Source organism: Hyperolius riggenbachi, chromosome 6 (assembly GCF_040937935.1).
Source record: "Hyperolius riggenbachi isolate aHypRig1 chromosome 6, aHypRig1.pri, whole genome shotgun sequence".
Classification (NCBI taxonomy): Eukaryota; Metazoa; Chordata; class Amphibia; order Anura; family Hyperoliidae; genus Hyperolius; species Hyperolius riggenbachi.
The window spans coordinates 80,740,918-80,874,297 of NC_090651.1; the positions used below are offsets into that span (position 1 = coordinate 80,740,918).

The 133,380-nt window shown below is 43.9% G+C and overlaps 2 protein-coding genes across 3 annotated transcripts; one reads left to right on the top strand and one right to left on the bottom strand.

Annotated features, from left to right (window-relative positions):
- The first annotated feature begins 32,825 nt into the window (after positions 1–32,825).
- LOC137522053 (apolipoprotein A-IV-like) lies at positions 32,826–34,397 on the top strand. The gene is made up of 4 exons (XM_068242075.1): positions 32,826–32,975; positions 33,115–33,345; positions 33,773–33,970; positions 34,044–34,397. The coding sequence occupies exons 1-4, from the start codon at positions 32,826–32,828 to the stop codon at positions 34,395–34,397; spliced, it is 933 nt and encodes a 310-aa protein (XP_068098176.1).
- Positions 34,398–58,981: 24,584 nt separating this feature from the next.
- Positions 58,982–113,840, bottom strand: DMBX1 (diencephalon/mesencephalon homeobox 1). Of its 2 annotated transcripts, XM_068239599.1 has the most exons (6): positions 113,770–113,840; positions 105,836–105,917; positions 69,839–70,003; positions 66,899–67,077; positions 66,445–66,799; positions 58,982–60,172 (listed from the first exon to the last, which is right to left on the bottom strand). In XM_068239599.1, the coding sequence occupies exons 3-6, from the start codon at positions 69,990–69,992 to the stop codon at positions 59,772–59,774; spliced, it is 1,089 nt and encodes a 362-aa protein (XP_068095700.1). In that variant the 5' UTR covers positions 69,993–70,003; positions 105,836–105,917; positions 113,770–113,840; the 3' UTR covers positions 58,982–59,771. The 2 variants fall into 2 exon arrangements, with proteins under 2 accessions (XP_068095700.1, XP_068095699.1); XM_068239598.1 differs by lacking the exons at positions 105,836–105,917; positions 113,770–113,840 and adding an exon at positions 96,581–96,664.
- Between the last annotated feature and the right edge of the window lie 19,540 nt (positions 113,841–133,380).

A 133,380-nucleotide genomic window follows, 5' to 3' on the forward strand; every position in this document is an offset into this window, starting at 1 on the left:
TGTGTCTAAGTGAATTAAGCCCGATTCACGTTGGCACGGATGGTAAACTGATCTGTGTAAAAACTGATCCCGTGAACAGATCATTTTTAAAGGCATCAGTCTTCCATCCATGCTAGTGTGCGGTCAATGTGACACATCCGTCGATCCCGAAAAATGCTGCAGACCCAAACCTGCAGTCCATGCGGAATGGAGCAGATGGATCCATTCGAATGGACCTGTGTGAAAGGATCCATTGGTTAACATTGGATCCATTCGCATCCGTTTTCATCCGTTCCATTACGGCCCGCTAAGCCATCTGTTTTTTAGACCAATGTGAACTAGACCTTTATATTTTCTTCTTTCATAATGTATCGACACTTATTGAGATATTTATATTATTACATATTTATGGTTATCAGACAATGGAATACTATCTGCAGAGGAACTTTTTTCTTTGAGTGGGGACTGTAATGTATATGGCCAGCTTTTTTGCCGGGTTCTAGCGTTTACCCCCTAGAGACACATTTGAGGATTGTTTTTAAAAAATGTTAGCACTTTGAATGGTTTTGGAGTGTAGTAAATTTTTGTAGAAATAAAGATTTTCAGTAGCCAAATTAGAATGGCCAACACAAGTTTCCCCGCTTCCCTATGTACATTTAAAAGAACAAGTGCCTTGTTGTTGACTGTATTGAAGCATGAACGCTTACCTTCTAATACAGTCAGCAACAAGGCACTTGTTCTAAATTTACCTGAAGAAGCGGAAAAACCCAGTGAAACGCTTTGTCAGCTATTTTAGTGCTCTAAAAAAACCTTTCCATGAACTTGGTGTTGATCATTCAGAGAGTTAAGAGTATCTCTTTTTTAAAGTTATTAGAAATTGTAATTATTCAATATCACATATTGAGCACCTCTACTGTAACCCTGTCATTGCATCTATAGTCACACCTCCTCAAAAGGTATTACCTTTAGTCTTAGTGCCTACACTAACCCTAGAGATCTGAAGAAGAGTGACCATCCAGTTTCTGCGAAGTCCTGGAGAACCAAGTGGGGACAATTATTTCTCAGTAGGCTTATATGGTGGCTGCAAGGATTTAAACCCACCTTTGTGAGTGTAAATAGTTCTCAGTGGATATGGACACAACCTAATGCTGGGTACACACGGGGGACCGTTGTAGCTGTCGCTAGCGCACAGGGGACGCGTGCGCGACAGCTTGGCGACAGCTCCGCCTGTGCAACAGCCGTCTACATGTCTCTGCCCACAGGCAGAGACGCGGCGGAAGCTGTCACCGAAGGTTCGGCCCCCCACCGAAAACTCCGTCTGCAGTGAGTGGGTAGCTGTCGCTAGTCCGCATACACACGGCGGACTAGCGGCAGTTGCGGCGACAGAAGTTGCTATGTGATTGAACTTTCCAATCGCACGGCAACTGCTGTCTCCGGCGACAGTTCGGGGTGCACACCTCATACACACGGGGCCACTGTCGCCGCAACGTGCGCGTGCCACGTGTTTACGGCGACAGTTGTAGCCCATGTGTATGGGCCATAACAGTTGATACTGTGCCATTAGGCCCCTGGTCTCTTACCTCACACTCAGGTGACCGAGAGATTGCCTGATTTTCTCAAATATTGGAGATGTACAGTTTCCTCCTCTCGCCTGCAGAGCTAACACTTTCCCATCACAGATGAGCTCAGAAAACCGCACTTGGATTTCCATTTCATTGTCAACATTAAATGGGTGACAATCCACTCGGTGTTCCCTCCACGGCTGAGCAGGAATAATTGTGTTGCAGATGTGAGTGATTACTGCATTATCTCCACTCACAGAAACTTATTTGTGAATGTTAACGGAATTAATGACACATAAAACTATCTTCCTACGGCCTGCATTCCTCAGCACTTTCTCTGCCGCTTTGTGATTACCACCGGAGATGCAGGCGGATATCATAATGCATAGAAAACACACAAAGGAGCTCTGCATATATTACCATAAAGAATCTGTACTGGCCTCATCCTCTGATGTCACCTATAAACAATATACAGTGTTTCCATCATTCTGCTGTACACCAGGCCCCGCACTCCTTATAAGTGGCCACAGAATGACCCCTTTTGAGGTTTTCCTCCATGCAGCCACTAGGCTTATGTCACCCAGAACAATATCCCTCTTTCTCCAGCTGTGCAACTTAAAGAGAATCTGTAACAAAAAAGAGCCCCTGGGTGGTACTTTCCCCGGGATGGGGCGCCTCTGGATCCTAAAGAGTCTTCCCCTTGTCCTGCTCAGCTATCTGGATCTAGCACTGGCTCCCCAGGGCACAGAGCTGCAGTGATATTTACAATTGCTGCACAGTTGCAGTTCCCAGCTTGGGCTCCAGCAAAAATAGGCAAGCCCAATCGGTCCGCTCTACTGCACAGGCGCATATACAGCTCAAGCTGCGCACTAGAGTGGAGATCCACTACTGCACATGTCTGAACGCTGATAAGTGGCCAATAATGAGGGGTCCAAGCGCTGGATACCCTCTACTGAGGAGAAAGGGGGAAGCCTCTTTAGGATCCAGAGGCTTCCCCCTCTCGAGGTACGTAACCTCCAGGGGCTCTTTTTTGTTACAGATTCTCTTTAATAGTTGTATTGCTTTTGATGGCAGAACATGTGATAGATGAAGCCCATGTGATATCAGTCTTAAAGGACACTGAGGTGTTCATACATCTGGTCTGTAGATGCCACTGTTTTACTTGTATTGTTGTATAAGATTATCTAAACTGTGGTGGGTCGTTGGTTTCTGTTTTGGCCTAGCCAGGAACACGGAGTGAAGATACTGCTTGTGTAGAGAGTTGGCGAATTCTGTAAATAAACCTCCTGTAAATAATCAGTTTATCCTGTCTCCGATACAATAGACACCAATGAGAGTATTATGGAGGCTGCCCTGTTATTTTTATTTTACTTATAAAGCACTAACATATTAAGCCGTGCTGGACAATAAATACATACAGTGATACAAAGGATGACAGACGTAACACGGTTATACAACATAGGACAAAGCTATACAAGGCAAACGCCGGTACAAAATACATGTTTATGCAATTTTCAGCAGGTTGGGTAGGCCCATTAATACAAGTACAAGGCAGGCATAGGAAAGGAACCCATGATCATGTAGTGTACACTAGGTAAGGGAGGACCCTGCCAAAGGCTTACAATCTAAGGGGAGGGTAGATAGACACACTAGGTAGGGTTGCAGAATAAGTATTCAGTAGAGAGTTACTGCGTAGTAGGGGATGGGTAGGCTATCTTGAAGAGGTGGGTTTTGAGGACTTGTTTGAATGTGTTACAGAGGGGCAAGTCTGATGGGCAGTGGAAGGGAGTTCCAAAGGTTGGAGCAGCTCTTGAGAAATCCTGAAGGCACACATGGGAGTGCCTTCTTTATTCAATATTAAAAAATGCTGACTGCACGGCTCTCATGCTGAGCTTTTGACTTCAGAGTATGTAAGTGAGACACTTGGAACAAGCGTGCAGCAATGAAGTCATACTGAGGTCACTACACTTGAGATGCATACTCCTTCAGTATACACCTAAATCACTTACTCAGAGAGATGTAAGCTAGCCATATATGGTTGATTGTGGCCAATATGAAAAGATGGTCAATCTCGATCTCACTGGAATATAATCAGACTATCAATTTCTATCCTATGGATTATAGAGGTGAATAGGCGGGGGTGCCATTACTCGCACAAGTTTCAAATTTAATGCAGCCATTCAAGAGACATTACCCAGAGATCTGTGGACAAGGTATAGAGCTGCCAGTAGAGCTAGGCAGGGGTCACACATATGGCACGCAGGCAATGCAATTGCCATTGATGTCAATGGCTTGCTTGGGAATTAAACATTTTTCCGCGTTTTTAAATCACAAGGCCTTCTGCTTTATTTCGCACAAATTGAGCGTTTCCAATGACAATGGTTTTTGATGCAATTTGGAAATTCGTGGATAGAAAAATGCACTACCTCACCATCAGTAGTACGGGCAAAATTGTTGTGCGCTCTCTGCACATGGCAGTTTTACTTACTTTTGCTGAACACACCACATATGGCTGTTTTTACCAGTAGGTATTTTAGTGCTGGTGCCATAGGTTGCACACCAGGGACAACAATTACAAATAGTTTTTTCATTCTTTTCTATAGAATATTTTTTTTACAATTTTACATGTTAGCTGCAGTTTCCAGATTAGTGTACTGATTAAAGGGAATCCGAGCACCTCTCATGGGTGTCATACTCCGAACAGTGCTGCAAAGTACTTAAATATGAACACCTTTCTGTAGCTCGTGCTCTCCTCTTTCATTCTGAATCACCATTCTACACCAAACAATTCTATTTCAATTTAAAAATCGCGGCTGCCATCTTGGCTATGTTATAACTTCCGGGTCACCCCTGTCTCCTTTGTTAGAGAAGTGCATCACTGAATGAAGCAGGAAGAGGAAGTGACACGCATGGCCATTGCATGAAGCTCCTCCAGAGGGGTCATAGCACGACTTTATTGGAAGTTGTCTGTCTTAAAGGCATGCCCATGAGATGTGCTCAGAGTACCTTTAAATACCAGCAGCAGAACTGGCAAAATCCTTATTGACCCTTAACAGCTACTGTCTTCCTTTGACTGTCTTTGTGGGATAGATAGTGGTGTATAGCAATCATCCCTGATCTGTATCTGAGGTGAAAGGCAAAGTCATTATCATAAGTATCCTGTGCAGTATTGTTAGGTTGCGGAAAGAGCTGTTGACCGCCCCATTATGATACGGACCACCCAAGCGCAGAGTCTAAGTGACCACGGGTCTTCACCCACGACCCCTTGAGGGGGAAGCAGGACCACTACCCCAGGAGGGGGAAATGTAACTTCGCTGCCTAGTGCCCACCAGGTTACACTCAGGATAATCCCACAGTGGGTTGGAGAACAGGTGACGTCTCAGTGTGGAGAGCCAGGTACAGGCGTACTCGGGGTCAAGACAAGCCAAGGTCAGGGCAGGCGGAGATCAGAATGGTCGGGGACAGGCCGGAGGTCGAGGCAGGCAGCAGATGGTCAGTAGCGGAGAGACAAGCCAGGGATCGAGACGGGCAGCAGACAGGAGTAGTCGAGGTCACAAGCCAAGGGTCAATACCAGGAAAACAATCAGTACAAATAACAGGTTCACTGGGCACACGCTGTATGAACAAACAGCACTGAACTAAAGGGCAGGCCTGTTTAATTAGAGGAGTGCGCATGCGCGCGGCCCTGCGTGCGCATGCGCGCAACCCAATGCGCGCACCATGACAGTTTACAGGGACTACAAATCCCAGCGTGCCCGCGCGCGTGTAAGGACGCGCCCGCGAAGACGCTGGAGGGAGCCAGGCCGGTGAGTATGACATTGCCCCCCCCAGGGGCAACCTCCGGGTGCCTCCAGGATATGGTTTCTCAGGAAACTTGGAGTGAAATATTTTAATTAACCTAGGTGCATGTAAGTTCTGCACGGGTTCCCAGGAATTTTCCTCAACCCCAAAACCCTTCCACTTAACCAGATACTGAAAAGATCTTCCTCTTCTCCTGCAATCTAGAATCTTTTCTACCTCGTACTCCTCCTGCCCATCAAGCAACACAGGAGGAGGAGGAACAGCAGAGCGATTAAACTTATCAGGAATGACCTTCTTTAAACATGACACATGAAAAACCGGATGTATACTCATAGAGCTAGGAAGTTTCAACCTGTATGCCACGGGGTTGATAACTTTGTCTATGGGGAAAGGACCCACAAACTTGGGTCCCAACTTCTTAGAGGGGCATTACAGAGGCCGAAGGGCATGACCAGGTACTCAAAGTGGCCGTAACGGGATCTGAAGGCCGTTTTCCACTCATCCCCTTCCCGGATTCGTACCAGATTATAGGCTCCTCTTAGATCTAGCTTGGTGAAGACCTTCGCAGACCGCAATCTTTGGAACAATTCAGACATCAGGGGTAGCGGGTAGCGGTCCTTAGTAGTAATAACATTAAGAGCTCTATAGTCTATGCAAGGCCTGAGGGAACCGTCTTTTTTCTCCACGAAGAAAATTCCGGCACCGGCTGGAGAATTAGAGGGTCTGATGAATCCTTTCTTAAGGTTCTCCTCAATGTATTCCTTAAGGACCAGTGACTCCGGTTCGGAGAGGGGATAAATTCTGACATAAGGAATGGCCGCTCCAGGCTGTAAGATTATGGGGCAGTCGTAGATACGGTGTGGCGGCAAAGAATCAGCCCCTTTCTTATCAAACACGTCTAGGTAGTCGTGATAGACGGCTGGAACCAGAGTGGCCTTTTCAAAGCTGGTACAGAGCAGGCGGCCTACACTTGGAAAGCAGAAGCGAGAACAGTAGGGGGAGTTGAAAGAGACTTCCCCGGAGATCCAGTTAATCAAAGGGTTGTGGCTCTTAAGCCAAGGCATTCCCAGGATGGCAGGAAACAGAGGAGAGGGAATCAGGTCAAAGCAGAGGTACTCTTGATGATCGTCTTTGATGGTGATCAGCAGGGGAAAAGTCTCTAGTGTGACTGGTCCGGAATGGATAGATGACCCATCGGCAAGTTGAATAAGTAGAGGCTTATTCTTCTGGCGGATAGGTAATTGGAGTTGTTGGGCCAGATGAAGGTCTAGAAAGCAGGAACAAGCCCCTGAGTCGATGATGGCTCCAAGGTTAATGCTCTTTCCTCTGGGACCCTGTAGAAGGAGAGAAAGAGGGATGTGAGCCGCTGAAGCCAAGGGACTATGAAGTTCCAAGGTATGGATGGAATAAGGCTTACTTAGAGGGCGAACGGGACAATCCTGACGAAAGTGTCCGGAAGCCCCACAGTATAGACAGGTTGGTGGCTCGACGACGTTGTCTTTCCTCAGGGGACAAGGAAGGTCGGGCAAGGCCCAACTGCATGGGCTCAGGTTCATCCATGGATGGGAAGTTGGAGGCAGCGGGAGCAACTGGAGGAAGCGCTGGAGCTGGAGGAAACCAGGAACTGCGAGAGATTCCAGCTCTTTCCTGACGTCTCTCTCTTAAGCGCTGGTCAATCTGGATAGCAAGCTGGATGAGGTCCTTGAGGGTGGCTGGGATCCCCACCCAAGCAAGCTCATCTTTGACAGTCTCAGAAAGGCCCAGACGGAACTGTGACTTGAGTACTGAGTCGTTCCAGTCTAAGTCGCCAGACCAGCGACGGAATTCCAGGACATACTCCTCCACCGTCCTGCGACCCTGCCGAAGAGCGCGTATGGCGGCATCAGCTGAGGCTCCTTTGCTAGGGTCGTCATAAAGTTCTGTCATTGCTTCGAAGAAGGATGTGGAATCTTGCAAACAGACATGACTCTGTTCCACCAGACGAAGGGCCCAGGCCTGTGGTTCCCCTTGGAGCAGAGAGATGATAGCTCCAACACGAACATTCTCATTGGCAAAGGTGCGAGGTAACAAGGAGAAGTGCAGGTAGCAGACACTCCTAAACAGTCTGAATTTGCTTGGGTCCCCAGAGAAGTGTTCAGGCAGCGGCAACTTGGGTTCAGGAGCCAGTGGCTCAGGATTAGCGGGTGGCAGAACAGGAGCAGCGGCAGGAGCTGGAGCAGGAGCAGCGGCAGCCGCAGGGGCCTGTAGATTGGCAAACTGGCCACGGATCTCAGTGCAGTCCCTCTGAACCAGCTGCACCGACACAGTCAGTTGTTGTACCAGATCACAGAGGGCATCAATTGGTGATCGCTCTCCAGAGCTGTCCATCTTGGCTGTTTGTTACTGTTAGGTTGCGGGAAGAGCTGTTGACCGCCCCACTATGATACGGACCACCCAAGCGCAGAGTCTAAGTGACCACGGGTCTTCACCCACGACCCCTTGAGGGGGAAGCAGGACCACTACCCCAGGAGGGGGAAATGGAACTTCGCTGCCTAGTGCCCACCAGGTTGCGCTCAGGATAATCCCACAGTGGGTTGGAGAACAGGTGACGTCTCAGTGTGGAGAGCCAGGTACAGGCGTACTCGGGGTCAAGACAAGCCAAGGTCAGGGCAGGCAGAGATCAGAATGGTCGGGGACAGGCCGGAGTTCGAGGCAGGCAGCAGACGGTCAATAGCGGAGAGACAAGCCAGGGATCGAGACGGGCAGCAGACAGGAGTAGTCGAGGTCACAAGCCAAGGGTCAATACCAGGAAAACAATCAGTACAAATAACAGGTTCACTGGGCACACGCTGTATGAACAAACAGCACTGAACTAAAGGGCAGGCCTGTTTAAATAGAGCAATGGGCGCCAAAATGAGCGCATGCGCGCAGTGCGCAGCGAGGAGTGCGCGTGCGCGTGGCCCTGCGTGCGCATGCGCGCAACCCAATGCGCGCACTGCGCAAGCGCACCGCACCGCGCGCGCCATGACAGTTTACAGGGACTACAAATCCCAGCGTGCCCGCGCGCGCGCGTGTAAGGACGTGCCCGCGAAGACGCTGGAAGGAGCCAGGCCGGTGAGTATGACAAGTATGATCCCTATATAGGACCTTGGACCCTGCCGGAATCAACTTTTCTCCAGAGTTTTCCCACAGGAGATATTTACATCCCTTATCAGTAAAGTGCATTTTTCATGCTTTGTTGATGAATTGCAGTTTGCCTTCTTAGCCACTTGGTGGCACATCTTGCTTTGGAATGCTCCGAATGTCCAGTTAAGTATTTATATGGATGATGATTATTACTAGGAGACTGTACTGTTATCTGCTGTTGTCTCGATAAACTTGTGTTATGATGATGCTGTGATGTCACTCATTAGTAATGAAGTTGTGATGTCGTCGCTTATGTCACATGACTCAGCGCAGTCTGAGGAAGTATATAATGGGATAGTAGGTAATTTTTCTTGTTTCACCCCTATGTGGAACAACTTAAACCGCTTGTAAAATATAAGTCTATTAGATACCACCACAAATGCACATAATACATACGACTTTGTAGAGTGTAAGCTCCTGGGCAGAGCACAAGCAGTTCCTCCTTCGGGATCTCTAGCCACATGTAGCAGAAATGATGTTATTTATGGCCAAATTACAGCAATAATCCAATTACGCTGTGGGAATTGTGCAGGCGGAGGACTGCACCGCTGAAACGCCATTTGTCTGCAGCTGACAATCCGGCGGAGTGAAACTGCTGACTGGACGGAGAATTGTACGCCTGTTCACGCCTGTGATATCTCATTTTATCCCGGTTATGCTTTATTAAATTCTCATAAACCTGTCAATTGGGACAGAAATCATTTCATTGGAGTCCATTAGCTGTGTCCTCTGACAGCGTCAGGAAATGCTGGGAACTAGCGAGGCCATTATCGCCGCAGCGCCACTAATTCAATTAAGCGGCTTCTGTTAATGCGCCATCAGATTAAATGCTGAGTAAATATTGCTGATTTGTAATCACTGCGGAGGGGAAGATCGCCACGGTGCAGGAACTCATCTTCAATTCAGCTCATTACAATTAAATTAATAAGAGACTAAGGCGATACATTTCACAAATATTTATTGTCTATTACAAATCTAACAACTCCATTTATTGCAAAGCTTTAGGAATTTAATCTGAAATGTTTTTCTCACTCTCCAGATTTGTATTTATTTTTTGAAGTAGGCTATTTGTGACTTATAACAGTATTTTCAAATTCATTTAATTTTTTTCATATGTTTAGGGGTGAAACTACAGGAAATATTTTATTAGCATTTTTATTGTGAATAGTAGTGCAAATAGCTTCAGAAAAATTCTGTTTTCTTTAAATTCAAGCCATAGGTTGTCTGAAGTGCACACTGCTCTAGCTGGTAAAATTGATATTTTACTCCTTTAGAAAATTATCCCTACTATGAAGTTTCCTATTAATACATACTTGATAAGACACATTCATGTAACCTGGGAGAAAAAAAAAGTAAAAATAAAAGTGGATTTCTTTTCTACACGCATGTGCATTTCAGTGCAGCCGTTAAACAATGTTATCCCATGTAAATCTGAAAAATAAACATAAAAATGTTATATTGGAAATACTGTAGGAGAATAAGGACATGGGGGGGGGGGGGGTTTACTTATGATAAACTGGCGCACAGCAGGAGACACTCAGTAAATATTTGCTCTTCTGAATAATATACATCAAATAATGAGGTTGAGGAACCCTAAATGTTTCTCCTGCGTCCCATCTCAGGGGAATCTCATGTTATACATCTAAATAAATTCCATTAATAAATCTCTGTCAGCTCTAATACGGATATTTGAATTTCAATGCCAAGAAATAAAAAATTTTCAAAATCGGGGGAAAAAAAATCAGCATTTAAAACACTTTTTCACCTTCATCCAGATTTTAATCTTTAGTTGCTGCAGGTTATGAGAATTTCTGGATGAGTTATTTGATCTGCATAAAGGTAGACTGTTTTATTTCCCCCAAGCTCTTACTGATAATAAACTAAAAAAATACACTATGGGAGCACATTTAGTACAAAACAACAAAAGTGATACAATAAAAAAGTTAGATATTTAATTATTAATGTATAAGTATATGCAAAATGATGCACTTTGTACATTATTTTTTAGTAACATTATTATCTACATATTATTTTCTGTCTGTTTCATTCCTTTCTTTAATTTTTTTATTCTTTGTTTTCCTTTCTTTTCTTTTTTTCTGCTTTCCTTTTTTTCTGTTTTTCTTTTGTTCATTCACAATTCGTAGTTGCGTACATATGTATGGTGAACAGACATACACAAAGAAAGAGTAAAAAAAAAAAAATCAATCAATCCACCAGTCAAACATTTTTAAGGCACACGGCAACTCTTTCCTTTCACCCACAAAAAAAGAGAGAAAAATAAAATTTTAGATATGAGAAATCCATTAGCTAAGCTAAGTATCCCTTACAGTAAGAAATGTAATTTTATTTTTATTTTAAATCTTTTTTTTTTTCTTTCCTATTTTTTTGTGACTTTATTTAGTGAGTTGTTAAAATTTTAAGAACGCTAACCACTAATTACAATTGAACCCTGCAGAAAATTCCCATCAGGCTTGATTGACACTTCCCTCTTCCATAACGCTTGAGTGCATTTTTGTTGCCTGTTTTTTTTAACTCTTACACTGCCAATGCATGTAAAAGCAGAGAGAACTGTCTTTTTATGTAAATGAGTTATATCAAAATTGTTACTACCTAATTCTAGAATCCAAGAATGCAGTTAGTTATGTTGTATTTTCACAGTCACCACCAGTTAGCCATAATCACATTATACCTTTCACTGCTGCAGGCAGTAACAATCTTTGTTACTTCCCATATAAAGTTTTAGTGTAATAATGCCTAATATATCTTTAAATATATAACTTGTGTGCTGATGTACAGTATATATGTTATAAAACAGTTCTGGAAATGTATGCAACTTTTGTGTATATATCATTTTATTAAGGGGGCTATTTATAAAAGAATAAACCGCATGTTTGACAAAAATATATATATATATTTCTACTGATATAGAACTATTTCTCATGTCTCCAGATTTATAAAGAAATGATCCTCTTTAATAATGTTCACTATTGCAGGATTGCCACTTTATCATAATGAAATGGTATTTCAGTGACGATCACAATATTTATATTGTGTCGATAAGAATGGTCGCACCTTTGTTGCTTGTCAAATAACGTTCACCACTTTCATTGTGGCAGTGTTTTGTTTTGTTTTGTTTTATAAATATGGTGTTACAAAAGTGGCAATCAAGGTTTCTAAAATTGGGTTCTAAGAAATTGGCAATCCGTTTTCAGATCACAACTTAATTTATAAATAGGACTCTAGTTTTTTTTTTTTTTAGTTTATCATTTCTATCTGGAAGCATGAATGCCCCCATGTATCAGCATACAGCATAACAGGTCTTTACAGAGACATCACATGTCAAACGATGTCTCCACTGTGTTCATTTGAGAAGGTCAAGGTCCATTACCATGACACTGGCAATGGCAAGGTTAAGGTGGTCCATGGCCATGACACTGGAAATGGGTCAAATGGCCACTTCCTGTGTAAAGCAGAAGTGATTGCAGCAGCACCCTCAAGTGAGTAAGTACAGAATTCTTCACACCAAAATACTTGACCTCCTAGGATAAGGGAGGGCAGAGGAGTTGAACATTTGAATCTGGGAAATGAAGAAGGGGAGAGCTGATACTACAAAAAGAAAACAAGCAGGTGCTGGTGTTGAAGCCATAGCTTTCTTTTTTCACTCCTATACCGATTTGATATGTTTATTGTTGGCAATTGGCTCTAAAGAAGTTAAATACATTTTTTTTAACTACAAATCCATTTTTGAACTATTTTGTGAATAACTGTTTCCCATGCTACAAACATTTGATGATTTTTGTCTTAATTTAGATACAAGTTTCTGAACTCAGAATAAATATTTCCACCCTTTAAACAACACCCTCTATTGAACAATGTTCCTGCCACATCCATCCACACTGTAGCACCACTGTACATCCTACACACTATACTCCCAAACATACAGGCTAAACACACATAGGACAGTTGCTTCAGACAATGAGACCTGTGCTGAGAAGATTTAGTGAAATTAGTTAGCACTGGAGGCGCCGCAGGAGAGGGGGTTAATTAGGTGCTTTTCAGGGCTTTTTCTGTTGCCTCTAATTACATTGGATATTAGATTACACAGCGAAATGGGAGAGAATGGATTTCCGCAACAAGCTGCTGTAACACCTTCACACAACTTTCTTCATTGACCACCAGCATGAGCCACTCTCTTTCCCACTGATTAATGGCCACCCTGCAATTAACTTATTAAACCTGAAGCTGCCTATCTACACACTGTCATCTCTGATCGGATTGAACCAGTTTTCAAAACATGTTCAGCAGAAAATATCTTCCCCTAGGATCATAAATTATTTTCTACAGAGAAGCTGAGGCAATGTTTCCATATATATGAATATTTGACAAATCACCTTCAGTAATAATAATAATAATACATGAGGTAAGCCTCATTATTTGTCTTTAAATAAGGTTTTACACTTTCAGTAAAAAATTAAAAGTTATACAACTATTCAAGGACTGCTGAGAGATTTGTTGGGGGTCTCCAAGGTAGATATAAAGGTGCCTGAGGGCAAGCTTACCATATATAGTTCTTATATAAATAATGTACCCATTCAAAAACTGTCCGTTAGCTTGTTCCTTAAGTCTGGTTTCTACTCCAAGCATTCCACTGAGACTGCCCTCTTCAAGCTAACCAATAAACTCAAAAATGTAAGGTCCAAAAGACATATCTCCATAATCAACTTCCTTAGTGTTTTTCACAGTTGGTCACCCTCTGCTGCTGAAAACCCACTCATGAGATTGATATTAAGAGTTCATTATTGGCGTGTCAGGTCACTCGGCACCTGCTTCATGCCGATCAGCACCTGACTTGGGCGCCATCATCAACCGTAATGTTAATTATGGGAAAAACACTAAAACACTGTAATTCAGGTGCCAACAACAGCAATTTGTGCCACTAAAGGAGTAGGCTAGGTAATCAGTAGGGGAATATATTTGTTATATTCCCCTAGATTTCCTTGAGCAGGGAGAGGCCATCTCTCGGCTTCTCCCTTCGTACAAAATGCAGCTGCTGGGAACATACATACTCCATTATTTGATCTTCTCTTACCTGTCTGGTTGACCTTTTTTAATTGTCCTCATGTTAACTCCCCTCCCTGCTGTCTTTGGTGTACCACAAGGTTCTGTTGTTGGCTCCATGTGTTCTTCATTTAGATGCATGGTCTTAGACAATTAATGAATTAATTTCAATTTTAGTATAATTACTATAGAGATGACAACAAAATCTGTCTCTCAGATTCCGCCCTTTTCAGCCTAATATATTTTGTCCCAGACTGTGACTGTCTATTTGTTGTTTCCTGATGATAACAACCATATACTGCTAGCCTCAACTTGCCAAGCTTTGTTGCCTGGTTGAAATGTTTGAATCGTAAACCTCGTTGAGGCCTCACATCACTTTCTCCCTTTGCCTCCATCTTAGAATTATTCAGTATCTATGCTTTGTTCCTTCTTCATACACAATGCTACTAAAATGCTGATACTCATCATCATCATCATATCATGTTTTAACTATTAATGGGCGGCCTACCATCAAACAGATTGCCACCTTTTCAGTCATTCCTGAACTTAATTGCTCATGCTATTTTCTTATTGCTCCTATGAAGCTTTCCTGGCCCTCCAATTTCCATAAGTTACCCAAATTAATCCAGATCAAACTCCTAACACTCTGTTTCAAAGCTCTCTGTAACTTGCCCCAACCCCCACCCCTCCTCAAACATGCCCTATCGATTTACAAAAGCAATACTAAACCTCTATTCTGTACATCAACTATCCCTGCCCTGTACTATGGTAACTTCCAAGCTTCACCCTTCTTTGGAATGCCTAACTCGGTATAGTTGTTATGCTTCAACCATTGAAACACACCTTTTGAGACAAATTATTATTATTTAGCATTTATATAGCACTGACTTCCTCTGCAGCGCTGTACAGAGTATATATTGTTTTGTCACTATCTGTCCCTCAGAGGAGCTCACAATCTAATCCCTACCATAGTCCTATGTCTATGTATATATTGTGTAGTATATTTTAGTCTAGGGCCAATTAAGGGGGAAGTCAGTTAACTTATCTGTATGTTTTTGGAATGTGGGAGGAAGGCGAGAGCGCTAACCACTACGCTACCGTGCTGCCCACTCTTCAGATGTCAATCCAGTTCTTACTCCTTCTGTACCTTCATTCACATAGTTAACTGCCTTTTCAGTTATAACTCAGGATGTCATGGAGTAAGAAAGCGCAGAAACGTTGGCACTGCACTCACTGTTTTCTCTGTTGGGAGAGGAAGAGGGGGAGGAGGCGGCACTGTCACACATAGGTGGGTATGGGTAATGTGAATCTTCAGCGTGCTCAGGCATAGGCTATGTCTAAATGCAGGAAGGAGGAGAAAGTGCCGGCACTGCTGTCAATCACTTTATTCATACATTCAACATGGTGTGCACAGTAAAAACATGCATATGTAAAAAAGTGGCACATACCCGAAGTGAACGTGGATGGGATGCGGTGGGTGCAGAGGATGAAGAGCCTTACGGTCATTTCACGTTATGCAGCCTCCGTAGAAGCGCATCCTGCAGCGCCAAAGGGAGAAGAACTATTGGCTCAGTTGTGATGACATTGACGCACGTATACTTTTTTTTTTTTTTTGCTTGTATATCAAGTCAAAATTTCACAAAAAGTTTTGCTTGTATTGCAAAGCGCTCTTAAACCAAGTTACTCTCAATCCAAGGTTTTACAGTATAACATTTGAGTGCGATTTAGACAGTGCAGTGTGATATCTTATGCTGGGAATACACGTTTCGTTTTTGCCTTAGTTTAAACCTTCGTTTCGATTGTGCCTTTTGTCCTTTTCGATCCCGAAATAATCGACCGTACGGTTAATATCACCACCCATGGTTTCGTTTTTTTTTTTCGATTCTGATGGTTTCGTTTTTCCAATGATCGAAGGCTGCAAAGAAACGAAACGTAGTACAGGGACGGACGGCATAAACGAATATATAATCGATCTGAACAGCCATCAAGCCTACCAATGGCTCGATTAAATGGATAAAGAGAGATAATATCAAACATGTTCGATCACTAGTCGTTCGTTTTTGGGGTCTATTAATCGAAACTATAATGAGATTATGACTATTTTCACATACGTTTTCAACACTCGATTCGTTTACCGAACGAATCGAAGGCTAAAACGAAGGCAAAAACGAAACGTGTATTCCCAGCATTAGAGTGTGATATTAGTGGTAGGGAGGTCAGGATAACAGGTAAGATCATAATATAGAGGTGTAGTGTTACATTTATCAATAATACAGTGGCGTAACAATAGGGGCTGCAGCCCCTGCTCACGTGATAGGGCCTGGGGCCCCTCTAGGACCCGCTCAGGGCCATTTTTGGGGTAACGGAGGGGTCGCAGCAAGAGGAGAGAGCATAGGCATACATTGGTGGGGAGGGGGGACAGCCCCCCCTCACCTCGGGCTCTCCCCTCAGCGCTCCCCTCTAGCATCAATCAGCGGTAGGAGGCGGCGGGAAAGAACGCATACCTCCATGCGTTCCACGCGCTGGAGGTTCCACTCTCTGTGTCTGATGCTACTTCCTGTTTAAGCAGGAAGTAGCGTGAGGCACTTAGAGATCAGACCTTCGCGGTGGATGGAGGTATGTGTCTTGCCCGCCGCCTGCTGCCACTGATAGATGCTGGAGGGGAGCACTGAGGGGAGAGCCCAAGGTGTGCGCCCATGCTCTTTCCTCATGCTGCGACCCTCTCCGGTCCCCCAAAATGGCCCGGGGGGGGGGGGGGGGGGCATCTACATTTTTGCAGTGGGGCCCAGTGATTTATAGTTACGCCCCTGCAATAATATAGAAGCTGCCATACGGATGAAACGGCCCATTTCCGTTTTTGCCAATGTGTGTCTCCGAGACACACTTTGGCACTTGAGCTGATGCAAGTCTGCATCCCAGTTCCTCTAGTTGTGCCATGAAAGGCTATAGTGATTCACACATGTGTAATGCGTAACAATACCGCTGAGCGTCTGTTTTTATTCTCTGAACTCTCAAATTTGGAAGCAGCCTATTGATTTTAGTGATGATCGTAATCAGCAAAATTACGATTTTGCTAAATTTTGCGTACATCTTCACAATTACGCCTATACGTAATTACGATTTGCAAACTAAATTGATTTCGTAGTCATTTGTAATTTTGCATAAAAATTTGCATAATTTTCACAAAATTTCACGTAATTTTGTGCCGACTTAGGGGGTTAATAGCAAAGCCCCCATACATGCTATTGCTACCAAAATTGGTACATATGTTAAAGAGAATAGCGGGTACAAGTAAAAAAAAGAATTTTCCAAATAGACCATATAGTTTTTGAGAAAATCAATTTAAAAAATGCAAAGAAAAAATGTTTTTTAAACTTGGAAAAATGATTTTCTCAAAAACTACAATGTCTTTTTGAAAAAGTCTTTTTTTACTTGTACATACTATTCTCCTTAACATATGTACCAATTTTGGTAGCAATAGCATGTATGGGGGCTTTGCTATTAAAGGATACCCGAAGTGACATGATGAGATAGACATGGGTATGTACCGTGCCTAGCACACAAATAACTATGCTGTGTTTTTTTTTCTTTCTCTGCCTGAAAGAGTTAAATATCAGGTATGCAAGTGGCTGACTCAGTCCTGACTCAGACAGGAAGTGACTACAGTGTGACCCTCACTGATAAGAAATTCCAACTATAACACACTTTCCTAGCAGAAAATGGCTTCTGAGAGCAAGTAAGAAGTAAAAAGGGGAATTTCTTATCTGTGAGGGTCACACTGTAGTCACTTCCTGTCTGAGTCAGGACTGAGTCAGCCACTTGCATACCTGATATTTAACTCTTTCAGGCAGAGAAAGAAAAAAAAACACAGCATAGTTATTTGTGTGCAAGGCACTGTACATACACATGTCTATCTCATCATGTCACACGTCAGTTCGGGTATCCTTTAACTGCCAAAGTCAGCACAAAATTTCGCAAAATTGCGCAAAAATTACTCGAAAAATTAAGCGAAATTATGAAATACTACTATTACATACGAAATCAATTATGATTTTCCCTGAAATTTTGCATTACAATTAGAATGCAAAAATGCGAATTTCGATGCGAAATTTCGGCCCATCACTGATTGATTTCAATAGGCTGTGATACCTTGTCAAAATTCATGTGTGGGAAATTGTACAAAATGGGCCCTAGTGGAAATTAACCCTAAGGCATGATAAGAGACCTCACTAGAGTTTCATTGAGTGGGCTCTAACACTTTCCTTCCACTATTCACTGTATATATGTTTTTGAGGCCATTCTGATGTAGAGCACACTTATACAAGTGCATTTAAGGGAATCATCTTTTTCTTTGTTGTTGGTGCTATACTTTTAGTAGCACAGACACATACATTATTGGGTAGCATAACCAAATTTAGAATTTTCTGTATTACAGTCATATTTCTGATCATTTTTCATTGCTAGCACTCTGACAGAACATTCGATAAAATGTGTTTTCCTTTTTTTTAGTACACATATTTGCTTTTCTGCACAAGCAATATTGCCTGTTTACAAATTACAAACTCCAAAAGTACAATTTATCTTCTCTAAAAGCTGCCATTGCATTTTATGGCATAGTTGCTGTATTTATATATTAAAATCTATCTAGTGATCACTTCTCAGCTCTTTCTGCTCCTCAGCTGAGTACAACTCAGTTTCCGTAGTTTGCCAATGTTTACTAAATGTATCTGACAAAGGAAAGTAAACAAAATATAATGCTTTTGATGCGGCCAGAAGCCTTCTACTGAAACAAGGAGCTTTCCACTGAAGAATAAAGTGCTGCGTTTAACTGATCGAATGCTGTTCTACTACAATTTTTTGTGGTAGTAGATTTTATTCTGTAAATAATCACGTGCATAAAAAAAAGGGCGCTGTGAAAAAAGGGCTCGACTTATTAACGAATTTGGCCCCAGGTATTTATGAAATTTGATAACGAGAACCATCGTTATCAAGCTTTATTAACGATATTTACTGTTGCAAAAAGCAAATGAGGTATAATGAATAAATATTAACGTTAAATGTCTTTGCATTTTTTGTCAATACTGTTTAACCCAACCCTACCCTCACACAGAACCCTCCCCTGGTGGTGCCTAAAACTAACCACTCCCCTAGTGGTGCCTAACCCTAACCACCATACCCCCCCCCCCCCCTGTGGTGCCTAACTCTGACCACCACCCCTGGTGTTGCCTAAACCTAACCGCTTCCTAGGTGGTGCCTAACCCTAACCGCTCCCCCTGGTGGTGCCTAACCCTAACCACTCCCTCTGCAGAAACACCCTTTTACATATATTAACGATAATACCTTTGAAAACGTAAAACCTGTACTTAATCCAACCTAATATAAGCTAGGTGTCGCTCCGTCCAGCAGTTTTGTCCCTGTGTCCCAGGATTTTTGTTACTGCGCATGTGCGCAGTAACGGACAGCTGGGACCAGGGAGCTGGGCGGGTGGGGGCGAGCAAGGTGTGCTCGGCGTGTGGCGGGTGCATGCGCACTGGCGGCGGCCGTAGACTTAGAGCCTGTTTTTAAACGGGCTGGGTCCACTAGTTAACAAAATAATATGACAAAAACTATAACGCTGTAAACTTCTAAAACGATAACTACCTGAAAAACTATAATGTTCTAATGTTATTAACACATTTTTTTTGCGGTGCCCTTTTTTCTGCTTGTTTCGCCATATTAACGATAATTGCATTAAAGTCTATGGTGACGCCCTTTTCGGCCACCCTCAGCAGGCGCCCTTTTTTCCTGCTACCAAATAATCTTTTAGAACATAGAGGAAATGCTGAGTTCGATACCACTTTAAAGGAGTTATCAGGGAAAAATGAATAAAATAAGTGCTAGTTACCGGGGGCTTCCTCCAGCCCCAAGCTCCCAGCGTGTCCCTCGCCGCAGCTCTCCCCGCAGCCGTTCACTGCAGCTCGCTCCCGGTCCCCGGCGATGACATCAGGCCGATCTGGAGGTCGGCCTGACGTCATCGCCGGGGACCGGGAGCAAGCTGCGGCAAACTGCTGCGGGGAGAGCTGCGGCGAGGGGCACGCTGGGAGCTGGAGGAAGCCCCCGGTAAGTAGCACTTATTTTATTCATTTTCTATGATAACTCCTAAAAGCATGCAGTCACTTTGGTCATACTTAAAGGGGAACCCGATCATTATGCTTTGAAATATAACACTCCCTGCACAGCTAATCTATACTAATCAATAGGGGTATATGCTTGCCCTGGAGATGACTCATCTCCTCCGCATCAGTACTGAAATCCATAAAAGGACTAATCATCAGGAAAAATGTAACATCTTATAAGTGGACCAGATAAACAGAATGGAACAAATCACTAAGGAATCGTCACCCAGGTTGTCTGGAACTCACAATACACAGGAGCCATTTTTGCAGGATCAAGAACTTCAGCTCTCCCTGTAAACATTGTGAACTGGTGAAGTGGTCCTACCAAAAAAGGTAAGGCAGAGCTCTGCTTATTTTAAAGAAGGCTAGATGGTTTGTGTCTTTTATGTCTGGCAGATACTAGTTTATAGTAACAGTTTGGTTGAAAAAAGACATCTGACCATCAAGTGCAACCAAAAGAAATCAAAAAAGCAAAAAACAAAACAAAAAAAACAAAAACAAACAAAAAATACTGTCCTGAACCTGCATATACTGTATCCCAGCTGATCCAGCGGAAGGAAAAAAAAAATTGACATGGCCTAGGCCAATTAGCGTTTAAAGGGAAAAATTCCTGGTTTGGGGGGCAATGCCACATTATGTGAGGTTCCTTTTCTTGAGGGTAATCTCAGTCAGTGAACTGCACATAGAAATTCCAGTGTGTAGCATAACCCTTGGTGAGCTCAGCTTTGGTCCCATCAAGGTTGTGTAGGGTGGGCGTCAGATGTCAGGAGACATGAGAAGGGAGATATTGAAGATTATAGGAGGAGATGCTTTTGTTGAATATTACACTTCATTAGAGACGTGGCTCTTTGTGATCACCCTGCCCTGCTCTGTCTCTTCTCCATCTTGTTTTCATGGCTCTACTGTAGCTCTGTGACCTTCTTTGATGTTTATCTCGGGCGGATTGTATTTGGGGATTTTGCCGCGGAGACGATTGGAAGAATAGAGCGTGGAGCAGCCATGCCGATGCTGGAAAAGGGATTAGGCTCATGTTCTACCGCCGCATGTCACTCTGTCAATGGGGATAAAGTTTTTCATCGCGTCACCCTGGCAGCTGCCATTGTCCTCCACCGTTCCTGGGATTTCTGGCAATAACCTCAGAGAATCATGGGGGAATATTCATTACCGATTGTCATAGCGCCATGTTGGGAATTTCTTCCCGGCGGGGGGACTCACATTAAAGTGGAATTCCAGTTAAGACTCAGTCATATTATTCCACAGTACCCCTCACCCAAGTTACATCAATATGTTCACAATTTAATCGCCAATTAAAGATACTTAATTTACTTTTTTTTTGTCAAAAGTCCAGGTCGTGTGACCCTTCTCTGTACACTAAACGCATGATGTTGGATGAGGAGCAAGATGGCGGCAGTAGGAGTCCTAGAAGTCAAGTAGGCATTAGATTTACTTTTTTTTTTTAACTTGCATTAAGGTAAGAATGCACAAACTCTTCAGAAAAACGTATACTTTTTTTGTTGCATCTGAAGCTCATGTCAACAGCTGTGCATTATACAGCAGCACACAACAGCTGCATTGCTGTTGTACAGTTATGTACTGAGAGTAAATGATTATTCACACTCAATAATGGCTTAAAGGAAACCTAAAGTAAAAAAAGAAAAAAATGCCCATTTACCTGGGGATTATTCCAGGCTCCTGAAGTCTCCCCGGTCCCTTGATGTCATCTTGCACTTTGGCGTTCCTCTGGTGTTCCCTTCCAATGCTGGTTGCATGGCCCCATGCTGTGCACGTCGTCTATCGCACTCCCGTGTCTGGGAACACTCTCCTTTTGCGCAGTAAGCAATAATTGCTACCGCACATGCGCAGAACGCTCCAGGCCGCAGGAGTACATTTAAAGACACATGCGGCAAATGCCACGGATGCGCAGTGGGGGGACAGTGGAGGAAGGGGACAGCGGAGGAACGGCTGAGCGCAAGAAAACTTCAGGGGGCTGGAAGAAGCCCCAGGTAAGTAAATGAGCAATTTTGTTTTTACTTTAGGTTCACTTTAGATGTGCTAATCCTTCTAGTCCGGCATTATCTCACATAGCTAGCAAGCACTACAGAAAAGCAATACTATACCTATAGTTCCCAACTGTCCCTTTTTTGGAGGGACAGTCCCTCTTTGGGAACCAAATCCCTCTGTCCCTCTTTCTTCCTCATTTGTTCCTTACATTCACAAAGTATATGATGAATGGAATCGCAATCACACTAGGGAAAATCATGGCGCAATCCCAGCGTCAAAAGGGAAACAAGGCCTCATAGACATTTAGGAGCTAATTCATGAACCTGCGCACCTGTAGCAGTGCAAGCTCCATGTCAGCACTAGTGATGGGCGAACAGTGTTCACCACTGTTCGGGTTCGCCCGGATTTTGGCCTGTTCGGGTTCGGTTCGGCACCCCCCGAACACCTCATGGTGTTCGGGAGGGTGCTCGGGCACGCTGCCCGAACCCGAACAGGCCTTCTTTGTTCGGCCGAACACAGCCGTGTCCGGCCGAACATAGCCCCCTATAGGGTCCCAGCATAAAGGGAGAGCATGCCCCGAGCGCGGGGGGGGGGGTTGTCGGAAATGCCCCCCACCCCTCCCCGCTAAGCTCTCCCTTCTGCTGGTACCCTATAATTAAATTTAAGTGCCCAAAAGTACCTGAGGAGGAGGAGGGCAGGAAGAGGGAAGCCGGAGTTCTTGGGCGCTAGTACCATCTGGTACTTCCGCCCTCTCTTGACGCACTTCGCATCAAGAGAGCGCAGAAGTACCGCGATGACGCATACGAAGGTACGTGTCATCATATATATGACGCGTACCCTCGTTCGCGTCATCGCGGTACTTCTGCGCCCTCTTGACGCGACTTCAAATGTAAACAGGAAGTGCGTCAAGAGAGGGCGGAAGCACCAGATGATACTAGCGCCCAAGAACTCCGGCTTCCCTCTTCCTGCCCTCCTCCTCCTCAGGTACTTTTGGGCACTTAAATTTAATTATAGGGTACCGGCAGAAGGGAGAGCTTAGCGGGGAGGGGTGGGGGGCATTTCCGACCCCCCCCCCCCACGCTCGGGGCATGCTCTCCTTTTATGCTGGGACCCTATAGGGGCCCCAAAGGGACATGTTCGGGTTGGGTTCGGGGTTCGGCTCGAACATGCCGAACATCAGGGGCATGTTCGGCCGAACCACACCGAACCCGAACATCCAGATGTTCGCCCAACACTAGTCAGCACCACAAGCTATGGTCGCGATACTTCACAGCAATGGTCGGAATTTAACCATTTGAGGACTGCAGTGTTAAACCCCCCTAAAGACCAGGCTCATTATTGCTAAATTGGCCACTGCAGCTTTAAGGCCAAGCTACAGGGCCGCACAACACGGCACACGAGTGATCCCCCCCCCCCCCCATTCTCCCCTTTGATCGCTCCATAGCTGTTTATTTATTTTTTAACAAATATTTATTTTATTTATTTTTAATAAATTTTGCTATTTTTTTATTTACCCTCCCCTGCTCCCTCCCTCTCTCCCTCCGCCAGCCAATCAGGGTGATCAGCTGTCATAGGCTTCAGCCTATGACAGCCGATCACTACCTAGGCTCAGGAGGGGACAGCCATGTCACAGCCGTGTCACACAATTTCGTATGTAAAAGTAGTATTTCAAAATTTTGCGTAATTTATCACGTACTTTTCGCAAAATTTTGCATAATTTCGTGCCGACTTTAGAGGTTAATAGCAAAGCCCCCATACATGCTATTGCTACTAAAATTGCTACGTATGTTATGCAGAATAGTGGCTATAAGTCACAAAAAGAATATTTCAAAAAGACCTTGTAGTTTTTGAGAAACTCGAGTTTAAAAATGCAAAAAAAAAATGGTTTTTAAACTGTCATTTTTCTAAGTTTAAAAAACATTTTTTACTTGCATTTTTAAAATCGAGTTTCTCAAAAACGACAAGGTCTTTTTGCAAAAAATGTTTTCACTTGTACCCACGTAGCAATTTTGGTGTCAATAGAATGTATGGTGGCTGTGCTATTCACTGCTAAAGCCGGCAAGAAATTTCGCAAAATTTTATGCAAAATTATGAATGACACGAATACACAAAATCAATTGAATTTGCAAATCATAATTACATATAAGCGTAATTGCGAAAATGTACGGGAAATTTAGCGAAATCGTAATTTGTTGATTATGATCATCACTAGCAAGCAGCACACAGAACTAAAGAAGACCAAACTTAGTGTGCAGCTGTAACGATTGTGGAATAATTTCCGTGGTCAGCCCACAGGACGCGCGCCAACACTACGGAAATCCTCCACAAGCGTGTAAATTGAGAGAACCCAGCTATGGTGCTATGCACCTGTAGAGGGAGATTCCCACCGGCAGATGGAGCTGTGGAGTGCAGATGAACACAGCCTCTGCACTGCCACAGACGCCAGATGGGAATAGTACGAGATGAAGCAATGCAGGGCAAGATCGCCCTTAAAGAAAGAGAGAACACAGAGACAGAATGTATGTGTGTCCACCAATCTAGTCGCCACCCAGCGACGGTGAACACACAACAATGGAAATGAAGTGGGAACGCAATCGCCAGAGTGGCGATTACCAGTAGTGACACAAGACCAAGCAGGACAGAGCACGAAAGTAGCAAGAAGGCACAACCAGTAACAGCAATAAGAACAAGAAGGAAAATAACAAACGCTAACTAAACGCGAACACCGCACTCATTCTCAACAGCGAACGCGTTTAAGCACGATCACCGCACGTTTGGCGCCCAGTGATAAGCGTGCCACCCTAACTAACCAAAGAAACACAAACACGAAATAGAGAACGCAAACGCTTGCTAAACGGTTAGCTCACCGAGCCTACAGCAAGCGTTCGTACAAGACAAGACAAACAGATGGGGCTACCAGTAGCAACCGCTTCTCTGGCTAGCACCCCTAAGACAGAACACAGAAGGAACCACCGCTACTACCGCTAGAGCGGAATGCGATCCAGACAGATGAAGCAGCCAGTAGTAACCGCAGCTCTGGCCTACACTCCCAGACAGACAGAACAATTTCCTGTTGACAGCCGCTGGCGACAAGACAATCGAGCCAGAGAGACAGAACAAGGCAATACAGATAATACAACCTGACTTCACTAGAAGGGATGCCTAGTGCAGTCCCCAGGAATTACTCTAAGATAATCTTTAGCAAACAAGCAAGGCTGATCCTCCAGGAGAGTTAAGCAGGAACAAACCTTCATGACCAGCAAGGGATTCTGGGAGAACAAGGTATTTATACTGCAAGCCTTCAAAGGAGGCAGGTAGGCAATTTGCATGACAAGTGTATGCAAATTCCTCAGCAGAGCAACTCTGAAACTTGCATAGAAAAGACAGGTCTCTTTTCCAGAGACCTGCAGCCCTCAGACTTAAAGAATGGACAAACAGCTGTCTGCCCGTGCAGACAGCTGAGCAGATCATTACAGCAGCCTTGAATTTAGCTTGCGGTGCTGTCATGGACAGGGCCGGTTTAAGCAACAATGGGGCCCCAGGGCAAAATAAACCTGGGGGGCCCCCCCAACATATACCCCGGAACAAAAATCGGCATTAGGGGACCTTTTTTTCAGCTGGTATAGTCAGGGAGTGAAGTTCTAATCGGTCGGAGCTCCACATTCTGGCTATCCCAGCCTGCATGGGGGACAAGGGGTTAAAAAGTTTCAGGAGGGGGGACCCCACATAATTTTTTTTAAAAAAAATTCCCACACTCTAAACATAAAAAAAAAAAATTGGGAAAATAGGAAAAAATGCCAGGGATCTTCATACAGCCATATTGCGGCTGTATAGCGATCCCTGGCCAAAGCACTGCGGCTGCGTATAGACCCCCTGGAAACCCCGTCAGGAAATTTATTGCGCTTTCGTTTGATGCATGTAAAATTACACTACCGTTAGGTTTGCTACTAAAAGTGACATTTACCGCATTTAAAAGTATACTTTTTTCCTTCGAAACTTTAAAATTGATTTTCTCAAAAACTATAAGGTCTTTTTGAAAAATAGTTTTTTCCTCTTATTCCTAATGATCTCTTTAACATGTCCTGCAAATTTAGGGTTTCTAGCATTTAAGGTGGATTTGCTGTTAACCATTAAAGTCGGCAGGTTTTTAAATGTGTATTTATTTTTTTTTTCCTTTGAAACTTTAAAATCGATTTTCTCAAAAACTATAGGGCCGATTTAAAAAAATTGTTTTTCCTCTTGTAGCCACTGGGGGCCCCTACAAGCTCTGGGGCCCTGGGGCAGCTGCCTCCTTTGCCTTAATATTAGCGCCGGCCCTGGTCATGGAGCTTCATGAATCGACCCTTAAGATTCAAGTGATTGTGTGTGTATTGCACAGCAAAGATGGAATTACACTTTAACTTGTTCACCCCCAAGGGGTTTTTACCCTAATGGACTAGAGCAATTTTCACCTGTCAGTGCTCCTCCCTTTTATTCCCTAATAACTTTATTACTACTTATCACAACAAAATGATCTACCGTATATACTCGCATACAAGCCGAATTTTTGACCCCCAAAAAGGGGGTCAAAAGTTTTAGGGGTCGGCTTGTATGCGAGTCTGGTGCTGGTGATGGTGGTCCGAGCCCCCCGCACTGTCACCCCGCCCCCCCCCCCCCCACAGCCGCCGCTACCGCTGCAATTACCTGCCCGGCGGCGCTTCTTCTATACCCCTCCTGTCCGGCTCCGTAAATCACTGCAGCGCTCTTCACGGCGGCTGCAGTAGAGAGAGAGAGCAGTTCCCATAGCAACCGCCGCTACAGGAAGCCGCGCTCTTCGCTGCTTCCTGTCTGATCACTGCAGCCACCGTGAAGAGTGCTGCTGTCCTACGGAGCCAGAGAGGAGGGGAATAGAAGAAGCGGCGCCTGCTAAGGTAAAAGCAGCGGCGGCCGCGGGGGAGAGGGGAGGCGGGGGGGCACTGGGGCACTATACTAGCGATACTGGGGCACTATACTAGCGATACTGGGGCACTATACTAGCGATACTGGGGCACTATACTAGCTATACTGGGGCACTATACTAGCGATACTGGGGCACTATACTAGCTATATTGGGGCACTATACTAGCTATAAGGGGCACTATACTAGCTACACTGGGCACTATACTAGCTATACTGGGGCACTATACTAGCTGCACTGGGCACTATACTAGCTATAATAGGCACTATACTAGCTATAATGGGCACTATACTAGCTATAATGGGCACTATACTAGCTATACTGGGGCACTATACTAGCTATAATGGGCACTATACTAGCTATAATGGGCACTATACTAGCTATACTGGGGCACTATACTAGCTACACTGGGCACTATACTAGCTATACTGGACACTATACTAGCTATAATGGGCACTATACTAGCTATACTGGGGCACTATACTAGCTATACTGGAGCACTATACTAGCTATATTGGGGCACTATACTAGCTATAAGGGGCACTATACTAGCTACACTGGGCACTATACTAGCTATAATGGGCACTATACTAGCTATACTGGGGCACTATACTAGCTATAATGGGCACTATACTAGCTATAATGGGCACTATACTAGCTATAATGGGCACTATACTAGCTATACTGGGGCACTATACTAGCTACACTGGGCACTATACTAGCTATAATGGACACTATACTAGCTATACTGGGGCACTATACTAGCTATACTGGGCACTATACTAGCTATACTGGGGCACTATACTAGCTGCACTGGGCACTATACTAGCTATAATGGGCACTATACTAGCTATAATGGGCACTATACTAGCTATAATGGGCACTATACTAGCTATACTGGGGCACTATACTAGCTACACTGGGCACTATACTAGCTATAATGGACACTATACTAGCTATACTGGGGCACTATACTAGCTATACTGGGCACTATACTAGCTATACTGGGGCACTATACTAGCTGTACTGGGGCACTATACTAGCTATACTGGGCACTATACTAGCTATACTGGGCACTATACTAGCTATACTGGGACACACTAGGGGAATAAGGCGGCCAGCATTTCCTACCCCCGGCTTATATGGGGGTCAATCATTTGTTACTGGTTTGTTAAGTAAAAGTGGGGGGGTCGGCTTATATGCGGGTCGGCTTATATGCGAGTATATACGGTATATCTCGTTTTTTTCGCCACCAATTAGACTTTCTGTGGGTAGTACATTTTGCTAAGATTTTTTTTATTCTAAATGTGTTTTAATGGGAAAAATAAGAAAATAATGGAAAAAATTAATTATTTCTCAGTTTCTGGCCATTATAGTTTTAAAATGAAATGTTCTCCTGTGGATAAAACCAATACATTTTATTTGCCCAGTTGTCCCGATTATTAAACCATTTAAATTATGTCCCTATCACAATGTATGGCGACAATATATTATTTTGAAATATAGAGGTGTTATTTTTCTTTTTTTTTTTGTCCGGTCTATAATTACAAGCCCCTATGTAATAAAGTTAAAGTAATTCTCCCTCATAAAATATAGATTAAAAAAGCTGAGTCCCTAAGGCAACTATTTATGTATTTTTTAAACTGTTTTTTTTTTTACAAATTTTTTTTTTTAACATTAACTTACACCCCCCAGCGCCCCGCTGGGGGGTGTAAGTTATTACTTTTATTAATATTGTGATAAGTGTGTGTATGTATGTGCCTGTAATTTGTAATGTGTGTAATTTTACTTTTTGGCCACAACTCTCCACTAATAGGAAGCGATCACTTTTTTTTTGTTTTACTTTTAACTATGCTGTAACTTTTTCTTGTTTTATGAATGGACGTGGTCGCTGTTCACGGTCACGTCCATTCATTTCACGCATTGCGATTGGGTAGAGGAGCGCTCGGTCCTCTTCCCCAATCCCAGATCGCGGTGACCTGACTGTAAATAGCGGCGGGAGCGGCGCGCACACTTGCGGAGCGGCGGCGCAAGCGGGTGATTTATTAAAACGTTCTGTTGCTGTTAACTGTGCCAAACAGGATGTTTTAATAAGTCAGTTTGCCATTAACTGGTTAAACTTTCCATTTGCTCTCGCCATGCCTATACCAGTTGCATTCATTCTGTTGTGTTAAAAGAAATTGTCATGTTTATTGTAGGGCCTAAATCTTACATACAAAGTATGGGACACAGATGCATGTTCTCTACCTCATTACATGCCTCTGTGTGTGTCCCACGCCGCTCTCTGAACCCCCTTCCCCCCCGCACTATAACCCTTTCAAATTGGCAACAATAATTGTTGCTAATCTCGGTGGAGGAGAGGGATTCCATGCTCAAAACGCCCACTGGGGCTGTACTTGCAGGCTTTCCACAATTGCCATTGGGCAGCTCTCTCTCACTGGCACCGCCCCTGCCACTCCCCTGCCTCCCTGCATGCTGAGAGAGCAGCTCGCTCTCCTTCCAGCGTCGTAACCCCAGAGGTCACCAAAATGAAAGTGCAGAAATACAGGCCTTAGGAGCAGCGGAGAGCGGCGGCTACCTGATCCGCCCAGCCCCCCGGGCCAGGTAGCATAGTTGTTTCTTAATTTTATGTCCCCACCTCGGGCAATAGGAATCCTTTGCAGTGTGAGAAAATTGCAATGCATTCAACGCATCATCCACAAAGCCACTTAAGCAGTTGCCTGGGGCTTAGAGAGAGACCAGGGAGTTTGATGCTAGCCCCCACCAAATTTTACCAAAAAAGACAGATGGCCATGAAAGGTGAGCCCAAAGTTGTTACTTACCTAGGGCCCTATTTCACCTTAATCCATCTCTGGCATCAGGGCACTTATGTATGTGAGCCAGCCCATTGATTATCATGGGCTGTCTCATCAGAAGTGTTTCTGCATGCGACAAAATCATGTGTGATTCCCAAGGAAGAGGGATGATGGAAGAGATGGAAGAGACTCTTCCATCAACCCTTTTCCACCACTGGGTGGCATTCTAATGCTGACATGGTCTTCTGGATCACGATCACATGTCATATCATGTGATCAGAACTGAGAAGACATGTTGGAATTACATCGCTGCCTCGGTGGAGGAAGAAAAAGCTGATCCAGCTGTCCGGTCAGGTAACTATAAGCTCCCTGCAGCCCACTCTGCATACCCAGCCGAGCCTGCCAGGCTGGGGACGGCACACTTCCCCCAGCGTCAGGAAAAATCTGAACCTGCAGCAAAATAAAGTTTTACTTTATTTGGCTGCTAAAGGATTAAAAGGAAATTAATTTGTCAGCCTTTAGATGTCTCTCATTCAGGAGAGAATTCGGAGAGTCTCCCCCAGGCAAACCATGCAGGGAAACTCTGACATAGAAGCCTCTTAGTCTAATAGCAATCAGTGTGTGATGGCTGGGGTGGGAGGGATGGAGGGGCGTACTTTGGTGTCTCAACCTTGGGTGCTGGAGGACCTTGTCCCAGCTCTGCTCTCACCTCAGGTTCCCTTTAAAGTAATTACATTTACCGGTAAGTGAACCTCCAGACTAAAAATCTACTCAGCAGCACTGAAAAGGCTTGGTGTTTCTTTAATAGTTTCACAGCATCACGACTTTGTTTTTCTTACCTAAGTTTCATTTTTAGCTGCACAGAAGAAAACTGCCCGGGCATTTTTTTCCCTGATGCTGTGCAAAGCATGATTTCTGAGGCTATTGTTCTCCTTCTGCTGTTTTGGTGCAATTTTTTTTTTAATTTGAAATTTGAAGTCCAACGCGCGCAGCTGGGAGGGGTGATCAGGACACAGGACAGTTGAACCTTTCTCTAATGCTCCCTGTCGCCTCCTTTCAACCGTAAAAATGGCTGCCCCCATGAAAAAGATGGCTGCCCCCAGGAAATCACAAACATTTGCCTGTTCTTTTAAAACAGGGTCTGTAATAAATTATATTACCTATCTACTTTAATTAACATAACTAATGTAACTTAATGACAGTATGTTTGTTTAGGCTTAAGTTCCCCTTTAATGCATTCATTTTTGACATACCAGTATATCATTTTTGGGCCATCACCTCAAAGAAGGAGGTCTTATTAAAGAGGATACTTAGAATTTACTCATGTTAGCCATTTTTTCCTCAATCAGGAAATGAGTTTTGACTACACTGGATAAAAACTGGGAATGCTTAGAAACGTTTTAGGGAGGATTGCGCACAGCTCAGACAATTAGTATCAGTGAGCAGATTAACAGATGGAGGACAGTAATTAGTGCTGCAAATTAAAGAGCTCTGAAGTTCTTAATTAAAAATGAGAGTCCCGCTGCAGACAGGATTAATGCTGAAAGGCGTTTCCAGAGCTGGCCCCACAATGACGGGTTACAGCGACAAGCCAATGCCCCTTTTGTCTGACATAATATCCTATAATTGGGGCCGTGGAAGTGGTTCGGTGAGTCTGAGTGGCGCTGGCATAGGGGGTATTTACCTGTTTACCCAAAACCTTCTGTGGCTCATTGCCAACTTTTATAAGATAATAATGATTCATTTCTCTGTCCCCAGCTCTGCTCTCTGCAGTAGGATCTTGTGGGTCAGAACAAACGAATCAGACAACTGAATTCAGCTAGATCCATTTTGATCCAAGCTAATCTCTTCCACAGAAACACAATTAATCATCAGGGCTGCCACCTCATCCCTTTAAATACAGACACATATAAATTATACATGCCTTGTGGGCATAGCTAGTTAGATGTGGTTTAGGCACTAATTATGTGTGAGTAGCCCCAGAACCTGTATAACTTAGAAGTGTCGGTATTTAAAGAGATGAGATGGCAACCCTGTTAATCTGTTAATCATTGCAGCTACCTATTGCAAGCATCCGCTCCTCTCGGCCGCAGTATGGTCTGAGGCGACGACTGAGGTAGAGTCAGCTAACACTTAGCAGGGGTTTTATTTAAATAATATGAAATAATAGTTTCTGACCCTGCCTGGGACTGAATCCTGGTCTCCCACGTCAGAGGTGGTGAGCTTGACCACTGTGCTATGACTAATACTGTCAGAAAGGTTTGTCGGGCAGTATTGGGTGGGTCAGCTGGCCTGTTGTGGTCATCTGTTTCAGCTGACCTCACTGTCAGCTGATTAATGCCTGCGTGTGATTGGCTGTTGTGTGCATGTGGCTGGCCACTGATTGGTTGCTTGTAGTATATAAGTCTGCTGAGTGCTTCCTGTCATTGCCTGTGGTAGCGTTAGCTTTGGCTAGTTGCTGGTATACTGCTGGGTTATTGGATTCCTGGATTTTGACCTTTGCCTGTACCTTGACCATTCTTGCCAGCCGCCTGCCTTGACTTGGATTGTTACTGGACTCTGTTATTGCCTGCCGCCTGCCTTGACTCGGATTGTTACTGGACCCTGTTATTGTCTGCTGTCTGCCCTGATTCGGATTGCTATTAGACTCTGGGATTGCCTACTGCTTTGTACCTTGCATATCTGATTTCACGTGTATGACCCTGGACTGTTCTGGACTTGATATATTCTGTGTGTCTTGTTTGGTCTGGAGGTTTATCTGCTCACGCTGCATTCAGCTCCAATACTTTACACACTTAAGGCCTTGGTGTAACCGAAGTCAGGTAGGTGTTTTCCTCACCTCCTGTTCAAGCGGGGACGCGCCACATAGGGTGAAGTGTGTGGTGTTAGATTGGGGCATTGGAGCTGATTTGTGAGCAGGTACTCTGAAGGGCCTTACACCTATAGTTGGCCAAATTGCTGACTGTGAGCACAGGGGTGCAGGATAACTGGGTGGGTGTAGTGCAGGAACATGGGGTGGTTATAAATTGATGAGTTTATAAACAGCGGGTGACTGAATAGGAAGTAGGGATGATCAATGAGAAGCAAATTGTCCCGAAATTATGCACATTTTTACGCAAATGGACCCAGGTTTAAATTGATTGGTCCATTTTGAAGCTGCGTATATTTGCATAAGAATTTGCATCCACTTGGAATAATTTGCATTTCTGTGATCATCCCTAATAGGATTTACATTTACAGGAGCAAACAAATAATGAATGACTATGAATACAGGATTTCTACAATAGAGTGACTCTGAATGAAGGTACCGAAATAGTGAGAATGAGAAATTGGAAACAGAGAGATAAATGGATAGCAGGTACCTAAGATTAGGATGGTGCAGGAACAGAAGGTTACAGTGAATGGAGGGATGAAGGAATTGCAGGTGGCTGCAGATAGAAGGGTGCAGGAATTGCAAATGGCTGTAAATAGAGGGGTGCAGGAATTGAAGGTGACTGTGAATAGAGGGGTGCAGGAATTGCAGGTGAGTGGTGACTGTGAATAGAGGGGTGCAGGAATTGCAGGTGGCTGTGAATAGAGGGGTGCAGGAATTGTAGGTGGCTGTGAATAGAGTGGTGCAGGAATTGCAGGTGGATGTGAATAGAGGGGTGCATGAATTGCAGGTGGATGTGAATAGAAGGGTGCAGGAATTGCAGGTGGATGTGAATAGAAGGGTGCAGGAATTGCAGGTGGATGTGAATAGAAGGGTGCAGGAATTGCAAGTGGATGTGAATAGAATGGTGCAGGAATTGCAGGTGGATATGAATAGAAGGGTGCAGAAATTGCAGGTGGATGTGAATAGAAGGGTGCAGGAATTGCAGGTGGATGTGATTAGAGGGGTGAAGAAATTGCAGGTGGCTGTGAAGAGGGATGCAGGAATTGCAGGTGGCTGTGAATAGAGAGGTGCAGGAATTGCAGGGGGCTGTGAATAGAGGGGTGCAGGAATTGCAGGTGACTGTTAATAGAGGTGTGCAGGAATTGCAGGTGGCTGTGAATGGAGGGGTACATGAATTGCAGGTGGATGTGAATGGAGCAGTGCAGGAATTGCAGGTGGCTGTGAATAGAGGGGTGCAGGAATTTCTGGTGGCTGTGAATAGAGGGGTGCAGGAATTGCAGGTGGCTGTGAATAGAGGGGTGCAGGAATTGCAGGTGGCTGTGAATAGAGGGGTGTAGGAATTGCAGGTGGCTGTGAATAGAGGGGTGCAGGAATTGCAGGTGACTGTGAATAGAGGGGTGCATGAATTGCAGGTGACTGTGAATAGAGGGGTGTAGGGATTGCAGGTGGCTGTGAATAGAGGGGTGCAGGAATTGCAGGTGACTGTGAATAGAGTGGTGCAGGAATTGCAGGTGGCTGTGAATAGAGGGGTGAAGAAATTGCAGGTGGCTGTGAAGAGAAGGGTGCAGGAATTGCAGGTGACTGTGAAGAGAAGGGTGCAGGAATTGCAGGTGACTGTGAAGAGAAGGGTGCAGGAATTGCAGGTGAGTGGTGACTGTGAATAGAGGGGTGCAGGAATTTCAGGTGGCTGTGAATAGAGTGGTGCAGGAATTGCAGGTGGATGTGAATAGAGGGGTGCAGGAATTGCAGGTGGGTGTGAATAGAAGGGCGCAGGAATTGCAGGTGGATGTGAATAGAAGGGTGCAGGAATTGCAGGTGGATGTGAATAGAAGGGTGCAGGAATTGCAGGTGGATGTGAATAGAAGGGTGCAGGAATTGCAGGTGGATGTGATTAGAGGGATGCAGGAATTGCAGGTGGCTGTGAATAGAGAGGTGCAGGAATTGCAGGGGGCTGTGAATAGAGGAGTGCAGGAATTGCAGGTGACTGTTAATAGAGGGGTGCAGGAATTGCAGGTGGCTGTGAATGGAGGGGTACAGGAATTGCAGGTGGCTGTGAATAGAGGGGTGTAGGAATTGCAGGTGGCTGTGAATAGAGGGGTGTAGGAATTGCAGGTGGCTGTGAATAGAGGGGTGTAGGAATTGCAGGTGGATGTGAATAGAGGGGTGCAGGTTTTGCTGGTGGATGTGAATAGAGGGGTGCAGGAATTGCTGGTGGATGTGGAGAGGGGTGCAGGACTTGCAGATAGCTGTGAATGGAGGGGTACAGGAATTGCAGGTGGATGTGAATAGAGGGGTGCAGGAATTGCAGATGGCTGTGAATAGAGGGGTGCAGGAATTGCAGGTGGCTGTGAATAGAGGGATGCAGTAATTGCAGGTGGCTGTGAGTAGAGGGGTGCAGGAACTGCAGATGACTGTGAGTAGAGGGGTGAAGGAATTGCAAGTGGATGTGAATAGAGGGGTGCAGAAATTGCAGGTGGCTGAGTATAGAGGGGTGAAGGAATTGCAAGTGGATGTGAATAGAGGGGTGCATGAATTGCTGGTGGATGTGAATAGAAGGGTGTAGGAATTGCAGGTGGTTGTGAATAGAGGGGTGTAGGAATTGCAGGTGGCTGTGAATAGAGCGGTGTAGGAATTGAAGGTGGCTGTGAATAGAGGGGTGTAGGAATTGCAGGTGGCTGTGAATAGAGCTGTGTAGGAATTGCAGGTGGCTGTGAATAGAGGGGTGTAGGAATTGCAGGTGGATGTGAATAGAGGGGTGCAGGTTTTGCTGGTGGCTGTGAATAGAGGGGTGTGGGAATTGCAGGTGGCTGTGAATAGAGGGGTGTAGGAATTGCAGGTGGCTGTGAATAGAGGGGTGTAGGAATTGCAGGTGGATGTGAATAGAGGGGTGCAGGTTTTGCTGGTGGATGTGAATAGAGGGGTGCAGGAATTGCTGGTGGATGTGAATAGAGGGGTGCAGGTTTTGCTGGTGGATGTGAATAGAGGGGTGCAGGAATTGCAGATGGCTGTGAATGGAGGGGTACAGGAAATGCAGGTGGATGTGAAGAGGGGTGCAGGAATTGCAGATGGCTGTGAATAGAGGGATGCAGGAATTGCAGGTGGCTGTGAGTAGAGGGGTGCAGGAACTGCAGATGACTGTGAGTAGAGGGGTGAAGGAATTGCAAGTGGATGTGAATAGAGGGGTGCAGAAATTGCAGGTGGCTAAGTATAGAGGGGTGAAGGAATTGCAAGTGGATGTGAATAGAGGGGTGCATGAATTGCTGGTGGCTGTGAATAGAGGGGTGTAGGAATTGCAGGTGGCTGTGAATAGAGGGGTGTAGGAATTGCAGGTGGATGTGAATAGAGGGGTGCAGGTTTTGCTGGTGGCTGTGAATAGAGGGGTGTAGGAATTGCAGGTGGCTGTGAATAGAGGGGTGTAGGAATTGCAGGTGGCTGTGAATAGAGGGGTGTAGGAATTGCAGGTGGATGTGAATAGAGGGGTGCAGGTTTTGCTGGTGGATGTGAATAGAGGGGTGCAGGAATTGCTGGTGGATGTGAATAGAGGGGTGCAGGTTTTGCTGGTGGATGTGAATAGAGGGGCGCAGGAATTGCAGATGGCTGTGAATGGAGGGGTACAGGAATTGCAGGTGGATGTGAAGAGGGGTGCAGGAATTGCAGATGGCTGTGAATAGAGGGATGCAGGAATTGCAGGTGGCTGTGAATAGAGGGGTGTAGGAATTGCAGGTGGCTGTGAATAGAGGGGTGTAGGAATTGCAGGTGGCTGTGAATAGAGGGGTGTAGGAATTGCAGGTGGATGTGAATAGAGGGGTGCAGAAATTGCAGGTGGCTGAGTATAGAGGGGTGAAGGAATTGCAAGTGGATGTGAATAGAGGGGTGCATGAATTGCTGGTGGATGTGAATAGAGGGGTGTAGGAATTGCAGGGGGCTGTGAATAGAGGGTTGCAGGAATTGCAGGTGGGCGGCTGTTAATAGAGGAGTACAGGAATTGCAAGTGAATGTGAATAGAGGAGTGCAGGAATTGCAGGTGACTGTGAATAGATGGATGCATGCCAAACACAAGGCCACTAGGGTCCTCCTGTGCTCTCCCCCTCCCCTTTTTGGGTGGCATGTGTGGGATGGGGGTCCTGGGTGGTGGCCCATGGCCCCCACCTAATGTTTTGTGAATTTAATCTTAATTTGTGCAGGTCAGTGATAAGGAGCATGGGCGTCTGCAGAAAATTTTCCGGGGGGCAAAAATGGGGGGTAGGAGTCATGCGCGCTGAAAAATTGGCGTGGCCATGAACCACAATGTGGGTGTGGTCACAGGTGGAGCCAAATTTACATGAACTTAGCAATGGTGGGACATTAGACTAGGGCTATGGTAGGGATTAGATTGCGAGTGCCTCTGACACAGGTGCCTCCCAGTTTAGGTAGTGACAGGGAAACTTAAAGAGAACCTGTACTAAGTAAAATTATTTAAAATAAACATATGAGGTAACTTCAAATAAACATTACATAGTTACACTGCCATCAGTTCCTCTCAGAAGCTCACCATTTGCTTCTGACAATGATCCCTTCCAGTTCTGACATTTTGTCAGAACTGAAATATATCAGTTGCTGTCAGTTATATATCGGTTGCTGTCAGTTACAGCTGAGAGGAGAACTGATGGGTCCATGTTTCCCTATGGCTCAAGTGGGGTGATATTACAGTTTAACTGTGTGCTGACCAGGAAGCTGTTATGGGGTAATGGCCATTTTCAAAATGGAGGACGGAGAATTCCATTGATCACTGTGGACAAAAAGGACACAGGAGAGGAGAAAGAGATTGAGGGGTAGACTACACAGCAGGTAAGTATGACTTGTGTATGGTTATTTTGACTTTTAAATTTCAGTACAGGTTTTCTTTAAGCCATGCCCCCTGTGTGGCATTAAGCCACACCGCAGATTTTGCAGGAGGGTGACAATGGGCGGGAGGGGGTGCCAGTGGGTAGGAGGAAGGTGCCAGTGGGTAAGAGGAGGGTGCAGAAAGGCAGAGAGAGAGAGTGAGCAGAAAGGCAGAGAGAGAGAGAGAGAGAGAGAGAGAGAGAGAGAGAGAGAGAGAGAGAGAGAGCAGAAAGGCAGAGCGAGAGAGAGAGAGTGAGCAGAAAGGCAGAGAGAGAGAGAGAGTGAGCAGAAAGGCAGAGAGAGAGAGAGAGAGAGTGAGCAGAAAGGCAGAGAGAGAGTGAGCAGAAAGGCAGAGAGAGAGTGAGCAGAAAGGCAGAGAGAGAGAGAGAGTGAGCAGAAAGGCAGAGAGAGAGAGAGAGTGAGCAGAAAGGCAGAGAGAGGGAGAGAGTGAGCAGAAAGGCAGAGAGAGGGAGAGAGTGAGCAGAAAGGCAGAGAGAGAGAGAGAGCAGAAAGGCAGAGAGAGAGAGAGAGTGAGCAGAAAGGCAGAGAGAGAGAGAGAGAGTGAGCAGAAAGGCAGAGAGAGAGAGAGAGTGAGCAGAAAGGCAGAGAGAGAGAGCAGAAAGGCAGAGAGAGAGACAGCAGAAAGGCAGAGAGAAAGAGATAGAGCAGAGAAAGAGAGAGCAAGCAGAAAGGCAGAGAGAGAGAGACAGCAGAAAGGCAGAGAGAGATAGACAGCAGAAAGGCAAAGAGAGAGAGCAGAGAGAGAGCGCAGAAAGGCAGAGAGAGAGAGAGAGAGACAGCAGAAAGGCAGAGAGAGAGACAGCAGAAATGCAGAGAGAGAGAGAGAGAGAGCAGAGAGAGACAGCAGAGAGAGAGAGAGAGCGCAGAAAGGCAGAGAGAGAGAGAGAGAGAGAGAGAGCAGAAAGGCAGAAAATAAGAGAGAGAGCAGAAAGGCAGAGAGAGCGAGAGCAGAAAGGCAGAAAGAGAGGCACCAGAGAGAGAGACAGCAGAGAGAGAGAGAGTTGAGAGGCAGAGAAAGAGAGACCGCAGAAAGGCAGAGAGAAAGAGACAGCAGAAACAGGGGCGTAAATAGACATCACTGGGCCCCCCTGCAAAACTTTGGATGGGCCCCCACCCCCCACCCCCACCTTCCTCGCTTTCTGCACAGGAAAACTGAGGACCAATGTGTTTTCCCCCTGCAGATAAAAACACTTAGACCTAAAGGAAATGTCAGGCAATCTATGCTACCCCCAGATCTACTTACCCCGGGGCTTCCTCCAGTCCCTTGCAGCTGACAAGTCCCTCGTTGCAGCTCTACTCCCAGTACATGCATACACATATACACAGCCGTATTATTTTACTACATGAGAGCACATACTATATGGAGGAACAACAATGACATGCTGAACATAAGATATAGTATTCACTGTAACTTTGGCAAAACATTCAGAATGTCACTGATTGATACTGTTATTACAGGATCTTGGACTCAGTATGAGACAGCAAGTTCTCAATGAGGCAGCGACAGTCAGAGATCAATCTCACCCACTCCACTGTGTCAGTAATCAGACACCATGAGGTCAATAGCCTGTGTGTGATTAGAATCTAGGAATCTCTTCTGAGGGATTGCTGAATAAGGGCCAGTCTACAACTTTTTTTCAACCTTTCACTCCTTTGTTTGTAATGTTGTACATGAAGTCATCAGAACTTTGACTCAGTGTGAGACAGATGTTTTTTACGAATCCTAGGGAGCAGGGACAGTGTATAAATTCCAAAGTGGGTATGATTCCTTATCTGTGTGGTGGACACATGCAGTCAATATAACAATGGTACGAGAGCAGAATATGTTTTCTCTCCATGCCCTTAGTTGTCAGTCTCTCAAACTTTTCCCCCCACGGGGCCCCCTGTGACTTCTGGGCCCTCCTGCGGAGGCATACCTTGCAGGGTCTATTGTTACGCCCCTGAGCAGAAAGAAAGAGACAGCAGAAAGGCAGAGAGAGAGAGAGAGTGACAGCAGAAAGGGACATCAGAAAGGCAGAGAGAGTATAGTTGCCCCCAGTATAGCTAGTATAGTTGCCCCGAGTGTAGATAGTGTAGTTGCCCCAGTATTAGTATAGTTGCCCCCAGTATAACTAGTATAGTTGCCCCCAGTGTAGGTAGTACAGTCATCCCCACTATAGCTAGTATAGTTGCCCCCAGTGTAGGTAGTATAGTTGCCCCCAGTATAGCTAGTATAGTTGCCCCAGTATAGTATAGTTGGTATGGGGGAAGCTTGGAAGGAGGGACAGCGGCAGGGAGAGGGGCCAGACACCCCCCCCCCCCCCCCCAATTTCCTCACCTGGGTCCCCTTCTTCTGGCGCTTCCCCCCCCCCCCCCTCCAAATTAGCAGGGACAAACAGAAGCGGGCATCAGCGGGCAGAGAGGAATCACTCACCTTCTTCCTGCGTTCCAGGCGATGGCGTGCAGCGTCATCGTCACATGACACCGGTCTCCGATTTCTCCGCCGCTCACTGTGCTTCCGCTAATCAGGAAGCACAGAACGGTGGAGAAGGTGGTGACCAGTGTCACGTGACGATGACGCTGCACGCCATCGCCTGGAACGCAGGAAGAAGGTGAGTGATTCCTCTCTGCCCACTGATACCCGCTTCTGTTTGTCGCTGCTAATTTGGAGGGGGGGAGTGCCAGAAGGAGGGGGGGATCCAGGTAAGGGAGGTGGGGGGTTCTGGCCCCCCTCCTGCTGGTTCGGATGGCTGGGGGGGGGCAGCAGCTGGCCGGGGGGCGCATGCACCATTTTGCCCAACGTGTGGACGCCCATGATAAGAAGGTAGGCGTGAGAGGGACACCTGCACACAGTGCCCCCTGCTGGTGACTTAATCTACAAATATGTGCGACCGAGCTCTCTCTCTTGTCCATGGCCGATTTGTTGCAGATCCTGCTAGATAGGGTAGTGCAGACACAGGTGCAAGTACAGTATTTGCCCTTATTGGCTGACAGGCTGTCTGTGGACCAACTTTAAATGGCAGAGTGCTTTTTCGAAATGTGAGCTTTTACTTCTCTTGTGCTTGGCTTTTAATAGATGGATGTATGAATTGAAAGTGAATGTGAATAGAGGGCTGCAGAAATAGCAGATAAATGTGAATAGATGGATGCAGGAATTACAGGTGAATGAGAAAAGAAATGTCCAGGAATTGCAAGTGAATTTGAATAGATGGATGCAGGATTAGCCAGGGCCGGAAAGGCCACAAAGGTCTGGGCCGGGGCGGCTACAGCCCAAAGGGGCACCTGGACGTAAAATAGAGGTTGCTACACATGAGAGAAAAAAGTGAATAAGGGAAGCTGATGCTTAAAGTGACACCGAAATGAATAAAAAGCCTGTTTTTTACTTACCCGGGGCGTCCTCCAGCCCCATAAGCATGGATGCGTCCCTCGCCATCCTCCTCAGCGCTGCCGTTCAGCCGCAATCTGCTCCGTTAAGCGGCTGTGTAACGTCAGGAGGGGGCCTTCTGCTGGGCCTGACTGAGCCGTGACGCCATCTACCAGGGTTTGATTGCGGCTGAATGGAGGATTCCGGACAGACCGCGGGAGGCACGCGTGAAGACGGCGAGGGACACATCCATGCTTCTGTGGCTGGAGGAAGCCCCGGGTAAGTAAAAAATTGGCTTTTTATTCATGTCTGGGTCTCTTAAAAGGACAACTGAGGTGACATGTGACATGATGAGATAGACATGTGTATGTATAGTTCCAAGCACAAAAATAGCTAAGCTGTGTTCCTTTAATTTCTCTGCCTGAAAGAGTTCAAAATCAGGTATGCAAGTGACAGTTTCTGCCCGGGTTGGACTGGGTCAGACTATAGCATAACTGTTACCGATAAGTAATTACAGCCATAAAACACTTTTCTGTCAAATGACTTCTAAGAGCAGGAAAGAGATAAAAAGAGTCAATATTTCATAGATTTGAGCTCTGGCGTACTTCAATGAAGGCGTCATTGAGCAGAGGCAATGGAACAGTAAAAACGTACAAACTAGATTTAAATATAAAATAAAACTGAGGGATATCTGAAAAAGTCATTTTTAGGAAAAGGAGGATATATAGGGCCTGATTCACAAAAGAGTGCTAACTGTTAGCACGGCCGTTTCTGCATTCCGCGTGATCGCGAATTTTCGCGCGAAACGGTAATTTTACCGTGAAATCGACATTGTTTAGCGCGAAAATTCACGAACGCGCGCAATGCGAAAATTTGCGCGAAAACGGCCGTGCTAACAGTTAGCACTCTTTTGTGAATCAAGCCCATAGGGCTTGATTCACAAAAGCGTGATAACTGTTAGCATGCAAGTGAAAAGCCCCTTTATCCCGTGATAAATTCTGATTGCGCGCAAAGTCCCGCACGCAAAGTGCGGTGCACTGCTCAGTGCGCGCAAAGTGCCCATTCACCGCTATGCGACGGTTCACGCGCACCGGACTTAGCTTAGCTTAGATTTGACTTTAGAAGTGGTGCTAACCTACTTAGTGCATTGGTTATCACGCCGAAAAGTCTTTAGGCGTGCTAAATACGTTAGCACGCTTTAGTAAATCAAGCCCATACAATTGTTTTTTTCATCAGTTTATTTTCACCTCGGATGTCCTTTAACCTTCCTGGCGGTAACCCCGAACATAGTTCGGGGTAAGCCGCGCAGGAGGTTTTCTCAGGCCCTGCTGGGCCGATCTGCGTAATATTTTTTTTTGCTGAACGCAGCTAGCACTTTGCTAGCTGCGTCAGCACACCGATCGCCGCCACCCCACGCTGATTCGCCGCTATCCGCGCTGCCGCAGAGCCCCCCCCCCCAGACCCCTGCGCTGCCTGGCCTATCAGCGCCAGGCAGTGCTAAGGGGTGGATCGGGTCTCCCTTAGACGTCACGACGTCCATGACGTCGGTGACGTCATCCCGCCCCGTCGCCATGGCGACGGGGGAAGCCCTCCAGGAAATCCCGTTCTTTGAACGGGATTTCCTGATCGCCTATCGCCGGAGGCGATCGGAGGGGCTGGGGGGATGCCGCTGAGCAGCGGCTATCATGTAGCGAGCCCTAGGCTCGCTACATGATTTAAAAAAAAAAAAAAAAAAAAGCAAAAAAAACGGCAGCGCTGCCCCCTGGCGGTTTTTAATATACCGCCAGGGAGGTTAAGGGAGCTGTATATGAAAGAGAGGGGCTGCATACATGGATTTTACACACTGAAGAGCAGACAGCACATGGAATAGGATGGTAGCTGCTGCACTTGGGAGGGGAACCCCAATATACTTGGCCAAAGGCCTTGGGTATAGTAGGAAAATGTTAATGGCAGGCTGAGCAAAAACAGGTGACTGTGTGAATACAATGGAGCAGGGAGAGAGGTGGTTTTGAATAAACTGGCACAGTAATCTCAGATAACTAGAATAAAGGGTGGGAAACCCTGTTGGAGAATTAGCAAAGGGAGTCAGGCATTCATCTAAGAGTTTCTTCACCATTTTCTGGTCTTTGGGGAAGCATCTCCCATGAGCCTGGCAGCACAGGAGGTCCTAGGTTTCAGCCAACAAGGACTGTTGCGCAGACTGGAGGATATGGTTTCCAAGAACTGTGCCAGGATCTCATCGGGAGACTTTGATGTCTATGTTATGGAGACAGGTGGTAGGGATGAGGGAGGTAGGGATGGACATGTCAGCCATCTTTAGATTGGATAGAGAACATGCAGCAGCAGTTAGAAGCAGGAACATTAAATTGACAGTTAAAGTCAAGGGACAATTTGCCATATTAAGGTTGGAAGAGTCAGTATATAGGTCAATGAGACACAGCAAAATTGTGTCCATCTTGGTTTAGAGTAGAGTGCATGAGTTCAGCACAGTTAAAGGAACCCCAAATGGAGAGACATATGGGGGCTGACTTATTTATTTCCTTTTAAACAATGCACATTGCCTGGCTGTCTTGCTGATCCTCTGCCTCTAGTACTTTTAGCAATAGACGCAGAACAACATGCAGATCAGGTGCTCTGACTCAAGTCTGACTCAGGTTTGTTTTTCAGACTCTACTAGTGCCTGAAAGAGGAGGATGATGCCAGGCAACTGGTATTGTTTAACCAAGGACCGCAGTGTTAAACCCCCCTACCAACCAGGCTCTTTTTTGTTGCACTGGGCTGTGCAGGCTTTTCAGCCTCCTGCACAGCCCATGGGAAACTGCAGCTCCAGGACTTGACGCCAATTGGGCGTTAGGCAGTCCTCGAGCTGCCGCTGCGTTCACGCCCATTGGTGGGACACGGTCATTAGGTAGTTAAAAAGAAAAAAAATGGCAACCTCCATATGTCTCTCACCTCTGGTTTCTTTTAAGAGAGAGAATAATAATAATTCCAGTATTTTTATAGTGCTTTTCTCCTATCGGACTCAAAACACTTGAGCTGCAGCCACTAGAGTTCGCTCAGTAGGCAGTAGCCGTTTTAGGGAGTCTTGCCCACAAACCCCTTACTGAATAGGTGCTGGCCTAGCTGAGATAGAAAGAACCAAGATTTAAATCCAGGTCTTCTATGTTAGCAGCAGAGTCCTTAAATATTACACTAGAAGGTTTTGGGTATGAATACAGAATACCGGGCTCACAAAATGAACAAACAATAGTACTCTGTGTCCCATAGTTTACTCACAAAGGAGCACATTAAGAGAACTAGGATATGATGCATCCATGCACTGAAAATCAATTCGTAATAGCGCATACGGTATTGTCACAATCTAGGATCTATCAATTGTGGCCCTACTAGCCAGTGCTGGATTCCCCAGGGATTCAGAACACATTCAGGCTGCTACAGTCCTTATTCACTATCCTGAAATCATGATGTCATGAAACAGTCAGATTAAATACTAACTGAATGTCGCTTGGCACACGTTGTTTTCTCAGACTTTCAATCACTTTCCTTTCTAACAAAGCGCACTTTTTTTTAGAATATAATAAGGGTGTAATCATGGCCCCAGGCGCTGCGGGCGGCCACAGGTAAACTCCCCCCTTGGCGTACACTTCAGGGGATTATTGTGATTTGTGTCTCCCTCTTACTGGCTGAGATGCCGGAAATCAATTAGCAAAGCTCTTAAGCCTTTGTTTCCAGCCTGCGATTGGCTCGGGACTTTGTGTGTTGCGTCTGGCGGACAGTCGCTTGGCACCAGATGATAACAATCTGCGAAGTTATTGACAGTAGAAAAGGAATTGTGAGCTTAACATGTAAACTGAGACGGGCAAAGGAGAAGAATCCACGGGGTCAACTGATGACTAACTGTGGCATCTGTGTAGGGCGGCGTCTTGGCTTCTGCTGTGTATCGTTGATGATGACTTTCGTATGATTATCTGAAGAGAATTAAACTCAATGGTAATATTGCCTTCATGTGTGTGCACCCAGACGGAGTCTAGTGACTCATATTGCAGGTGGCCAAATGGATAAACGGATACATACAGCCAGGCCCGGATTTACCTCACAGGAGCCTATAGGCACAGATGTCCTGGCACCTTAGACATCGCCCTCATGAAACTACAATCCCCACCAAACTGCACCGCAAGTGTGCTGGCTGTCCAAGCTGTCACTTCTCCCTTACTTCCCTTGCCCATCATAGGTAGCTACAGGTGTCCCTTAGTGTTAGGTAGCCAGAAGTACCCTCAATATTAAGTAGCTAGAGGTGCTCCCAAGTATTAGGTAGCTAGAGGAATCTCAGTATTAGGTAGCCGGAGGTGCCCCTGACTGAAGGGAGATCTCGTCAATGGAATGCCAAGAACAGGGGGAGTAACCTCTCCCTTACACTCTCATCAGGTCTCTGCATAGGGAAAGAGTCACTAAGGGAGGGGAGTGAGACACCTTTCTATCATCAATCAGGCAACCTGTAGGCACATGCCTACAGTGCCTTATGGTAAAGCCAGCCCTGTACAGTTTTTTCACTTTACAATTACAGGATGTAACACGTACAGCCTCCGTAGAATCGCATTTACAGCGCAAAACGTCCGTAAGGCTAATCTGTGCCCAGCACCCACCACCAGCTCACAGCCTCCATCATCATCATGGTATGTGCAACTTTTGCTTCACATGTATTCTGATGTGTTACCACCCTTTGGAATTAAATACAGTTATCAGCAGTGCGGACTTTTGCACTTTCTTACTCCTACACTTTCAAAATATGAAACACTGGAATCAAAGAAGATAGAAAGACTGCGTGTAAGGGACTCTTAAGAAAGTATGGAGGTTACAATGGTACACCTATATGCACAAAACTGTTTCAAAGGGTCTATTGTTATTCTTGCCCACTGGCATGAAGGCAATTTTGTTTTAGAGGAATGGCGCTGGTCTTATGGATTTGTCAAAATAGTGTCCCATTGTGATAAAATGAATGGGCAACAACACATGGTTGTGGCATGTAATCCATGCTGCACATGAATCTGTGTACTCATTGAATATCGGGAGATAGCCACAACTGTTCCCATACAGAGGAACATGTTCATGGTCATCATGGGGTAACCTAGGTTACATTAATTGCGCATCAATTGCTTCAGAAACTGCGTAAGTAGCAGTGTAACTGCAGTGCGCTGCTTACATACTGCAATTTTATTGTTTGTAAGTTCCTCCTAAATTACATATGGCTTCCCCACCTAAGACAACAGGAGGCTAAAAATTAAAAAGAGGTGTGCAAGCTATATATCAAAAATAATAAAAAAAGAGGTATCTTACCTCTCTAGATTGCAACCATCAAAAAAGGGGGGATGGGGCTTTGGATGGAATTTATTCAAGCATGAATACATAAAGACAATGCGTTTCACGGGCTCCGCCGCTTCCTCAGGTCAGTAAAACAACAAGTGCCTAATATAACGCTTTCTTATTACATTGTTTTCTTAAATGCTCTCGCCTTACCTTTTTTCACCTCAACTATAAGGAGCAGGCGCGGAGCTAGGGGGGGTCGGGGTAGGACAAGTGCCCCGGGGCGCCTGGTCCCCAAGGGTGCCCTCCGCCTGGCTGAGCTGCGGGGGTTTTTTTTGGTTTTTTTGGCGGGTGAGGGGAGCAGCGCAGAGAAGAGGGAGAGCTGTGCGGACGGTGGGGAAGGGGGGCCATATCCCCCCTCCTTCCCTCACCTTAGGTGCTCTCTCCCTCCCTCGCTGTCCCCTCCAATGTCCGGGTGGCTCTTGGCTGGCAGCGGCGGGCGGAACTCACCTCCGTCTCGCTCCAGCGCCGGGCGGAAGTTCGGGTGCGCAGCCGCTGCTCTGGTCTGGACCAGACCAGAGTAGTGGCAGATCCATCCGGCGCTGCGACGAGATGGAGGTAAGTTCCGCCCGCCGCTGCCAGCCACCCGGACATTGGAGGGGACAGCGAGGAAGGGAGAGCAGCTCTTCTCTGCGCTGCTCCCCTCCTGCTGGGGAGGGGGACACCTGACCTGGCTACCTACTCTGGGCACATATACCCCTGTCTACATATACTGGACATATATCCCTGGCTACCTACTCTGGGCACATATACCCCTGGCTACCTACTCTGGGCACATATACCCCTGGCTACCTACTCTGGGCACATATACCCCTGGCTACCTACTCTGGGCACATGTACCCCTGGCTACCTACTCTGGGCACATATACCCCTGGCTACCTACTCTGGGCACATATACTCCTGGCTACCTACTCTGGGCACATATACCCCTGGCTACCTACTCTGGGCATATATACCCCTGGCTACCTACTCTGGGCACATATACCCCTGGCTACCTACTCTGGGCACATATACCCCTGGCTACCTACTCTGGGCATATATACCCCTGGCTACCTACTCTGGGCACATATACCCCTGCCTACATATACTGGGCATATACCCCTGGCTACCTACTCTGGGCACATATACCCCTGGCTACCTACTCTGGGCACATATACCCCTGGCTACCTACTCTGGGCACATATACCCCTGGCTACCTACTCTGGGCACATATACCCCTGGCTACCTACTCTGGGCACATATACCCCTGGCTACCTACTCTGGGCACATATACCCCTGCCTACATATACTGGGCATATACCCCTGGCTACCTACTCTGGGCACATACACCCCTGGCTACCTACTCAGGGCACATATACCCCTGCCTACATATACTGGGCATATAACCCTGGCTACCTACTCTGGGCACATATACCCCTGGCTACCTACTCTGGGCACATATACCCCTGCCTACATATACTGGGCACATATACCCCTGGCTACCTACTCTGGGCACATATACCCCTGCCTACATATACTGGGCATATACCCCTGGCTACCTACTCTGGGCACATATACCCCTGGCTACCTACTCTGGGCACATATACCCCTGGCTACCTACTCTGGGCACATATACCCCTGGCTACCTACTCTTGGCACATATACCCCTGCCTACATATACTGGGCATATACCCCTGGCTACCTACTCTGGGCACATATACCCCTGGCTACCTACTCAGGGCACATATACCCCTGCCTACATATACTGGGCATATACCCCTGGCTACCTACTCTGGGCACATATACCCCTGGCTACCTACTCTGGGCACATATACCCCTGCCTACATATACTGGGCACATATACCCCTGGCTACCTACTCTGGGCACATATACCCCTGCCTACATATACTGGGCATATACCCCTGGCTACCTACTCTGGGCACATATACCTCTGGCTACCTACTCTGGGCACATATACCCCTGCCTACATATACTGGGCATATACCCCTGGCTACCTACTCTGGGCACATATACCCCTGGCTACCTACTCTGGGCACATATACCCCTGCCTACATATACTGAGCATATACCCCTGGCTACCTACTCTGGGCACATATACCCCTGGCTACCTACTCTGGGCACATATACCCCTGGCTACCTACTCAGGGCACATATACCCCTGCCTACATATACTGGGCATATACCCCTGGCTACCTACTCTGGGCACATATACCCCTGGCTACCTACTCTGGGCACATATACCCCTGCCTAAATATACTGGGCATATACCCCTGGCTACCTACTCTGGGCACATATACCCCTGGCTACCTACTCTGGGCACATATACCCCTGGCTACATATACTGGGCATATACCCCTGGCTACCTACTCTGGGCACATATACCCCTGGCTACCTACTCTGGGCACATATACCCCTGGCTACCTACTCTGGGCACATATACCCCTGGCTACCTACTCTGGGCACATATACTCCTGGCTACCTACTCTGGGCACATATACCCCTGGCTACCTACTCTGGGCATATATACCCCTGGCTACCTACTCTGGGCACATATACCCCTGGCTACCTACTCTGGGCACATATACCCCTGGCTACCTACTCTGGGCATATATACCCCTGGCTACCTACTCTGGGCACATATACCCCTGCCTACATATACTGGGCATATACCCCTGGCTACCTACTCTGGGCACATATACCCCTGGCTACCTACTCTGGGCACATATACCCCTGGCTACCTACTCTGGGCACATATACCCCTGGCTACCTACTCTGGGCACATATACCCCTGGCTACCTACTCTGGGCACATATACCCCTGGCTACCTACTCTTGGCACATATACCCCTGCCTACATATACTGGGCATATACCCCTGGCTACCTACTCTGGGCACATACACCCCTGGCTACCTACTCAGGGCACATATACCCCTGCCTACATATACTGGGCATATAACCCTGGCTACCTACTCTGGGCACATATACCCCTGGCTACCTACTCTGGGCACATATACCCCTGCCTACATATACTGGGCACATATACCCCTGGCTACCTACTCTGGGCACATATACCCCTGCCTACATATACTGGGCATATACCCCTGGCTACCTACTCTGGGCACATATACCCCTGGCTACCTACTCTGGGCACATATACCCCTGGCTACCTACTCTGGGCACATATACCCCTGGCTACCTACTCTTGGCACATATACCCCTGCCTACATATACTGGGCATATACCCCTGGCTACCTACTCTGGGCACATATACCCCTGGCTACCTACTCAGGGCACATATACCCCTGCCTACATATACTGGGCATATACCCCTGGCTACCTACTCTGGGCACATATACCCCTGGCTACCTACTCTGGGCACATATACCCCTGCCTACATATACTGGGCACATATACCCCTGGCTACCTACTCTGGGCACATATACCCCTGCCTACATATACTGGGCATATACCCCTGGCTACCTACTCTGGGCACATATACCTCTGGCTACCTACTCTGGGCACATATACCCCTGCCTACATATACTGGGCATATACCCCTGGCTACCTACTCTGGGCACATATACCCCTGGCTACCTACTCTGGGCACATATACCCCTGCCTACATATACTGAGCATATACCCCTGGCTACCTACTCTGGGCACATATACCCCTGGCTACCTACTCTGGGCACATATACCCCTGGCTACCTACTCAGGGCACATATACCCCTGCCTACATATACTGGGCATATACCCCTGGCTACCTACTCTGGGCACATCTACCCCTGGCTACCTACTCTGGGCACATATACCCCTGCCTACATATACTGGGCATATACCCCTGGCTACCTACTCTGGGCACATATACCCCTGGCTACCTACTCTGGGCACATATACCCCTGGCTACATATACTGGGCATATACCCCTGGCTACCTACTCTGGGCACATATACCCCTGGCTACCTACTCTGGGCACATATACCCCTGGCTACCTACTCTGGGCACATATACCCCTGGCTACCTACTCTTGGCACATATACCCCTGCCTACATATACTGGGCATATACCCCTGGCTACCTACTCTGGGCACATATACCCCTGGCTACCTACTCAGGGCACATATACCCCTGCCTACATATACTGGGCATATACCCCTGGCTACCTACTCTGGGCACATATACCCCTGGCTACCTACTCAGGGCACATATACCCCTGGCTACCTACTCTGGGCACATATTCCCCTGGCTACCTACTCTGGGCACATACCCCTGGCTACCTACTCTGGGCACATATACCCCTGCCTACATATACTGGGCATATACCCCTGGCTACCTACTCTGGGCACATATACCCCTGCCTACATATACTGGGCACATATACCCCTAACTACATATACTGGGTACATATACCCCTGGCTACATATACTGGGCATATATACCCCTGGCTACATATACTGGGCATATATACCCCTGGCTACATATACTGGGCACATATACCTCTGGCTACATATACTGGGGACACATACCCCTGCCTACATATACTGGGCACATATACCCCTGGCTACCTGTTCTGTGGACATCTCTACCCCTGGCTACCTGTTCTGGGGACATCTATACTGCTGGCCACCTATTCTGGGGACACCTATAGACCTGGGGCTACCTATTTTTGGGGAAGCACTGCTGTCAGATTGAGTGTATTTTGGGGAACTGCTGCCAGGTGAGAGGTGTCTACCATATTAAGGGGGCATTCTGCCTATTTATGTGAAATGCTGTCTATTTATGTGCCTCATGACTGCTGAATTTGTCTTGTTGGGGGCCTCATGGTTACTGAATTTGTCTTGTTGGGGGCCTCAAGATCGCTGAATTTGTCTTGTTAGGGGCCTCATGATTGCTGAATTTGTCTTGTTAGGGGCCTCATGATTGCTGAATTTGTCTTGTTGGGGGCCTCAGGATTGCTAAATTTGTCTTGTTGGGGGCCTCATGATTGCTGAGTTGGTCATGTTGGGGGCCTCATGTTTACTCATGTTTGCGGAATTTGTCTTGATGGGGGGGGCTCATGATTGCTGAATTTGTCTTGGAACATGCTGGAAGGTACATACTGAGGGAGGGTGGGTGAGCGTGAGCCTGCTAACCTCCATGTACATTTGAAGGGGCGTGACCAAATGTGGAGCACCCATAACCACGCCCACATTTGGTCACGACCCTTCACCTTAGGGGGCGCATTAATAGTCTTTGTCCCCGGGCGCTGAAAACCCTAGCTACGCCTCTGATAAGGAGAGCTAGTTCATGAGACCAACAGATAAGAAGAGATAAATCATGAGTTAAGTCAAATAAGGGGAGATCATTGCATGAGGTAATTCAGATAAAAGGATCATTCCCAATTTTATTGTTAATTATGCTGATAAGGTAGGGCACATTGCGCAATTAGCAAGACCTGCATTTTACTTACACTACTTGCATAGTGCACTTTACTTTAACAATGCTCGCATTACCTAGGTAACATAGGTCATGCTAATAGTGCAATACAAGCTACTTCATCAGCATACGGTAATTAAGGGTCAAATTGCTGTGTGCTTCTTGCACACTGCAACTTTACCGATGTTTTATGAATATACCCCAAGGAGAGATGAAGTGTGAGTTAATAAGTCAAGTGAGATACTTCATGAGACATATCTTGTGAATCAACTCGATACATTAATAATTTATGGAAATGGAGATGGGGGTGACAGTGGTTAGAGCTAATATCTCAGCAACTTATGGTTTTTGTACAGTGATATTGGAACAGAAAATGAACCTACTCAGAAGTTCCTGAAGTACCCAACTGACCTACCCAAATTTCTAAACACACCTTTATACCACCCTTTACCCTAACAGATAACTAACATGACCCTTTCCTGATCATCTATGCCTAACCCTAATTTTAAAACTTGATTCATTACAAAACGAGAGGAAATCCACATCATCCATTTATTTCATCCTCCTGTGATCCATTAATGTCAGACGAGGGGATGGCTGTTTATACACAAGTGTGGAGTTAGGGCACCTCTTGGTTATGGTTAGGAGTACAGCACTACCAGGAAGTGTGCTGTGTTCACCACCTCTACAGCTGCCCATGAGCCTGCCCGCCTGCTGTTCTCTTGTCACAAATGCCACTGCTATTTGTCCTATCTCCCTTCATATGCAGACCGGAGCAGGGAAACATGAAAAAGAAAACCAGTCCTTGCTGCCTCAATGATCACGAGCTCTCACTGCCATATCTGTCCAAGCACTAGGGTACCAAAATAGATAATATGTACGCCATGATTTCATTCTCTGCTTTGTATATAAGGGAGGAATGGAGCTGTGACACGCACTATGTAAGTGGGATATATTGGGGGTATTGCAGAACATAACTGAATTATTTGGGGCTCTGATGACTCTAGGTAGGTACAAGCCCTCCCCGGACGCAATCTAATTGATCACTGACCTTCACCAGAGTGTACCACAAAGGTCAATGGGCTACTGATTGAGAGGACAGTGAACGACTTTGCATCTAGTGACTACCAGGAAATGGCCCCTAGGATCATCCCACTGGATCAGGCAGAACATGAAGGAACTTTCAGTGTGGAAAGACGTGGTTGATGGACAGGCCGAGATCAGGACGGACAGAGAAGACCAATAGCACAGCAAAGGTAAGGGCAGCGAGTTGGCAAGCAAGGTCAGGTCACAGGCCAACGTTAATACCCTGAAGAGTAGATCAAGAGTTGTCAATCCAGCTGGCTTGTCAACAAAAGCAAACGTTAATAAGGCAGATTATGGTCACAATGGATCTGGTACCACACGGTGGATCGCTGACAGGAGCTGCTCAGATCGAACATCACTGAGTGCTGTCAGAGGTGGGGCTTCTATAGCCATAGATTGGTAAATAAACCTTTGCACATGTGCAGGTGACAGCATATGAGCAGGTGCATGCCAGTGGCCAAGGCCATTAAAAGAAGGCCAAAACACAGCAATTTTACTGGTACTTACGCCACTGATGTAGAGCTGATCTGCTGTGGGATGTTGTCAGACAGAGGAGCACATAATGTTGGCACTAGTTATGGGGTGATGCATTCCTTTTGCTATCGAGGGAGAAACGTCTTCACTTGTTATGAGGGATTATAAGGGGTCTGGGGAGGGAGCCTTACTACATCAGTGAAATAGCTGAGGGCGTGGTATAGAAAAAAATATTAACAGAGAAGGAAGTCCAGGCTGGAGGGGCGGGGGAAGGGGAGGTATGGGGGGCACTGGTGGTTCTTTGTTTAGGCAACTAGAATGGTCCATATTTATGTCTTAGTAGCCTATACACATACAAATTCTTACACCTAAGATCCCACACTTTCACGTTGCCGTTGCAGCTCCGAAACTTACCAATGTACCATTGTGAACCTCGCCTCAAGCTATGCTGCTGCCAAGCACAAGCCAAAGGAAGTGAGTAGATAGCACTTTGAGCAAACTGGTACACAAATAGGGGGCATGGCATAAATAGGAAGTGACACCTGTAGGTTGCACAGGTATTGGAGAGGTAGCAGGAGATCTTGCAGTGGTCTTGACAAAAACTAAACTTTTGTCACCTAAAATAATTGTGATGGTTTCAGGCAACTGTTTGTACAGACACCTGCGGACACCTGCCGCTGCGCTCCAGCAATTTGCCAATTTGCCAGAGTGGAACTTGTTCAGTGAATAGCTATAGAAATTCTTGGCAACAACTGTTAGTAGGGCACCTCCTGTTTATCTTCCCTCTCCATAGTGCAGGACGTACTGCTTATCTGAGAGTCCAGCAAAGCACCCTAAAGGTGGCCACACACGATACAATAAAATGATCCGAGTTTACAGCAATTCAATAAAAATGATCGGATTTCCTGAAAAATTGAAAACTTTGTTTTAACCGAGCAAGAAATCCGATCGGATTTCCCATTTTTATGCTATAAAAGTTGACCGGGATGGATTTTTCTGATCAATTTATATGAAAATTGAATAGTGTGTTGTCGATTGTCAATTTATGAATATACTCAAGCAACTTTTTCAATCATTTTTTTCAAAATTGGGGAAAAATTGGACACGTGTGGTCAGATTTTTGAAATGTTAAAATTAGTCAGAAAAATTGATTACAATTCTTAAGTTGGAAAGATATTTAAAAAATTGTATGGTGTGTGGCCACTTTTACACAGATTTTTTCTCTCATTGTGGCTATAGCTCCCCTGCCAATCTCAGCAGCTACTGTCTATGGGGTTGATTCTCAAAGCACTTACTTTTTTACCTTAACTGCCTAAAGACCTAATGCATGAGTTAAATAAAAAGATAATAAATGAGATAAATAGATAAGGGGCTGATTCACAAAGCTTTTCTGTTGAATTACCTCACCTTGCTTATTAACTCACAATTTTTCTCTCTTAAATTACTTAACTCATAATTTATCTCTCCTTCACTGACTTATCTCATGATTTATCTCTCCTCATCTGTTTATCTCATGATTTAGCTCTCTTCATCTGTTTATCTCATGATTTATCTCTCCTCATCTGTTTATCTCATGATTTATCTCTCCTCATCTGTTTATCTCATTAATTATCTCTCCTCGTCTGTTTATCTCATGAATCATCTCTCCTCATCTGTTTATCTCGTGAATTATCTCTCCTTATCTGTTATTCCATGAATTATCTCTCCTTATTTGCATTAGCTCTCCTTACAGTTAAGGTGAAACATACGTAAGCTTTGAGAATCAACCCCAAGGAGAGATAAGCCATGAGTTAAGTAAAGATGAATTATGAGTTATGGTAAGTTATATAAGGAGAAATAATTCATGAGTTAAGTCATTTAAGGAGAGATACATTCATTTATTTTATTTATTTATTGTATTTATAAAGCGCCAACATATTACGCAGCGCTGGACAATAAATAAATTGCGAGTTAATAAGTAAGGTGAGATAATGCAACAGAAACGCTTTGTGAATCAGCCTCATATAGCTCTAAAAGTGTGGTCTTAGATGTAATAATAATATTTATTATTATATGTAGTTATTATGATTATGATGATGATTAGTAGTCATAGCAGCACCAGCAGCAGCAGCAGCGGTGGTGGTGATAACAATAGCAGTTATATTGTAAGCACAGTATCAGCGGCAATGGGCGGGCGTGGTGAGTGAAGGGTTAATAGGATGTATGTATTCCCCTATGGATTAGCAGATTTAGCATTTATCCTGAGCCTAATCTTCTAACAGACTCTAAAAAGTGACCTTTACACCCAGGGGCCAATCTTCTTTTCAAGCCCTTAATCAGAGCCCAGCAGGACACTTGGCTCTTTGTTGTCACCCTAAACACTTAAAGTGTTAATCCTTTCACCATGATTGCCAGGCCTGCTCTGAGAAGGGAACATGTGAAGAGTGAGCTGGGGTGACCTCTGCTCCCCCCCAGACTGGCTGCAAATGGCGTGTAAAATACCTCTTATTACTATCACATTATTATTAGATGAGCCTGCGCACATCGCTGGGCTTCGGTGCTGCAGAGATGCCAATTGACACATAAATCGATTGATCTATCTATCTGGTATGTTCATAAAAGGTCAGGAAAATTTCTGTGTGTAGAAAACATACACGTAAGTCAGTGTTGCATGTATGACGCAAGTTACGCTATTTGCGCAGCTCACTACATAGATTTTACTGGTCTATTGTGACTAAACACCAATCTCTAGGTCATAATTATTTCATGGATTGGCATACAGTGCAATGTCTGGGCCCTACATGGATGCCAATCTGCTTTGCTGGACAAGCCTATGCTAGTTTTGTTCTTATTAGTTCTACCATTACCAACACAGCACCTCTCTAAACAATGAAACAAGGAAGTCATATTAAAGTATATATCAGTCCTAGTGTCTACATGCTACCTATTTTATTATATGGTAGGGGGGGGGGGGGAGATATATATATATATATATATATATATATATATATATATATATATATATATATATATATACTATATATTATTTAGGGTACCAATATAGCAATATTTTATATTTTACACACATTAGCAAAATGTGTCAACTGTGCCCAGTTAAAATGGAAACTCTTGAAATAATGTCCTCTTTTTCCAAGGTGTAAATATATGGGAGCAGAACCTGTAACCCATCGGGGGCCCAGGGCTGGGGAAAGGGCATTTTCTTCCCCTGCCTTCAGGATACAAGGCTCTCCTTCTAGAACATGTATTATAGTGTATTACATGTATTATATACTATATATTATTTAGGGTACCAATATAGCAATATTTTATATTTTACACACATTAGCAAAATGTGTCAACTGTGCCCAGTTAAAATGGAAACTCTTGAAATAATGTCCTCTTTTTCCAAGGTGTAAATATATGGGAGCAGAACCTGTAACCCATCGGGGGCCCAGGGCTGGGGAAAGGGCATTTTCTTCCCCTGCCTTCAGGATACAAGGCTCTCCTTCTAGAACATGTATTATAGTCACACTTGCAAAGGGAGAGGGAGTAATAGCGGCTGTAATTGTTTCTTGTCCTATGAGTTCATGGAAGATGGGCATCCTGGCCATGGGGGGTCACCAACAACAACAACAACAAATAACATTTGTAAAGCGCTTTTCTCCCGTGGGACTCAAAGCGCATAAGCATGGCTCAGACCATCGTAGTACAGAGGAAGACATTTTATAAATCTGGAAATGCCAGGCTAAACAGGTGGCTTTTCAGTCTGGATTTGAATAGCTCCAGGGATGGTGCTGTCTTTACTGGGTGTGGTAGGGAGTTCCAGAGAGTAGGGGCAGCATGGCAGAAGGCTCTATCTCCAGATTTTTTGAGGTGCACTCTGGGAGTGACCAAGTTTACAGAACTTGCTGATCTGAGGTTGTGAGAGGTGTGGTGCAGCTTCAGCAAGTCCTTCATGTATCCAGGGCCTAGACTAGACACCAGGGGCAAGGGATGTGACTGTTGAGAGGGCCATGAAAATATTGATAAGGGCCCAATGATTTGTAATTACACCTTTGCTCTTGATGTATGGTATGGGCCCTCAAACTGTAGTAGTCATAGTCCAGGGGTACTTCTGATGGAGGAAAGAGGTGATGATTTTGGGCGGGTGGTGGGGACACTAGTAATGAGTTTGATAACATTCTCTGATGGACACGGGTGTTTCTAATGGGTACAACGCATACTTGCGCATCATACATTAATTTTGATTGTTTTTATTTACACCTACACAAGTACAATCAGTCCCAGAGATTGGGACAGTTCAGGGCCAAATTTTGTATAAACTAGTTGCTAGTCTACAGATTAGTGACCTGTAATGTTGCTATGAAGCAAGTAGGAGGGACGACATGTGGCGTACATTAAAGCAAGAGAGACAAGTAGGAGAACAGCCTTGGACTGGGCTTGGAGTGGCAGATCATCTTGTCAATATTTCATGGAGGCCCAGGGGCCACTGCACACATGCTAGATTCTTGTCAGAGGTGGTCCTAACTGGCTTCAGCCAAGAACCATCTAGCATGTGTACCAGGCTTTAGAAAAGAGAAGAAGTTATTATCTACCATTTTACAGTGGGATCACAAGTTCATAAAAAACTCAGATTGGTTTTCTTTGCAAACTCATGACCCATTCCAAAGGTGTTTATTTACTGGGGTTCTAAAGAGCTCAAGTAAGAAAAGATAGGAGACAACAATCTAGCAACCCTGGACAGAATACTGTAAAAACTACTTTTAGTAGACAAGAGTGTGCAACCTTTAGTTAGATCATAATAAATGAAAGCAAGGATTTCTGGAGGGTTCCTAACTTAGTAGTTGTGTGATTGCAGATACATCCCGAAGCAAGAATATGTTTTTTAGGGAGTTAGTATTCTTAACCTCACAATAAACGAGACTGAACTGTGATGAATAGTGGTGTTGGGACTGCATAATGATACATCATAGCACCATTATCCAAATAATGTTGAACAAGCCCTTTTCTGCTAAAAAATCAAGGGCTCGGAACACAAGATTACCCATCTCTCTTCCCCCATAAGACACAAAGAGACACTGTGATACCACAAATGGCAGAACATCAATAGTTTTATTTCAGTTTGATCAGAAGACGGATGTGAAACCATTTATCCAGCAATTCCAGAGAGGTTCAGCATCCATCTGTAGTGAATGTCCGTCAGCCTCTTAACACATAATTTATATATACATGTGATGGAAATGAAGGAAGAATGATCTGTACATCAGAACAATCCCAGCAATAAAAAAAATTGTCTTCTAGTTACCCAGAAATAATTAGACAAGAAGTACTGAATGGATTTCCAATTTGTCAGCTGTCTATATTCATATAGACACAGCAGGAGTGACTACATACTCATATCTGTAAGACTAGATGTTTTCAAGGAACAGTGATGTGTGTTTTTCTTCAACACAAAAACCTCATAATTTTGTTATTGCTAATTCATATACTGAACTGGCAATTTGTAATGTGCTCCAAGTGAATTAAAAACTCCCAGACTGGAAATGACAGCAGAAATGCTGTTAGAGCAATAAGCTCTGTTCGCTCGCTCTGCTCCAGGGTCTTATTGGGATATAGAAAAATCTCGTTCTTTTCCTTAATGTTTGGTGATGAAATACGAGTGTGGTTGACGACCAGGAGAGTGATGCTGAGGTTTCAGAGCACATTACAACAGCGTAACCTCTCCCACCTCAGCGTCACCCTGGGGCCATTCCTCTGCAATACGTTACTGCACAATCTGCCACCCGGGACCGATTCACGTTCAGTGCTATCACATTCTGCGCAGTTACATGGCTGCCTAACATTTCAAGGGCATTTCCACCTACTTCACCTATATACAAGAGGGGATATTTGTTTCCTGTACTAGAAAGCCTTTGCTCCATAAAACGATGGACTGCGGCGTTTAACACCAAATGCCTAACAAGGAAATAAAGTGCCACGATCTGGCTCTGTGAGACGAAGTGGTGGCAAATCTCTGATTAATCCGGTGATGTCACTAGTCATTAATGAAAAGGAGGATGGGATCCTAAAACCAGATTTTACCAGTCATTAATTAAACTAAGCACATGATCCTAAAACCTGATCTTACCAAGCAAACACTAATGAAAAGGAGGACATTATCCTCAAACCTGACCTTACCAGTCATTAATGAAAAGGAGGGTGGGATCCTCAAACCTAAGCTTACCAGTCATTAATAAACAGGAGGACATTATCCTCAAACCTGATCTTACCAGTCATTAATGAAAAGGAGGTCGGGATCCTAAAACCTGATCTTACCAGTCATTAATGAAAAGGTAGACATTATCCTCAAACCTGATCTTTCTAGTCATTAATGAAAAGGAGGATGGGATCCAAAAAACTGATCTTAGCTTAATTTTATAAGGGAAGGTAGTCCAAAATCACACCAGTGTGCGGTGTCTCCTGAAGAAACAGCAGCCATATTCCTAAAAAAAAAATGAAGTCCCTTAACTTTTTACTGATCATATCACAGAAACGTGTCACCAGATTATTTCATTACAGGTTGCTGAGGTTTAGTGCAGTTTTCACAATGAAAATATTTCAACATTAAGACTTGTTTCCAGTCAATTTATGTATCACAACGAGGGTGAAGAAATATGCAGCATGTTCTGGGAGAGGGGTCTAGTTCCACATGTTACTGACAATGGTGACAACACAGCGGCACATTCACAGAATGAGAACATCTCTGGGGCATCAGGGTGCAGAGACGGTTCACTGTTCATATTTTATTGTCCTGGGAGGCCAATATAAAGTCCTTGGCCTGCCGTAATTGTTTGGTTCCACACATACAGCTCAGTAGCATCACACCAAGTCCTTTGGGCTGTAGATAAAGCCTTCAAGTCACAATCAGTTGGGTAGCGTGTCAAGCCCCAACGAGGCAGCATGCTGCTTGGCCCTCAGCCTCAAGTTCTCAATGCTGGTGGTTTTGCTGTTGAGACTGGGAATAGTCCCTGAGGACTGCAGGATGGGTGAAGACCACACTTGTTGGGCATGAGACAAAGACTGGTAGTAAGACTGGCAGTGCAGAGAACTTAGGGGTGCCATGCTGACATTCATGCCCAGGTAGGGCACTGCTGGGGGACTGCCCATGTCAAAGGAGGAGTAATGTACCAAGTTATTAGTGGCTGCCATGTGCTGGCGGAACTGTTCCTGCAGGCGGAAGAGGCTCAGTGGAGACGAAGAGTAAGAATGAGTTGGAGGGAGGCAGCTGCTGGAAGGCGAGGCCATTGAAGAGCTAACCGGAGACTCTGTAACACCCAAAAAAATTGTATTATAGATAAATTCAGTGCATACCACCTTCCCATCAAACAGCAAAACCCTAAAAACCATCAATTTTAAATATATTTATAAGGGCCAGTTTCCACTATATCTGCATTCGTATTGTACATTTCCACATCAAACCTAAAACCAATGCATGTCAATGGAGTAGTTTCCATTGAATGTGAATTTTCAGAAGCGATGGGATGTGAAGAAATTATGGATTGAATGCTCTATATTTTTATGCACCGTGCATCCGTTTCTCGTGTAACAATTGTTAGATGCATAAGAAAATTCATATTAAAATTTGCATAACAACACGAAAATTCACATCTGGGGAAAATGTATGTGAAATGTAATATCCTAGTGGAAATAGACCCTAAAGAGTAACACTTTTGCTATTGCCATCTGTGGCCTATTCTAACTCTCAGTATAAGTTGTTGAGACCTAGAAATATTTCCTGACCAGTAGTCCTCCTGATTGACTACTGATGTGTGAATGATAACAGTCACTATGAAAGTCCCACGGTCCAATAGCAGTACACAATAAAAAATATCCAACTATTTTCTTATCTAGAGAGAATGCCCCTGAAATGCAGAAACAAAGTCATTTTATTTTTTTAGATAAGAGCTCAGTTGCAGTAGGCACCCATTTACTTCTCATGAGTTATCTCATTTTGGGGTTGATTCACTGGTAAAATTGCCATGAACAGAAATTGCACAGCAATTTTACTGGGACTTCCAAAGGTAGCATATCGCGTTTCCATTATGTACACAAAGCGCGTTTCACAACTGGGTTATGTGCATTATACTAGCAATGCACATTGTTGTGTACCTACTGTGAGTTAAGGTGGCCATACATCAGACGACTTGGCGGCCGATCAACCATCCAATTCGATTATTATAATCGAATTGGATGAAAATTGGTGCTGCTAAGTGCATGCCCGACCAACAATGCAACCAATTTCGGGACGAAAATTGGTCACATTGTCGATCGCGCATGCTGCAAGATGTTGGGCCGACTTGCTCGATCGGGTGTGCTGGTGGGAACGGTGTGCAATTTTTAAACGATTGAAGAACGCGGCGAAACCCCTGGCATTGCCCCACTATGCAAGGTATACATTACCTGTCCGTGGCCTGCACTTGTCCCTCCGCTGCTCTGGATGCACTTCGCTTTCGATACACGTGTAACACACGGGCGCATGTATGACATCTCACCCGCGTGCCCTTACTAGGAAACCACGTGGGGTGCGCGTATACACAGAGGAGGAATCCCGGGAGCAGCGGAGGGACAAGCTGAGGCCGCGGACAGGTAATGTATACTTTACACTGGGCACCGGGGGGACTTTTTCATTAGGGGACAGCATCGGGGCGGCGAGGTGGCGCATGCGGCATCACAAGGCCGATTCCGGATCGATTTCAGCATGAAATCGATCGGGAATCGGCCTGTGGTGTATGGGCAGCTGACAGATCTCTCTCTAATAAGATTCGATTAGAGAGAGATTTGTCTCTTGGTCGAATCTGCCCATTATCGCTAGATGTATGGCTACCTTTACTCTCTGAGCACAACACACATTACTCTACTTATGTAAATACCGTTAAAATTGGCAAGTGCTTTTGAGCATGACAATTTAACTGTGGTTTAGTAAATCAATCCCTTTCTCACCTTATCTATGGAATGTATTTTTCTCACCTTATCTATGAAATTCGTTTTCAGTTCTTAAAGGGAAGGTCCAGGAAGAATCAAAATAAAAAATCCACTTACCTTGGGCTTCCTCCAGCCCCTGGCAGCCGTCCTGTGCCCTCGCCGCAGCTCCGGTGGCTCCCGGTCCCCTCCGGTGCAGACTCCGACCTCTCCAGGTCGGCATCTACTTGCGCTCCAGCTGCGACTACAGTCCAGATGATGTCAGCGCAACCAAGTGAGCCGCATGTTGGAGCGCAAGTAGGCCTCGTATAATGGAGAGGGGCCCTGGGCTACCAGAGGGGAGCGGAGCTGCGGCGAGGGCACAGGACAGCTGCAGGGGGCTGGAGGAAGCCCCAGGTAAGTGTATTTTTTATTTTGACTCTTCCTGGATGTATCCTCTAATGATCAACTTTACTTGAATATTACATTTATCTATATATATATATATATATATATATATATATATATATATATATATGCTTGTTAAGCACTTGGCAGGACGTAAATAGGGCATTTTATGTTAGGACACTCAGGAGAAATGTTAATTGGATAAGGGCCAGGGTGAGATAAGTAACGACCTTACATTTTACAAGATGTGCAGTGTCAGTGCTTTACAGTATAAAAGCGTAATAATGATGCTCTGACTCTTTGTTGTTCCTAGTATTAGAACTGAGCATATTGCAATTTTCAGTATTCTTTTGGCTGCCAACCAACCAGACACTGGTTTAGATCCATTTAATTGTTTATCTCTTGATTCAATTTTCATTGGTTAAGACAACCAACTAAAAATTTCCCGCCAGGGACAATGGGGCTGATTCACAAAGCTTTTCTGTTGAAATATCTCACCTTACTTGTTATTAACTCTTATTTATCTCTCCTTAGCAGACTTTACTCATGATTTATCTCTCCTTAGCAGACTTTACTCATGATTTATCTCTCCTTAGCAGACTTAACTAATGCTTTATCGCTCATTATTTGACTGAACTCATAATATCGCTACTTAGCTGTTTATTTCCTGAATTATCTCTCCTTATTTGTTTATCTTAGGTAAAGTATAACTGCAGGGGCATCGGAGGGGGGGACATCGGCCGGGGGTGGCGAATCGGTGTGGCAGAGTCACAAGACTCCTGATAGATTTGATGCTGAAACCGATTGGGGATTGGCCTGTGGTTTATGGCAGCCATTAATGTGAAAGTGAAAAATAAGTAAGCTTTGTGAATCAACCTCTACATATGTCAGTTTATCTGTTGAGATTAGTTTTGGTGGTCAAATCCGGGTTTCCTCATTTGGAATCCCGGATTATGACACACATGGAAGTTCAGAATCAGCACCAAAGCTAGTGGAGAGGGTCACAGAGTTGCTGTCCATGTCCGAGACGGAAGCATCGTAGCCACGTGAAGCATGATGTAGACAGCAATCCCGTGACCCTCTCCACTAGTTTTGGTGCTGAACTGCACTGTACGGCAAAGTCTGGGTTTCCGATTGAGGACACCTGGATTTGAATAGCAAAGCTAGTTAAGATATTATAATTTTCAGGATTATAACTGAACTGGAGTTTAGGGTTAAGTTTCAGGGCGTGTCTGAGATTTAGAGTGTTATGTTTGGTTTTAGGGTGTTACCTTGAGTAAAAGGTTTATGTTTACTAGCTATGTTAATATTAAAGGGGTACAGTTAAAAATGGCACAGGGTGAAAAATGTTGCACCGTTCTGCCAACCGCCGATAAATGTATCATAAAAAGCTATTTACCGTTTTAATGTAAATACATTGTTTAATACATTAAAACGGTACATTGCTTTTTATGATACATTTATCAGTAGAATGGTGCGCTATTAAAAAATGTAGGAGGGCTAGTATTAGGCAGCAGGGGTCGGGGTCGGGGGGGGGGGGGGGGAGGGAGAGAGAGGCAGCGGGACACTGGTGTTAGGCAGCGGGGGTGGAGGGAGTAGGATTAAGTGGAGGGAGGATGTGTGCATAGGCATACATTACCTTGTCCTGGCGATTGCTCCTTTACTTCCTAGCTAGTTTGCAGGAGTCCTGTAGCCAGCTAATCACCATGCGGGGACTGAAGCCACATGGTGATTGGCTGGATGCAGCACTACAGCAAACTAACTAAGGAAGTGGAGGAGCGATCGCCAGCCGGGACAAGGTAATGTATACCTATGCACGCCGCATCCTCCCTCCACCTAATCCTACTCCCTCCAGTGTCTCGCTGCCTCCCCCATTTTTTAACACTTATAACGCTAAATAGCATTATATAATAGAAGTCAATGCAGCGCCATTTCTATTCCCCATGCGCTGTGCACCATTTTTATCTGTCACGTATTAAACGCCTAACTGACATTTTTTAAAGAGGAATTGTAGTGAAAATATGCTTATTTTTTCAATATGAATTTATAAACCATTTAGTCAGTGTTCACCCATTATAAAATCTTTCCTCTCCCTGATTTCTATTCTGAAATGTATAAGGACAATACAAGCCCAGATTAGTAATATCTTAGATTTCCTAACTGAAAATATTGTGCCTAAACAGTTATTACCGAGGCAGAGGAACTTTCTAAATACGCAAATATTGTTAATCTGTTGGTGGTGGAAGTTCTCAGTAGCTGGAAAAATTCTTAGAAAATCTCTGCTGGGACAGTAACAACTTGTGCAAGAAGTCCCTGTTGTTAGGCAATTGCTGTGTTCCAGTATGATGTATAATTTCAACTACACAAATCACGTTATCTGTTACTAACAGGGATTAACATTTGTTAAGCTGATTGACCTGTTAAGAGAAATACTGGAGGTGCAAGCCATGAATAGAAAGGGCCTTCTTCTGATTTATTATATTATTTTACTCTGTTTTTATTTGCATGTAATTGTTACATGCTAGGATAGGGTTCAAGGCTAACTTTAGGTGTTAGAGATTTAGTGCTAGGGTTAATGGGACATAACCGAAACGGTTAAGAGTTTGTCTTAGAGCTACAGTTAGCGGCAACGATAAACCAAGACCAAAGTGTCAGCATGAAGCTCATAAAAAGAGTCAACATAGCCTAATAGCACATTAAAGTAAAACTGAAGCGAAATAAAAAAAAAGTCAGGTACAGTATAGGCTCTAAAGCAGCGTTTCCCAACCGCTGTGCCGCGGCACACTAGTGTGCCGCGGCATGTTGCCTGGTGTGCCGTGCGTTCCTACTGTATGTAGAACGCAGGAGGGGGAAAGCAGCGCTAGAAGGAGGGGCAGTGGAGGCAGCGGTGGGGAGGGGGGAAATATCCCCCCCCTCCCTCACCTGGGACCCCTCCTTCTGCCTCTCTCCCCCTCCATTTATGGGTGGCAAGTGCGGGGTCGGCGGCGGGGAGGCACGCGGAGAATTACTCACCACTTCCGCGTTCCAAGCGCCGGCAGCGTCATGTCGTCAGATCTCCGCCTTCAATGCCGCCCACTGTGCTTCCGCTAATCAGGAAGCACAGTGGGCGGCATTGAAGGCGGAGATCTGACGACATGACGCTGCCGGCGCTTGGAACGCAGAAGTGGTAAGTCTGCGCATGTCTCCCCGCCGCCGAGCCGCCCCGCACTTGCCACCGATAAATGGAGGGGGAGAGAGGCAGAAGGAGGGGTCCCAGGTAAGGGAGGGGGGGGATATTTCCCCCCTCCCCACCGCTGCCTCCACTGCCCCTCCTTCTAGCGCTACTTCCCCCCTCCTGGGCATCTATACTGGGGGCAACTGTACTAGCTATACTGGGGGCAACTAAACTAGTTATACTGGGGGCAACTAAACTAGCTATACTGGGGCAATTAAACTAGCTATACTGGGGGCAATTAAACTAGCTATACTGGGGGCAACTAAACTAGCTACACTGGGGGCAACTAAACTAGCTACACTGGGGGCAACTAAACTAGCTACACTGGGGGCAACTAAACTAGCTACACTGGGGGCAATTAAACTAGCTATACTGGGGGCAATTAAACTAGCTATACTGGGGGCAACTAAACTAGCTACACTGGGGGCAACTAAACTAGCTACACTGGGGGCAACTATACTAGCTATACTGGGGCACTACCTACCTATACTGGGCACTATGCTAGCTATGCTGGGCACCATACTAGCTATCTGGGCACTATACTAGCTATCTGGGCACTATAGTAGCTATACCGGGCACTACCTACCTATACTGGGGCACTACCTATCCATACTGGGACTATACTAGCTATACTGGGGTAACTATACTAACCATACTGGGGCAACTAAACTCCCTATACTGGGGCAACTATGCTAGCTATGCAGCCGCACCCCAGCCCCCCCCATAGCCTGCTACACACGGCACTGTCCACTAGGTCGCGCAAACACCCGCGCGCCCCCCGCCGTTCCCCGGAGAAAAATATGGTCAGAAAGTGTTCCCCGGGCCGGAAAAGGTTGGGAACCACTGCTCTAAAGGATCCAGAGCCTTCCCTCTCCATAGGTAAGTACACTGACTATTTTACATTTCACTACAGATTTGTGTGAAATGAGGATGATAAAACACAACACCTATGTTTTAAAGACCTTTTGTTATACCATTGTGGTCCCCAAACTATAATTTTTCCCTCTCAACACTGACCTGTTTTTGGACTCGCCCTCTTATAGTTGGGAACTTTGGAGTCAGGGATTGGATGCTTTTCAGCTTTTGCTTCATCTGGTGCAGGTTTGGTCTCCTCTTCTTTATCAGTCTGGTCTTCAGCTGCAGATTCACTAGCAGACTGTTCTGACAGTGTTAAGTTTAGTTCCACATTAACTTCACTCATGGAGCTGTGGGGTTTGGTGGAGTCATGGCTGGGAGTGGCTGGCTCCGCAGGGGTGGGCTCAGACTTGCCATCGCTGTTGCTGACTTCTGAGTCTTTATGTTTCTGCAGCTGCTCTTTCTGGAGACTTCGCTGCTTCTTACGAAACTTGGCTCTTCGGTTTTTAAACCAAACCTGTAATTCAAATTGTGTTAGAGAAGTGCAAAGACGGTTCTAAAGCTTCATCTCAATGATGGCTTACAATAGAAAAAGAGTCTGTTATGAAGAAGGTACCTGTACTCTGGCTTCCGGAAGGTTGGTGCACATGGCCAGCCTCTCTCTCATCACCACGTCTGGATAATGCGTTTTCTGGAAGGTTTTCTCAAGTGCCTCCAGCTGCTGAGCAGTGAATGCCGTGCGGCTTCTCCTCTGTTTGCGGTGCTGGGAGCCATAGCGAGCTTCCAAAATGATGTCTTGAAATGTACAACCGTTGGAAGATAAAACAGGTCCAATTTAATTACAGGAAGTGAACAGAGTAGCGCAGTGTCATGTCATAATTCACTAATAATTACTTCCGATTATATCTGCAGCATCCATGACTGTAGTTATCACTCTAGTCTTTCCCACTTTGACTTACTATAGCTCAAGGTTATCCAACTCCAGCTTTCAATGACTTTATTCATATCAATATTTTAGGATGAAAATGTCTTTTCACTTGATGAAGTTAAAGTACGCTTTACTTCATGCACCCCCCTTTGTTGATTTTTGAGGGTTGGATTTCAACACTTCTGCTATAAACCAAGGACGGCACTTCATCATTCACTACATAAACATACAGGCCAAAGCCACCGTGCTGAATTACTTGTATGTGCAGAGCTTACATGTTGCCAGTAATAAATATAGCATCCAGAGCTGGGTGGGAACTGTAACCAAGGATTGAACTTTATCTCAATCAGTAGCTGATACCCTCTTTCCCATGAGATTTGTTTTACCTTTTCTCGAATAGATCATCAAGGGGATTTGTATGCTGATATTGTGGTGAAATCCCTCCCACAGTGTGATGTCAGGACCTAGCTGCTGACAGTTTCCTATCTGTGAGCCTTGTTGCATTGTGGGAAATAATGACTGTTTCCAACTGTCAAGCAACCAGTATCTCCCTCTGTGCATATGTATAGCTATAAAAAAAAAAACAACCCTTTAGCCTATCACATTGTTAGGGGGTGTGGTTATAGATGATGGCAGTTGGTGCTGTCTGTTTTTTTTTCATGTTTGCCAGTAGTAAAGATGATTACATGCAGGCTGATTGTGGATCAAACAATATAAACAAATTACATGGGGAAGATCAATCATTTCTTGATCTTTCCTCTATTTTTTAACTTTCCCCTTTTCGATAAAGTTCCCCTTTAAGCTTACTATAGGCAGAATTAACAGCAGAGAGTAAGCAATGGCTGGGGTTGAGATATTCTGCACTAGTTTTTTGGGATTAATGATTATTCATAGGGAAATGCAGCTATACACAAGTAAACTGAATAAATGAATCAGATGAAGTAAATGCATTTGACATCCTAACATGGCTCTGCCACATCCACAGGTATTTTAAAAACCCATTTCATTTTCCTAAGTCCCTCTACTGTGTACTGGCAGCACATTGGACACATCAGGCACCAGTCAAATAATTCAAGAGTTAATTCAAAATTATGAAAATTGTGTATGCAAATGTATGCAATTCCATTGGTCCATTTTAAAGATATGTAAAATTTCACACAAAATTGTCCTAATCTTGCATCAATTCAGACTTATTTGGATCTCATTGACCATTCCTATCAGGTACATCATACATGTTTTTCCATAAACGTTATTTTTCTGTTTTGTTTTGTTAAAAATAAAAGTTGTAGTTTTTGCAAATAAAAAATAATATTACTTGCTATACTCTGTTTGTACAGAAAAATTTGCACATCAGCACTGATGTTCATTTTTCTTGCATGGATCAGAGAAAAAAACAGCAAAAACCCGGCAGTTCAGTACTCCAGTTCAGAAGTACAGTACAGTACAGGTCTAAATCTTAAAGAGGAACTCCAGTGAAAAAAATGTAATAAAAAAAGTGCTTTATTTTTATAATAATTATGTATATATAAACAGAGAAAAACTGCTCCAGTTCAAATTCATAAATTCTCATGATGTCCTTGCCTGGTTACTCCTTGTTGGTCTGAAATACTCCCCCTGTAGTCATGTGAGCACATGCTTGGGAACAGTTACCCTCATCTTTGATTCCATGCTTCACTGCTAAATAATAACCAATAGTGATGAGCCAAAATTTTGCGCTTTAGTAATTACAATACTAAATTTGCAATTATGGCAGGAAATTTTAATTGTAATTATCAGAAAATTCCTAATTTTGCATTAAATCGTAATTTTGTGTTTAATTTCATGTTACTTGTAATTTATTGTAAAACAAGAAAACTACACTAAATTACGGGTAAAATAAAATAAAAGCATAATTTTGTGTTTTAAACAAAAATTTGTCCCGAAAAACACTTGTATTTATGAAAAATGTTGTATGAAAATTTCATCACGACAACAATCGTAATTACAAAAAAAATTCCTGCATGGTTGTAATTATGCAAAATTTGGCATAATTGTTTTGTTATAACAAAAATCATTATTTTGTTTTTCATTTTCCATTATGATCATCATCAAACTGTAAAAAATTATGTAAAATTTTGCAGAACTGCAATTAGCGCATTAAGATTATCACTAATATCCAATTGAGGAGGACGGGATGGAGGGAGAGCAATAAGCAGTCATCTATAGTTCACTGAGTGGGAAATGAGAATTTATGAATTGTGCAAAAGCAGTTTTTCATCTAAAATAAGGTTCTTTGAATTTTTTTCTTTTTTTTTCTTTACAAAACACTGTGCCTTAACTTGAGCATAACACTGCAAATATGTTGGTTTTGATTTGACTAAATATGAATAAGAATTAAAAAAAGTTACCTAGAGCAGCCAATTAGAATGTATCATCCACTGATCTGACTACAGTAAAGTCATGTGATTAGCTGCTATGCTATTACACATTGAAATGCGGATATAATGCGTGCTGAAGACCAGGAATGAGACATACATACACTGTGCTGCTTTGTTAGTTCAAATCAAATCAGAGATAGCTTTATTGGTGTGACCAAGATTTACTTCCCTAAATATATCTATTGCTAGTTAGTCACATGATTGTTCTTACCAGCTAGTCTCTCGGCCAGGGTGAGGGCGTGCACGGAAGGCCGGTAGTCAGGGGCATGCTGGGCGTGCTGGGCTGCCTGTTGGTGCAGGTTGTACATGGCGCTGAGAGAGTTCACTGCATGAAGGGAATATCCGTTTACACCGTAATGCTGCATGGCAGGAAGACCTGAGGGGACAACAACATGCTGGATATTAATATTAGAGGCGGCAAGTTATGACAACAAAGGAGTACATTTATCAGAAGTAATTAGCTGAAAGCTCAGCTCAATGATTTGCTTCCCCTTCAAATAAACTAACAGCAAAAACATACGCAGCTACTAAAGTGCAGGCCACATGACCAGCCACACCATGCGGCCAGGCTGCCACAATCTTCGGGGTTAGAGATGATGATTGAAGTGCTATTTTTTCCAACTTGCAGTTTATACACAGTTTAGAACGGGACCAACTAAGTATATTTGCTCCTGTGAGTTTGATTGGCCTAATTTCAAATGGCGTACATTTTCATGAAGTAAGTCTATATGCACTGTCTTGGCATACGTATTATAATGCCGCCAATGAGTTGGGCACAGGGTGAGCTGAATGATGGCTCACCCTGCTGCCGCTCAAATCCCCTGTGGTGTGAAATACCGAGCCATAGCAACAAGGAGGGAGAAGTGATTCGGGGTCCAGCCATCACCGGAACCTCGAGTTACCCTTACACGGCCTGTGCACTATAGCATTACTGTTGAGCACTGTGTGTTGAAACCACCTGCTTCGCTTTCCAGCCCCTGACCCCGTTCCAAAGTACCTCCGGACTGCATCATACTTCAACACCACACCTCCCATCAACTGATATATTGGGGAGTGGAGGAAGTCAGCAGCCATAACAACCATGTCTCCCTTCAATTGGGAAGGAGCAACAGAAGCACCATGACCCAACTCGGCAGTAAGAGCAGGAACCCAGGACATGTCAGTGACGAAGGAGCCCACCTCCAGATGGAAGGTCAACTCCACTCAAAATGCATTTATTGCTATCTGTGTTCCTATGTAAACCCAGTGGAAACAGGAAGGGCATGTTGATCCCAACAGCAATAACAAGCTGTCAGATTCCCTTAACCTTGCTTGGTCTGTCTCAAACCCTAAATCAAAAATGTGAATGGAACTAGACTGTAAAGGTTTACTCTGTGATGGTATAAACACCTGGATAACATATCATTGCTATACTGCTTATGTTTTCATTGGGTCCAATCCAATTCACTTTTTCTCCTAAGTTTTCTCCTAGGAGATAATTTTTTACCTCCTCTTTAAAATAACTTTTCAGCACTCTGCAATTGAAAAAGTACCAAAAGTAAGTGAAAAGTATCAACAGTATTTTGAGAATTTTCTTGCTGGCTGGTGGCTTTAATGGCATTAATTGATGTGAAAAAGTCACCAAGGAGAAAACTTAGGAGAAAAAGTGAATTGGATCTGGTTCATTGAATGTTGTTTTTCTATTTCAGCCTGCATCTCCATGAACTCTTTAAGGAAATCTGCTGGCAGCTATACATCGGTATATGGCCCGGTGTTAAAAATACCTGGAATTTCCTACCGCTATTTGTTTCTTTAGTTTAAAAGTCTCAACAAAGCAGGGCATACATTTCTTTTTGCTCTCTTCACACCTCTTACAGCTTTTCTCTGTTTACCAAAATTACATTAACCGACTCTGACATCTGTGGTAATGTAGGTTTTGTACTTGGTGGCTACAGGGAATCAGTCACTCCTACCTCAGTAACAGCTGACAGCCATGCTAGGCAGTTTTCCCAGTGCAGCACACTGAGAGGTCCAGAATAGTGAATAGATAATGCCATAGTAATTAATCACAAGTATATTAGGGTCATGCAGCTTTATTTTAAATACTTGCAATGTATTAAGATTATTTAATAAGCTGAACTCTCTTCACTACCTACAGTACACACACTTCTCATTACGGGACCATTTATTTTGCTTTTAGTGGTATGAAACCTTTTTTTTTTCTCATGGCTCTTATAGAGATTACAGCATGGACAATTTCAATACATTTTTTCTAAAGACGAATAGAGCTTATTTTTCATACCAAATATTCAAACCAATACAATAAACAAAAAAAATGCATGAATAGCACAAAAACTATTTTTAAAGAACAAATAACGTATTATACGTATTGTTGAAATTATGATTTTATTGCTATATTAATTATTGTTGTATGGTAAATTTGTCATAAAAGTATTATTATTGTTATTACTTTTATAATTGATTGTATTCATGTTTGTATTGCTACTTATATATTTTTAATTAAAAATTAAAAACTTTTTTTTTACGCAGAGAAGCATACACTGTAACTAGCAGAGAAGCATACATTGTCACCAGCCGCTCCCTTCGGTATAGGTAGCATGATGACCCCTTCCCTCCAGTATAGGTAGCCAAATGACCCGTCCCCCCAGTATAGGTAGCCCTCCCCCTTCACTTTAGTACAGGTAGCTTGATGACCCACCCAGTAAAGGTAGCCAGATGACCCTTCCCCCTTTCCCTCCAGTATAGGTAGTCAGATGACTACCTTAATCCCTCCTTTCAGTATAGGTAGCCAGCTCGCTTTCATACTGCAGCAGAAATCAGTGTCACTTATTTCTCTGCTCATCTCCAGTGCAGAAGCTTCCTCTTCCTTTCTGTCTACAATGCTGCCCAAGTCCATAGCCGCCGGCCACAATGCAAACGTGCACAGAGAGCAAGGTGGCTGCTGCACAGGCAGCCAGCAGCAGAGTACTGCGGTCAGGTGCTCGCCTGATCTCCCTGCATTGCAGCATTTGCAAGCATGCAAATGCTGCACCAGTTTAGCCTTCTGCTTTGGTGCCCTTGCTCCTGTGGTGCCCCAGGCCATGGCCTAGGTGGCCTTGGCCTAAATCCGGCCCTGATCACATGACCTGTAGAGCAGTCACAATACATAAAACATAACACACGAAACGTGTCAATGCATAGATTCATCGATACACCTTCAACACTTAGCTCCCTTCTCACTACATCGAGCCCACAGCACTCAATACACAGTTCCCCAGTTCATGCTAACAGCTGGCTCCTTAATGCTCCTGACAGCACTGATGCAGAACACCTGCCCATATATGCTATTCGCAATACAAAAACCTCGACCAACGTATTAGGCCTGATTCAATTTACTTTCCTTCATTTTTTTGTTTATTTTTTATTTTTTTCAACATTTTCACATTATAAATAAAATGCCTTTCAAGCCACCAGCAAGCAAGAAAATACTCAGAATAATTTTGACAGTACTTTTTAGTACTTTTTCAATTGCAGAGTGCATAAGTTATTTTAAACAGAAGATGAAAAATTATCTCTAACAAGAAAACTTGGGAGAAAAGGTGAATTATATCAGGTTCACAGTCTCTTCCTTAATGAGCAATACCTTCTAATGCTGGGAATACATGGGTCGTTTTTTCCGCTCAATCGATTTTGCCGCTCGAAATTCTCAACTCGATTCTCTTATCTTCCGCTTGTTTTTCTTATCTTTTTTCATTCACCTCTATCTGGAATCGAGCGCCAAAACGATCGAATGGGAGATTGGACATGTCGGAAATTATCTATCCAACATCTATCTGCCGCAAAAACGACCCGTGTAGTCCCAACATGAGACATAGAAGTTCCAGTACCAAAAAACACATATCTGATAAAACATAGATGCACCAATACTTCCACTCTCTCAGTACAGAGACCCCAAATATAACCACCCAGCATTCTACCCCTGCCACACCTACATACTTATCCACTTATTTAGTTAGTGGAATGATTCAAAGAAGTTACTTTACTTGTGACTAAAATGTGTACACATTTATGAGTATCAGTTCATTTGAAGGGAAAATGACAGTCAAGTGTTCCAATAACTGGGATGACTATCAGGTGCCAGTGTGGGAGAGCTTTCTTTCTTTAAAGAGAATCTGTACTCTAAAATTCTTACAATAAAAAGCATACCGTTCTATTCATTATGTTCTCCTGTGCCCCTCTGAGCTGTTTCTGCCACTCCCTGCTGCAATCCTGGCTTGTAATTGCCATTTTTAGGCAGTGTTTACAAACAAAAGACATGGCTTCTAACTAGAGTGTGATAGGCTTGAGAGTAGCTCAGTCTCTGACTCATACAGAGCTTGGAGAGGGTGTGTATAGCTTCTGCCAATGACAAGCAGTGCAGCACATTCCACACATTCCAGCCTCAGCCAACAGAGCTGACAGAAGATTAGATCATATAACATAGATAACACAGCCACTGTGCAACTATAAAAGGCTGCAGTAACACAGACCACATTAGAACAGGTATAGGAACTTATACCGTAGAAGAAATAAGGCTGAACATTTTGTTACAGAGTCTCTTTAAAGTATCTAAATCTGGATCTTCACCATCCCATATCTGATCTTCCAGGTCTTCACTATGAATGTCTGATCTTCAGAAACACAGATTTGTGGAAGTTAATTATTTTTCGAATAAAATATATAGGAAAGATTTGGACAATTTAGCTTCAAGCCAAACCATGTTTATTAATCCATCACAGATGCTATAATTCCATTCATACAGTATTTCAATACTATTAATACTAATACTAATAATAATAATAATGTCATCTGTGATGGCTTAAAGATTAAGCGTGTGGACCTTCTCTGGATAATTTTGGTGTTAGGCATTAATTTGTGATCCTGCCTTTATTGATTTTGAGCTATAAAAAGTTTGATTCCTGGATTGAATAAATATATTTCAAAGTACATTTCTGAGGCGGACCTCCAAATAGTTATTGATCACTGCAGGGATAGAAAAGGTCATACAACTATTTCTAAAGTGTTGGCACAACGCAAGTCTACTACTAGACACACTGTGTATAGACACAACCAATTTAACACCATTGTTACCCTCCCCAGAAGTTATTGGCTAGTAAAGGTCACATTAAGAGTAAAGATAGCCATACATCTAGCGATTCTGATTCAATCGACAAATCGAACAACTTTATTAGGTAATCGACTTCAGTATGGCTGATCAAAAGTCGATCAACTAGTGACCCATACACTACAAATGATATCCTATGCAATTCACCTTCAGTAATCGATCTAACTGATGTTGTGTCTTCATGCTCTGAATGCAAAAATTGATTCATAGTCGATCCAATGATATGTAAACAGTAGCCGATTCCTGTGCGATTGATTGACATCTTGAATCCTGCTCGTTCGACTAAGCTGGCCATATCAGCCACTTTTCATCAATTGGGCATACTGGAACACACTCGATTCCCTCTCGATTTGATAGAATGATTGAATCGAATGGTCGATTGTACAGAAAAATCGCTAGATGTATGGGCATCTTAAGGCATTTAATACTCCAAAAGATTTTAAAGTAAACCTAAAGTGAAATGAACCAAATTAGATTATTAGATAATTAATTAGATACTTGCATATGGAGAGGGAAGGCTGTGATAAGGCCTTACTGGTCCTCTTTCCCTCGTTCAAGCGCCGGGCCCCGGTTAAATTCTTTGACAAGTTTGAATTACTTACTTATCTTCTTCCCTTTTTGGGCAGCCTTTAGAAGTACTTGAGTCCCAAAGTACTTTCAAAGATAAGCTGATCCATACAGCACATGTGTAAGTCTGGGCTTGTGCATGCGCAGTACGCATGTGCAGTACGCATGTGCAGTACGCATGTGTCTGTCTTCAGAAGCACTCGAACACTCAAGGATGCGAGTGCTTCCAAAGCCTGCCGAGGAGTCCCGAAGGTGCAATAATTCAATGGGGACAGCGGTGTAATGAAGTGACAGAGAGATGACCAGGAAGACTCTGTGGGTTCCAGAACCTTCCTTCTCCATAGGGGAGTATATAACACAAAGCAAGTTTCCTGGCTGATGCCACTTCCTCTGTCATAGCGATTCTGGTGACAACATCTTTAGTCCTGTCAGGTGCATCTTTAAAGAATGCTTTTTTTTTAAGTGTTTGTGTTTGTAACATAACTAATAAAGTAAAATAACTATTTCCCTTTACAATGAGTACATAGGATTTATTGAAGTATGCGAAGAATGGACAATGCATGGAAGTATGCGACTTAAAGGAAAACTTAAGTCAGGAAAAAAAAATGACATTTACTCACCTGGGGCATCCCTCAGCCCCCCGAAGCTGGATGGTGCCCTCGCAGCCCCGCTCCGATCGTCCTGTCCCCGCCGGCGGCTACTTCCGGGTTCGGCGACAGCCGCCGACAGGCTGGGAACGCGGCTGATTTTCCGCGTTCCCAGCCGCTATATCACCCTCTATGCTGCTATAGCGTATATATATATACGCCGAACCCGGAAGTAGCCGCCGGCGGGGACAGGACGATCGGAGCGGGGCTGCGAGGGCACCATCCAGCTTCGGGGGGCTGAGGGATGCCCCGGGTGAGTAAATGTCATTTTTTTTTTCCTGACTTAAGTTTTCCTTTAAACATGAACATAACTGTGAGGTAATTTTCTTACATTGAAACTAAAAGAGATGGTCAATGAAATGAAAAATATTTCTCATTGCATTCAAATTTAATATGAATTTTAATGCAGCTTGAGATTGGACCAATCAGAATAATTTTTATAACATGTACTTGAATTTTGAATGCAAGGATAAATTATTTTTATCTAATTGAACATCCTTTGAAAATAACAGGTATACTACAAATTGTTGAAAAACAGGAAACTAAAGTGTACAAGAAAAACAAAAGTTTGCTTTCTTAAAGAGAATCTGTATTGTTAAAATCGCACAAAAGTAAACATACCAGTGCGTTAGGGGACATCTCCTATTACCCTCTGTCACAATTTCGCCGCTCCTCGCCGCATTAAAAGTGGTTAAAAACAGTTTTAAAAAGTTTGTTTATAAACAAACAAAATGGCCACCAAAACAGGAAGTAGGTTGATGTACAGTATGTCCACACATAGAAAATACATCCATACACAAGCAGGTTGTATACACCCTTCCATTTGAATCTCAAGAGATCATTTGTGTGTTTCTTTCCCCCTGCAGTTCTCATGCACTGAAGTTTCAGGCTGCTTGTTTCTTCCTGCAAACAGCTTTGCCTGTGTCTGTAATTCCTCAGTATGTGAAAGCCCAGCCAGCTCAGAGGACGATTTATCCAGCTTGTAAAAGATAAGAGAGAAGAGAGAAGCTGCCCTAATCGAAATAATACACAGGCAGTGTGCATAGAGGGGCCTGGAAGGGGGAGTTCATAGCAGAACCACAACACTGAAGAACTTGGCAGCCTTCCAGACACAGGCTGACAAGTCTGACTGGGGGAAAGATACATTGATTTATTATAGAGACTGTGATAGTAGAAAGTGCTGCAGTAAGCCAGAACACATTAGAATAGCTTTTGGAACTTGTAGGAAGATAAAAAAACAGGATGCAATTTTTGTTACGGAGTCTCTTTAAAACAGAAAGAATTTGCAATAATTCAGGTTGGGGTGAGCTTGAGATGTCTCCCAAGGCATCACTGCTGAATATATGCAAATTAACCATTGTACCTTAGAAGCTAAACACACCTCCAGAACCGCTAGAATGCAATGATGCGTCAGCTTGTTAATTTGTACAGAGCCATAATAATCCAACATGCATACAGACTGTTTCGGATTGTTTGATCCTCATCAGTGCATAGCATAGATTAATTTGGCTCTATGCAGTAGGGCTTGTAACACCGAGAGGGACAGACTAACCAGCAAGCTCATGTTGACCCAGAACTCATTGGAGTGTGTAAGGGACAACAATTTTATTACACATAACTGAAAAGATAACAGTGCACGTAAAAAGTGAAGAAAAAAAAAACAAAAAAACAACACAAGAATTTACATTCAATCAAATGCAATTTTTTGGCCAAACCACAGCTCCTGCTCATGACATAAAGTAGTCTGCAATGTTATCCATCATCTCCAATGCTTTGGTTTGGCCTTGGAACATGAAGAGAAACTTGCGACACTTCAGGTTAAGGTTCTTCAAGGTTCACACCTTCTTTCACCCTGACAATGTTATGCAGCAGGCATGATGCCTTGACCACCCACACTGTATTTTCTGGACTCATCTGCAGTGAGCCTTGGAAAATCATCCACTTTGCTGCCAATATTCAGACATAAATTTGACAATTCACCTCACACATTCTGTAATCAAAAATCCCTTTTTAAGGGACAGAGACTTATGTGAGTAGAGTGTCACTCTGTATAGTCCAGAGGGTTCCTCACCAATTAAAATAAAAGTATATTTTGGATCTGAAGTTCCTGTAAAAGGCTTTGGATCTAGATCTATACTGCCAGTTTGCAGCAATTTCCCAAACAATTTTTTTTTTAAAGGAATCACAACTACTACCGTAAGAACCGACGTCGACATACAAAAAATGGTAGTCTGCATCAGCTACTGTAATAGAACCAGTGAAAAATATTTTTGTAGTTGCAAAACGTACTACCAATACATGGGGACATACTATTCTAATATGCTTGCCATCTATGGAATCAGTACAATAAGCAAAGTTACACATAGGCCAAAACATCTCAGCAACTTCTCCCATATCACATTAAAGTGAACGGGAATCGAGGGAAAAAAATATAAAAAGATATACTTACCTAAGGAGAGGGAAAGCTCTGGGTCTTATAGAGCCTTCCCGCACCTCTCACGGTTCACTCACTCCAGCGGTGGCTCCTCCGGTTCAATCCCCCGCCTCAGGAGGCTTCGGAAGTTTTCAGGAGCCAGAGTGCTCCAGAACACAGGCGAATCTGTACTGCACAGCACTCGGGTTACCGGAGACTACTGAAGCACTCGGGCTCCTGAAGACTCCCGAAGCCTACTGCGATGGCAGAGAGCATTATTTGACTGATCGGTTTGATACTGCTACCGGGGGATCCAGCGCTGGAACGAGGGGACCATGAGAGGAACAGGAAGGCTCTATAGGACCCAGAGCCTTCCCTCTCCTTAGGTAAGTATATTTTTTTATATGTTTTTCCTTAATACCCATTCACTTTAATGTGATGTGGGTGAAGTTGCTGAGATGTTTTGGCCTAGGTGTAACTTTGCTTATTGTACTGATTCCATAGATGGCAAGCATATTAGAATAGTATGTCCCCATGTACTGGTAGTACGTTTTGCAGCTACAAAAAATATTTTTCACTGGTTCTATTACAGTAGCTGATGCAGACTACCATTTTTTGTATGTCGATGTCGGTTCTTACGGTAGTAGTTGTGATTCCTTTAAAAAAAATTCATTTGGCTGAAAACTGGCAGTATAAGTATCTGCTCCCCCCCCCCCCCCCCCCCCCAATCCCCAGTAGCTTTAAAACTTGGCTAGGCTCATGGAGTAGAAGAATCCAATTTCTCATTACATGAATGTTTACAATGGAAGAGTTGTTATATAGCAAGGAACAGTTAAGTATACATATACTCCCAACAACACTTTTACACTCATACAAACACTTGTACACATTGACACTTTTACACTGACACACGCTCGCACAAACACTTTCTCTCACACATACACAATCACAAAACACTTCTACACACTGACACTCACACAAACACTTTTACACTCCCACACACAAACACTTTAACATTCACATACTATCACACAAACACTCACAAAAACACTTTACACACTGACAATCTTGTTTATCGGTGTCTAAGGTATATTTTCCTTAGAATTTTTTATTCAGGTGAAAAACATTATTACAAACTACCATTCTTCTGAATCTATCGTACTATTTCACAGTGGGGACATGGCTTTCTATGAGCTTGGTTATGAAATGAGGGACATTGCACCATAGAGCACCATGGGCTAACTCCTGCAGGGCATAGCATGTATAGTTAGTTTAGGACCTGCATATTCTATATTCTAAATAAATTGGGGTTGCAGATTGACTTGTGTAAACAAATAAAGGTCCATGTATTATTATTTATCCAACATCCAACGCAGAGCTGTACAGAGCATATAGCTATTGTCACTTAACTGTCCCTCAGAGGAGCTCACAAGCTAATCCCTACCATAGTCATATGTCTATGTATGTATTGTGTAGTGTATGATTTATAGTCTAGGGTCAATATTAGGAGGAAGCAAATCATCTTATCTGTATGATTTTGGGATGTATGTGCTGCCTCAGCTGAAGTAAAGAATGCCACTGGTTCACAAGCAGGAGGTGTGTGCGTTTTATGGCCAGACAGAACATCACTAAATAAATTGGCCCTCCAATGCCTCTATCATTGCATACTTTCATCACATGCTGACTCCCTCTAACGCTCTTCCAGTTCTGGCCGTCTTTAGTGCAGGTCACTGAAATGGATTTAAAGTGGCCAAGATGTAAATGGCACCACCATAGCAAATTCAAAGTCATCACAGTGGCCGATATGCAATTTTTCACCTGAGTTTTCGCCTAGGTGATATTTTTAAACTTGTCAATAAAATGCCTTTTAAACCACCAGCAAGCAAACACATACTCAAAATAATTCCGATAGTACCTATTTACCTACTTTTTGGTACTTTTTCCATTGCAAAGTGATAAAAAGTTATTATAAATCGAAGATGAAAAATTCTCTCCTAGGAGAAAAAAAAAGTGAATTGCATATGGGCCAGTATGTCAGCACGTAACTTAGTGCAAGGAAAACCCAAAGTGGCTAGCTAGTGTACCGTATAATTCATAAAAGCACTATAAAGTAGAACCTGGATTTCACAGAACACCCTAATGCAGAGAATCCAACAACCAGACAGTCTCAAATTAATAAACCCCAATACAATCTAATACATAGACGTCCACAAAACGCAGGATCATATATGTTCTTAAAATGTTTTCCACAGTATTCAAACCTGTAGTAAGTCAACTACTTATCTTTTCTGGATGCAAAGACTTGATAAAGACTTCAGTTGCCCACAAGATGTCCCTCAAGCATCAAATAATGGTATCATGGTGGACCTGATATTTCAAATTCAGTGCAATAAAACTTGGTGCAGAATTTGTTGTCATTTCCCACAGCTTCTATCAAAAATCCCTGTTTCATTGAACTATTCTATAGTTGCTCCAGCTTTTACTGAACCGGTGTTGATAAACCTTCCATACAGTACCGATATATAAGAACCAGCCTTTAATGGTGTTGTGCCCAGTCACGTGACATCAAATGTCACCACAGACTAATTTTAAGCTGTTATACCTGTCTTCACAGGTGCGTTATCTGCATGAAAAATCATTTCTAACAAGCTTATTTCCAGCAAATTTAAGTAGGAAACCGGTCCAGCCAGTTTGATATTTATTTCATATAAAGCAACTCAAACACTAAGAAATATTTTCATCCTCTGATAACCTTTCTGTTGTGTCAACATCAAATAAACGTGAAACCTGAAACGATCACAAAACGGTGAATAGGGTTGATTGGCTGGCATCACGTTCTACATCCGTAGAACTAGAATTTTGTTAATTTTGTGTTTGGGACCTGCCCCACTGCATTCTGGGAAGACATATCCTCCTTATTCCCCTCTTATTTCTCACGTGAATGACATTCACCACTCGGGAAGACTGATTGTGGCTGCCGGATTATCTGACTGAAGTCAATTGTTTCAGACTCTACAAAGTTGTGGTGGTAGCTAGAGATTATGTACGTTCCAGAAGTAATTTGATATTGCTTATTTAATCAGATTTTATTTCCTTTCAGCAGCAAGTGAAGTGTGTGTGCGGTGGTGGCAGCTCTTCTGCCAAGGCCGATTAAAGCGAGAAATCTTGGCTGGAATTGTTGGAATTGTATCTGCTGGAAAGGATTGCTTGGTCAATGGTTACAAAAGTGACCATTCTACTGAGTTCACCATGAATGGCTGCGCACCATGTTACTTCCATTCTATACATTACTAGCAGCCACAATGCTATTATCTTCTTTGTGTGGAAAGTCCTATTCCCGGGCCAACAGATCCTTCTACAAAACGGCAGCCTGAAATTGCCCGGAGTTCCATAGAGAGTCTACGGCCCTGGAAATGTGCAGAGAGGATCAATGAGATGCTAATTTTCCGCCTTTGTTGCAAATTTGTTGCGAATTGCGAGCAGCTTGAAACTGAGCCAATCAGACGCTGTAAATCAGGGCTGTTTATGGCCATTTTGGTGTCCCAAGCCAGGCACCTTTTGTCTCCTTATCCCAATCTACTGAACAGGAAGATCATAACCTACATCACTTAGTTTTGTGGACACCAATATGAAATTGATAGTTTATGATAGTTTACATAGAACTAATGTTGTTTTTCAAAATAAGTTTGTAAAGGATACCCAAATTATAACCAGGCCATATACAAACTCACTGAGCCTGAACAAACCCTTCCAATAATGATTTTGCAGAATGTATATCCACTTTATATACATGTTTGTGCTTAAGTACAGCCTGGGTCTTTAGAGATCAAAATATTGTCCTGGAAATGGAATCAGAGTTGCAACAATTGACACAGCAGTGCCCATTTAACTGTTAAAATTGATGAAATTAGCAGTTGGCTATAAGAATTCCACAAAGTGTGCTAAGACGATCTCTGTGGTGCCCCCTACTATAGTCGACACCCCAGGCATATGTCTTGTCTGGTTTGCCAATGCCTTAAAATGTTAAATAGTACACAGGCCTGGATTTACATCACAGGAGCGTATAGGCATAGATGTCCTGGCACCCTAGACTTCCTCCATAAATCTACTAACACCTGACGTACTGCACTGCAAGTGTGCTGGTTGGCCCAGTTGTCACTTCTTCCTTACTTCCCTTGCCCATTGGTACCTACAGGCGTGTTCTAGCATTAGGTAGCCAGAAATACCCTCAGTATTAAGTACCTAGTGGTGCCCCCGACTGAAGAAAGAGCTCATCAGTGGAATGCCGAGAGCTGAGTGAGTACACTCCAATTTCAGGGCTGCTTGGGACTCTGCATAGGCAAGTAGGGAAGGAGGCACTTGAGGAGCAGAGTGCAATGCCTTTCTATAATCAGGAGCCTGTAGACACGTGCCTACAGTGCCTTATGGTAAGTCCAGCCCTGATAGTACTTATGAGGCTCTCTTTCTGTCACTGTCCCTCTACAAACAAACAAAGTCTTTGTTCCTTTATTGCGGTCAATCTTCCATCAAGGTGTCCTCAACTGTATGGAAGGTTACCTCAGATAAAATAAACAAACAAGAGACACTTCATAGACCAGGCTGCTTTCAGATAAACCAGAGACCAGCCACCAGTTTAGACAAAAATCCCTCCATGTTATCTTAAAGGTCACCCCGCCACCAGCTGGAAACAGGCTTACCTTTTGCGGTAGGTGCCATGACCAACAGGCAGCACCACCAGCAATTGCTTTAAACCCACTGACACAAGCTCCACTCTTGTATCCCTCTATCTCATATCCCTCCATTCATAAACCATCCAGGAATCATCTAAAAGCTAAGATTATATTAAAACGGTAGTAAGACTAACATAAGTGAAAACGAGCATATCAAAACCAGAGTATGTCTCCTCTACTCCACAGTGCTTATCATTCACCTCCTGCCTGTTAAGCATAAGAGTACTTAAAGGGAACCTAAACTGAGAAGGATATGGATTTTTCCTTTTAAAATAATACCAGTTGCCTAACTCTCTCGCTGATCCCGTGTCTCTAATACTTTTAGCCACAGCCCCTCAACAAGCATGCAGATCAGGTGCTCTGACTGAAGTCAGACTGGATTAGCTGCATGCTTGTATTAGGTGTGTGATTCAGCCACAACTGCAGCCACAGAGGTCAGCAGGGCTGCCAGGCAACTGGTATTGTTTAAAAGGAAACATCCATATCCCTCTCAGTTTAGGTTCCCTTTAACGGGCAGGAAGTGGTCAGAGTGGAGGAGGAGACATTCTCTAGTTTTGATACACCTGTGTTTTTTGTGGGCTGATCACATTGTAGAATTTAAAAAAAAAAAAAAAGAGTTTGAAATTGGATATATACAGAGGTTCACATCGTTGTTCCTTAATCCCCCTGAAGCAAGCAGTTACTTGCAATCATGGACAGTTTTGTGTATATATATATATATATATATATATATATATATATATATATATATATATATATATATATAATTTCTTTTTTTTTGGGGGGGGGGGGAGTGTCAGTGGCTCTAAAAGGTATTACAGACAGAAGTTCAGCATAGCAGGCAGTAGAATTTCTTAAAAATCAGCAATGGCTGCTTACATATTCGCTTCACTTTAAGTCCACTTCAAATGATGCACTCAGTCTAGGAGAGTGGGAACTGAAGTTAGCTGGATGCTGCCCTTCTTCAGTATATACTGAGCTTCATACCATATATAGAGATCACATCTGCTTTGGCCTGTAATACTACATATACACCTCTACATATACACCTGGAATCATTGTGGGCCAATACTCCTGTTCCTCACCATTTTGAGTGATCGCTTAGAAACAATCAATGTACAAAACCATGTTTTGGTCTACAGCCAAGCAGTCTGTTCTATGTTATGGAGTGGGGGTGGGAAGGGCAAACGAGAAGATCACAACATTGAAGACAACAGAAGAACAGCAATGCTTGACAGTGACCCAGCATGATGAATAATGATTACATTGATGCCTGGGGACCCCTGTACCTACTTTAGATTTTTGCAAAAAGATGATCATAAATGATAATTTTAGGTGATGTGGTTCTAAAGTGTGCATGCTTCTTAAAGAGAATCAATACTCTAAAAGTCTTACAAAAAAAAGCGAACCATTCTATTAATTATGTTCTCCTGGGCCCCTTTGTGCTGTTTCTGTCACTCCCTGCTGCAATCCTGGCTTGTAATTGCCAGTTTTAGGCAGTGTTTACAAACAAAAGACATGGCTGCTAACCAGAGTGTGATAGGCTGAGAGGAGAGCTTGGAGAGGGTGTGTAAAGCTTCTCACTATCACAAGCAGTGCTGCACATTGCACACATTCCAGCCTGAGCTTGACAGAGCCGACAGAGGAAAGAAGATAAGATTTATTACAGAGACAGTGCAACTAGAAAAGGCTGCAGTGAGCCAGAGCACATTAGAACAGGTATAGGAACTTATAGGATAGAAGAAATAAGGCTCAATATTTTGTTACAGAGTCTCTTTAAATAGTACCTTTGGTAAAAATGACAAAGTCTGTCATGACATGCTCTGAATTATTGAGGATAGTCTGGGGGGAGGGGTGTCAGTGTTAAATACTTACCGAATCCAATGTCTTCAGGGCCCCAGGGGTCGCTCCGCCCCCCCTCCTTGACAGTGCAGTTTTAGTCATGTTTCGGAAGACTGGCCCATCCCCAGCTCAGCAGCCACCAATTAGGATGTGGGAGAACGCCCTTGGCAAAGCAGATGGGTGTGGCCAGAGCCCCAGCAAGGATTTTGAAGGGAAAAAAATTGCGCAGGCCCATTTCCAAGGTGGACGAAGCAATCATCTCCCTGGAGGGATGACTCAAGGACAGTAAATTTATTTCATTTTAACACTTCCTCAATCCTTCAACATTTAGACAGTCTGCCATGACAGGTCCTGTTACTTTTACTAGAGGTACTCTTTAAGTTAAGCTACAATAAATCACATTGCACAAATCCTGCCCTACATCAAACTGCTAAATCTTCTCTAGCATACATTTTATACATGCAGTGTACTGTGTATACTGAGCATTTACTATGAATATTCTATTTACACAGTATGTCAGTGGCTGGATAGTGTAATGGTTAAGGGCTCTGCCTCTGACACAGGAGACCTGGGTTCAAATCTCGGCTCTGCCTGTTCAGTAAGCCAGCACCTATTTCAGTAAGGAGTTTCTTGGGCAAGTCTCCTTAACACTGCTACTGCCTACTGAGTGCGCTCTAGTGGCTGCCTTGCAAGCGCTTTGAGTCCGACAGGAGAAAGACGCTATACAAATACTGCAATTATTATTATTATGTATAATTAGCATATAGTAAGCAGTCACAGCATATAGCATATAAGCACAGATGGCATTCAGCATCTATATATTGCATGCTCACTACACACACACACACACACACACACACACACACACACACACACACACACACACACACACACACACACACACACACACACACACACACACACACACACACACACACACACACACACACACACACACACACACACACACACACACACACACACACACACACACACACACACACACACACACACACACACACACACACACACACACACTCTGTGAACTGGCAGTGACTCCCCACCAGCAGTAACACAACTCCTGGGATGAGAGTTATTGTATCAGCTGCACCCACTGCGGTCAGGGCCCACCTGCAGCGACCACACACAGAATGGCTGAACACAAAGCAGCAGTAACGTAATACTGTATTCTGCCCTTCATGTTATTACAGCCCAGTCAGGACAATCTGCCGGATTCCTCTTCAATTTTGGAGAGTGCCTGATTTACCAACACCCCTAATCCTGGAGTAAATCCTATTTGCAAAGCATTCCGTTCTATAGACCTGACTTAACCTACCAAAAATACACATCTAGGAGGCTAGAAGTGTCCATCCACTGCACCAAGCGAGCACACCACGTCTCAACAATACATGTCCTGTGCATCATTAATGAAGTGCCCATCCAGTGGATCAGGAGTGGTCATCCAATGGATCAATAGTGCCCATCCAGGGCATCATGAGTGTCCATTCAGAGGAATTTTTGTTAAGTGGCTTGGCAATCATTGTCCAGGGGATTTGGAGTGCCCATCAAGTAGCTGAGGGGTATCTGTCCAAATGCTATGAGTGCTTATTCAGTGATCTGGAGTGCTCATCAAGTAGATCAGAAGTGCTTTGCAGTGGCTAAAGAAAGCTTGTCCATTGGATGTGCCTGTCCAGTGGATCAGGAATAATAAAGTGTGGGTCTAGTGACACAGGAGCACTTATTCAACAGCTTAAAGGACAACTGAAGTGAGAGTTATTAGGAGGCTGCCATATTTATTTCCTTTTAAGCAATACCAGTTGCCTGGTTGTCCTACTGATCCTCTGCCTCTAATACTTTTAGCCATAAACCCCTAACAAGCATGCATATCAGAGGTTTCTGATATTATTGTCAGAACAGACAAGCTGCATGCTTGTTTCTGATGTTATTCAGACACTACTGCAGCCAAATCGACCAGCAGGGCTGCCCGGCAACTGGTATTGTATAAAAGGAAATAAATATGGCAACTTCCATATCCCCCTTGCTTTAGTGGTCCTTTAAGAGTGTCCATCCAGTGTCTCAGGACTGCTCATCTCACGGTGACTTGTTCATTGGCTTGTTCATTGGCTCCACAATGTTCATCCAGTGGCTCAGGTACTGGCATGCAATTTCTCAGAGGTGGTCACATATTGGCTCAAAAATGCTTCTCCAGACTCTGAGGAGTTCCATCCAGTGAATCAGAAGTGCAAGGTAGAGTTACGCACCTTTCAAAGTGTCCAGTGCCTTGTGAATGTCGATTTTGCATTACCTTCTCATTACATCTCTTTTAACAAATTGTAAGCATTTTTGTGAAGATCTTTTTCTGTGTAATTTCTGGATATATGACATATCCTTAACTGAGGATCATTCCATTATTATTATTTATTATTATTATTATTTAGTATTTATATAGCGCCGACATATTACGCAGCGCTGTACAGTGTATATATATATATATCTTGTCACTAACTGTCCCTCAAAGGAGCTCACAATCTAATCCCTACCATTGCCATTGCCATATGTCTATATTATGTAGTGTAAGTACTGTAGTCTAAGGCCAATTTTTTTTTTTTCAGCGGGAGCCAATTAACTTATCTGTATGTTTTTGGAATGTGGGAGGAAACCGGAGTGCCCGGAGGAAACCCACGCAGACACGGAGAGAACATACAGACTCTTTGCAAACTCTAGTGCCCTGGCTGGGATTCGAACCAGGGACCCAGCGCTGCAAGGCGATAGAGCTAACCACTACGCCACCGTGCTTCCATGTTCTAGAAAGTAATCTAGAAGAGTAGCTGAAAGAAATAATCTCTCTAATGCAACTTGGAGCTGAGCCAGACAGATTCAGAAAGAAGTGAATCTGATTGGCCCAATTTCAAGCTGCATATAATTTGCATAATATTTGCAGGCAAGCTGGAATCAAGGGCATCACACATCTCCTTTGCTGGCTCAGATGTTCCTGAGAGGGAAGTACAAGGGCTGGCGAATGGGATGCAAATGTCCCAAGCTTGTTGAACATTTATTACAGAAAGCATGCAGCTTAAAACGGAGCAAAGAAGCAATCACTCTATCTACTTACTCTAACTGGCGCAGTTTCAAGTAGGAAGCTATTTGCAACATCTTCAGGAAATTATCTCACTGGTTATCTTTTCTGTGGACCAGAGAAAGCTCCATGCAGCAACCACAGCCTTGTGCACATTTTAGATGGTTCTCAAGTGGGTCAGGGGGTGCCTCCAAGGATTTATACTTTATGTGCCCCTAGGCCAAGTATGTTGGGGCTCCCCTTTCATGTGCAGCAGCGCCCCTCCCACTCCATATGCAGCCCGCTCTCCCACTTCATGTACTGTAGCCCCTCCCTTTCATGAACAGCTACCTTGTGCATCATTTTCCCTTTTTTCATGTGTTGCTGCCCATTTTCAGCCTCCTCTTCCATATGTAGCAACCTCTATTTTATGTCCAGGTGCACGATTAGGCTGCAGCCGCCCAGGGCCCGGGCCTTTGTGGCCTTTCCTGAAATCTGGCTTTGGGCGCCTCTGCCAAGAATCTAGCATATGTACCACTGATTGCCTCTTTGTTTTATGTGATTAAAAGACACAACCACTCCAAATTGTGCACAAACCTAAGCGAGCATGCTCAGCGGAGGCACCTGTTCAGGACTATCTCAGACGAGGTTCTAGCATGTGTACAGGTGTCCCCAACATCGCTGGCATGTCCAAGACTGATGCCAAGCCCTATTGTTCCCCTCCTCACCCTGCTGCTCCATCTTACCCAAATCCTTCCTCCCCCTCCATTGGTCTGTAGGCTAACCATGTATCTGTAAAGCTCTCAGGCCTAAGCTGTCACCCAAGGAATTGAGTCCCGATCCTGCTGGCAACAGTAATTGTGCATGTGTATGCACCTCAGAGATGGATTAAGATGAAGTGAGAGAGTTGCGACCTCACCGGGGCCCTTAGGGCCTCTCCCTCAACCACAGTATTGGCTCTCTATTGGTCCTGTGCTGTTAATAATCACTTCTATAGATGCTTTGAATAGTAGTGATCAATAACAAACGGTTCCCCATACCCTTCTTGCACCTCTGACACTGTGGTTGTCTTTGGCAGGTGTTGATCAATTGTTATGGATAGAGTTCTTGGGGGAGGGGGTGGCAATATAAATCTTGCACTGGGGCCCATAGCTCCTTAGCTATGCCACTGAACACTGATACATGTTTACAGCATTTTGTAATGTCACATGTCTGTGTCGTGGAGCCATGATGTCACATCTGACTGATATTTGAGAGTAAACAGCCTATGTGGCTATGATAGATGGGAGACGCAGCAATTGCATTTCTATTGGATATTAAGTGAGTCCATAACTAAAGGGGTCATCTTATGCCACTAATCTGAACAGCCCAGAAGTGCGGTGGAAATTGTCTTCCATCAGAACTGCAGGTTTCTCTTCCTGGGTAGAGTCAGCTGTGTCTGAGTGTCACCCCCTGTGCCTGGGATCAGATGTTTGGGGTCCCGCAGACCGTGCCCCCAGCAGCTGTTCCCCCATCACACAAAGCGCATGACGACCGCATTGTCATTATTCTGCCTGGAGCTGCAGCCAGAGAGGCCTCTGGGATGGGAGAAATGATTGCCAGACACACAAAAACTGTTATCCATTAACATCCAATTATCACTTGGGCCCCGCCATTAATTATAAATCAGGCCCCTAATTGGGATAATTAGCTTTCTCCCAGCTAATGCAGCGTGACTGATGCCTTCTGAGCGCCTTTAATCACTTCATTTGTTAGGTGGCCGAGGAGGAACAAATGAAAACTCGCAATAATTTCATCGCCAGAATTAAAAGCTCTTTAAGTCTATAATACATGTTTGCAAATAGCGCTGGAGAGTAAATCAATTACTCGCACAATATGAAGTGGCCCCTCTTCATTTCACTGAGCTCTGGGGAGATTATCTGAAGCTGGAAAACCATACGAAGATTATCGTGCTGCGTAAAACGGCGATACGCTCTACCAGCGAGCCCAGGCAGAAGAGAGAGCGAGCTAAAAAGGGGGAAATGTGGTAAGGAATTAATGGGGATCACAAGAGGACAATAAATGACTATAATGTTTACATGTCATTTTACCAACCGATATGGTGTTTCCTGATTATTTTGACAGTGACAGATCGCTGTACAGACCGGCTGTCTGTCTCCCTGCCAAGCAACATGTTTACTCTGATGAAATGGTGAGGGGGAGGAGGAACCGGAGGCAACCAGCATGCACTATATTTAGGAAACCTACAGCAATCAGCCTTGGACTTCTCAGCTTGGCAGATTAAGAAGAGGAATAGACCAATCTTGGGGGACATCTGTACACACAGTAGACTGTCACCCAAAACAATCACATATTGTTATTTCAGACAAGTACACACATCCAATCTTGATTGGCTAATTTTACCACTCTCATATAGTTTAAGGGCCAACAGATTTTGAATACCTTGAACAGATGGTGTAGATAAGCTCTCATACTACATGGAAATGGCCATAACTGTGGCCAATAAATACAAAAATTGCATGTGTTCCGAAAAACAAACCGAAATGCTGCCAGTGGAAAAGGACTCAGTCTACTCGTTCATAACGTTAAAGCTCCATACTGACAAGACACACAACATTTATATTGCGCTTTTCTCCTAGCAAACTCAAGGCCCCAGAGCTGCAGCCACTAGGATGCTCTTTACAGGCAGTAGCAGTGTTAGGGAGTCTTGCCCAAGGTCTCCTACTGAATATGTGCAGGCTTACAGAACAGGTAGAGCCGAGATTCAAACCCAGGTCTCCTGCATCAGAGGCAGAGCCCTTACCCAGTACACTATCCAGCCACTGATCATACTGACTATAATGCTTATCTACAATCATCTCTAGAGGCAATAATTCTGACTTGCACCAGTTTCAAGCTGCATTTAATTTGCATGCAGGTTTGAATGATTAGCATCTCATTCACTATCTCTAGTTATTTCCACTCATCTCTTCCAACATCACACAACTTGGGGCCTCAGTTACTTATCCTCTCAATGCCAGAAGATCATTGGAGAACATAAAAGATCCTACAAACATGACCTGGATTTGCTAAGTTATCTACCGTTGGGTGGTAAGAGTTTACAGCTAAAGTCTCGTACACACTTTCAATTATGATTGGCCAATTACTGACCAATTTTAGCATTTCCATGTAGTATGAAGGTTTACCTAGACAATCTGCTCATAGTATTCAATATCTAATGACCCTCATAGTACATGGAGGTGGTAAAATGTGTCAGTGATTGGCCAATCATAATTGTAAGTGTGTACCAGGCTTAAGAATTTGGAGTTTATGCAAATTTTTATGCACAGGGAGCGCACAGCAATTTTAGCAATAATTAAACTAATGATATGGTGCGCACTGTGCTACCTGTGTTACCCAGGTAACGCAAGAGTTGTCAAAGTAATGTATGCTACCCAAGTAACGTAGCGTCTGTTACAATAGTAAGGCTTGAACTACCTACGTAATGTGGGAAATGCTAACTGTGCAACTTTACCGATGCTTTGTGAATATGCCCTTTAGTGAGTCTTGGAGTAAAATCACTTGAGAATACCGGTGGAGAGAACCATTTATTTCTGCAACTCTCGCTATGATCTGATATCACCCAGGAAAGACTTGTAAACATTGAATTACCAGTAATAACATACAATTTTAACACAGAATCAGAGATCATGAGAAGTAGGTGTAGAAATCTCTGTCCTCTTGAAGATGTAAATTCTTACGCATATGTGACACTGAGCTGCCTATTGATAAACGCTGCCTTATAGATTCACCTCTTTATGATTCGTTTTGTTTTTTGCATGTTTACTTCACCTCCCTATATATAGAAGTAATGATGCAAAGTCCTTCAAAAGCATCCAAATGTATTTTTTCCTATGAAAATTTAAAATAATAATAAAAAAACCTGGGAAACATGAAAAAAATGCAAGAATGATTAGCAATGCTGTGTCCCAATACTTGCAATGACATCGCCCCCTTCTGGGTGGCAATGTCAGTACTGTGTCAATCAAGCACAGAGAAGACTCAAACAGTGGCTGAAGAAATGCAGGGCCAGAAATAGAATAACAATGAAAAGTAGGAATACTTACAAATAAACCTGCAAAAAAGGTTTACAGCTTTACAGCTCCACTGAACTTTTACCGGTATATGTATGACTTGCCAAGAATCTCCAGGGTAGGAGAACACCAAAGAACATCATTATTCTGGAAAATACTTTGATCAATATTTATTAAAAATGAGTAAACGTCTACAAGCTTTCCAGTGGTCATCCAATAGATATGCACCAGCTATGAATTCTTGCACCCAATTCCTGTGCAATCAGCCAACCAGATATTTCTCCAACCAAGCACCTTTCCAACCAAACTCTGTCCAGCCATTTATCCATCCGAACATCCCTCTAAATACATTGAACCCGCCATCCATCACCCATCAGCAAACCAACCTACCAACCATCCACAATGTATACAATCTATGTACATAATGCTCATGTTAACAGTGGCAGTAAAGCTCATTGATTGTATGCCTGACAATGTGATGCAATGCTCCTATCCATCCATCCATCCACCCCTTGACACTATCCTCAGTCTAATTTGTCCTCAAAAATATACGTAGCCAAGCTTGGTTACACTGAAGATTTTTGGCAGATAGAATCCTTTTAGTGGAATCTACCTAACACGTCCTGCTATACTTAGAAGCAGTAAGTATTTTGAGACTATTTAAGGTTCAAATTTATCGAAAGTATGATTTGGGTCTGCTGGAAAATTTAAATCAAGATTTTTTTCCATATGGATTACTTTGTACTTTTTGAGCAGCACACAAGTTTGCAGGGTGGAACATAAGACTTTTTTAATTAGATAAGCTTAGATACCACCAGATCAAAATGACACTGTCTTTAGTTACTTCATTAAGCTTAAAATAAAATTAATAAAAATCAGTCGCTGAATCTGAACTCTGTATTACCATCTACTGTAAGATTATCATGTTGTGTCCTGTTTAAAAATGGTTGAAACAGGGAATAATAGCACATCTATGGGATAAACCTAACCACTGCAGACTCCCCCCTCCCCATCATGGAAAAGGCTGATTGGCTAGGATTGATTTTCCCGGGTGGTTGCGGTAGTTCCCCCAAGGTTAAGTTGACTGTTGACTTTGGCTGTGTCAGTGTTAACCCCACCTATAGAATGCACAAGTTAGCTTAGCAGAGAAATCACGCAAGGGATCTGTGGCGCACCAATACCACTAAAGCTGGCTCATCAAGGGCAAAATAATACCAAATAGGTCTTGCTCAGCAGAGTTTGCATAGAAGCCACAATATCTGAAAGTAACTCGTGTTATGTTTCAAATTATGTATTAATCAATCATTAATTCATCTGATTTCTGTAAACTCATCCATCCCCCCTCTCCAATTCATGTATCCATTCATTCATTCAATATCTATGTGATCACTTATCCCTGTGATTTCTATCCTTATAGTTCTATGTCCTTCTGACTAGCTATCCATCCATCCATCCATTGAAAAACAAGATATCATTGTTGGAGGGGGTGTGGCCACATCCGTGGGCCTTCACAGCTTTCTGTGAAATGAAGGAAATAATTATTTCAAATTCGTCTTAAGTAGTATGATTGCCAATGCCCATCTTACCCCTCCACCGCCACTGATTAAACTAACTGCCATCTACTGGGCAGTCATACATCATCCAACCATGTGATAAACCAACTATCACCAACATCTTTGCCAACAATCAACTTGGACTAAGTTGATTCTGAGAAAGATTAATTATTGGAATGATTATAAAGAACTCATAATAATATTTATGACCATACCATGCGGCTTATATCTGATGACTGTTTGATCATTTTTTATTCAAACAGAAAGCAAGATCTGATATAACTGTTTCATCCTTTCAAACATCCACACGAATTGTGACGTGATCACTCAATAATATCATGGAATCATTAAAAAAAAGTCTTATATCGCTGTAACATCTCCCCCCTTTTACAATTTTAAAAAGTCTGAAAAAATGATTTAACAAGTTCGTAAAAAAAAAATCATTTGAACCAATACCTTTCAGTTTTATGACTTTGGTACCAGAAACTTATAATTATCATAGTAACAAAATATCCTTGAATTTTCTCAAAAAAGAAAACACAGCAAGTGTACATGCCGCTAAATAGTCAGTCATACATTTATTACAGTATAAAACGTTATGACAGGTTGGGGCAACCAACTCTGCAGGACAATATCTTATTATCTTGCCATCTAATCTTATATTACAGGAGCAATGATAAAATATATAAACGAGAAAGTGAATATCTTTACAGTGCACAATATATCATATGGTACCTGAAATTTCCTACTAAATTGAAAGAGTTCCAGCAAGTTCCAGCAATATAGCCGAGCAAACTTTACAATAAAAGATGTAATAGAAAATATAGCATACAGTAAGTACCTACTGTAGAATGAATTACTCTACAACATGAGTGACACATGGAGAAGATTCACCAAAACCAGTGCAAGGGAGACTGGACTAGAACTTATATAAAAAACAGGACGGATGTCTGCAGGACAGATGTCTACAATAAGGATTCTGATTGGTCACTCCTCTAATGCGCCCATTTAGCACCAGACCTGCTCCACTTCTTGCAGTTGTTTTGGTAAATTTGTCCCCAAATTCCTTCTGTGCTGGTATCATAGTTTATCTATGGGATGTGACTGAATTATTCTTGATGCATTGATGTTAAGTCACTTTTTAAACTTGATACGAGTTTCTACATTTCTAAAAACAATATTTTACAACAGGTCACACACACAGAACTGCTTTTACGTTTGTTTCTATCTACTGTTCTGGCTTACATTTTGTAATTCAACATACAAGCTTAATTATAAATGGTTTAAAAAATAATAATTTGGCCACTCTGCCATATAAAGCCCAGAACAACCAGTCAGACAGGTACCTTACAACACATGCATTTCATAAGATAATCACTTTAACAAAACAATCAAATCTGTATCATGGTATCATCCTGATTTAAAACTTCTTGCTAAATCTGTTTAAAAGTGTCTGCAATTGCTACAATCAGTTCATTGATTTTTAACTGTTTTGCTCGTCAAAACTGAGCAAATAACAAATTAGGAAGGTTGTGTGTTCAATAATCTTACTATATGTGGCCAGGTATAAAACGAAGTGGTTTGAAACTAAATTATATTTAACAATAAAATGAAAATCCTAACAGTTTAATTCTTCGTTTTATTTATTTTTTTTAAATGCTCCAAAGCAATAGAAAACTATCCAAACATTATTCCATTTTCATTATAAATTTGATTGGATTGTGGAAAATAATAAATTCAATTCTGATTCGGATGTTAGTAATGAGCGATTGGCTTTTAAGGTATGTGTGTGATTCAATGCAACAGAAAATTGCATGAAATGTCTGCAGTAATTTTTCATAAAAAAAAATATAAAATTGTATTTAGAAATGGAAAGTGTTCATATTATAACATTGCTTACATTACATTATTAGACACAGACCATGTTTTAATTCATATAATTATGGTTATTCTTATATTACTGGTATTATTACTGGTATTATTATTATTTGTTCACAAATATTGCACAGTGTACTCTATGCAGCAGGGGACCTTAAATTCTCATGTCCACACGTAGTATTGTTATAAGTATTAATTTTGCCTAATAACGTCATCTCGTATAAAATGGATGTTCAGAATTGCAAAAATATGACGATACAGATGTTACAAAAATTGTACAAATTCTGTCTCCTAGAAGAATCACTATTCTCCTATTTACACTCCATTAATGGAAGTGTTTCTTACTTGGCTAAGGGAACATCGCCTGGGGCAATTTATTCTGACAAAAGACCCCAGATTGGGACGATTATAATATGTCAGAATATTTACTGTCAGCTCTTGTTGTGGCACTAACACACTACGAAACTTCTCCTAGCTCAGAAACTTGCCACGTTATTTTTAATATCGCTGTTATTATTACAAAATTACTCTGTTCACAGCAACCTTAGTGAAAGTTTTAAGTCTTAGGACAAAAGTGTGATAAACAGGATTTTAAAATAAATAAAAATAAAACAAAAATGCAGAATTATATATAATATTAACCACCACAATAATATATCCTACTTCTCCATTTTATGCGGTATCTCTTTATTCTCTGATGAGTTGAATGTTTTTGATTTTTTTTAATCTGCAGAGTTGCAGAAAGTTTACCTGTCTACGGTATTATTTTGGCCATTCTGTGATTGGCCCAGATATCTGTGTTATCTGTACCCCTATGGAACTTTCCTGCCAAAATCCGTCCAAAACCGTGAAATAGGTGTGCAATATCTCATGCTATATCTCAGATTGACACCCTGAGATGAAGATGAGCCCCAAACTATACAGAGGCTCTACCGGACACCACGTATATATATTACCAATATTGCTAGCAGTAATGGTGATGTACTGGCAGCAGGTGCTGCAATGTTATAAGATACAGTGTAATAAATTAAATATTGGGCTTGTTTTCTTACCTGTGTGTCGTGGTCCTCAGTGCAGGTTTGCAGTGTTGTGTATCGGTGCAGGTCAGGCTGCTCTGTGTCAGTGCAGGATCAGAGTCCCCTCTCTACATCCAGGTTGGGTTCCCTCTGCCATGTACACGGGGGCTGGATTCTAGAAGGACTTTTAAGTCAAGCAGCACCGCCCAACTGGCCCTCCCAGCTGTCATTCATAGGAACCTGCTCAGAAGGATTCAGGGAGGTCCATAGCACAGTGCATCCAACTCCTCCCTTACCTGCTGCTACTCTTCCAGATCTGATTGTTCCAACTCCTCCTTCCTCTGCTACTCTGACAGATCTAATTGTACCAACTCCTTCCTCACCTACTACACTGACAAATCTGATTGCACCAACACCTCCCTGATCTGTAACACTAATAGATCTGATAGTGGCAACTCCTTTTTCACATGCTACACTGGCATCTGATTTTAGCAACTTCTTCATCACCTGCTGTACTGACAAATGTAACTATCTAGCATCCCTTACATGCTATACTGACAGATCTGATCGCACAGACTCCTCCCTTTCATGCTACACTGCAGGGTCTGACTATACCCACAGAAAGAACGGAGCGGAAAACTTATTAAAAAAAAGGGAAAGGGTGGCAGTGAGAGAGGAGGAGGGGGCAGAAAGAGAAAACAACATGCTTTTCCTGGAGTAAAGACTGATGTGATTGACTCAATGCCCTCTCTTCAGTACTGCGGGCTAAGCAAGAGCATTATACGGGGATAAAGAATAGAATTAGAATAGTAGGTGACTTTGCTTTGCACAACAGAGTGTAAGCTCTTCTGATGCAGACAGTGTTGTGAATATGCTAGTTTATCTTTTCCTACAGTGCTGTGGAATATATCAGAGTGAATGTATATAAGTAAATAAAATAAGGGCAGGCAAATAAATCTGTTAGCTCCTCTGGAGCACACTAATGCTAATAGCTCAGTGTCCTCTGTAGGGCACTACTACTACTACTAATCATCATCATCATACCTGTAATTATAGACATTTTTTAACACAAGCTCTGCTAGTGTAGTGTAAAATGCTAGTGTAAAAGAGGCAGACTTCCTCGTGGAGTACGGGGGAATATGTCAATATATAATAACTAGCTTGTGGCGTGTGCTACACTGTGCGAGGCAGAACTGCGCGCGCCATTTCTCTGGATGTCGCGCACACCGTCCCGCCGTACACACGCGTGCCACCATGCTGCAGATTGTAAGATCTCTCTTGTTAGAGACCAAACTGAAGGTCAATTTTACTGTCTTTTTTTGTGTTCAGTAATCTGACTATATGGGGTATAAAACAAGTGCTTTGAAATCAAATTATTAAAAAAAATGAAAGTACTTTCAATTTGATTTATTTTTTTTTACTTTCCAAAGCAATAAAAAATTACCACAACATTATTCAGCTTTAATTATAAATTTGATTGGATTGTGGAAAAGATGCTAGTAATCATTGATTGGTTTTCAAGGTAAGTGATTGATTTAATGCAACAGAAAATTGCATGAAATGTAGGTATTGATTTTTTGTAAAAAATATAAAATTGTATTTATTTACATTATCACACTGCTTACATTACATTATTGTAAACAAACCATGTTCATAATAATTATTATTATTATTATTATTAATGATAATAAAATATAATAATAATAATAATAATAATAATAATAATAATAATAATAATAATAATAATAATAATAATAATAATAATTATTATTATTATTATTATTATTATTATTATTATTATATTATTATTATCTGTTCACAAATGTTGCACAGTGCACTCTATGTAGCAGGGGACCTTACATTCTGATGTCCACACTATAGTGACTTAATATTTTTATAATCATTATTATTACTACCTAATAATGTTATATGGCATGAAATGGACAATCAGAATTGCACAATTACAACGATACAGATGTCACAACAAATTGTATAAATTCTGTCTGAATCATTATTCTCCTATTTACACTCCATTAATGGGAGGCACATTTCTCACTTGGTTTAGTGAACATTGCCTGGGGCAATTTATCCCGACAGGAGACCACAGATTGGGACGATTATAAATAATATGACAGAATATTTACTGTCAGATCTTGTTGTGGAAGACAGACACTACGAAACTTTTACCAGCTCAGAAACAACTTGTCACATTATTTCTTATAAGTATTAGTATAAAATTACACTAATCACAGCAATATTAGTAAACGTTTTAAGTCTTAGGACAGTAGTGTGCTAAACAAGATGTTTTTTTAAATAAATAAAAACAAAACAAAAATTGCAAAATATTAATAACCATCACAATAATAATTCTCATGACACCATTTTATGTGGCATCTCGTTTTTCTCTGATGGAGTTGATTGTTTTTGGAATCTGTACGGAATTATTTTGGTCATTCTGTGATTGAACCAGATATAGGTGTTATTTGTACCCCCTTGGAACTTTCCTGACAAAATACGACCAAAGCTGTAAAATAACTGTGGAATAACTCACGTTATATCTCAGCCTGACATCCCGACATGAAGATGACCCCCAAACTATACAGAAGGGCTGCTGGACTCCACGTATATAATGCCTCATACACATGGTACAATTTTCCATCAGATGGATGGAACGATCAGATCATTTCCGTCTGGCCTGATAGGATTCTGATCGATTTTGGGTAGTTATCAATGCAAAATTGATCGCATTATCGATCAGGAACTATTTGGACATCTACACACGATGCAACTTCTTATCAGATCACCTGTTGATCCGATGGAAAATTGTACTTTGTGTATGAGGCTTAAGATATTTATTCCCAATCTTCCTAGCAGCAATGGTAATGGACTGGCAGGTGCTGATGTAATCAGATACAATGTAATAAATGAAATACTGTTTTTTTTTTCCCTCTTACTTGTGTATCAGGGTCCTCAGTGCAGGCTTGCAGTGCTGTATCATTCTTCGCCTGCAACTCTGACAGATCTGATTGTACCAACTCCTCCCTCATTTGCTATTCTCACATACTTGATTGTATAGACTCCTACCTCTTGTGCTACTCTGACAGATCTGATTGTACAAAACCATTTTATGCGCTACTCTGACATATCTGATTGTATCAACTCCTCCCTCATGTGCTACTCAGGCAGGTCTGATTATATTAACTCCTCCCTCATGTGCTACTAAGGCAGATCTGATTGTATCAACTCCTCCCTCATGTTCTACTCTGACATATCTGATTGTATCAACTCCTCCCTCATGTGCTACTCAGGCAGATCTGATTGTATCAGTTCAACTCCTCCCTCAACTGCAACTCTGACAGATCTGATTGTATGAATTCCTTCCTTGTGTACCACTATAGCAGATCTGATTGTACCAATTTTTCTCTCACATACTTAACCTAGAAATGAGATTGTTTCAATTTTTCTCTCATCTGCTATCCTGACAGTTCTGATTGTACCAACTCCTCTCTCATCTCCACTAACGATACAATTTTAATTGTATTACCACATAATATATTGCTGGGAACACACAATGCAATTTCCCATCCGATTGGAATCGGCCAATTATTTCTGACATTTCCAATCTGTTTCCAATCGAGAAAGGAATACATTTTGCAAAGTTATCATCAGAAAATCGAATCCTTTATTGATCAGGAGCAGTTTTCAACATGTCCACACGGTACAACTTCCCGTCCAATCACCGTCAATGACTACATAAAGTACCGGTATCTGTTCAAAGTATATTCACTCAGTTAACTCTTCTACTATAGAGATTTGGTAAGATTAAGCAATCTAGATTGTATCAATAGTGAGCACCTTAATTATGGCAACTAACATTATATTACATTGAGGTATCAGATTCAATCCATCCCTCACCACCTACACAGAGATATCGAATTGTATCAATTCCTCCCTCACTTGCTTTTCTGACAGGTCCCATTGTACCAACTCCTCCCTCATCTGCTAGTCAGACAAATCTGATTGTACCAACTCCTCCCTCATCTGCTAGTCAGACAAATCTGATTGTACCAACTCCTCCCTCATCTGCTAGTCAGACAAATCTGATTGTACCAACTCCTCCCTCATCTGCTAGTCAGACAAATCTGATTGTACCAACTCCTCCCTCATCTGCTAGTCAGACAAATCTGATTGTACCAACTCCTCCCTCATCTGCTGACTGTACAAATGTCTCCTTCACATAGTGCACTGAGAGTATCAACTCCTTCCTTACCTGCTACCTTGACTCATCCAATTGTACCAACTCCTCCTTTACATTTTACAGTGAGTGGACTAACTTCTGCCTTATCTGCTAGCTCACAAATCTGATTGTGCCAACTGTCCCAACATGCGTTAATTTGACATATCATATTTAACCAACTCCTCCCTCAATTACTACGCTGAGATATCGGATTGCATCAACTGTTTCCTTGGCTTCTTCAATGACAGATCTGATTGTACCAACCAGGGCCTGATTTACCATAAGGCACTGTAGGCACGTGCCTACAGGTGCCTGATGATGGAAAGGTGGCTTATTCCCTGAATGCCTCTTTCCTTCCTACCCTATAATGACAGTGTAAATGAGAGGTTATGCATACTGCTCTCTGCATTTCCTTAACAAGATCTCCCTTCAGTCAGGGGCACCTCCAGCTACTTAATACTAGGGGTACATATTGTTACCTAATACAAAGAGGCACCTGTAGCTACCTGATGGGTAAGAGAAGTAGGGGAGAAGTGACAGTGCGGCGAGGTTCGAAGAGGATTTGTAGGTTCATGGAGGGCGATGTCTAAGGTGTTCTTCATCTGTGCCTATAGGCTCCTGTTAGGTTGATCTAGGCCTGGTACCAACTTCTCCCTCACCTGCTGCACTGACAGATCTGGTTGTATCCAGGGGCGCAGCAATAGCCATAGCAGCTGCTATGGGGCCCTGGAGCAAAGGGGGCCCAGGTGGTACTTGATGGGTTTACTAGTATTAACTTTCATGTAATTCTCCTTACTCACTTTAGCTCAGTGTCCATACTCTATACGAAGTGTAGATTACATGAGAATGTAAATAGCCCAGTAAACTGAAATCCATAGGGTAGATGCAATTGACATTGCTTAAAGAGACACTTAAGCCAGAAAAAAAAATGAGTTTTACTCACCTGGGGCTCCTACCAGCCCCCTGCAGCAGTCCTGTGCCCTCGCAGCCACTCACTAATCCTCTGGTCCCCCGCTGCCAGCTAGTTTCGTTTTCGCCGACAGGCCCGTCAGGACTGGCCATGCGTATCTCTTTCCGCATTCCCGACTGTAATTAGCGATTTGCCGCATTATCTACACATAGACATGCAACAATGCGTATTTTTGTACGCGTTGCGGCTCGCAATAGCGCTAATTACAGTCGGGAATGCGGAGAAAGCTACGTGTGGCCAGTCCTTACGGGCCTGTCGGCGAAAACGAAACTAGCTGGCAGCGGGGGACCAGAGGATGTGAATGGCTGCGAGGGCACAGGACTATTGCAGGGGGCTGGTAGAAGCCCCAGGTGAGTAAAACTCATTTTTTTTCTGACTTAAGTGTCCCTTTTAAGCTGGCCACTAACCATACAATCTTTTTCATCCAATCTTACCATTTCTATGTAATATAAGGTAACTGCCTAAATTATCCATTTAATATATTCACTCAGTTTACCCTTATATTACAGAGATTTGGTAAAATTGGATGAAAAAGATTGTATCGTAAGTGGCCACCTTAAGGGAGCCTACATCTGTTGGCCCCACTAAAGTTTTGCTATGAATCTCTAGCTACACCACTGGTCGTATCAACTCTTACCTCTATTGCTTCCCTGGGCTATCTGTTTGCTCCCCCCTCACCTGCTACTGTGACATCTGACTGCATGAACTCCTTCCTCACCTACTTCACTGACAGATCTGATTGCACCAACTACTCTCTCATTTGTAACACTTAGGCACGGCACACACAGGCTTTTGGTGGCGTTGTGTTTAGCCGATGCTAAATGCTTCTCAGAAAACGAGCAGAGAAGCATTTGGCATCATTTCCCATAGTTCGGGAAACGTGTTGTGTCTGAGCCGTTTAGCCGATCTTGAATGCAGCATGTAGCGTCCAGGACAAAATGAGATGATTGGAGACGACAGGATCAAGCATTTGTGTGAATGATAGGAAAAGCCGGTACCAAAGTTTACAAGCGCTGTCCATTCATTTGAATGCGGGCCATCCCACTGCAAATGTGCATCATCCCGCCACAAGCGCGCATTCCACATACTGTTGCATGAGCACGCTCCATCTAATTAATGCCACAGCCAATAACCGCCAATCATAGTAGGATGGATGGACATACAGACACACATGGCAGCTGGCTTGGAAATTATAATTAAAGTGATTATAACAGCAACAACATTATTATTATTCTTTATAATAATAATAATAATGCTAAGTGACTGTGGAAGAAGCACAATCGTTCAATAAATGAAAGAAAAGGTGTTGTTAATGCTAGATAATAGAGAATGCATAATTGCCAGTTGCGTATGGTGCGGTATTAGTCATGGAGAGAATCCGAAGACAGAACAACAAAAGTTGTTTAGGTGATACCTTTAAAGGGACCCTGAGCAGTAAAAAAAATTCTGGACTTATCTGGGACTTTCTCCAGCCCCCTGTAGCCCGCAAGGTCCCCCAAGCATCATTAGCTCTGGTAATCCGGCGACTTCAGCCAACTTTGCCGTTCGCCGTAAGTGTCCAGCACATGCGCGGTTCAGTCTTTAGAGAACCACGCATGCGCAGGACACTTACGGTAACCTGTGTGATGACGCGATGGGGCCGGGCACGTGCGACTTCAGCCAAAGTCGCCGGATTGCTGGAGCCGCCAGCGGGACCAAGGAAGAGCTGAGGAGGATTCTTGGGGGACCTCGCGGGCTACGGGGCTGGAGGAAGCCCCAGGTAAGTCCAGAATTTGTTTTTTTTTTACTGCTCAGGGTCCCTTTAACAACTGTACAAGATTTCTCTGCAAGCTTTCATAAGTCTTCTTCAGGCATGTTTCAGAACTGGACCAGAACCATTCTGATCCAGTTTTGAAACATGCCTGAAGAAGAAACGTAGTTTCGAAAGCTTGCAAAGAAAGCTTGTACAGTTAGTCATTTAGGCTGCTTTCACAGTGGGACTTTAAAGTCCCACGTTAGAGCAGCCTGTAACGCAGCCCAACTCACTGCAATGAAAAATCAATGGGCTGGTTCACAGTGCACACGTTGCGTTTGAGTATAACGCTGCACGTTAAATGAAAGTGCAGCATGCTGTGCGTTATACTCGTTTGTAGCTGCGTTAGACTGTTTGCACATGATCAGTAATGTTTGTTTGTTTGTTTGTTTTTTAAATGTGCCGCATGCGCTGTTTTCGTTCGATCCGTATGCATCAAAGAGTACGCATCGCGTACGCATCAAGAGACGCATAACGCAGTGGAATGTAACGTCCAAATTCGAAGCTAACATACGTTGCGTTAGGGGCACGTTATGCGACCTTAACGTTGCATCAAACGCAAAGTCCAAGTGTGAAAGAGCCCATACGGTATCACCTAAACAATTTTTGTTGTTCTGTCTTCAAATGAATAAATGAGAATAGTCACTGCATTTTGGTGACAACAAGGGAACACCATCTGTAAATATCCAAAGAGAATCTGCCCCCTTTCCATAATAACAAAAAGATTATTTAAAAAAATGTTTTTTTCTCACGTTGTGCATGGAATCCATAAAGTCCTAAATTTGATCAGTCTAACAATCCATCAGTCTGATATTTTGAGGGTATCGAGATTCCCATCAAATTGGATCAGATTGATCGAATCTGCTGGTAATCAGACAGAAAAATCAGTGGCAACCCTTAGCCTTGACCTTCTTCTCCATGATCTTTTGAACTCTGACACTTAGCCAAACACATTAAGTGTGAACTAGCCCACTAATTAACATGAGTTCTCAGTTTTTCTGTGCAGAAAATGCATGTGAAAACAGTCGTGTGTTCCCTACCTGAGTTCTTACACTTTCAGTTGGTTTGCAGATGGAAAAAATACATACAGTTTACCGGACTAGAGAGGCCAGATAAATAGACATAAAAATGGATCCCATGTTATTGTACGGAATTGTTCACACATGTCTATTTGAAGCATATTGTCTTTATCTGTTCCATTTTTGAAACAAGCATACAATCTATTGGGAATCTGTGCAGCCGTCTTCCGCCTGCCGAGGCCCCCAGATCTCCCCATGTATTGTGTACCCTCAGAGCCCATGGGGAGTGTTGCAGGCTTACCTGTCCCCTGGTACACCTCCAGCTAAGTCCTGCGTCTTGAACCCCCTGACCTTGCTGCATGAACGTCATGTCCTCTAGATTGTAAGCCTTCGGGCAGGGTCCTCCTCCTTATGTCTCCTACCTGATCACGCACCTCCAATACCGCGTTCACCCATCCTATAGATCTGAGTGAACTCGACTTGCCTAATCTCCATGCTCCCATTTAGCGACTGACTAAGCATTACCTTGTACTCATACTGTGCTGTGTGATCTGGTTTGCATGTATTCCTGTATTGTATTATTGCTGTTTGTCACCCCTAAATATTGTCTGTAACCTAAACCAATGTCCAGCGCTGCGTAATATGTTGGCGCTTTATAAATACAATAAATAAATAAATAAATAAAAAGTGTCAGTACAGAAAAGCACGGGACATAGAAGGAGTTGCACAAGCCGACAGGTGAGCCTGGGACACACACCACGGGCGAGTACATATTTTACATGGGGGGCTGGGTATTTGTCGGGCGTTGGGAAATCGAGCACCGCTACCACTGCGCACTCGACTGAGCCCTTTCAAGTGAGAACTTTCCAGCATGCCGTATCAATCATTTTGATTAATATTGACCAGAAATCAATTGAAATTACAACTGGGCAGCCACATTGTGATGTGTATGTTATGATATTTATTTTAACCCTGACCTTCACCTGAACCCTAATAGTTCATTCTAATCCATCGCAACACTTCAGCCTGACACACGGTAGAGGATTCTTGACCGAAGTTTTTGGTTGGGACTGTTTCGGCCAAGAAACTAGTGTGTGTACAGTGCCCGCATTGCGTAGGTGAGATATCTGGAGTGCCGGATCATCTCAGCCAAGCTCATTAATCTTGTCCTCAGTAGCGTAACTATGGGGTAGCAGCCCCCGTGATCGGGAAGGAGGGGCACAAACTTCTTTCTCCTCCTCAGGACCCACCCCCAGCAATGGTTGGGACTTACCTCTTCCATCGTTGGATCTCGCCAGTGCTCACGCTGCAGCCACTAGGTGTCATCTGGAATCTGGAGGACAGGATGGAAGGCCCTGGTGAAATAGTAAGAAACCATAGCATATCAAACCAGAACATGCTGTGAACATTCGATGTTGAGCATTCTATGCAGTGTGAACTCAGGCTTAGTCAAATAAGTAATGTGTTGCTTATTAAAATTACACCTACAGTGAATACCTTTACTATGAAGAAAACAGTGGTGATAATGCGACTGATGTTGGTCTACAAGATTTTGAACATAGCCATACTATCTAGGAGTGCAGACATGGCCAAAATGACAACACACAACACTGCGTGGTCCACCCTTGTGTGGTCTCGCTCTCTTTATATCCACGAGACCGCCGGGAAAGAGGACAGGACTGGAGGAGTACTCTGAGCTGAGCAGCCACACTTGCGGCTATGAGAACTGCGCAGGCGCGGCAGGACTTGGTGGCCATCTTAATTGGGGAATCAGAAGACGACCTGAAGGATCGGGTCGGGACCCCACCGGAGCTTGTGATTTCAAAAAAGACATGGCGGAATGAAATGGCATCCCCTAAGGATGATAAATCAGCATAGGTATTTAAATTTTTTTTATGTTTCTCGCCTCGAAAATCCTTTAAGGCGTACAGAAAAGCCATCAATGATTTGGCATTTTTGTCTGATCTATTTCCAGAAATGTTGGTTGTGGATCTGCCCTTGTGTATTAGACCTTGGGGTCCAGATGAGTATCAGTGCTGTGTTACCATTCCACGTGTTAAAAAAGACCAAGGTTGTAAAATAATAAGGGTAAAGGTGGCTAGATAGATAGATAGATAGATAGACAGTGGCCCATATCCTATTAACTTTTCCTGTGCATTATCTCCAAAGAGGTTTTTTCAAACCGTATTAATAAAATATATTTAAAGCATTCAAGAAGATGAGAGGGAGAAAGAAAGATAGATAGATAATAGAGAGATAGAAAGATAGATAATAGAGAGAGAGAGAGATATCTTGCTACAGTTCCTTTACCCATGCCCGTGCTTTGTGGCTGGTGACATTGTATATTGACACACATAAGGATTTAGTATAATATAGCACAGTATGTTATCCTATGTACCACGTTCTCGAGCATTCCCAGGCAGGCACAGTACTTTCTCTGCACCCCAGGGCAGGCGGGATGTCCTTGCTCCAGGTTTGCGGCGGTTGCAGTGAAGTCATGAAGCTTCGGCTGGAAATAAAGATTGGCTGAAGGTTTTTTCCTTCTCTGGCTGGATTGAAGGGTAGTCCAGCATCTGCTCATTTAGGGGCAATTAATCATTTTGATATATGGTGTGAGAGTGACGCTTCCTGGGGACCTTTTTCTGACAAGAATAACAAAGCAATTTGCCAGAAGCATCTCCAGGACACGTTATTAGCTGAGGCCTAACGAGGCTCTTTGTGCTTAGATTGAACTGAGTATTTAAGAGGAGCTGTTCATCCATCTCATCTGTGCCATGAATATTGATCCTGTGCTTAACTAGGGAAGCCCATACACCTAAACCCCAAAAATGTGCTTCTTTTATACACAGAACATTAAGGCTTCCCATCGGGAGCAGAGAATTTGGACACTGGAGTTGAAGTGGAAGTATGAGTGCAGGAGGCACCTGATAAAATAACAGGTGACCCCTGCACCTGCTATTTTATTGAGTGCCTTAAGCGCCCAAATTTCCCCTGACTGTAATTTGTAAGGGCACCTATGATGGTGCCTAAACTTCCATGGTACCTAATATTTTTAGTTTTCATGTGGCACGTTCATTGGTGGGTTTGTGGAAGGGGGGGGGGCAGTCAAGGTTAGGTATCAGTGAAGGATCTTTATAGGTTAGGCATCGATGGAGGAGTTGGTTACAATTAGCCATTGGAGGGAGCCATTGGAGGGGGATGGTTAACATTAAGCAGCAGTAGGGGGGGGGGGGTAGTTAGGGTTAGGCATCAGTGGAGGGGGGGTTAGAGTTAGGCATTGGAGGGAGGTGGTTAAGGTTAGGCATTGGTGAGGGATCTTTTAAGCTTAGGCATAGCTGGAGAAGTCAGTTAGGGTTAGGCATCAGAGGGGGGTGGCTAGGGTTAGGCATCGGTAGGGGAGTAGTTAGGGTTAGACATTGGCAGGGGTAGTTAGGTTAGGCATTGGGGGGAGTGGTTAAGGTTAGGCATCATGGTGTGGGGGGGGGGGGGGTAGTTACAGTTAGGCATCAGAGGGGGTTGTTAGGCATCAGTAGGAGCTTGGTTAGGATTAGGCATCGGTAACCAACATTCCATTTCCTCTATCCCCAATAACTAGAAACATCCCACCACCTCTTTCATACTCCATCATTGGAGCTGCTCCTCCATACCCTGACTCCTGTAGCTGTCCATATACCTTCTCCATGTATGTGACCAATAGACCTGACCATATTTTGTATAATCTGACCAGACCTGTTTTTTCATGTTTTAAAGTGGCACAGTAGTGCCATATAGTACATTGCAGTAAATTATTCAGAAAACACACTTTTACGACAATTTTCCTGGTTTCAGCATCTCCTACAGCACTCTAGGAGATCAGACATTAATTTCACAAAAATTCAGCAGAGCTGCACCTGTCAGGACTAAAGTTGTTGCCACCTATTATAAATTAGAGTGCAAATCGGGGGAGGAATGATTTTACAATGGGCAAATACTGACTAAATAACTTATAAATTAATATTGTAAAAATAGTAAGCAATTTTATTAACTAGGTTATTTTCACTACAGTTCCTCTTCGGTGACAGGAGCTGACAGGCTGTGGATGCGAGTGATTTTTCGCGTTCCTGACCACAATAGCGCCATCTATGCTGCTATAGCATATATCATATACCATATCATATACCATATAGCAGCATAGAGGGTGCTAATGTGTCTGGGAACGCGAAGAATCACTCGCGTCCCCAGCCTGTCAGCTCCTGTCACCGAAACAGGAAGTGGCTGCTGGTGGGGCCAGGAGGATCGGAGGGAGACAGTGAGGGCACCGGACAGCTGCAGGGGGCTATTGGAAGCCCTAGGTGAGTAAAACTCATTTTTTTGTTTGACTTAAGTGTCCCTTTAAGTACTGGAACTGCCAATCCAGCTCCTCCATACTCCAGCATCCAAAGGCTTCAAACTACTTAGGTAAGTATTTAACTTTTTCCTTTCTTAAAGTCAAAGGTTTGCTTTAAGCCATCAATTAACTTCTTCCATGCGTTTAATTACCAGAGTTGCCTATCCCCTTCTCAATAGTCTAATTCTAAATATTGTCCATTCACTATCCAGCCACTATCCAGTCCTACAGTGGCTGGATAGTGTACTGGTTGAGGGCTCTGCCTCTCCTCCGACACAGGAGACCAGGGTTCGAATCCAAGCTCATCCTGTTCAGTAAACCAGTACCTAATAAGTGAAGAGACCTTGGGCAAGACTCCCTAACCCTGCTACGCCTATAGAACGCGCACTAGTGGCTGCAGCTCTAGCAAATTGAGTCCCCCAGGAAAAAAGTGTGATATAAATGTTCTGTGGCATCTTCTCTATACAGTGAATACAAGAGCTGTCCATCCACCCATTCACTTCCTCTGACTTCTACTTACTAAGCTGGAAATGGAAACTTAACTTTCACAGAACCTAGATGGAAACCTAAACCTAGCTTTACAGAATCTTTCACAGATTTCATTTGTGCTACACTGGGTACCACATCATCCAACAAACTGTTGCAAATATTACTGATTTATTGTGTAAGTCTGAAAGTTCCATATGGTAGAGATGTACATCACTGATTGGCCAAATCTTCTAAGAATCACAGGTGTTCCAAAATAATTTGCAGAGTGTTGTACACCTCGCAGATATACTGTATCAGTGTACAGAATCTTCTCATCGTGTGACATCACACACACAAGGCTCAGAGCCCTGTAATGTCTGATCATGCTGCCCGGAAACCGCCTTCCTCTCTGAGTAACACGCATGCTCAGTGGGAACTTTCATATAATCTCCTCAAAATATCTCCGAAGCCACACCTCCCACATGCCTCAAAATTTCATTGTAGAGAGGGGACCTTTGTGTCAAATTGCAACCCATGAGCCCTGGTTCACAAGATAGGTTAGAAGAAGTCAGTACAGCACTAACAAACCTTCTACCCATCATACAAGTACTGTATTGGCCTACAGAAAAGGTCAATAAGATTCCAATCATTCTGATTTGTATGCAAATGTAATGCAAATTCAATGCAACTTAAAAATGAACCAACCAAAACTGTCATGTAGAGCATTTGATTCTTCAATTCCCAGCTGCATATAGTTTGCATAAAAAACAACAACTTAGTAGCATTTCATTGACCATCTCTTCTGGCCTACAGATTATCCGACAGATCACAGAGGGACCATAGCGGTGTATAGAATCATCAGTACATCACAGAGTCTCTACAATGGTCAACAGAATCTGAAGCACATCATTCAGTTACTAAACAAGTCTATACAGGGCCGGTTATAGACTTTTTGCAATACATTGTGAGGGTACCCCGCCCCAACGTGTGTGTGCAAAGCAAGACCAGAAAGAAGAGATACACTGGCTGTGCATTGCTTCCTCCAGGACAGCATCTCCTCCCTGCTGGCCTGCAGCATCTGATCACCAGGATGCCAGGTATGTGCTGCACTTGCGCCACATCACTTACCCACTCTCAGCAGATTAGTGATAGGATCACCAGCCACATGTGAAGTTCTGCTTCCTCTCTGACTACAGCAGCACATCATGTAACCCGGCAGCCTATAACAGGTCACACGAGGCACCGATGTAGCCATGGATACAGGACGCTAGATGGGTGAATGGAGATGCCATCGCTAGAATGCTGAGAGGAGGCGCCATGCATCTGTGGAAGAGAGAGTCGTTTGGGGGAGGGAGACGCCTCTTGTCACTCTCTAATTTTTGCAGTTTTGAAGCACATGAATCACATTGCTTCATGGAAGAACTATCCTTGGGTCTATACAATTTTGTACACATCTTAATAGTTCAGACATTATGCTTCCCACACAAGCTCTGGGATGTCTCTTTTGACCCATTTGTCTTTCGAATTATACTCTTTTGCTAGAAGTAGTGTAAAATAATCTTAATGTCCACCGAGCCAACTGAGAAGTTCAGAGAATCTGCCTAAGACATCATTTTACTGCAGCCTGGAGGTAATATATATACCTCAGTATGGGTAAAGAAATGCAGAGAAGTTCTTATCTCAGCTATTATGGTATAAATGTATTTTACAAGTATGTTACCTACAGGTGACTTGTTCTTTATTACTCGCCATAGGCAAAATCAATACTTCTCTCTACACCAGTCCTTTAATTTTGTTTTTGAAGCCTTTTTTCTAGACCGAGTCTACAGCTAAGCCAGCAAAGCTATGATTAAGAATGATGGAGTCTGCACCGCCATCCATCCAGTGTCACTGAGCCCGCATGCAGCCTCCTACATATATATGGCACCTAGTTTTGTTCACTTACCCTCTCTGAATTCTGAAGGAGTAGACCTGGCTCTGAAGGAGATTTTACATGATTTTACATAGCAACGGCAGAGAGAGTGGAGCCTGTGGCAGTGGGAGAGCGGCCTGATCGGTGGGAGTGGTGGGTATGTGATTCGTCGGTATATGACGGTTTTTGGTACCAACAGTCTCTGGTCCTTAAGGGGTCAGAGACTGCTGGTACATAAGTGGTTAAGAGCAAGAAGTAATCGCTATTGTTTTAAAAATATTTATAAAGTGAAAAGAGAGAAGTATGCATGAAAATTTACAGAACAATAAGAAAAACACTGAATAGTAAATAAACAAAATAGACCACAATATAAAATAAAAGGATCAACTGAAGAAAACGATGATAACAGTATTTTCCCTTAGCTCTGGTCCAGTTCAACTCCTTCAAATGCCCCGTGATGCAAGCCACAAAGTTGGTGATCACTATTGTGGTTCCCATGGCGAGCTGCAGTGGAAACATCACTGGCAGTTGCCCCTGTCAGCCCCACCCTGCACACAGATTTTCCAGCATTCTGGACAGTGGTCTGAGTACTAGTCAGTTGAGAGGGATGTAATGCACATTGGGCTCTATTCCAAGCTGCAGGGCCGCACAATTCAGCACATAAGTGATCCCCCCTTTTCTCCTCACCAACAGAGCTCTCTGTTGGTGGGGTCTGATCGCTCCCCAGTCGTTTGTTTGTTTTTTAATAAATTATTCTTTTTTAAATAAATCGGCCTATTTTTTTTTCCCCTCCCCCTGCCAGCCAATCAGCGTGATCGGCTGTCTTAGGCTTCAGCCTATGACAGCCGATCACTTTCCTACCTCTGGAGGGGACAGCCGTGTCACACGACTGTCCCCAGTACAGAGCTGCCTTAGATGGCAGCACTGTACAGGGTAATTAGTTGGTTGTTTCGCCGTCTAACATTCTCCTAGCGGCGATCGCCAAGCATCAGCGCGAGCAATCTCTCGCGAACCACGCCCCAAGGACCTTACGCCGATCTGTGTTAGTCGGTCCTGGGGCTGCTGCTGCATCCACGCCCAAAATCAATTTTTTTTTAAATACAAGGTCTTTTTGAAAAACATTTTTTTGGCTTGTTCCCACTATTTCTCTTACCATATGTAGCTATTTTGGTCATGATAGCATGTATGGGGGCTTTGCTATTAACCACATTGAATTTTGAAATCGTACTCATGTGTGGCCTTAATTGTGAAATTTTATGCAAATTTTTGCATAATGGTTATTAGCAGGTTATGATCATCACTACCACAGAGCAGTGAGAATGAATACTGGCTTCAAGCTTTACTATCCTGCTTGGGATTGGCTAACATCTGATGACTTCAATCTTTGATTTTCAAAACCAGGACATACTGGTTGGTCTGTTGTGCTGATCATAGTCAAAGTGCTCATATATGTCTATGTTCAGTTGGACTTTAGCTTGCACTGCCATTCTGTCAGCATCTTTGTGCAATTTGACTAGGTTAAGCGGGAGCTCTGTCTGGCATGTGATCCCGTTGGGACAGCATCTTCTGTTCATTCTCCCAGTAACCTTTCCACAGGACAGAATTGGCTTCTTGATTGTCTCCTAGTGCTGCTGAGCTTGATGAGCAGGGCCAGTTCTAGACTTTTTGCTGGCTGAGGTAAACTTGTGAGGATGCCCCCCCCCCCCCCCCCCCTCATTCGGGATGATGGCACGGCAACCAACAATTTACTCTGCTTCATTTAATGTTCCCAGATGACACGCTGCAGCTCAACACAACAGCACACTGACTGGCTGTGAGTCTGTGACAATCAAACTGCTTACCCTCAGCCACTCCATTCCTCCACAGTCAGGAGAGCAGAGCCACCTCCTCCCTTCTGTTGTGCAAGTCAAATGAAACACTGCTACTCTCCTGCCTCCCCCTCCTTGCTCACTGTCAGACACCTCACACAGCACAACAAGCTGCTTTTCCCCAATGATGATCTCTTCACCTCGCTCTCCTCTCGCTTCTCCTCCTACTCTGACTGCATGCTGTTAGTGTAAACACAGTACAAACATGCTGCCCCTGTAATCTCTGTGCCTGATGCAAAGGTTTCACCTTTCTTCATGAGAGAACTGGCCCTGTTCATCAGTTGTGGATAAGCTGTTATCTGAAATGAAAAATCTTTAGAGCAACGTTTATCCTGCATGTGTACATACAGTTGTCTTCCTCTTAAGCCTAGGCTGACAAAGGCATTTGAAATTCAGAATCAATATTTTTCATTTATGGCTAAATAACAGAGAAACATTTTTAGTCAAAATCATGTAACCTAATGATTTTTTGACTCATGCCTTACTGATCCCAGTGACCTTTGATTTTAGCGACTGGTTAAATCAGAGGAGCAGTCACAGGCTCACAAACACAGATTTTATTCACCGTTACTATGGTAACTGCATAAGCTCACCAATGGCAAGAATATATCTCTTGTCTGATGACTCCTACTCTAATTCGCAATATGCTTCTACGACTGTACAATTTATTTTCCACAGAGAGGACTGTTCCAGGCAGGGCTTGTCAAAAAGTTGATGTGGAGCTAAAAACTCAGGTCTGGTCGCTTCTCCTGAAATACAAAATTGTCTTCATACCGTTAAGCAATCACATACAGTACATAACAGCTAGGAAGAAGTGTGATGCTGTAGTGCTATAACTAATAGGAACATAAATTCTAAATAGGAAAAAGGCCAATAAAGATACATGAAAACACTTTGGACAGGATTAAGTGTAAGGGCTTGTTCACACTAAGGGTGCTTGTGCAATGATTCCCTATGAGAGAGTTCACAAATGAGCGGTTTCGATTCCGATACACTCACCAAAGCGCTGCCTGTACCATTTTCGGGGGGCGATTTGCCTCAATGGAAGGTATAGGGAAATTGCAAAGCACTTGAAAAATCGCTTTCTATAGTGATCTCCCCAGTGCTTTTATGAATAAATATTAGGCTCGATTCACAAAGCGGTGCTAACCCAGTTTGCACGCCTAAAAGACTTAAGGCATGATAAACATTGCACCACGCTGGTGAAAAGCCAGTTTAGGCGTGATAAGTTTAGATAAGTTTAGATTGCGCGCAAAGTCCCGCGCGCAAAGCAGCGCCATTAGACTCTATGCGAAGTGCACCAGACTTTGCTAGCGCAAAACTTTTGATCAGCTGTGCACTGCAGTGCTAACCCAGTTGGTGCTTAAACTTATTATGCCTAAACTTATCACGCCTAAACTTACCATGCCTAAACTTATCATGCCTAAACTTATCATGCCTAAACTGAGTTTAGGTGTGATAAGGGGCTTTTCACCAGGGTGCTAACACCGCTTTGTGAATCAAGCCTATTGTATTTATTCATTTCCGGGTGAAAGAGTTCACTTCCTGACTGACGCCAGGAAGTGAAAAAACAGAATCGCTCTGTAAAAGCTGTAAAAAGAACCGCAAAGTGCAGGTAAGTGGCGGGAGGTGCTAAAAAAATCACGCACAAAATCGCAAAACGCTGGCATCAGCGATTGCGATTTATGATGTAAATAAGGCCTAAAAGAGCCTTTAACCTCCCTGGAGGTACGCAGTTTTAGAGGCTGCGTCCGTGGGAGGATTTTTTTAAAATAAAAGTTTCGCTATATGCCTAAGCTATCACTTAGCTAGCTAATTATGTCCCCCAAGCCCCCCGGCACCCAACTAAACCCCACCGATCGCCACCGGTAATATTTAACCCTCCGCGATCCCACGAGAGCCGCAGCTTCACGATGCAGCTTCACTGGATTGGACATGACGTCATGACATCATCGACGTTGTGCGCAGTCCCGATCCTCCTCATAGTGAAGCCTAGAGCTGATTGGGAGGCTGCGCCATCGCGGGATCCCTGGGGGTACGTATTACGGCGATGATCGGGGGCGATCGGTGTGGACCGGAGGGACTTGGGGGACATACTGTAATTAGCTAGCTAAGTGCTAGCTGAAGCCTATTGCACAACTCTTATTTTAAAAAATCCTCCCAGGGCCATGCAATCCCCTGTGGCGGCTAGCCCGACACTGTGTCGGGCTTACCGCCAGGGAGGTTAAGGGCTTAAAGCCCTAAAGCATTAGTAAAATGTAAGGAATCTAATATAATCAGTAAAACGGTAATCAGATTATTTTCAGAAAATGGCGGTAAAATTACAGTGCACACTCAGCAAGCCGGAATTTTACCGGTATTTACTTAGATGATATGGCATGCTTTGCGCATATAGAACAACTCGTTACCTGTGTAAGCACGGTAATATTACCATAGTCAACCATATTCAATACCAAGATGAATACAAATTTGGGCTGCAAAAAAAGGCAAAGAAAAGTTAATGCCAGTATACCAATCCTTCTCTATAAACCCCATTTTCACAGCTAGATTACAAGATACAAGATTATCTGCATGCTGGTTTCTGGTCTACTTCAGACACTACTGTAACCAAATAGATCAGCAGGGCTGCCAGGCAACTACTATTGTTTAAAAGTAAACAAATACGGCAGCCTCCATATCCAAAGGACAACTGAAGTGAAAAGAATATGGATGCTGCCATATATATTTCCTTTTAAACAACACTAGTTGCCTGACAGCCCTGCTGATCTATTTGGCAGCAGTAGTGTCTGAATAACACTAGGAACAAGCATGCAGATAATTAATTCAGATCTGACAATAATGTCAGAAACACTTGATCTGCTGCACGCTTGTTCAGGGTCTATGGCTTAAAGTATTATAGACAGAGGATCAGCAAGAAAGCCAGGCAACTGCTATTGCTTATATAAATATAGCAGCCTCCATATCCCTATCGCTTCAGTTGCCCTTTAACACTTCCAGCTAGGTTGCTTCAGGTCAAGTGACAAACATATTAGATAAGACTTGTAGCTGCATAATCCTCATTTGCCAATAAGGTAACATTGGCACATTGCATTCACTTACCTACTGAATAGTGCATTTAGAACTCTGGGTTAAAATCTCGACTCACCCTATTCAGTAAGCCAGCACCTAATCAATAAGGAGTCTTTGGTCAAGACTCCCATAACACTGCTACTGCCTATTGAGCCTGCCCTAGTGGCTGCCTCTCAAGCGCTTTGAGGACTGGTTTACACTTTGTGATTTTTCAGCGATTTGCTGATTGCCGGCGATCAGAAAAGCACTGCTACCAATGTATCCCACTGCAGCATTTGCCATTTCCATCAATCGCAAACGCGTTTCAGGGGCAATTGCGCTGTGATTCTCATTCTATTGAATGGGAATCGCAAGCACAAATCGCGCTGAATCGTGAAATTTTGCCCACAAATCGCAATCGTGGAGCGAAACGCGATTGGGGCAAGCGGTGCTCCAAGCGCTGAGTGTGAACTAGCCCTCCTGAGTCTGACAGGAGAAAAGCGCTATAGAAATGTTGGAATTAATATTAATTGTTACCAGTAATGGAAATCAAAGCAAGCTTTAAAAGGCATAATTATCTTTCGTCAGGCTGATTACAAAATAATTACACATTAATTCAGGAGACCATAAGAAGATTTTCTTTTAATTGAATATGATTGTATGTGCCCTAGTTATCTCTATACTTTACACGCTGCTTAGGGCATAACTACAGCTATAACAGATTATGTGAATGCCATGCGGGCAGCTGGACTAGGCACAGAACTGTGTGTAAGAAATTACTAGGAGTCTGGTCCCTGGTAGTCATTACTAGTACTGGGCTAAGAGCGGTCGGACGGGCAAGATCAAAGATTGGGAGTTAATGTTATGCTTTAGGCAAGGTTAGGCTTTTGTTAAAGTAGGGTTAACTATTAGGGAAGGTATTGGTTAAGGTTTAAGTATAAGGTTAAAGTAAACCTGAGATGGCGAGGGAGCAAAAAAAATATACATACCTGGGTCTTTCTCCAGCCCCCCTACAGGCTGATTGCTCCATCGCCGTTCTCCACCACCTTGATTGTCTGCAATTGGCCGGAAGAGTGATGGGGGAGCGCGCGTGGTCAGACTGCACCTTTGCCGACTTGCCCCGACCGGAGGACTTTCTGGGGCCAATTGCGGACGATGCAGGTGGCAGAGGACGATAACAAGGGAGGGATTAGCCAGGAGGGGGCGGGAGGAAGCCCAAGGTATGTATTTTTTTCCTCCCTCACCATCTCACCTAAAAACCTAGCTAACCTTATACTTAAACCTCCACCAATATTTTCTCTAACAATTAGTCCATTATTCTTGAGCGATGGAACTTGGCTTTTATCTGCCCAAATCGACTAATTTACTTGATCGAGTAGGAATGGAACATATCGATCGTAAAAGTAATACTTTCTCTAACAATTAGTCCATTCTTCTTGAGCGATGGAACTTGGCTGATATCTGCCCAAATCAACTAATTTACTTGATCGGGTAGGAATGGAACATATCGATCGTAAAAGTAATAGGCTAATGTTCACATGATTTCAATCAGCACAGAATACATTTTTGGCGTCAGAGCATAGAGGCAAACCACGCTACAAGTCAAATAGTGAAGGCGAATTGCTACATTCGATCGCTCAATTGCTCAATGAAAAATCAAGTAATGTATGGGTACCTTTAGGGTTACCGACAGATCTGGAAATAGGTTAGCTAGGTTTATCAATAGCTTTATGGGGATGTGCTGGGGTTAGATTTAGGAGAAAGGTAGGGGTTAGTAATTTCAGAAAGCAGGCTGTTTGGGACGCGTACCTGTCAGTACGCTGCTGGTTAGCTGGGCACAGGGTGAGCTTAATAACATCTCACTCTGCTACTGCACAAATCCCTAGCAGCGTAAATTACTATTCCACTTCTGAGTCGCAGCAACTCAGAGGAAGATGTAGTTCGGGGTCCGCCAATCGCTGGAATACCAAATTATCGTTACGCGCCCTGCGCAGTATAGCATTACTGCTATTAATGTGCCTAGTTTGTGCTCGGTGCTGAGTAAATCACCTGCTTCAGTTTGGGACTGCCTCAGCCGAGAATCTAGCGTGCATCTGTGACAGTTCCAGACTGCGGGATCATCATGCTGAGGTCATCATTCTCCTCTTTACCCCTTGCACTGCACTCTTATCCTTCCACCCTTCTCCATAGTCCTAGTATGTGTATGCAATGCTATGTGTAGGGACACCTTTAAGACACGCCCATTCCACAGCTTCAATCATTCATCATATCTATACATAACTGACATTGAGCACCTAACCTGCCAAGGACAGCTGCAGTATCATTAAGGTGTAAGCGGGGGAGAGGAGCAGTTTGTTAATGTTAACCACTTTTTAAAGCAACATATAGAAAACATATATATATTGTCCCCTCCGGTCCAAGGGCCCCAGTAAGGTTAAAACCTCTGCATCCCCTATTGATGCGTCACTAAATGGGAATAAAGTCACATCAATGCATTTAATTAAAGCAATACACAGATGTGTCCATCAGACCTGAAAAAATTACTAAGAAAGGAGAATGGATGGGGAAATTTTGTTCTGACAGAGGGGCCGTCATTCAAAAATCAGATAGCTGGGAACTATACAATCACATCTGATCAGAAACTTACTGTAGGTATGAACCAGAGAATCATGTCATGTGACTACTACCAAAAACTATGAGATGCAAGCAGTGATCACCAGTGGAGGCCCACCTCAGCTACCACCCACCAATGGCCATATAAGCAGATATCCTATGCCGCCTTCCACATATCATCTGTTTTCCTTCTTTACACCTCATCAGATCCCATTTTAGTATCGGCAGATGAGGACAAGCTGCTGACCGGCCCGTTTGGACTGTTTGTTCGGATAAAGTGAGAGGTGTTTGAACTCCGGAGTTCACCCTTGCCACTAGTTGTCTTGGAAATCTGGCATTCAGGAGGTGTCCAGAGAAGTTTGTGTCATTGGAATTAAAGTCTGGATTTGTGAGCAAGGAGCTTGGCCTATGCACCCCTTCCTCTCCTCCACTCCTGCCTGGGAGACAGCACAAGGGAACTCTTTGTATGCTCCTAATCCTGCCGCAACACAGCTTTAGCAACATCTAGGGATAAAAGCACCATCAAACCACAACTTTATGAGGGCAAATCTTTTCTAATCCTTCGCTTTAGCTAAACAAAGCTCCTCGCCCTAATCCGCTATTGCTTGGGAAAAAAAAGCTCTGATTTTGTTTTTACTAAGAAGATGATCCAAAGGACTAATTTTGAGAGACTAACCAACTCTGACAGCCTTTAAAATAGCCAGGGTAAAATAGATGCAAACTTTCCTCTCGGAGTAGATGCAATAAGAAACATATCCAGGATTTAGCAGCTCTCCTTAAGCTTTCTCTTATTGTATTAACTGCTCTGTCTCCCAGCACCAGCCTAAAGTCTATTTGATCTTCTGAAAAGTAGGCGAAGAAAAGTGATTATTCCCAGCCCAACAATACATGGAAGTGTATTAGCACAAACAAAGGTGCTGCTGCCTTCGTGGTCACAAAGAAACAAAAAATTAGGCAATGCAAAGGGACATTCGAAGGCCATTTAGTGATCTCCTCATGGCCGAACCACTTCACAGGCATGAAGACCGGTTCCTCATTATGGGAAGGAAGACCAACTCCTGAGTTTGCTGTTAGTAAGTTAAGAGATTTGTTAGTCAAACATTTATCTGGATGCAATGACAATCTAAAAAGAGATCATGATACTGTATCCACAGCCTACTGTATGGCATAGTGTCTTTTAGCTTAACCCTCCTTGAGTGCAGAAATAGCTATAGATCATTGGGAGAATGTGTAGATCCAAACTAACCTTTCTCTTTAGCAGTACAAGATTAATACTTTTTTTGCCCTAACTTTCTTGCAGCTCTCCTTCCATGTGCAGAACACTCTTCCTAATCCTTTCTTGCAGCTCCCTCTTCCATGTTTACCCTTCATGTACAGCAGCCCCCTGCAGTTATGTACTGATCCTGAGAGGGCGTCCTTAGTGCAGGGAGGTCTTGTGGATGTTTTCGACCCAATTATTATGTCCACCTTGTACCTCTTTTGTCTCTCTGTGTCCTCTGTTCCCTTGTGTCCCCATAGTGTCTGCCTCTGTGTCCTCCATGTGTCAACCTCTACGCCCATTTGTGTCCTTCTGTATCCCCCATATATCTACCTCTGTGTCCCTTTGTGTCCTTCTGTCTTCTCCTGTGTCCCCATGTGTCTGCTTCTGTGCTCCTTTGTGTCCTTCTGTGTCCCCATGTGTCCACCTCTGTGCTCCTTTGTGTCCCCCATGAGTTGTCCCACTTGTGTCCCCCTGCATCCTCCTCTATGTCCATTTGTGTGCTTCTGTGTCCTCCGTTTCTGCCCGTGTCCTCTGTTTCTGTCCCTGTGTCCCCGTTTGTTCCCATATGTACCCCATTTGTCCCTGTAATTGGCAATGGCTTGTCTCTCACCTGACACGAGGGAACCCACAGCAATCAGCTGCTTTTCCTCTTCCTCCTAGTGCTGGTCACATAGTGACGCAATCAGCAGAAGCTGGCCCTAAGGGAAGAGTGAGGAAGAGGAGAAGCAGCTGATCGCCGTGGGTTCTCTCAAGTCAAGTGAGAGATGCGCTGCTGCCAATTAATGTATACGGAGGGACAGGAGTGAAAAAGGACAGGGGGACAATGCAGGGAGACCCTGATATCGCAGTAGGTTTGTGGTTTTGTATCGGCAGTAACCTGTAAATCGAGGGCTCCTTGTATTTGGACTATACGATGCAGGGACCTTTTCTCCCCTCTTCTGGGGAGAAAAAGTGCATCTTATAGTCCAAAAAATATGGTAAGTCCACAGGAGTGTTATGGCTGCAGCCTTATACTCCATCCACTAAGAATAAGAGAGGTCACTATGCTGAAAAATAACTTATATAGCAAGAAAAGATCTGAAGGCATCTATATCTGCAGCTGTGTTACCATTTCCTGTAACTTGCTGCTAAGTATTCCCAGGAATACACATTCTAGATTTACAGATTACCCGAATTAGTGTCAAGAATGCTTCATTAGAACTCAATGCCTATTTTGTGTGATCGAGTGGAACCATGGTCTTTCCACCCTACAGGAAAATAGCACCAGGGTATAATATAAAATATATCTACAGTAAATCAGTGTATGTGTGCTGAAGGCCTCTGTGTATGTGTGTGTCTGTAAACTCTTACTGAAAAGTCGAATTTCCCATCCTTTCTGCGAATGTGTTTTCAGAGATCATCAGGGTAAGTTTCAGCCACTTAGGTCCGTACAATAAAATGAGGTGATATAGAATGTGAGGCTTTTTATTTCATTTTGTGCTGGAAGAGAAATGACATGGTCCCTAGGTCCAGAGCACAGTGACAAACTGTTTCTTGTAAAATGACAAAATCTCAGTATTTTCTAGGCAAGGCAGAGACGGCTGTGGTTGATGGGGAAAGTGCTTGCTGCGTAGTACAAATACGTTGCCACAAAAAGTACAAATTTATGGGCGTCATCTGGGTTTGGTACCGCACAGTGCATTTATACCGGCACGGGAAGAACATAAAAACCTCCAGCCAAAGGCAAATTTGAAGATCCAACTTTATAACCCATCATAGCTGTAAAGAATACGGAGAAACTGGAGTGTGTTTATTAACCACATAAGATTCCAAATAATTCCAATGGGGAAAAAACGACGAAACCCAACACTTTGTAAATCAAGCTAGGTGTAAATTCTCACACAGGTCTACAATGGGCAGTGACAAGGTTGTCTATTGCAGTGTCTTAAAGAAAACCTATACTGAAAATTAAAAGTCAAAATAAACATACACAAGTCATATTTGCCTCCCGTGCAGTCTACTCCTCAATCTATTTTTCCTCTCCTGCATCCTGTTTGTCCACTGTGATCAATGGAAATCTCCGTCCTCCATTTTGAAAATGGCTATTACCCCATAGCAGCTTCTTGGTCAGCACACTGTTAAACTGTAACATCGCCCACTGGAGCCATAGGGAAACATGGACACATCAGTTCTCAGCTGTAACTGACAGCAACTGATATATAACTGGCAACAACTGATATATTTCAGTTCTGACAAAATGTTGGAAGGGATCACTGTAAGAAGAAAATGGTGAGCTTCTGAGAAGAACTGGCGGTGAGGTTAGGATGTAATGTTCATTTGAAGTTACCTCATGTGTTTATTTTAAATATTTTTACTCAGTACAGGTTCTCTTTAAAGGACATTTTCCTTGTAACCTTTTGGTTCCTGTAGGGTAAGTCTTCCATTTGAAGCGAAAATAAACTTATGGGATGAACAATTGTCTATAGACCTTATCCTAAATAGGACTTTCCTGGAATCCCATAGTCTTATTTTCTATGTTTTTCAGCTCCCATACAGACAAGTTTTGAACTATTGAACCTTTTTCATCTCTTTCCCTGCACTCTATGTTCTCTCTGTGTTTGTTAAGGTGGCATACACCTGAGGATCTGCCACCAGATCAACTATAAGATAGGTCGATCAGAGCGGGATCTATTGCCTGCCCACACACTGCAGACAGATTTCCAAAAGACTTCAACATGAATTCTATTGGTAATCGTTACAGTGCAGCTGTCTGCTGTTCCGCCCACCAAGTGTATGTGTCCCATGACTCCCTCCTGTGTGGCCGTGGTGACTGATGAAGTCTCACCTGTCACACCGGCGTGAATCTTTTTGGATTGTCACTGTGAGCGTGTGTACCAAGTGACACTGGCACATGCAGTGGCATCAGTACATGCAATGGTGTTATGTGGTACAGCACTTCAAAAACATGACAAACTCCAGTTGAGGGGAACACATAAACTTGCGGGGACACCGGCCGTGGGTCAATCAGTCCTGGGGCCTGGATTTTCCAGCATGCCTGATGAATCCTTTAGACTGATATTAGAAGGAAGTCAATCAAAATGATCAATCGGGTGGCCATGTTGCAGCATCGGTATCTGACAGATTTGATAATTATGATAGAATTGGCCAGATTTCGATATAAAAAATGAGTAATTTATGGGCACCCTAAGCCACATAGGGCTTGATTCACAAAGCGGTGCTAACCTACTTAGCACGTCTAAAGTCTTTAGACGTGCTAGCCAGGGTGCTAAGTAGGTTAGCACCGTATTTCTCAATTGAGAAAACCGGTGCTAACCTACTTAGCACCCTGGTTAGCGCGCCTAAAGACTTTAGACGTGCTAAGTAGGTTAGCACCGCTTTGTGAATCAAGCCCATAGAGTTTAATCAGCTCCAATGTATTATCAGTGAAAGTCCACAGTCCAATTGCAGAGATACTGATTCATTTATACCTATTCCTTATGCAAACCTGCCTTCCATGTGCCTCTCTTCTCTCTTTCACACAGGGCCCCACCTTCCATGTACAGCTTCCCACTTCTACACACAGCCCCAACTTTTATATGCAGCTCCTCCCCTCTTCCAAGTAAAGCCCTGCCTAAACTATGCAGTTTCATCCTCTTCTCTGTGCAGCCCTCCTTATATATCCTTATGTATACAGGAGGCCACCTATGTACTATGTATAAAAAGGGCAGCACTTTCATGTACAAAACCCTCCACTTCCATGTGAAACTACCCAAGTCCAGATTTCTGTAAAGGCTACAAAGGCCCGGGCCTCAGGTGGCTGCAGCCCAAGGGGGCACCTGAACATGAAAGAGGGGTTTCTACAGGTGAAAGGGGGTCTGAAATGGGTAGCAACACATGAAAAAGGGAAACTGATGCCCAAGGGACATGTTCATGAATGATTCATGTGGAAGAGGGGGCTGCACATATAATGGGAGAGGCATTGCTACACATGAAAGAAGAGCCCCAACATACTTGGCCTAAGGGCTCACAAGGTACAAATCCAGCCCTGAAACTACCTGTGTACAGAGGTCCTAATCCATTTGTAGCCCCCCATCGATGTGCTGCCTCCTCTATTGCACGTGCAACCCCCTGTGTGATGCTTGACCTGACCTCTATTCCATGGCCTATGTGGCCTTTGCACAAAACCAGCCATGTTCAAAATATGCAGTTAGCCATAGAAGCAGTCTGACCTTAAGAAAGACTTTACTGACTATAACCTTAGTGCCTCTGCTGAGCAACCCACGATAGTGTCCAGAATCTCAACCACATGACAATGAAAACTTTATTTCATCTATGAGAATTCTTTGGCTGAACTATAATGACATCACTTACTTGTTTCCCGTCAAGCGGTTGCTTCAGGGTAGGCGGCTTCTCTCCTGAAATGTGTTAATCCTCTTGTAAAGCTGATTACAGAGACAAGAGCCGTTCTGGTTTGTGTTACCTATTGTGTGCAGGAAAATTACCTGTTACTGTCACTAATAAGTAGGTACGTGGAGCAAGGATTGCCCATAACTGATCTGAATGCTGGAGAAGTGAGACTGGCGGCTATCAGACTGGCTGGCTACAATATGAGGGTGCTGAATGGGCCCCAGGGACAGCGTACCATTATTAGCGCAGAAAGACAGACTGCTCGCCATCACACAATAGGTTTACATCTAATGTGGAGAGACCAACTGGCGTCCACAGGAGATGATGGAGAGGACATCCTTGGAGGAGGAACTGTACTCACATTGTGATCTAGGAACATTAAGAACAGTTCATATTGCCTCTTCTTGTCCTCCGGGATCCCAAGAAAAAGAATATAATTACCAGGCACTAATGAAAAATACCTGTTACTTACAGATCCCTCCTGCGTTCACTTTCCATTAAAATCTTGATAGCCTCGGAGGGCATATCTGGCCCTATTCTACCCCAAGAATAGATGACATCACTAGCATGATGGTATTCTGTGAATTACCATCTTTTACTGATTTTTAAATAGGCAAGAGGACAGGGTTGCATTTGGATGAAAACATCCTTAACCCTCCTGGCGGTTAATTAAAGCCGCCAGGGGGCAGCGCAGCACCGTTTTTTTATCTTAAACATGTAGCTAGCCCAGCGCTAGCTACATGACAAGCCGCTTCGATCGCCTCTGGCGATCAAGCCCGTCCGGAAATCCTGTTCTGAACGGGATTTCCATTAGGGCTTCCCCTGTCGCCATGGCGACGGGCGGGGTGACGTCACAGACATCATAGACGTAGTGACGTCAAAGGGAGTCCCGATCCACCCCTCAGCGCTGCCTGGCACTGATTGGTCAGGCAGCGCACGGGGTCTGGGGGGGGGGGGGGTGCGGCGGCTAATCGGTGCGAAGCGGCAGCGATCGGAGTGCACACACAGCTAGCAAAGTGCTAGCTGCGTGTTGGAAAAAAAAATTATGCAAATCGGCCCAGCGGGGCCTGAGAAATCCTCCTGCGCGGCATAGCCCGAGCTCAGCTCGGGCTTACCGCCAGGAAGGTTAAAGCGAATGGGAACCGACCTTTAAAAAAAAGGCAGCTACTTACCTAAGGAGAGGGAAGGCTCTGGGTCCTATAGAGCCTTTCCGTTCCGTTCCTCGTTGTAGCGCTGGATCCCCGTAGCAGTACTCAACCAATTTGGTCAAATTCTGCTGTCTCCACCACCGAAGGGAGTCTTTGGAAGTCTTTGTGAGCCCGAGTGCTCCCGAAGACGGGTCGCTCCGTACTGTGCACGCAGAAGCGCCCTCTCTCACACACTCGTGCGTGCGCAGTATGGAGCCGCCTGTCTTTGGGAGGACTCTACTTCTGAAGACATCTTGAAGTCCCCCGCGACGGTGGATTTGAACAGAGGAGCTGCCGCCTGAATGAGAGCACCGGGAGAGGAGAGGAAAGGCGTTATAGGAACCAGAGCCTTCCCTCTCCTGAGGTAAGTATCTGGTTTCTTTTTTTTTTACAAAGATCCCATTAGCTTTAAAGTGTTCCTGAGATGGGGGGATTTAAAAAACATTATACATACATGGGGCTTCCTCCAGCCCCCTCCAGGCTGATTGCTCCCACAGCATTCTCTTCCGCCACCTGGATCCTCTGCAATTTGGTCCCAAAATTCCTTCAGTCAGTGCCAGTCGGTGCAGACGCAGTCCGGCCACACGCACTTCCCAGTCTCGCTCACACCCCAGTCTCTCTCTCACAATGTATTGCTTCAGGCAGCAAAAAGGTGGGGTTTTGCCTACATTTGCACTTAAAAAGCCTTAACAGGATTTCTCAGGGGAAAAAAAGTTATTACTCACCTGTAAAAGTTATTTAATTCTGAATTTCAGCAAACTATGATTTAAGGCTAAGAATAGCACAGTTGTGTTTAATCCCAAGTTAGGTGTCCCATTTCAAACTTTGTCGATTCTTCAGCAGTATGGCGACATCGCTCATTGCTCCCGTCTCAAGGGCAGTGGCAGGTGGCTGTGGCGCCATGGGGAGCAGAGCCGGCAGGTGTGTTCCTGCTGGGCACAGGAACATTTAAAACACATTATCTAAATGTCCTTCCAGCTAAGCATATCATTGGCACATCCTGCAGATAGTGACTTATAAGGGCCATTTCTGTAATAGGTTTCAGAGATCTCACCTGTTGTGGTACATTTTTGATTTAGAAGAGAGATGAGAACTTTACAAGGCACCACCAAGAGCTATCATGTGCCACTGCCATAGCAGCCAATCACATCTTTGCTGAAACAATGAGAAACTATTTTTCATGGATTGTTCTGTCCTTAGTGAACCCGGGATGAGTGTGATATGGAGGCTGCCATATTTATTTCCTTTTAAACAATACCCATTGCCTGGTCTTCCTGATGATCTTCTGGTATCAGTAGAGTCTGACAACAACCCTGAAACAAGCATGCAGTTAATCTAGTCAGACTTGAGTCACAGCACCTGATCTGCATGCTTGTTCAGGGGCTATGGATAAAAGTATTAGAGACATAGGATCAGGGGGACAGCCAGGCACCTTGCATTGTTGAATAGCAAATACATATGGCAGTCTCCATACCACTCTCACCGCGGGTTCCCTTTAATCAATAAGCAAGTAGTACTTTGCCGTACTGTACAACAGCTAAGTGGCTAGCATTGTGGATGGCTAGGGACCCACTACACGTGCTTTGTGGGAAACTGTAAAGTGCCAGTGCCATTTCCCGAATCACGGAAGTTATGCAATTTCACCACGATTCCTGGAACAAGTGCGATTCAGCTCTGGAGCCACTAATGCACTTGTTACCAAAATGCTGCATGCAGTGATTTGTGATTGCTCTGAAATTGCAACTCTGCAAGTGGAACCACCCCCTTGGGCTTCAGTGGTGTAGCGCTTTGCAGATTGCCTACAAATGACGAGCACTGCAAAATCACTCCCAGTGGATGCCAGGCCGATAAGTGGTTAGCAGTCTTGCATTGCTAGGTTCAAATCCTCGAAGCAGGTGGTTTTGGCACACGGTAAGTTGGGCGCCGCTATAGCAATAGTGATATAGTCTGCGGCCCGTGCAATGGATAATTCTCATACTTCTCCCTCCGAGTTGCTACGACTTGTAGGGGGAATAGTATTTAACACTGCCGGGAATTTGAGCAGCAGCAGGGTGAGCCGTCATTAAGCTCACCCTGCGCCCAACTCACCCCTGTGGTGGGATAATATGTACGCCAAATCCTAGTCATGGCCCTATCTGCACACAGTTTGTATGTTCTACTCATGTTTGTGTGACTTTCCTCCTGGTGCACCAGTTTCCTCCCACAATTAGTGATGAGCGTAATGACCTAATTACGATTGCGTGACATTTTGCAAAAAATGCGTAACTTCGCAAAATTATGCGAAATTTCGCTTTTATACAGAATTTCATAATTATGATCGTTTTTCATAATTCCGATAATTTTTGTAATGGAAAGGAATGTGAATTTCATGTTTAACGTGGAAATTCGGCCTTTCTCGAAATTGTGTTTCAGTCCAGAGCCTCCTGATACATTTATCAGTGACAACATGTGCAGAGACCTTTGCATTATCAGATATTGCAAGGCCCAAAACCAAGTGTCTCAGCATGCATGACTGCTAAGTGCTCCTTTACAAAGAGCACCTTAGAAGTGGCTGCAAGTAGAGCCTCCTGATACATATAAAGCGACAGCACGTGCAGGAGCCTTTGCATTATCAGGTATTGCAAGGCCCCAAATCAAGTATCTCAGCATGCATGACCGCTAAGTGTACCTTGGCAAAGAGCACCTGTCTTAGAAGTGGCTGCAAGTAGAGCCTCCTGATACATATAAAGCGACAGCACGTGCAGGAGCCTTTGCATTATCAGGTATTGCAAGGCCCCAAATCAAGTATCTCAGCATGCATGACCGCTAAGTGTACCTTGGCAAAGAGCACCTGTCTTAGAAGTGGCTGCAAGTAGAGCCTCTTGATACATATAAAGCGACAGCACGTGCAGGGAGGGACCTTTGCACTATCAGCAATTGCAATCAGTAAATGACTTTCCTGAGTTTAGTAATTACTTAAATGTGCATAATTACTATTAAAAACAAAATTACCTCCATTTTCGTAATTAAAATAACTATTTCTATAGAAAACACGAAATTACGCATTAACCACTTGAGGACCGCCCCCAGCCGATGGGCGGCGGCAAAGTCCGGGCCCAAACGACCGCAATACGCCCATCGGCGGGGGCGGCTGCGTGGGTGGCTATGCGGCGATCGCGTCATTCGTGACGCGATCAGCCGCCGGGGACTGGCTCCGCCCACCGCTCGTAGTAACCCGCCGGCCGTTCGGAAGCGCCGGCGGGTTACTAGCACCCGGATCGCCGCATGGAAATAGTATAATAGGCTTTGTAATGTATACAAAGCCTATTATACTGGCTGCCTCCTGCCCTGGTGGTCCCAGTGTCCGAGGGACCACCAGGGCAGGCTGCAGCCACCCTAGTCTGCACCCAAGCACACTGATTTCCCCCCCCCTGCCCCCTGATCGCCCACAGCACTCCTCAGACCCCCCCCTGCCCACCCCCCAGACCACTGTTTGCACCCAGTCACCCCCCTAATCACCCATCAATCACTCCCTGTCACTATCTGTCAACGCTATTTTTTTTTTATCCCCCCCCCTGCCCACTGCCCCCTCCTGATCACCCCCCCACCCCTCAGATTCTCCCCAGACCCCCCCCCCCAGACCCCTACCCCCGTGTACTGTATGCATCTATCCCCCCTGATCACCTGTCAATCACCTGTCAATCACCCGTCAATCACCCGTCAATCACCAGTCAATCACCCCCTGTCTCTGCTACCCATCAATCAACCCCTAACCTGCCCCTTGTGGGCAATCTGATCACCCACCCACACCAATACATCGCCCGCAGATCCGACATCAGATCACCTCCCAAATCCATTGTTTACATCTATTCTCTCCTCTAAACACCCACTAATTACCCATCAATCACCTATCAATTACCCCCTATCACCACCTGTCACTGTTACCCATCAGATTAGACCCTAATCTACCCCTTGCGGGCACCCAATCACCCGCCCACACGCTCAGATTGCCCTCAGACCCCCCTTTATCAATTCGCCAGTGCAATATTTACATCTGTTATTCCCTGTAATAACCCACTGATCACCTGTCAATCACCTATCAATCACCCCCTGTCACTGCCACCCATCAATCACCCCCTGTCACTGCCACCCATCAATCAGCCCCTAACCTGCCCCTTGTGGGCAATCTGATCACCCACCCACACCAATAGATCGCCCACAGATCCGACATCAGATCACCTCCCAAGTGCAGTGTTTACATCTCTTCTCTCCTCTAAACACCCACTAATTACCCATCAATCACCCCCTATCACCACCTGTCACGGTTACCCATCAGATTAGACCCTAATCTGCCCCTTGCGGGCACCCAATCACCCGCCCACACCTCAGAACGTCCTCAGACCCCAGCCCTGATCACCTCGCTAGTGCATTGCTTGCATCTATTTCCCCCCTCTAATCACACCTTGAGACACCCATCAATCACCTCCTGTCACCCCCTAGCACACCTACCCATCAGATCAGGCCCTAATTTGCCCCGTGTGGGCTCCTGATCACTCGGCCAAACCCTCAGGTCCCCCTCAGACCCCCTTCCGATCACCTCTCCAGTGCATTGATTGCATCTATTTTCCCCTCTAACCGCCCCCTGAGACACCCATCAATCACCTCCTGTCACCCCCTAGCACTCCTATCCATCAGATCAGGCCCAAAACATCCTGTCATCTAAGAGGCCACCCTGCTTATGACCAGTTCCACAAAATTTGCCCCCTCATAGACCACCTGTCATCAAAATTTGCAGATGCTTATACCCCTGATCAGTCATTTTGAGAAATTTGGTTTCCAGACTACTCACAGTTTTGGGCCCGTAAAATGCCAGGGCAGTATAGGAACCCCACAAGTGACCCCATTTTAGAAAGAAGACACCCCAAGGTATTCTGTTAGGTGTATGATGAGTTCATAGAAGATTTTATTTTTTGTCACAAGTTAGCGGAAATTGATATGTACTGTTTTTTTTTTCACAAAGTGTCATTTTCCGCTAACTTGTGACAAAAAAAAAATCTTCTATGAACTCACCATACTCCTAACAGAATACCTTGGGGTGTCTTCTTTCTAAAATGGGGTCACTTGTGGGGTTCCTATACTGCCCTGGCATTTAAGGGGCCCTAAACCGTGAGCAGTAGTCTAGAATCCAAAGGCCTCAAAATGACCTGTGAATAGGACGTTAGGCCCCTTAGCGCACCTAGGTTGCAAAAAAGTGTCACACATGTGGTATCGCCGTACTCAGAAGAAGTAGTATATTGTGTTTTGGGGTGTATTTTTACACATACCCATGCTGGGTGGGAGAAATCTCTCTGTAAAAGGACAATTGTGTGTAAAAAAAAATCAAACAATTGTCATTTACAGAGATATTTCTCCCACCCAGCATGGGTATGTGTAAAAATACACCCCAAAACACATTATACTACTTCTCCTGAGTACGGCGGTACCACATGTGTGGCACTTTTTTGCACCCTAAGTGCGCTAAGAGGCCCAAAGTCCAATGAGTACCTTTAGGATTTCACAGGTCATTTTGCGACATTTGGTTTCAAGACTACTCCTCACGGTTTAGGGCCCCTAAAATGCCAGGGCAGTATAGGAACCCCACAAATGACCCCATTTTAGAAAGAAGACACCCCAAGGTATTCCGTTAGGAGTATGGTGAGTTCATAGAAGATTTTATTTTTTGTCATAAGTTAGCGGAAAATGACACTTTGTGAAAAAAAACAATTAAAATCAATTTCCGCTAACTTGTGACAAAAAAAAAAAATCTTCTATGAACTCACCATCCTCCTAACGGAATACCTTGGGGTGTCTTCTTTCTAAAATGGGGTAATTTGTGGGGTTCCTATACTGTCCTGGCATTTTAGGGGCCCTAAACCGCGAGGAGTAGTCTTGAAACGAAATTTCTCAAAATGACCTGTGAAATCCTAAAGGTACTCATTGAACTTTGGGCCCCTTAGCGCAGTTAGGGTGCAAAAAAGTGCCACACATGTGGTATCGCCGTACTCAGGAGAAGTAGTATAATGTGTTTTGGGGTGTATTTTTCCACATACCCATGCTGAGTGGCAGAAATATCTCTATAAATAGACAATTGTGTGTAAAAAAAATAAAACAATTGTCATTTATAGAGATATTTCTCCCACCCAGCATGGGTATGTGTAAAAATACACCCCAAAACACATTATACTACTTCTCCTGAGTACGGCAATACCACATGTGTGGCACTTTTTTGCAGCCTAACTGCGCTAAGGGGCCAAAAGTCCAATGAGCATCTTTAGGCTTTACAGGGGTGCTTACAATTAGGCACCCCCCAAAATGCCAGGACAGTGAACACACCCCACAAATGACCCCATTTTGGAAAGTAGACACTTCAAGGTATTCAGAGAGGAGCATAGTGAGTCCGTGGCAGATTTCATTTTTTTTTGTTGCAAGTTAGAAGAAATGGAAACTTTTTTTTTTTCTTTTTTTTGTCAGAAAGTGTCATTTTCCGCTAACTTGTGACAAAAAATAAAATCTTCTATGAACTCACCATGCCTCTCACTGAATACTTTGGGATGTCTTCTTTCCAAAATGGGGTCATTTGGGGGGTATTTGTACTATCCTGGAATTTTAGCCCCTCATGAAACCTGACAGGTGCGCAGAAAAGTCAGAGATGCTTGAAAATGGGAAAATTCACTTTTGGCACCATAGTTTGTAAACGCTATAACTTTTACCCAAACCAATAAATATACACTGAATGGGTTTTTTTTTTATCAAAAACATGTTTGTCCACATTTTTCGCGCTGCATGTATACAGAAATTTTACTTTATTTGAAAAATGTCAGCACAGAAAGTTAAAAAATCATTTTTTTGCCAAAATTCATGTCTTTTTTGATGAATATAATAAAAAGTAAAACTCGCAGGAGCAATCAAATAGCATCAAAAGAAAGCTGTATTAGTGACAAGAAAAGGAGGTAAAATTCATTTAGGTGGTAGGTTGTATGACCGAGCATTAAACCGTGAAAGCTGCAGTGGTCTGAATGGAGAAAAAGGCTCTGGTCCTTAAGGGGCGAAAAGACTGTGGTCCTGAAGTGGTTAAACACGAATTTGCGGCGAAACGTAAAATTACATGGCAGAAATTTTGCTTAAGGAATTCTGAATTGCTGTTCGTGTGGCAATTACAAAATTACAAATTTGCGACGTAGTGGCAAAATTTGCGTCCGTAGTTACGGAAACCCGAAATTACGCAAATTTCAGCTCAACACTACCCACAATCCAAAACTATACTGCAGTGGCGTAACTACAATTCATGGGATTCCCCCAGAGAAGCTTTGATAGAGCTCCCCCAATGCTCAGACCCCGTCCCTTGCCTACCCTTAATGTCCTTTACAGCCTGGGAGCCCATCTCACAAGGGTCATAAAACAAGTGTGACCATCATGACCCTCTCACCCATAACAAGTGCAGCCATAAAAACACCGGAAGTATTGTCCCCTGTATAGGAGGAAAGGAAGATTAGTAGTTGGGCCCTCCCAACAGCTCCAGGTCCCCCTGCACTCGCAAGTGCTGCTCCGCTCTAGTTATACCCCTGCAATACTGGTCAGGTAAAAATAAATTGGCTCATCCAAAAATAGACTGCAGTAAAATGATTACATTGTGAGCTCCTTTGAGTGACTGTTAGTGACATTAAAGTGGTTCAATATTCTCTATAAAAGCA

Bases quoted from the DNA above. Each gene is read 5' to 3' on its own strand.
- DMBX1 (XM_068239599.1), bottom strand. From the start codon at position 69,992: ATGCAGCATTACGGTGTAAACGGATATTCCCTTCATGCAGTGAACTCT. The intron at 67,078-69,838 runs GTAAGAACAATC...GTACATTTCAAG, and splicing joins CCTGGCCGAGAGACTAGCTG to ACATCATTTTGGAAGCTCGC. The intron at 66,800-66,898 runs GTACCTTCTTCA...TTTGAATTACAG, and splicing joins TTCCGGAAGCCAGAGTACAG to GTTTGGTTTAAAAACCGAAG.
- LOC137522053 (XM_068242075.1), top strand. From the start codon at position 32,826: ATGGTGCAGGAACAGAAGGTTACAGTGAATGGAGGGATGAAGGAATTG. The intron at 32,976-33,114 runs GTGAGTGGTGAC...CATGAATTGCAG, and splicing joins GAGGGGTGCAGGAATTGCAG to GTGGATGTGAATAGAAGGGT. The intron at 33,346-33,772 runs GTGGCTGTGAAG...TAGGGATTGCAG, and splicing joins GAGGGGTGAAGAAATTGCAG to GTGGCTGTGAATAGAGGGGT.